This window comes from Pinus tabuliformis, chromosome 2_1, assembly GCF_031772625.1.
Source record: "Pinus tabuliformis cultivar Carrire ecotype Pingquan chromosome 2_1, CPIR1, whole genome shotgun sequence".
Taxonomy (NCBI): Eukaryota; Viridiplantae; Streptophyta; class Pinopsida; order Pinales; family Pinaceae; genus Pinus; species Pinus tabuliformis.
Window position 1 is genome coordinate 747,274,952 of NC_142299.1, and position 123,810 is coordinate 747,398,761.

The 123,810-nt window shown below is 39.1% G+C and overlaps 1 long non-coding RNA gene across 1 annotated transcript; it reads left to right on the forward strand.

Annotated features, from left to right (window-relative positions):
* Positions 1-8,035: 8,035 nt before the first annotated feature.
* Positions 8,036-120,549, forward strand: LOC149202740 (uncharacterized). The gene is made up of 2 exons (XR_016253907.1): positions 8,036-8,457; positions 120,103-120,549. It is a non-coding gene; the product is annotated as an uncharacterized LOC149202740 (long non-coding RNA).
* Positions 120,550-123,810: the final 3,261 nt, after the last annotated feature.

Here is a 123,810-nt window from a genome sequence, read left to right on the forward strand (position 1 = left end):
AGGATTAAGGAGATCTTTTTGCTATGTAACTCTTCTAAATTTCCTCGGCACCTATTGTATTTCAGGAGTCCTGACTCCCTCTTTTTTTCAAAGATTAATATAGCAACCGAATTTGTAAAAAAAACAAAAAAACAAAAAACTTATTATAATTAAGTATTGAGAGTAGTAATTACTAGTTGTTATTCTTGAATGTCTTTAATTCTTCATCATTATTCAAAATAAGTATCCTACCTAAATATGTAACATATTAGTGGTTAGTGAGTGCATACTTTTACTTTGATACTTTTGGGTTACACACAATTAACTTATTTTCTTCTCATCAAAGAAAATAATCTTATCGACAATCCAGTGCACATTCAACCTTAGAGGTTTATAGTCTACTTTTGGCTACCAGTTGGATTTAACTATATTTTCCTTATCTTTCCAGTTTTTGTATCTTTGTCGTTTTTGTATGGCAGTTTGCAAAAGTAATGTACGTGTTATGTATTTTGGTTTATGATAATGAATTAATGATTGTTACTGCAGTCTTTGCATAATAGAATACTATGTAGATAGGTGCTCACCATTTTTTAAGCAAATACTTGCTTAAATTATGGTCAGGAGCTATCCACATGACATTATGTAGTGTAAACACCACAATAACACTCATTATTATGACACTTGGTGAGTATAATTTCTTTTTAGATTTTATATTTTTTAATATAATTTTTATATCTCATAATTCAATTTAAAACCACATAAAAATAACCATCAACCAATTAGAAAAAACAATTTACATTAAAAAAAAATTACTTTAATTTTTTTGAAATATTTAGTGTAATATTTTTTTTTTTCAAATTTTCATAAACTTAATAGAATTTGTTTAAAAATTTCAAAACAAATTGAAGCTCAATTTTTTTTACCAAAATAAAAAATAATATAATCTACCTTTCAAAAATATAATATAATAAGAGTGGACGAGCAATTTATACGTAATTACTGAATTTAGGCTTTTGTGATCCTTATTATGAAAGTAAGAAAACTTTTGGTAAAAATCACATCATTAGAGTTTTGTCGACGCATTTCGAACCATCCAATGTGGTTTATCGTTAGGGCAAGATAAAGAACAAAATGTTGGCATCAAGTTGATGAAAAGAATTTTTTTTAGCCATTATAATATAATTGTTAGATTTGACTAAATAAATAATATTTTCATATAAAGAAAAACGATTAGATTTGACTAAATAAATAATATTTTAATATAAAAAAATAATTGTTAGAATATAATTGTTAATATTGAATTAAGGAAAATAATTAATTAAAATGAAATTTTTAACAAAATGAAAATATAAATATAAAAATAAAAATAAAAATAATATTTAGGTCAAACCTAAATAATCAAAACAATATTTTTTTTAATAAAAACAATATAATAATATAATAAAATAAAAATAATATTTGGTTCAAACTTAAATAATCAAAGCAATTAATTCTAAAAACTTAAAAATAAATAAAAATAATAAATGTTCAAACTTAAATAAAAATATTTGGGTCAAACCTAAATAATCAAAACTCTAAAATAAAAATAATATTTATGTGAAACTTAAATAATCAAAACAATTAATTCTGAAATCTTAAAAATAAATAAAAATAATAAATGGTTAAACTTAAAAATAATAATAAATAAGTATGTCAATATTTTTTAAATGTCAAGGAAAATATATATAGGTAAAAAAAACAATTTCATATGTTTTAATTAATCAAGTTGCCTTTAGTGAGATTTTTTGGAAGCTTTTCTGGGGGGTTTTTCCAGTCTAATTTCTCTAAAATCTGATATGAATTTATTGAAATCACAAGCTTGATGGTAACCCCTGCACAATCAAAGTGCCCTAGGGGTTTTCCAGGGTGCCGAATCCATATTTATCGTAAAAAAACTTGTTTAAATAACACAAATCAAGATTTCACCTTAAATTTTTCTGCTGGATTCCGATATCTGAAAGTCCAAAAAGTCACACTAAAGACAACTCCTTAATTGATATTCAAATTAAAACATATATAAATGTAAAATTAATGTAAAAAGTAAAATATAATTGCACCGGATGTGTTCTCCAACCCAGTATGGTAGAGATGTTTTTCCCATAGAAAAAATCGTAATTTTATTCATATTGATAAAATTACATTTTGTAGATGCTTGAAGCATATGCAGATGGCTGTTCCTGTGTAATGACAGGCAGCAAACAGTAAAAACAACACAAAATAGCGGATGGATGTTCCTGTAATGACAGGTAGGTAACAGAAATAACAGAAAAGAAATGTTGTGCCAGCAGGCCTATGTTTTCCTGGCTTTTTTCTTCTCTACTTTGCACCAGACTCCAGTGTTGGGAGTGGGAACAATTATAGCAAGTTGGTTTTCCTCTGTGTACATTGGTTGTTCTTTATCAGATTCCGATCCTTCGGAGCTATGTGCTCGTTTGGCGCCGCTTATTTCCAGCGGTAATTCTTGTTGCCGTACCAAGTGATTTGGCTCCAAATTGGGCCCCTCGATGCTCTCTTCCTGTGTTTTTTCCTGTCTCCTATGTGCGTCTGTGGGTTCTGTGTTTAGTGCCTCTTCCTCCAGTGGTTTGGTATGCTGCCAACCTTTGGGTTTTTTCTGTTGTTTCTTGTTCCCTTTTGGCTCCTTACTAGCCAGTGGACATGCATATTGAAGGTGCCCTGTCTGCAAGCAGCCGCAGCATCTGAATGCCGTGTTCTCGTAGTCAAGTTGTTGCGTCCACAGTGAATTATTAAAATTCAATGTGATGTGATCTGGGAGTCCTTGACTTAGATCCACTTCAACACATATTCTGGCATATGTGAAAATTCCTCGAATAGCTCTGTCTTCATTTGTTTTAAGATGTTTTCCTAGGGAGTTCCCAATGGCTGTTAAAGCTTTTTGGTGCCAAAAATGCAGTGGGAGGTTATGTAGCCTTGCCCAAACTGGCATCGTTGAAACTACCATGGTATTGGCATCAAAATCCGAGAACCAGGGGGTGATAAAGAGGCCAGCACTACCCCAAAACCAAGGTCCCTGATTAATGATATTGTCTCGTTCCAGTTCTGTGCTAAATCTGACTATGAAAAAACCTTTAGGGCATAGATATATTTCACATTTAGGTGACCAAGATGTAAAAACCCATTGATGCAGAGCATCCGCTTTGGGCCAATAACCATTAAATCTGCATATAATAGCATTGTGGATTAAATCTGTGTATAGATCTGTTACCTCTGGCAGCGATACAATAAGCATGGGTGATTCTGGCTTCTGTTCCACTATGTAGGGGCCTGGAAGCTCTGATGTGGGTGCTGGATTGTGTTGTAATGGCTCCTTTCCTTTGACTGCATCTCGGAAGGAACCTGTGGTTTTTGAACTGGTTCCTTTGCACCCGCCTCGCAGTCTCAGATTGAGGATGATGGTTGAATCTTTAACAACTCCATAGTGTTGAAGTGTGTGCTGGTCCTGCATGCAGAGTCCTGAAAATAACAGATTTTGGTATGTCACTAGAGTTCCCAGTTTGATTTGGATCTCCTTTTTTAACTCCAAAACATTCATTCCTTCCCAGATCTGCACACAACAATGTCTGCCTTCTATTGATCTGATAAAGATCTGCTTTGGATCTTACGGATCAACCTTATCCAAGCCCCGATTTACTAGATTGATCTCCAGATCTGGCCGATCGATGGTGGATCTAGGGTTTATATGCCTTTCCGCTAAAGCCTTCAGAGCAGCTGGGGTTTTCTCAACCCCTTCAATGCCTTCGCTGAGAACCAGCGGCAGCTCGGGGACGGACACAATCCTGTGACCTCGAGCCATGACAAGGGCGGGGATCGCAGAGGTTGCTAGGGCAGAAACCACTGCATGTCTTTTCTGGTGCCATTTTCGCCAGATTTTCGTGGGAGCGAGCATCCATCCGCCACGACACATGTTGCGGAAAGCTCCCTGGCCAGCTCTGTGCGTTCCGTCTCTAGCAACACGGGGGATTTGGGAAACCGCCCGTCTCGTTCTCCATAACTCTGCGGAAGTCTGATGACCGGCCCTGATGCTGGCTTCCATCACGTCCGGAAAGGGAACGGCATCGCTGCCCCCTTCTACACCTTCACTTTCAACATTTAGCACTGATACCTGAGGACGAGCTGCTGCAGTGGCCGCCATTGATCCGCTCCTCTCAGAAAACCCTTCCAGTATGGTAGAGATGTTGTAATATAATGTTTAATATTTTGACTAACTCAAATGAGATAAAATTAAAATAAAATAAAATTTAAAAAAGTAGGGTTAAATAAAAACATTAATGTAATGTATATAAAAATAAAAATAAAAGTGACCCATGGTATTAATCCATGATATTGAGATCCCATGGTATATACTCATGATATTCATGTGGAATATAACCTATTTAAAAGGGGAAATTAAACCTGCCTAGATCCATATTAACTATGAATCTACTAAGCGTCGAGAGGGATCAAAATTCTTGATATGCAAACCTATTTTAGAGTGAAAAGAGATTTGATCCCTCTCTGCGCTTGGTAGATCTGTAGTTAATATGGATATAGGCTGGTGTAAAATGTAACGTAATGTAAAATATAATGTAAATTGTAAGACATATAACTACTAATTTGATCAAAGAAATCAATATGTTTATAATATAAAGTTAACATATTATTGTTTCTTGAAGAGGTTATTTCTTTATATATTATTATTGGTATATTAATCAACAATATTGATTATTATTATTCCAATATATTATAATTAATCATCTCCATTATAAGTATTATTATATTAGACCTTAGATATATTATTGATTACACATAGTGGCAATTCTAGATCGTATGGATGGAGGGGGAAAGAGAGGGAAAGAGAGAGAGAGATAGAGAGAGAGAGAAAGAGAGATGGAGGGGGGAAAGAGAGGAGGAGAGAGGGAGGGAGATAGTGACAAAGTTGGAGGCCAGAGAAAGAGAGTGTGATGGGGGGAGGGGAGGCGGATAGAGGGAGTCGAGAGATAGAGGGGGAGAGAGGAAGAAAGAGAGAGAGGAGGGGAGAGAGAGATGGAGTTGGAGGGGGAGAGAAAAGGAAGGAAGAGAGAGATGGAGTTAGAGGGGGAGAGAAAAGGAGGGAAGAACAAAGACATAGATAGATAGAGGTGGAGAGAGAGAAGGAGTGCCAAAGGAGAGTGGAAAGAGAGTGAGCGAGAGGAGAGGAGGAGGGAAGAGATGGAGAAGGAGAGGAGAGAGGGAGAGGGAGAGAAAGGGATGAGAGAGAGAGAGAGAGATATGGAGAGAGTGAAGGAGAGAGGAGAGCTGGAGGGAAGAGAGAGGAGAGAGGGAGAGAGAGACGGAGAGGAAGAGAGGGGGAGAGAAATAGATAACTATGGAGAGAGAGTGTGTATGTTTGAGGGGTGATATAGAGAGATAAAGAAGGCAAGATGGGGGAAATATAGATATAGATGTAGGGGGGAGAGGGAAGAAGAGAGAGACATAGAGAAGGGAGGGAGATATAGATAGATATGGAGAGAGAAAGTGTATGTGTTTGGGAGGGTGAGATAGAGAGACAAAGAAGGAGAGATGGAAGAATATATATATATATATAGAGAGAGAGAGAGAGAGAAGAGAGAGCGAGAGAGCATTATTAACCATAGAGGAAGAGGAAGTAAGGCTTTTACAAAAGGTAAAAGAAGTTGGATTTAGAAAGCCATGAATAATTTGGTTTTTCATTGAAAAATATGCATTGATTTTAGTGTAGTTGTTGATTTTTAATCCTATTTGATTGCTTGCACTAGATGCATTGAATCCACTGTAGATGTTGATTTCTAATCCTATTTGATTGTTTGCACTATATGCATTGATTTCAATGTAGAATGTTGATTTCTAATCCTATTTGATTGCTTACACTAGATGCATTGAATTCAGTGCAAATGTTGATTTTTTGATTTGATGTAACTAGATATACGATGCGCATTAATTTCAAAGTAATTAGATTAATAGTGTGCATTGATTTCAGTGTAAACAAAAAAAAATATTGACAACATGCATTGATTTCTATGTTATAATAATTCAACCTTAAAAAAAATACTTGAATTTCATCTTAAATAAAATGATCTCTTACCGGAAATGTTTGCTTCTTGAAATTGTAAACTATTTGTAATTGATTACATTCTTATTGTTCCTATTTTCCATCATTCAACATTGTTAGCCAATTTGCATTGAAACGAGGTAATAGAGGACAACTACCATTGAAAATTAATTGGATTTTAACACTCCATAAGTCACAATGCTTAACGTTGGAGAAAGATACTATTAATATTGGAGAGCAAGAGAGACAAGGTATGACATTTACTATAATAAATTGAGTTAAAGATTTGAATGGTCTAAGATTTCAACCACCATTTTCATATGATTGATATGAGAAGATGACAAAACTAATAGGTGCAACAATAAGAACAATAGATGAAAATAGTTTGAGATTGATCACAATGAAGACTATTTGTAATTGACTACATTCTTATTATTCACATTTTCTATCATTCAACATTGTTACATTGTCACTTTGTATTCAAAACTTTTATTCCATCATTTTCATCATTCAAGTTATTAACAATATCTATCATCTCAACAAACTGAGGTGACTGAGCAAATTTAAAATTAAAATGGCCAGATTAATTTAAGACGTATTTGGAATTTTTAAATGATTAGATTAATTAGACGTTCAACAAATTTTGTGTGGTTGCGCATGACTGAAACCAACCTAGATACATCTTAACCCCAGATCTATTAAGCGCTGTGAGGGATCAAATATCTTGAGGCGCAAACATTTCCACAAGTTTTGCACTCAAAAAAGAGGTTTGCACCTCAAGGGATTTAATTCCTCTCAACGCTTGACAAATCCGGGGTTAAGATGAACCTACTTTGGTTATACTCATTTTTTTACTACCTTTACGATTATCACTCTTGTAATGCTTTTTAATGAAACAATATTACAAGAAATTTACAATTACAAAGTGATACTTGCAATAATTTATTATGCTTTTAGTTTTCTGAAATCTAGTTTAGAGAAGAACTCCAAAATACTTACACAATCCCATATATTTATCATAAACTTTAAATCTAAATCATTCATCGTTTCAATTTACTATAACATAGTATATTTAATAGATATCATAAACCTTAAATCCAAACCATTTATAATTTTAATTTATTATAATATAGTATTTTTATGTTTATTTTTGTTGTTGCTAAGTTTTGTTTGAGAAATTGTGACCCAGGGCAGGGGCACTTACGTCATCAAAATTACTAGGGATCGCACCCGACCTAGGCCACAACAACCCTTAGCATCGCTGGAATTTTGCCTACAAAATTTTGAACCAATAACCTTCACATCATTGAATACCTTAATAATACATCCAATTAACATCTATTTTATACCCTAACATAATATTTTTATTTTAAATTTTAAATTAGATTTTTTTTTTTTAATATCGGACCTAAATAATTTGTTTCTTTAGGTCCGATACACCAAAGTTTGGTCTCAATTAACCATCATCATCATCATCAATAACTAATGATTAATATTATATAAAAATAATTATAAGGGCCGCTAACTAACAAATTTTATAAGATTTTAATATCTCTTTAATATTATATTTAAATAATTAAAGGTGCAACTAACTAACAAATTTTATAAAATTTTAATATCTCTTTAATTTGAGACATTATGCATGGATAATATCAAATATTTAAATATAATTTTGTTCAAATTATTTATTGATAATATGAAATGTTTATAATTAATTATTTCTATATGAAATATTTAAATATAATTTTATAGTATTTAAAAAAATTATAATTAATTATTTTTATTTTAAAAAATTTAATGTTAATTTTTTTTATAATAATAAAATATTTAAATATATTTTTATCATATATTTTATATTAATTTTAAATTATTATTAATTTTCTTTTCCAAAACCACTTGTAAGTTGTGTATCATAGAAACACCCGTGTTCAATTATTCTCGTGAAACCGTTGCTTCTTCCCGTGGAATAGTAAATTCGAATCAACGGAAAAATAATCTGGAATTTTTTTATTTTTATTTTTTATTTTCATGGTTGAACTTTAAAATTTAATGAAATCCAAACGAATAACAGAGAAGTGATGGTTGGGAGTAATCAGTAGCAAGTTGCAGGGTTAAGTCCTAGCCATCCTAAGATTGGCCAAACGGCTTTAAGAGGCATAGTCGTCGAATTTCACAGAGTTGAGCCACGATCGACCTTTATAATGAAAGATTTATGTACTCATACTACATTGTGAAACCCTGTGCAAGGCTTGGAGGAGACCACGCGGTGGATCGGAGATTGCTTAACATTGCTGGACGTCGGCCTCGAAAACAACAATGACTTGCAGAAAAAGTCGGATCAGTTGTCACCCGAAACGCAACAAACTCAATTCCTTGTAAGTAATTGGTCTCTTTCATTGATTTGCGGTATAATTTTACTTGTTTGCAAGAGAAAACGCCATGGCTAATATCATAAATACCTTCATTTTCACCATATTGATCATTGTCAAGGTCTTTATGTCAAAACCCTTTTCACATATGCCTATATATTCCCAAAGAAATAAAACTTCTGTCGGTGATCAAATTTTATACTTTGCCGTCAAGATCAACATGATTACCAAACCATAGACCTGGAAACCAATCTAAATGTGCTTTCTAAAATCATTTACACTGACGTTGGAATGATATGTTGCTAATAAACGGAAACAGAATAACAACTTTAAGCCAAAGGATTAAAAGCTAACACCACATTTTACAATGTATTTGATAACAATCTACCAGCAATTCTAGTTGTTTCAATGTAGTTTCAAATACGAAATATTGAATTTGTGATACATTGTTTCCTTTTCAAAACCGAAAAACTTATTTTCGAAGCTACCCTTTACATAGCACGTTCTATGTTCAAAATAATTATCACAAATTGCGATATCTACCTAAAAGGCACGAACTAGCCACCTTGTAGCATGATGCTTGTTACAGGCATAGAATGTGTAGTTGAGAAAGTGAGTTAGGGTTCATGTGGGATTTGGTCTTATATCTGTCCACTCTCTCCGAACTAACATCGGGTAGCCACTTTTACATATCTCAATTTTCAAGCACTAGCAAGTGGAATTCACCATTTGAGAACAACTTTGGTTTGCAAGAGAGACCCAATTAGGTACTATTACTAATAGTGTGTCGAGGGTAAGTTTAAAGCAGGGCTGCAGGGGAGCGCCCCCTTCTACCACACCCGCTCTCGAAGCGCGCGCTCCAAACGAAAGTGCTTAGGGAGCAACCTAGTGTGTGCGCTCCTGAATCGCTCCCGTTTGGGAGTGCGTTTTGTCCAAAAAGAAATTCGTTCCCTAGTTTCTCCCACCAAAAAAAATTCGCTCCCTCCCTAGTGCTTTCACAGGTGGTTAATACTTCTTCTGCAAAGACGTGTTGGAGCACCTATAGTTTCATCCATAATGTCAAAAGATACTGCCTAAATGAAAATCAGGCAGAAAACTTGGTTTATGCACACTACAACTTGAGGTTGTTGACACATTATTGTGAGTGGGATCGATTTGATAGAGCATATATCCCTTGGGACAACAACCCGGAGGAGGATTATTTGGAGGATGGAGCTTTACATTTAGAAGAGTCGGCAGCAGATTTCTTTTCTTTTCTTCACAAATTTTTTTTGCTCTACTGGTTCAATACCCTTGTAAAAGTATGCGACAAAGCTAGTGATAAGGAAAAGGGTTGGAACAACAAATTTTACATGCTGCCATTGTAAAACAACCTACACTAGTTTAAACTTTATATACTTGTGTGAGAAAGCATCTCTACAAGATTATGCCATGTGATAAAAATAAGATTTTATGATTCAAAACTTACGATCAAGTGCTAGCAAAAGATAGGAATAGGTACAAAATAATACCTAGCCACCATACAAATCGAGGGTTGCCTAATGAATGGTCTAGATTGTCTACAAAATTACAATATTTTATAAGGCAGTCGGACCACCCTACAACAGTAGTGGGGGGGGAAGCCCCCCCACACCCCCTCGTCAGGGATTGGGATCCAAATGCGATCGAAACAAGACCTTTGAATCAGGAAGATAATTAGGCTCCACACCTAAAATGATGAGAATCGAGATGTTGTAACTTGTGGACTTGTGGTTGATGAAGATTACAACTACTAGATGATTGATGTTATATGGTTTAATCCATGTTTTTATGCTTTTTATAACTAATTCATCATTCTACATGTTTTTGTTGACATATATGCATCAAAATATATGAAAACATATATTATATAAAAATCACTCCCGACCTAAAAGCCTTTGAAAATTTTCTCTCCATGTTCCCGCTTCCACTTTGCTCTCGCTTCCCACTTCCAAGCAGCCTTTGTTTAAAGATGCAGTGGTAGAATTTAAACATATAATTTTGGAAAACATGATAGCACATGCTTATATTGATTCTCAGGTAGATTCATATTACTTCCCAAACTTGCTCTTCAAATGTTACAAAGTCCTTAAACAAAGTGCAACCCTATGGGCACTTAGGAAGGTTGCCACTTGTTATCTTAACGACTCTTCCAGTCATTGTTGTTTAATAGAAAAGGGAAACCTAGGAAAGTTTCTTTTGATATTCTTTTTAGAATAAGATGGATGTTGGAACTCACCAAGACCATTGCCTATCCAATTGGGTTATGGAGTCAAGACTAATGAAAAATTAGGGTTTAAGTGTGATTTTTTTTTATCAATGTGGTTCACAGAAGGCCGCTACGTCCATAGAAAATCCTGGCAAATCAACCCGAATGGATCACATTTCGTCGGCCAAACTAGCAGGGCCTAACCCTAAGGGCGTTGAGGATAATTGACCCCGTGATCTCCCAATCGGTGAGGTACTTAGCAACGAAAACTCATCCAATTGAGCTAACCCTTGGGGCTTAGGGTTTGAATGTGATGAAGAGGCATAGTTAGGCTATTAACAATATGCTCTAACCAATCATATAGGTCTTTTAAATATGCAAAAATTAATAGGAAGATGCTTCCAATGGCCAACTTCACAACACTTACAAGATAACCGAAGTATAAGTGCAACCATGAACAAGAAAAGGGACGACGACCACCTCTTAATATGCAGATTTGTCAACAACAAGGTCCATTAAATGAACAATGATTAAAACAACCTGTAAGGAGGGTTACACCTTAGCCTTATCTCTCCTTATGGGAGCAAAATTTCTCTTCTGCACAGATTAATACCAGCAATTTCTACGAGTAATTCCGGACACCAAATTAACCCATGGAAATTTCAAAAAGGATGAAAAACCTGAACTCGAACTCGCTCTTCTTCCAGTGCTCCCAATGATATTCAACAATTGCTTGAAGGGGAATTCCCTATCTTCCAACCATGCCTTTAGCAAATGAGAAATCCACTTTATTTTTTTTTTCTATAGGAAAAAAATCTTTATATTGATTTTCCGACACAGAAATCAAATATACATTGAGCTGTCCTTCTAGAACTCAGTCACTGACAATGACCACCTGTTCATACATCAACAAAAAAGATGCTAAATCTACTTATTACAATCTTCTTTCAAAAGTCAAAAATTACCATAGCTTATTCTGAAAGCTTATACTAACTTTCAGAGCATTGCATACATTCAGAAATTGATCCTCCATAATTTGATCATCTTAAAAACATTAATACAAGGGTTCCTCCAATTCTGAAATGAGAGTGCCTCCTTTGTACTAAAGTAAAAGTATAGTACCTTCCTACACGATGAAGGCTTCATTGGATAAAATTATCTTCTTGTGTATTGAATTCACACTAAACATGAGTAAATACCATTTCCCTTTATTTATAGGCCTCCATTCCTGGTAAACCTTAAAGTAATGTTTAGTATTTTAAGGTTCAACGATGAGAAATTGATATTTTAATCCCCAAACTTTGCCCTCCTTTCTAGGATTCACCTCCTTAGGGACTTGTTGTTGTCGAAATTGTACAGGAGAATGCGACAATGCTCAAGGCAGGGGTTGTCACTTTGATCCTGACCCTCTCCATTTAAGCTGTCTCCCTACAGCAAGTTAAGGGGGGTAGTCCCTATGGATGAAACAATGAGTTTGGGAGACACAACTGAATGGCCTAACAACTCGGTTGAAGATAATTGGCAAGTTAAGATTATTTAACACAATTTGATTAGATTTAAGAATTTCTTAAGTATGAGACCAGTGCCTTAGGAGTCAAATTTACTTGTACAATATGAATTAAGATACCAAGTTACTGGATGAATAGTTGCTGCTAGGATGAAAACTATCCTATATGAGATGCGACACCTAGAACTAAGTGAAATGAAAACTCTTGGTTACTTTTAGATTAAATCCCTATTCTAAGTGAATCCTATCTCTCAGCAGTTTTGAAGTTAGTTTCAAGTGTAGGTTGTGGAGAGAAACCCAGGGGAAGAAAGCTATGGTTTTATTAACGATACCTCCCCTGGAGTTCTAACCACCTAAATGCCTCCGACGCTATAGGGGTTGTAGCCATGACGACTACAAGGTCACCGTGTTAACCACAAGTGAAGGTCTAAACTTCGCATGCTGGGTGACAAAGGCGATCATATCTTTCTATCAACCAAGCTTATGCTTGGAGGGAAATTAATTAATGCACAACTAATCCTAGGATGAGGTGCAAGTTATGAGTGATTGCCTTAAATGAGATTATCAAATGGCCTCAAGTACCCTAACAACCCGAATGCCTTCGACGCTGTAGGGACTATGGCCCTGACGACTGCAAGGTCACTGTGTTAACCACAAGTGAGTGTCTAAATTTTGCAAGCTGGGTGAGAAAGACGGTCATATCTTTCTATCAACCAAACTTATGCTTGGAGGTAAATTAATTAATGCACAACTGATCCTAGGATGAAGTGCAAGTTTTGAGTGATTGCCTCAAATGATATTATCAAATGGCCTCTTAAGTACTTTAAGTTAATTTATTTAGGATTAGATGCTTATGATGTTCAATACAAGAGCATAAACATTGTGCTTAAGGAAACAAGAACACTAGAGTGCCAAATAGAAATCACTTCGAGATCTATCCAATGATTAACAATCTCAAAAAAATGAGTGATCTTAAATAGATAACAAATGAGGGACAAGGAACACCAAATTAATGAATCTCTTACACTTGATATGCAAATTAGGAACCAAAAGAAATAATGCCAAAAGAAGGTTAGCAATAGGATTATCAAATTGAGATCACAATATTACTCAAAGAAGATGATATCACAAGATTATCTTTAGAGCACAATGATGTTAAGCAAGATAATATTCTTATCCAATGAGCAACCAATTCCTTATGTTACTTGTCAATTAGAAGCAATAGGTTACTTGCAAGAGCAAGATGTAACAAAGTGATATCAATATCATTAGCAATTTCACGATTAGCCGCTTTAAAATATTAGCAATTTCACAATGAACAAATACAATGCCAATGCTAAGTTAATTTAGAGCTCAATCTTTTTTGAGATGAGATTACTAACAATGATTTTTAGAAGTGAAATGTACTATGCAATGCAACAAATGCAAGATGAGCAGTGATCTTTTATGATTAATCACAAGACACCAAAATCACAAGAGTAGTCCACTTATCACTTGCATATGAGAACAAAATGAAATATAGGAACACCTTAAGCTATGAGAATGCATTCTTATGACTTTTTAATGCTTCTTAAGGTATTTCCTTACTGCTGTATGTATATCAACCCAGAAAATTATATATCAGACTTAAAAAATCACTTAGATCACCCTAGAAACAATGACACAAATCTTTTTTATTACTTGAGATTAAGTGTGAAATGATTTTAGACTTATGCCAATGTATTTTAGAGCTTATTAAGGTGTTTAGATCGAATTTTACCACTGTTAAAATGAATACTTCAGATCTGATTACAAAGAACAGTAACGAGAGTATGAGGAAAGAGAGCAAACCCTTAGGCCTAGAGGCCTAGTTTGATGGCTAGTTGACTTTCCAATGGACTAGAGCTCCTTTAGACATCTTCAACACAATTTGTTAGCTTGAAATTAAGTGGATCAACCCTCTTATGACTGAAGTTAGGGATTTTATGGCTGGTTGATGGATTGTTGAGCACTTCTAGGCCTGCAACCACAAAAATTAGTCCAAATTTTGATGCCAAAACCCCACAGCTTGCTCAAAAATGCAGAACGATGAGGAAAGAAGGCCCAATAGGGCTAGGGGCTAAGGGAAAAAGCCCCTCTAGGGGCTGCGGCTAGGAGGGTTGGCCATCCTGAATGTTGTGGCTGCCTTAGGCAAGGTCGTCTAGGCTTGCGACAAGCATGAAAAAGACCCTAAGGCCTGCGGCTATGCCCAAAAAGGCTGCCGGTTGGGTGGAGGAGCCCAAGAAGGGTTGCGGCCTGCCTCTAGAGGTTTGCGACTGCCCTAGAGAGGCCACAAAGGCCTGTGGCCAAGCCTTAGGAGGCCGCCGCTAGGGTTAATAGAGCCTTAAGGGGTTATGACCAACTAGAAAGAGCCCCTATGGGCTGTGACTACCCTTCAAATGCACTTGGACCCCTGGAAACACCAAAATTTCACTGCAAAACCACTTCAAAAGGCATCAAAAGGCTAACGACTTCCTTCTTCTAGCTGAGTGTTGAGCCATTGTAGCTTGGAGATGATAGATCTTACCCTCCAGGGCCTAGATCAACCGTCCTTCCTTCAAAGAGCTTGATCCTTACCTGCAAAATGAAAGTAGATAGCCAAAATACCCAATATGTACAAACAAAATTCAAAATTCAAAACCTTAAAATCCCAAATGCTATACAAAATTTAAAAAGGGTTAGAATTAAAAATACAAGGGTTAGAATAAATTATTTACAAATATTTACGATATTTACAAAAAAGAAAATGCCCTTATTAGCATGTAAATTTCGTTATAGCAAAAGAGAAAGTGATTAATTTTTTTTTAGAGATTTTAAAATGAATGATGTATGTAAATGAATCACCAACCAGAACCCTTCTTCAAAGTACCCTGCAAAATGAAAGCGCAAAATCCAAACACGGTTGATTCTATTAAAATTTGGCAGCGCAGGGATGAATTTCTCCTAGAAGAAATCATATCTATCAGTTTTGTTTGAACCTCCTATAATAAAATTTCATTTCTAATAATTCTAATATGACTTTCCAAAAATAGTGAGTCACATCTCAATTTGAAAGTGACCTTCCAAAAATAGAAAGTCACGTCTAAATGATTAAGGATGATCTCGACATATGGAATCCACTTTAAAATCAAATCAATCATGATTATAAAAGTCAAGAATTAATATTTTTATCTTTACTAGTATTATTATGGTATTATTATTTATAAACCTTTAATGGATTAATAAAAACAAATTCTCTTATGAAATAAGTAAATCAAATTGAGAATTTCTTACTTGGCAAATTGAACCTCTCCCTTGGAATAAAATAGAAACTCCACACTTAAGAGAATGTAACTCTCTCTCACAAATTTAATGTATGACAAAAGTGTAACTCCTCATTAAATGCACTTGTAACTCCCTCATTCAATTTGATTTGTAACTCTCACCAAATATTCTCTCATGTTTAAGTGTAACTCTCTCTCTCCCTAATTTGAATTGTAACTCCTCAAGACATGTGTACCTCTCTCTCTATTCTTGGGATGAGTTACACTTCTCCTCAAGTAACTTCTCCCTCATGGAATTCAATTCTCCTATTATTGGCTCAAGGCATGAATTCATTTTGTAACTCCTCTCCTTTCTCATCTATTTAAGTAAGAGCAAGTGAGAGTTGAGAGTAGCATGTTCATTGTGAAGAAGGAGAGCTAGTGTTGAGTGTGTGCAAGAGAAGTGTGAGAGCAAGTGAAGAGCTTGAGCAAGTGTGAAGGACAAGATCTGATCAAGAGGAGGAAGAAATCTTCAAGCAAAGAGTAAGAACACTTTAGCTACAAGTTGATCAGACATTGGTGACTTCATTTATTCTCATTCTCTCTTTCTGTACTCTGCTGAATAACTGAAGAAATCTAATAAAATAAGAATCATTTGGGTTTTCCCATTGTGGGTTTTGCCCTGGTCATTGAACCTAACTCTTAGTGTCTCATATTTGTGCTTGGATGTCTTCATATGATCCTTAAGTTTATGTTCTATCTACAATCGCTGATCTGAAAAGTTGTGAAGAAGAAACCTGCATTCTAAGTAATTGTAACAACATAAAACATTCAAGTTTTTGCAAAGTACATTCAATTTTTTGCAAAGTACATTTAACTTTTTGCAAACTTTATTCAATTTTATGCAAAGTACATTAAGTTTTCTGCAAAGTACATTTAACTTTTTGCTAAGTACATGTAGTTCCATTCAATTTTTGAAAGTACATTCAATTTTCTACAAGTACATTCAGTTTTTTGCATAAAACTTTCAAGTTTATGCAAAGAATTTTTAAATTTCTGCATAAAACTTTTAGATTTCAACAGATTCTTCTCCACAGTCTGTGAACTTGGAGACCAAGGGCTAGCATACATGTAGATCTCTATTCAAACTTAAAAGATGAATTGTTAGATCATAAGAGATTTAGATCTGTAGATCTAAACCCAACACCTAAGGCAAGATATTTGTACCAATAGATGTTCCGTCATGCAACAAATGAAATAACAATTTTAAAGCACATATAATATAGAGCATGAAAAATTACTAGCACATACCACAGATCAACAAATAGAAGAACACCATGAATTTGAAACCCCAAAGTCTTTCTATTATGAGAAATACAATTCCAACAGAGCAAGATTCAGTGCATGCGTTATAGATTACATCATTCCAAGAGGGGAATGAGGAGCTTCATAACTTCCTTATATAGAAAATGAGAGAAGAAAACCCCTCCAAGTGGAAATAATGACTAGTTGACTTGATCCTTGTCAAAATAATCTCATCTGTTGATCTTCCTTTGAAAATAATTTTATCTCCATCGTTGATTTTTTTTTTTGAGGAAAAATTCGAATTTCTCTTAAAACTTATTTTTAATTAATCCAAAAAATAATATTTTGGACTAATATCCTCAAAATATTCACTTTGACTTAACTACCAAGGTCCAAGGGGTCAAATTTTCTTAAAAAATCCATTTTTCCTTTGGTGGAGGATCTCCAAAATTAATTCTTCTTTGACCCAATTTTTTTTGGATTATTTTTCACTTGGAGAGAATTTAATTTCTCTCAAATTTGACTCAATTAATTAATTTTCTAGCTTAGAATTTTATTTAATTTTGCTAGAAAAATTAATTAAATGAGTAGAGGGGATTAATTATTTTTTCCACCCTCAAATATTTTAGCTATGGTGTCTAACTATGAGTAACCATGCACTCAAATATTTTTTTACATCAAGATATTACAATTTAATTCAACCCTTAGAAAGGGAAATACACATTTAGACATAGACCCTCAAGGCACTACCCAATTCTGCGACACAATATGATCTAGTGTGAAATCAAGTGTGTTTATAATAAAATAATTTAGCCATGGTGTTTAACTATGAGTAACCTTGCACTAAAATATTCCTAAACACAATTTTACATAGACTTGATAAACACTAGGATTAGCTTAAGACCTTGTCAGGGAATTCCACCCTAGCTTTGGGGTTATCACTGTGAGAAAAACTCTATCGATTATTCGTGCTTACAAACACACATAATTTGGGGAGGTTAAAAAACTCCCTAGGATGAAACCCTTTGACAAAAATCATAGGCTTACCTAGGTGTTATTACATGGCTTAATGGTCATACTAGCATCATTTACAATAATTTTTGTAGAAATTGGGTTTACAATGATAAAACTGGAAGCTGAATGATGACATTGATCCTTGAAAAAATTTGTCTGCTGCTTTGTACTCTGCTTCTTGGACTGTTGACAAAGTGTGGTCAACATCTGGCTCTACTTGGGGACACATTGCTTCGCTTGAAGGAATGTGAGAATCTAGAATCTTGTATCCAAGAAAACAAAGTAACATCAAATAGATATCTGCTCAAAATCAAAATCATCATGTATACATCATCAAATATATAAATCATCTGCTAGAATAGAAAACCTATTCTAACATAAAAAACATAAAATATAAATGCATGAAAAGAAAACTAACTAATGACATAAATGAAATCCTATCTAAGAGAGTAGGGTTAGAAATACAATACAGAAGATGCCCTAGGACATCAATTGTCATCCCCGTAGTACAATTTGAGCATTTGTCCGTTTGCGGGCAGTTCCAAAGGCTTGCCTTCCAAAGTACTTATATGGAAAGAATTTGCTCCAGCAATTCCTCTGATAATATAAGGCCCAAGCCACAGGCTGTCGAACTTTCCATGATTTCCAGGCTTCTCATTTCTTCGATCCCATAGCAGTACCATATCCCCAACTTGTAAAGACTTGCTTCGAGATGATTTATCAAAAAATATCTTTCACTTTGGCTTGAATTTTACAGAAGTTGTCAAAGGTCATCCCGCGAGCCTTGTCAAGCTCCATGATTTGATCAATTCTTTGTTGCACTGCATCTTTGTTATTAGTAAAATGCTGAAGAAGTAGATAAGCTGGAAGCTTGAGATGAATAGGTAGAGTCACATCTAGACCATAAATGAGTTCAAAAGAACTTTTTCCAGTAGCCCTCTTCTTTGTGATTCTGTCAGCCCATAATACCTACTTAATCTTGTTGTCCAAAGATTGCTTGTTATGTCCCACAATCTTCTTGATAATGGTTATTAGATTCTTGTTGCTTGACATTGCGAGACCATTACCCTGGGGATAATAGTTTGAAGAATGAAATAGAATAATACCATACTTGAAACAGAAAGATGAGAACTTAGAAGAACTGAAAGCCTTGGCGTTGCCTGTTGTAATTTTAGCCAGGACACCAAATCAAGTAATTATTTGATTTTCAATGAAATCCATGACAACCTTCTCAGTGGCATGCTTAGTGGGAATAGCCTCAACCCATTTTGTGAAGTAATCTGACGCAGTCAAAATCTATGAATAGCCATTACTAGAATTCTGATTGAATTTACCAATAAAGTCCAATCCCCAATGCTGAAAAGGGGCTGCAACTACAACCGACTGTAGAGACAAGGCAACTAATTTTTGCTTTCCAGTGAAAAGCTGACATTCTTGGCAATTTCTGACAAATTTATGCATGTCAGCAAAGATAGTAGGTCAATAATACCAAACACACAAGATTTTATGGGCAATAATTTTTGCTGCAAAATGACCGCCACAAAACCTCGCATGGAACACATTGACAAGTTTCTTAGCTTCATTTTCATCCACACACCTGAGTATTGTCCCATCCAGATTCCTCCATCCAAGGCCATCCTTTAAAATGCAATACTTGGATGCCTTTAACCTGAGGGCTCTTCTTTTGTGAGCTACCAAATGGTCAAGATTTGTCAGGTAATAAAAGATATCCTTATACCACTCTATCTCTCCTAATCTTTGAAATTTGGGAGAAAAAGAGTCTTCAATTGCATCATTTTGGCATACTACGTCCAACACCTTTTCATTACTCTCGATCAACGTTTGGCCAAACCCTTGGCCTTTAACAAGATTGGTTGGCCTTATTTCCAAATCGTACTCCTGTATCTTGGTTACCCATCTGGCACGAGTTGTGTTAATATATCTTTGACAATAGAATGTAGAACAAAGGCAATGACTTTAGAATAACCCACATATGTCCTGAAATGCTTAAGGAATTTGACTAAAGCATAAGCTTGCTTTTCCATGATGCTATAATTCAACTCTGAATTCTGCAAGGATTTGCTCATAAAGGCTATCGATTGCTCATGACCCTCCTTGTTTTTCTGCAGCAAGACACCCGCTATAGTATCCTCAGAAGCAAAAAAAAAGATCATAAATTCCTTCGAATAATCTGGACTGACAAGGACAAGAGCCTTAGCTATAACATCCTTAATATTCTGGAATGCCTTCTTACCTTCACCTTTCCACACAAATTTAGCATCTTTCTTTAACAAACATTGTATGGGCTTAACAATTTCTGTGTAATTTGGAATGAATCTTCTAAGGAAATTGATCTTCCCAAGGAAGGATTGAAGGGACTTAATATTGCGCGGAAATGGGATTTGCTGGATAGCCTCAACCCTTTCAGGGTCTATTTTGATGCCATCTTTGGAGATAATGTGACCAAACAACTTCCCTTTTGTTACCCCAAATACAAATTTGGTGGGATTCAAGGATATGCCAAATTCTCGACATCTATCAAAGCTCTGTCTAAGATGATTTATATGAGTTTTACCATCTTCTGAAAAAATAGTGAGATAATCTTGATATATTTCAACAATTTTACTGATTAGCCCCTTGAAAGCATAGTCCATGGCCCTCTGGAAAGTAGCCCTGCATTTGTTAACCCAAAAGGCATCCTGAGATACTCAAATGTTCCCCAAGGCGTGGTAAAAGTTGTCTTATGCCGGTCCTCTTCTTTAACCCAGACCTGATTATAACCAGAGAAACCATCCAACAATGACATCATACCAGAACCAATTATCCTTTGAAGCATATTCTCCATGTTAGGCAAAGGATAATTATCTTTTTTGCAAGCCAAATTAAGATTTTGAAGTCGACACAGAGCCTAATTGTACCATTCTTCTTTCTAACAATCACCAAGTTGGAACACCAGGATGAATGTTGAGTCTGTCTAATGATACCAACAACGAGCATTTTTTGCAATTCTTTCTGAACTAGAGGGGCTAACTTGGGATTGATTTGCCTTAGCTTTTGCTTGAATGGTTTAGCATCTTCATCTTTTAAGGGAATAGTATGCTCCATAATGTCTTTCCTGTAGCCCTTGAGTTCATCATATGAAAAAGCCAAGACATCACGATATTCAATGAGCAAATCAATCATACTTTCTTTCTCTTCTTCGGAGGTACCTTTACCAACTTTGACAATTTTTGGATCTTCGAGAAAACCAATATTTACTTAGATAAATTCCCCATGGTCAATTTTCTTTTCTTCATTCTTCTTAGTAGCATCGTGCCTATCAAAAAGCTGCTCCATAGCGACAATGTTTCCTAGAGTAGGATTCGTCGCATCCCTACTACTAGAATTAGACCCTTCTTTCTTAGCACATGCCTAGATATCTTCAAATTCTTCCAAATGATTAAGGAAACAGATAATTTGCTTTTCATCATCAAATAGTTACCAATGTTCAATAGTATCCGGGATTGATGGTCTGAAGATTACCTCTATTTTGACCTTGTCCTATATCAAGTTATTAGATATTTAGAAAGTAGATGCGGCTACAACAAGCTCATCGGCATCACTGTTTTGCTCTCTAGGAATAGCTTAAAGGTCAAAGGCATCAAACAACTCAATTGTATCCCACACAACATTTCAGTATTTCTTGAGTCTATCATTTTTGCATGAAAATTTCCCTTGACTTGCTTAATGATAAGATCAGAATCCCCTTTGACACTAAGCAATTTTATCTTGAGGTCCCTGGCCAGCTCAAGACCCATCAATAAGGCTTTATACTCAGTCACATTATTAGTAGCTTCGAATTCCAATCGAAAGACAAACTTAAACACATGTCCTAAAGGGGATACCAAAACAATTCCAGCCCCTTTCCATGCTTAGAGCTAGCACCATCAAAATTCATGTACCAAATTTGATTTTTTGATTCAACCTTATGCTCTAGTGGGGTTATAGAATTGGAAAATACAACATAATTTCCCATGCTGGATTGTTTCATAATGAGCTTATGCTCAGGTTCCTTGGGACAAGACACTTCTTCTAGAATTTTCTCAATTTGAACGAACCCACTGCATGGTAAGTGAGACAGAGGAGATTGATGCTCATTCCTGGGATCTTCTATTTGAGGAGCCTTGACAGTTTCCAAGATCTTGGACTTTTGAGGAGGAACCTTGACAACCTCAGAGATTGGTAAAGAGATTTTTGCATTACTGATCCACTCTCCTAAATCAATATTCAAATCTGGGATATTAGAAGCAACTTCCTTTGTATTTCCAAAAACTTGTTCTTGAAGTGATTGTTCTTCAGGCAAGAGCTCTTTCTCATTTTCAACATTGTTTATACTGGAAGGAATGAGAGTCTAAACATCATGACTATTTTCAATAACCCTATCCAATCCTCTAAAGGTAAGGGATACTCCTTTCCAAACATATTAATTTGATCCTTTGTTGTCATGAAATCACCATTCAATATACCTTTTGCAACAACACAAGATTCTTCATTATGGAAGCTTTGGCAGGGTCTGCAAAAAGACAAATGTTGAGCAATGATATTTGCAGATTCAGGTGGACTAGGAGGTTTTTGCTCATTTGGAGACCAAGCATTACTTATGTTATTATTATTTCTAGGCTACACATTTTGAGCTTGATTTCTTTCCATTTGAATTAGCCTAGCTTGCATGGCATTCATTTCTCTAGCATGCTCAATCTTCATTTCCTTAATAAGTTGAGTTAATTCTTTAATTGGGTCATGCTCTACTTCTTTGACTTCTTTTCCCTTAGCTTTAACCAAACCTCTTTCAAAATTAGGAATCTTAGATTTTCCAGATGTTTTCTTATCCTTTTCTAGTTCCTCAGCTAAGGCTTGAGCAACAACTAAATTATTTGGCTTAGATTGTCTCAACTCATAAGAAGTATCAACAACAAATGCATCAAGATACTGTTCTAACAAAGATTTATCAGTTGGCTTGTAGTCTTGATGCATTTCCCTGACAATGCCATTGAACCTTTTATTGAATTCTTCAATTGTCTCATTTTCGTTCTTCTTAATACTGTTGATAACTTTAAGTAAATATCTTCCTTCTCTCTTATCCCCATATTTATCTTTGAATGCATTGATAATGGCTTGTAGGGAATTGAAAGAATTATCAGGCTTATCCAAGAGCCATTGGAATGCATCATCTTCTAGAGAAAGAACAAAGAGCTTCATCTTGACATCTTCATGATTATATGCAGCTCCATTAGCATGTTTTACCAAGAAGGCTAAGAATTTTCTGAGATGGGCTTCAACACTAATTGCATTGTTCCCTTGAAACATAGGTATCTTATCCAAACCAGAATCTGGAAGATCATGAGGATATCCCTGAATATTGGCAAAGTTGCAAGGTGCGAAAAGATCCATGATGTCCTGCTTGACAGGGTCAAGGAAAAGCAAGTGGATATCAGGGAGGGCTTCCTGTCCGAGAAAGATTAAATGCTTACTAGAATGTAATTTGTTTAACCGAGCTCTAAGAGCCTTTTCAGGATCAGAGGTGGGGTTAACCAAGCTACCAGGATTTCTTCTAGTATAAGCTCTTGTGAGAGGATGAATAAGTGGAGTTGCCACCCAAATAGGAAATTAACTCAAATGTCCAGGTTCCAGGAATGTGCGGTCTGATGAAGATGAAAAAGATGAGTGAGACCAAGGATGAAATGATTATACCCTGGTGCCAGAAAATGTTGTGATGATGCCGGGTCAAGGATGATGATTAGAGAAGATATGATGTCGAAGCCCCAGAAAATGTGTCGCTTGACAGGTGAAGAAGATGATGAGATAAAAATATGTCGTCAAAGTGCTAAGAACAAGATAAACTTATCCCCGAAAACGACGCCATAAATTGTTGTGGCGTTGCCGGTTTAAATGAAGGATGAAAAACCAAAAAACAATGTAAAGAAAAGGATGTCGTGAGAACAAGAATGAAACAAATTCTATCCCCGACAATGGCGCCATAAAATGTTGTTGCCCAAATTGTACACGAGAATGCGAGAACTCTCAGGGCAGGGGTTGTCACTTTGATCTCGACCCTCTCTGTTTAAGTTATCTTCTTACAATAGGCTAAGGGGGGTAGTCCCTATGGATGAAACAATGAGTTTGGGAGACACAACTGAATGGCCTAACAACTTAGTTGAAGATAATTGACAAGTTAAGATTATTCAGCACAATTTGATTAGATTTAAGAATTTCTTAAGTATGAGACCAGTGCCTTAGGAGTCAAATTACTTGCACAATACGAATTAAGATACCAAGTTACCAAATGAACAATTGCTGCTAGGATGAGAACTATCTTATATGAGATGCGACACCTAGAACTAAGTGAAATGCAAACTCTTGGTTACTTTTAGGTTAAATGCCTATTCTAAGTGAATCCTCTCTCTCAACTGTTTTGAAGTGAGTCTCAAGTGTAGGTTGTGGAGAGAAACCCAGGGGAAGCAAGCTATGGATTTATTAACAAAACCTCCCATGGAGTTCTAACTACCCGAATCCCTTCGACATTGTAGGGACTGTGGCCCTGACAACTGCAAGGGCACTATGTTAAACACAAGTGAGGGTCTAAACTTTGCAAGTTGGTTGAGAAAGGCGGTCATATCTTTCTATCAACCAAGCTTATGCTTGGAGGTAAATTAATTAATGCACAACTAATCTTAGGATGAGGTGCAAGTTATGAGTGATTGCCTTAAATGAGATTATCAAATGGCCTCTTAAGTACTTTAAGTTAAATTACTTAGCATTAAATGCTTATGATGTTCAATACAAAAGCATAAACAATGTGCTTAATGAAACAAGATCACTAGAGTGCCAAATATAAATCACTTCAAGTTCTATCCAATGATTAGCAATCTAAAAAAAAATAACAAGTGCTCTTAAATAGATAACAAATGAGAGACAGGGAGCACCAAATTAATGAATCCCTTACACTTGATATGCAAATTAGGAACCCCCGGATGCGGGTGTCTGATGGAAAGGATGGCAGGCACGTGGTCGGTCACATGGGCAAGTGTCCGAACACGCCTGCTACGGGGTGGTGTACAAAGAAAGCGAGCTGGTCTCACACAAAGCTTTTAATGCGAGACATTAATTCCTCAACCAGACTCCCGGTTCACTGTGCCATGGCGCACCATATCCGTTGCTCTCCTGCTGCTGCAGCGTTCATTTCTTCTGCCCCAGTGTCTTGGGTCACGGTGGTCTGTGTAAAGCAGAGCTTCTCCCTCAGCGTGGCAGCATTAAATTCCTTTCCAGGTTCATTCGCTCCACCTCGGGGCCTTGCAATGCCGCAAGAACGGCTCAGGATGATAAGTAGGCGAGGAGGCTCCAGGGGTCGCGCCATCTCGCAGCGGTCAACCTCCCCGACGCGCTCTTTCACGGAGGTGCAGGATTCTGGGCGAAGCAGTCCCCCTGTCACAAGATTTGGTCGTGGCAGAGGTCGAGGGCGCGGTAGACGGAATAATTGTGAGCATGAGGCACACCCCACGGTCCGCTATCGAATCCCCTGCACTCTTGCTCATTCTACCTTTATTGTTTCAGTCACAATTGAGAAATGTGAAGATCCCAGAGGCCAGGTAGACGCTCCTCCGGAAATGCCGGCTGTCCAGAGAAGGGCGACTCCAATGGACAGTCAACGTCCAGTCTTAGGAAGCTCCTCAATGGCGAATCAAGCTGTCTCTGCAGGTCCAAGCGAGCCAGTGCAGAGAGAACCAACAGGCTCGGTGGCTCTGCATTCAGATTCGGAGGACTCTTTACAATTTGGTTGCAGAGTCGTTGAGGAACCATACACCACTGATGATGATTGATCTATCCCGGTTCTCCGCTAAAGGCAGCTTCAGCAGCAGGAATACTACTATGTTTTGTTTCTTGACTCATGCCAGTATCGGGTCTCTGTCTTGAATCTTGTTCTGCAACATGTAGGATGCAATGTTGTCTTTGTTTAGCCTCGTTTCGGGTACTTTACTGTCTCTGTTCAGCTATGTATATGTGTCAGGTCTTATAAGAGGCCATATCAAAAATGGAGGTCCTCTGAGAACTAAAAATGTGAATACTTGTGCAAATTGCCAACCTCTTGGCAAGACTTTCAAGGCCAAGGCCTTGCTGTAATTTTTGATCTTTTTTGTATAATAATAGAAGTAGACAGATTTAGAAAAAAAAAGATATGCAAATTAGGAACCAAAGGAAATAATGCCAAAATAAGATTAACAGTAGGATTATCAAATTGAGATCACAATATTACTCAAAGAAGATGATATCACAAGATTATCTTTAGATCACAATGATGTTAAGCAAGATAATATTCTTATCCAATGAGCAACCAATTCCTTATGTTACTTGTCAATTAGAAGCAATAGGTTACTTACAAGAGCAAGATGTAACAAAGTGATATCAATATCATTAGCAATTTCACAATTAGCCACTTTAGAATATTAACAATTTCACAATGAACCAATACAATGCCAATGCTAAGTTAATTTAGAGCTCAATCTTTTTTGAGATGAGATTACTAACAATATTTTTTAGAAGTGAAATGCACTATGCAATGCAACAAATGTAAGATGAGCAGTGATCTTTTATGCTTAATCACAAGACACCAAAAATCAAAGAGCAGTCCACTTATCACTTGCATATGAGAACAAAATGAAATATCGGAACAACATAAGCTATGAGAATGAGTTCTTATGACTTTTTAATGCTTCTTAAGGTATTTCCTTACTGCTGTAGCATGTATATCACACCCAAAAAATTATATATCATACTCAGAAAATCACTTAGAAAACCCTAGGAACAATGACACAAGTCTTTCTTATCACTGGAAATTAAGTGTGAAATGATTTTAGACTTATACCAATGTATTTTAGAGCTTATTTAGGTGTTTAGATCAGATTTTACCACTGTTAAAATGAATACTTCAGATCTGATTGCAAAGAACAGCAAGGAGAGTATGAGGAAAGAGAGCAAACCCTTAGGCCTAGAGGCCTAGTTTGATGGTTAGTTGACCTTCCAATGGACTAGAGCTCCTTCAGACACTTGCAACACAATTTGTTAGCTTGATATAAGTGGATTAGCCCTCTTATGACTGAAGCTAGGGCTTTTATGGCTGGTTGATGGATTGTTGAGCACTTCTAGGCCTGCAACCACAAAAATGAGTCCAAATTTTGATGCCAAAACCCCACAACTTGCCCAAAAATGCAGAACAATGAGGAAAGAAGGCCCAATGGGGATAGCGGCTAAGGGAAAAGTCCCTCTAAAGGTTGCGGCTGGAGGGTTGGCCCTCCTAAAGGCTGCAAATGCCTTAGGCAAGGCTGTCTAGGCCTACAACAAGCTCGGAAAAGGCCTTAAGGCTTGCGGCTATGCCCAAAAAGGCTGCCAGTTGGGTGGAGGAGCCCAAAAAGGGTTGCGACCTACCTCTAGAGGCTTGCAGCTGCCCTAGAGAGGCCACAAAGGCTAAGTTACCGGATCCGGCACAGGCAGGTGGAGTATTGCCGGATCCACGGATCTGAACCGGATCCGGATACGGATACTCCAAAATACGGTGAAAATACGTATTTTTTAAATACACAGATTTTGGAAACGGCTAGCCTTTACAGGATACGGATCCCGCCGGTGGCTGCCGGAAGCGGTGATAGGTGGCCGAAAAAGTTAAAAAGGCAGATATTTTTTAGGTTTTGTTCGACTTTTCGTTGCGGGCTTACCGCCGGCCCCACTGCACGCAGCACCATTCAATCTGATCAGGCCGCCGGCTCCCCTGCACGCAGCACGCAGTGTTAACACAGTCGGGCAGCACTATTCACGCCGGCAAAAACTGTAAAAGCGTCGAGGGTTTAAGCGTTAACCAGGTAATTAAATTTTTAATACATTATTCAATTATTGTTATCAGTTATATATAATATAGCGTAGCGTAGTGCGGGGTGCGGGGTTAATATATGCACGGTTATATTAATATATTCATATTGTAATATTACAGTTATATAATATATTCGGGGTGCGAGGTTAATATATGCACGGTTATATTAATATATTCATATTGTAATATTACAATTATATAATATATTTGTATCTTAATATAACAGTTATATGATATATTCGTATATTTATTATTTATATATATATGTTATATAACATTATAATAGTAGTTATATTAATATTTATTATTTAATATATGTTATTTACTGTTTAATGTTTAAGGTTTAATATATTAATGTTTAATAACAGTTATATATATTATATTCGTATATTTATTATTTAATATTTATATATATATATGTTATATAATATATGTTATATAACATAATAATAACATTTATATTAATATTTAATATATGTTATTTAAAATTTTAAGCCATCATGTTATTTAAATTTTTAAAATGTATTTAAAATTTAATTTTTTTTTTTTTTTAATGTATTTACAATTTAATTTTTAATTGTTTATGGATAATAATAAATATTAATATATTATAATTTGACCTTTAAATATATTATAATTTATCCTTGGACCTTTTTGTTACTTTGTGTGAGGGACGATGCACCATTTCAATGTTTTAATCTTCATATTTATGATTTTATCATTCAATGTTCTAAAAATGTTTGATGGTTTCATGGAGTATTTGATTTTTTAGCTTTAAGGTGTTTTTTAAAAGTTTAAATATCTATATATATATATATATATATATATATATATATATATATTGTACGTGACGTATCCTTGCCGTATCCGGATCTTAGATTTTCAAAAAACTAGCGGAGCTGGATCCGGATCCGTATCCGTATCCGTATCCGAATCCTGGTAACTTAGCACAAAGGCCTGCGAGCAAGCCTTAGGAAGCTGCTGCTAGGGTTAGGAGAGCCCTTAGGGGCTGTGGCCAAGTTGAAATAGTCCCTAGGGTCTGCGACTACCCTTCAAATGCTCTCGGACGCCTGGAAACACCAAAATTTCACTGCAAAACCACTTCAAAAGGCCACAAAAGGCTAACAACTTTCTTCTTCTCGCTGAGCGTTGAGCCAATGTAGCTTGGAAAGGTTAGATCTTACCCTCTAGGGCCTAGATCAACCTTCCTTCCTTCAAAGAGCTTGATCCTTACCTTCAAAATGAAAATAGATAGCCCAAATATCCAATATATACAAAAAAAATTCAAAATTTAAAACCCCAAAACCCCAAATGCTATACAAAATTTAAAAAGGGTTAGAATTAAAAATACAAGGGTTACATTTTTAAAAGAAATTATTTACAAATATTTACAATATTTACAAAATAAAATCTGCCCTTATCAGCATTTAAATTTCATTATAGCACAAGAAAAAGAGATTAATTTTTTTTAGAGATTTAAAAATGAATGATGTATGTAAATAAATCACCAGTCAAAACCCTTCTGCAAAGTACCTTGCAAAATGAAAGCTCAAAATCCAAACACAGCCGATTCTTCTCCATAGTTTGTGAACTTGGAGACCAAGGGTTAGCATACCTATAGATCTTTATTCAAACTTAAAAGATGAATTGTTAGATCATAAGAGATTTAAACCCAACACCTAAGGCAAGATATTTGTACCAATAGATGTTCCGTCATGCAATAAATGAAATAAGAATTTGAAGAAATTTCAACCCCCACCCGGTTATCAGTTTTCCTTATCACTCCATGCATTTAGTTTTAAATCCAAGCTGATTAAAATTCTAAAATCTGGAAATGACAATATTTTTTTGAAAACACAAATTTAGAGATTTCACAACTGCTGAAATTGCAGAAATAAAACATAGCAAAATTATGACAGCCACACAGAAAATAACACAATGATTTTTGGTCAATGTGACCCTGGAAAAACCCCCTACAACTCTTGGGGAAAACCAGTTTGAGAGCTCTTCTTTATTTCTGAAAATGCTTTTACGGAGAAACTGAAATACACAGTAAAAATTCCAGATACCACAAATTACAACTTATCTCGATTTCCATGCTTGCACTCCGCCTCGAAAATCATGCCAATCAACAAATAGCCAAAATAGAAATTTTCTAGCAATAAAACAACATTAAATGTTGTGCGACCAACCTCGAAAAACATGCATAGAACTTGTTGTACAGAGTGTACGGACAATACGGATTTCAATAGTACAACTGCCTCAAAATTTGTGTACTTGCTGCTGCCCCTCTTCCTCGATTTCTATGTTGTCCCTTTTCCTCGATATCTGTGCCTTTCTCCTGCTGTACAGTTTTGCCTTGGGATGCGTGCCAATAAATGCTGCTGCCCAGATTTGCTGCAATGTCTTCTTGCTTCTCTCCTTCACTTCCTCATTGCTCAAATTTTTTTTCCTTGCTCTCTCTTCTCTTTCTCTCAAATACCCATGAAAGAATGGATTGATCTTTTTTTCTTCTCTTCTCCTTTTACTCTCTAAATGACCTTTTGGGTTAACCTAAGATCTAATAGCTGAGATTCATTTAGATCTAGGGATGAGAATAAATGTGCGTTTAATTCTCACTTTCTATTTTTTAACTCACCCATTTAAATAAAGATCCACTTAGCCTTTTATTTCCATAGTCACTTTTTCACTTTCTAATTCTTCATTGACTTTAATAAAGTCACCTTTAAATTAGAATGTAACTTTACCACTTATAAAATCACTTTTAAATTAGAATGTAACTTTACCACTTATAAAGTCACTTTAGAAGAAAAGTACAAATACATTTGGACACTTTTCCCTAGGCCAAAGATCAAAGCGTTAGGCAACCACTTGTCCTCTGGTACCCAAATTTTAACACTCTCTTACCAAAGAAAGTAGTTCCTCACCACTCCCATCTTGTCTGTGAAGTAGACATGCTTGCCCCGTGGTAAGGCTTTGGTGAAAATGTCCGCTGCCTTCTCATTTATGGAAATGTACTCAAGCTTGACAGCTCCCTTTTGGACATAGTCTCTAATGAAGTGATACTTGATCTCAATATGCTCTGACCTGTCATGAAAAACTGGATTCTTCGTGAGTTTTATGCAACTCTGATTATCACAGTAAATTACTGAAGGTTTCAATGCCTGACCAAATAGACCAAATAACATCTTGCGAAGCCATATGGCCTCACAACTAGCCAAACTAGCAACCATATACTCTACCTCAGCTGAGCTCAATGCAACTGATTGTTATTTCTTGCTGATCCACAACACAATTGCCAAACACAACCCAATTGCCAAACACAACCCAAAACAACACCCAGAAGTACTCTTCCTATCTGAAGCACAACCTACCCAATCTGAATCCATGTACCCTGCCAGTCTCACTCCATCACCCTGTTTATAATCCAGACCAAAATCCACAGTCCCCTGCAAGTAACGAAGAATGTGTTTTGCAGCCATCCAGTGCACTCTCCTGGGCTCACACATGAACTGACTCATAGTGTTAACTGCAAAACATATATCTGGTCGAGTGTTGACCAAATACATCAAACAACCAATCAAATATCTGTATAGAGTAGGATCCACCAACTCGGAATTAGAAGAGTGAAGCTTCTTCCAATTAGTGATCATAGGTGTAGACATGGGTTTGTAGTCCTCCATGTGAAATTTGCTAAGAATATCCACAATGTACTTCCCTTGTCCCAGAAAGAAATGCCCCTACTCTTGCCACACATCCAATCCCAGAAAATAATGCATCAAGCCGATATCCTTCATCTCAAACTCTGAAGAAAGATCTCTCTTGCAGCCATCAATGAGTCTTTCTGCACCAATGATGATCAAGTCATCAACATACAATGCCAGAATGAGAGGCTCCTCACCCACCATAATGAAGCATAGGTTTGGATCAGCCTCACTCTTTGTGAAACCCAACTGCTGCAAGTATGTATCAATCCTCGAGTACTAAGCTCTGGGAGCTTGCTTCAGGCCATAGAGTGCCTTTTTCAATCTACATACATGGGACTCCTTCCCATGCACCTCAAAGTCCCGCAGCTGCTCAATATAAACCTCCTCCTGAATGAAGCCATTGAGAAATGCGGTCTTCACATCCATCTGGTGGATCTTCCAACCCATCTCTGCTGCAATCGATATAATGGAGCGAATAGATGTATACCGAGCTATGAGAGCGAAGGTCTCCTCATAGTCAACTCCCTCTACCTGTGAGAACCCTCTCGCCACAAATCGAGCCTTGAACTTCTCGATGCTGCCATCTGCAACATGCTTTATCTTGTAGAGCCATTTGGAAGTAACAACTGATTTACCTTCAGGCCTCGACACTACCTCCCAAACATCGTTCTTCATAATAGAAGAATACTCCTCCATCATGGCCTCTCTCCAAACCTGCTGGCTGGCTGCCTCCTCATAACTAGAAGGCTCGGAGTCAACAATGCTTGTTACCAATGCCATGTAACTATAGAACCGCTCAGGTGGTTTACTCTCTCTAACTTGTCTCTTTGGCCCAACAACTGATGTGGCCTCGCGCAAGGTATCTTGAAGCCACTTGGGCTTCCTCTTCCTTGAGCATACTTCTCCCACCGGAGTGAAAGAATCCTCATCATCATCAGAAGCCTGAACTCCTGAAGGCCTGCCAACTGACCTCATGCATGAATCTGTGCCTATAGATGTTGAAGTACCGTGCAAACTGTCCATTAATGGACTATCCTGTGAACTGCTCTGCGGACTGCCCTGCATGATGCTCGAAGAACCACCCACCTGACTTTGAGAGCCACTGCTCATTGATCGACATGACACTGTAATCGATGTACCTCCTGATCCCTGACCACTGGATCCCTGTGACTGACTCAGCTGCTCCTGAGGGTCTGGTGACTCTGGATACTCTAACTCCTGTGACCTCCTGAAATCTCTCTCCTCCTCGAACTTCACATCCCGCCTGACAACCACTTTCCTCTGCGCAGGAATATAAATCCAATAAGCTTTCGAGGTCTCGCTATAACCCACAAAGATGCCCTTGTCTGCAGTGGGCTCTAGCTTGGTCCTGTTCTCCTTGGGGACATAGGAATATGTAAGGCACCCAAAGATACGAAAGTGCCCAACATCAGGATTCTTCCCAGAAAAAGCCTCCTCCGGAGTCACATTCCCCAAGGCACGATGTGGACTCCTATTCTGCAAGTACACAGCGATGTTGCAGGCCTTTGCCCATAAAAATAAAGGTAACCCCTGATCATGAAGCATGGCTTTGGCAGCCCCTACAATGGATATGTTCTTACTCTTCGCAACTCCATTCTGCTGGGGGTTGTAAGGAACTGTGAACTCCCTCCTAATGCCTGCCTCAACACAAAAATCAACAAACTCACCAAGGGTATACTCCCCTCCATTGTTTGACTCGAGGACCTTTTTCTTCCTACCTGTCTGGGTCTCCACAAGAGCTTTGAACTCTTGAAACGGCTTGAAGACTCACTCTTGGTCTTCAAGAAATAAATACATGTCTTTTTGGAGTGGTCATCAATGAATAAAACATAGTACTCATAACCACTCAAGGATACATGAGACATCCAACCACTCACATCGGTATGAATCAAGTCAAGGATCCCGGTCGCTCTGTTGTCACTGCTAGGAAAAGGGGATCTGGCAAACTTCCCCATAGCACATCCTATTCATACATCAAGGTGATCAGAATTGAAATCTGGCAGACCAGTGGTGATCTTCTGCAATGTACTCAAGGCCCCATGATACATGTGCCCCATCCTGCGGTGCCAAATCTCACACAACTCTGAACTGCTAGATCTGCTGTCGGTCCTGTCTCGGGTGCTGCTACTCAATGCCATCAGGGGCTGGAATGAGAACTTGTACACCTTGGCATGGCGCACACCAATCTCTCTAGCTAAAGAAGTTGGAGTTCCCCTAGGATATATAAGCACCTACCCTCTCCTGAACAACACATCATACCCTCTATCCTCAAGTGCTGAGACAGATATCAGGTTCTTCATTCCAGGCACATATAGAACATCTGACACTTTCAAGGGAGGTTTGGGTCCCCTATCAAATGTCAATGCCCCCACACCGACTGCTCTAACAATGTTGTCATCACCAAGTACTATCTCCATATTATTATCACCCTCTGAAAGCTTTGAGAAGTACTCTCTAACTGTTGTCATATGGTGGGAAGCGCCACTGTCAACATACCAAATGCTAGAAGATGCTCTGCTAGTAGCGGGGAATGTACACTTCCTCTGAACCTGTATGGCAGGTGATCCTGCACTAGTGGCCTCACAAGCTATGAACCCAAACTCCCGATCAAAGTTCTCTGAGAAGCTCTCTATCTCTGCAGAACCTGCCATGGGTTTGTCTTTCCCTTTCTTGTTCTTCTTCTCCAGACACACAATAGCATAGTGTCCCAACTTTTGACAATTCCAACATTTGACTTTGGAATAGTCCTTCTCCTTGTTCTGCTCAATGTTGCAGGAAGCGTCCCCCCCCGGTTCCAAGGCCCGAAGTGTGTCCCGTGTGGATGTGTCCAGGAAGCGTCCCCGGAAGCGTGCTTCCGCTTGTTTTGGACGCTTCCGCTTGTTTGGGATGTTTGTTTTGAGTATAAATGCAAAAAAATATAATATATATATATATAGCAGAAGCTTCCGCAAACGCTTCGCTTCCTAGATTTTTGGAAAATGACGCTTCCGCGTCCCCGCTTCCAAAAAACGTCCCGCTTCGTCCCTGCTTTGTGCAACATTGGTTCTGCTGCTTGCCTTTACCTTTATCTTTTCCTCCACTGTTGGAAGCTTGCTTCTTTGCTCTGCCCTTCTTACCTCTTGCTAACAATGCCACATTGTCATCCTCCTCCACCTATTTGGCTGCCCCAGGATGGTTCTTTCTGATTTCATTATGAATGTAATCACCCCACAATCTCTCCCAATCGGGAAGGTTTTCCCGTTCAACAATGCCATCCACAAAATTCTCCCAAGTCTTGGGAAGACCATTCAAAGCAATCTTTACCAACTCAGTGGGTGCAATGATCTCACCTACGGCTGCCAACTCATCTCTCACTGAAGTGATCTTTGTGAGGTATGCTGTAGCACTGTCAGTTTTATCCATTTTAATGGCCTTCAGTTTCTCCTTTAGGACCATTTTTCTGTTTTCATTTGAGCTCTGGTAAAGACTAGTCAAGGCTGTCCACATCTCATGTGCATAAATCTTTCCTCTCACATGAGGAATGACATGGTCTTTGATTCCTTCCAGAATTAATATTTTTGCCTTAGCATTCTTTTTGTTAAACTCTGCGAAATGTACAGGGTCAGCAGATACTGCTACTGGGTTCTGTGTGGTATTTACCATAATGCCCCAGACTTATGCTTCCTCAAAGATGCTCTAGATTCTCTCCTTCCATGCACTATAGTTGTTTTGCCCATCCAACCTGTCTTCCACTCTCAAACCCAAAGACATTTTTCACTATTCTACCAAACTGAAATTTTCAAATTTGTGGTAAAGGTTTCTGTTTTCTATGTAAAAATTAGCTTGCTGTAATTTTCACTTTGCTGTCCCAAACTGCGCTTTTCAATCAACCAACCTCTGATACCATGAAGAAATTTCAACCCCCACTCTTGTTATCAGTTTTCTTTATCACTCCATGCATTTAGTTTTAAATCCAAGCATGATAAAAATTCTAAAATCTGGAAATGACAATATTTTTCTGAAAACACAAATTTAGAGATTTTACAATTGCTGAAATTGCATAAATAAAACACAATGAAATTATGATAGCCACACAGAAAATAACACAATGATTTTTGGTCAATGTGACCCTGGAAAAACCCGCTACAACTCTTGGGGAAAACCAGTTTGAGAGCTTTTCTTTATTTCTGAAAATGCTTTTACAGAGAAACTGAAATACATAGTAAAATTTCAGCAACCACAAATTACAACTTATTTTGATTTTTGTGCTTGCACTCTGCCTCGAAAATAGTGCCAATCAGTGAACAACCAAACCAAAAATTTCCCAGCAATAAAACAACATTAAATGCTATACGACCAGCCTCGAAAAACATGCCCAAAATTCGTTGTACAGACTGTATGAACTGTACGGATTTCAGCAGTACAGTTGCCTCGAAATTCGTGCCCTTGTTGCTGTCCCTCTTCCTCGATTTCTGTGTGGTCCCTTTTCCTCGATATCTGTGCCTTTCTCCTGCTGTACGGTTTTTCCTTGGGATGCGTACCAATAAATGCTGTTGCCTAGATTTGCTGAAATGTCTTCTTGCCGCTCCCCTTCACTTCCTTACTGCTCAAAATTTTTCTTTTTGCTCTTTCTTCTCTTTCTCTCAAATGCTCATGAAAGAATGAATTGATCTTTCTCTCTTCTCTTCTCTTCTCTTCTCTCAAATTGTTTTTTGACTCAAAACTAATTAATAGACTGGCTTAGAATTTTTATTTAATTTTGCAAGAAAAACCAATTAAATGACTAGAGGGGATTAATTATTTTTTCCACCCTCAATTATTTTAGCCATGGTGTCTAACTATGAGTAACCATGCACTAAAATATTTTTTTACATCAAGATATTACAATTTAATTCAACCCTTAGAAGGGGAAATACACATTTAGACATAGCCTCTCAAGGCACTACCCAATTCTGTGACACAATATGACTAGTGTGAAACCAAGTGTGTCTATAATAAAATAATTTAGCCATGGTGTCTAACTATGAGTAACCTTGCACTAAAATATTCCTAAACACACTTTTACATAGACTCGATAAACACTCGGACTCACCTAAGACCTTGTCAAGGAATTGCACCCTAGCTTTGGGGTTATAACTGGGAGAAAACGCTTTCAATTATCCGTGCTTACAAGCACACATAATTCGGGGGGGTTAGAAAACTCCCTAGGATGAAACCCTTTGACAAAAATCATAGGTTTACCTAGGTGTTATTACATGGCTTAATGGTCATACTAACATCATTTATAATAATTTTTGCAGAGATTGGGTTTACAATGATAAAACTGGACGCTGAATGATGACATTGATCCTCGAAATTTTTTTTCTGTTGCTTTGTACTCTGCTTCTTGGACTATTGACAAAGTATTATGTGTTGAGGGCGCTTCATGTTGAAAAACCAAGTACAAGATGTACAAGCAATATTTTTGAACTACTGATAATTATTTGTGAGCTTATTAGATCTTCTTTACAATTTATTCTTCTTTATCAAATAATTATACTTCAGAAATTCAACCAATAGCAGTAAAGAGAAAGAAGAGATCACAGTGAACAATACCAAGAGATGCCAACGTTTAAGTCAAAGACTAAGGCAGAACCCCATAAAGGGGAAAACCCAACTAAGCTTTTCCTTAGAGAGATCTTTCAATAGTACATCAAGACAATACTAACCACAAGATGGCATTCACAAGTGCTAAGTCTCTAATGTAAATGTTTGCACCATAATGTCAACAAGTTGTCCAATAGAGATCACCACCAAGAGGTTGATCACGATAACACAAAAGATAAGACTCGGATAATAGACTTATGAAGTGGCTCAGATCTGGATCACTAGCTTCATATTATAAGTATAATGAGCAAATCTAGAATCACTGACTTCAGATCATATGTAAATGAGCAGATCTTGAATCACTGATATTGGATCATAAATGTAATGAGCATATCTCGAATCTCTGACTTCAGATCATATGTATAATGAGCAGATGTTGAATCACTGATTTCAGATTATAAATGTAATGAGCATATCTCGAACCTCTGACTTCAGATCATATGTATAATGAGCAGATTTCGAATCACTGATTTCAGATCATAAATGTGATGAACATATCTACAAAGCTTGGACCACCAGACTTCATACCAAAAGTATAATAAGCAGATCTCGGACCTCTTCGCATAGGAGAGTAGATGAGTAAAGTATGTGTTGAGAAATTTAGGGGCAACTTAATTAGGTGATTTCTCTTACTTTGATAACTGTTTGTGATGTTCTTTAACTTGATGTACTTGTAGTTAACTTCTTCACTTAATTATTATAGTGTTCTTTTATCATCAAACAACTATCAAACAATGAAGATCAAATGAGACAAGAGGACACAAAATGTAGGCTGCAAGCCAAGGCCAAAACCTCTTGTCTTGAGAGGAAAACCCGCAAGAATTCTTCTCTTCTTATAGAATCTTCAAATGACAAATTCCAGGACTTATGACCCAAGACCAAGACCCCTCCAAGACGAAGTGAACCTCTTTTTTGATGATCTTTTCTTCCACAAAGTCAATGCCAGTCAAACTTACTTCAATACTTCAGATTTCAACCTCTCTTCATAATTTCGGCTTGTTGCTTTAGGACTGCAATCTTCGGCCTCTACTGCAGAAACCCTAGCTGGCACATGTGAGAAAATAATGGTGAATCTTGCCTCCTTTCTCCTTCGCTTGGTTAGCCTTCTCTTCTTTGACAATTCGACTTGCAAACTTGACTCTTTTTGACACTAGATTCGACTCCTTGTGGTGGCTGCAATTCAGTCTTGTTACAACAAAATTTGCCCTAGTTCCTTCGTACATGTGAGAGATTCTGCCCCAAAAATAGTCCTTTAGTACTTTGCTCTTCCTTCTTTTGTTTCTCATCTTTCTCGTTGGCTATCAGGCTTCTTCTCTTGTGCTTCCACGAACTTGATGAGTGAGCTTTTGATGAGGTTGAGTTCTTCCTTATATATATGCTTTTCATGGTGGTTGAATGCCCCTAATGAGGTCGACTTCACTGCTTTGTAGGCTGACTTGTCTTTTGTAGGTTGACTAGGTCTTGAAGGGTCTTTATGACACTTTTTATGACTCAAATAAATTCCCTTGACATAATACAAGATGCCCAATGTGGTCTTTCATATATGACAATGACTCAATTGACTTCTTGACTTTATGACAAACCCTAGAAGCACTCAATGTGTGCTTGACCTACAAATAAATTGACCTTGAACATGAAAATCATGCTACAAATAATAATAATAATAATTTTCCTATCTTTTTACAATAAACAAGAATCAAGAGTACATTTCATATTTATGAAGACCGAACCTGGTTACCTATTTCAAAAGTATGTATGTTCGAATTGCATACCAAGGAGAGCGAATTAACCTTTGTGTATTGCCATCATGTGATCTGAATGAGAGAGAGTTTCAAGGCAAGCCAAATAGACATCACGTGTGTTTCTAGGCAATTCAAATTGACCATCTAGAAGAGCTAGCCTAGCACTTGTGGAGTCACTTGAAAATAATAATTTCTTTCTTTTGAAAATACATTTTTTGACCAAATCAAAAGCATGAAGATGATGCTAGAAAAAATAATAATTTTGTTTTTCTCAAGTATAATGAAAATAAATAATTTTATGAAGACCGACCATAGCTACAATTTCAACACTTCAGACCCTTACGCACCTCCATGTGACCTTGAGGGCTCTCCAACCCTTGTCTACCACCTTTTGAGTGATAATCATGTCTAAATTTGGCAACCCTAGTTTATGGATCTAATTTTGACTCAGGACCCTTTTCACCTTTTGAATGGGTTCGTTACCACTTGTCATCTCTTTATTCCATGAATTCCTCCTACAATATACATTTATTTTTTATTTGAGGGTTTGGACCATGTGAAAAATGCCACATGGCATCTCATGCAAAGGGATCTCCCTTAAATATGTAGAAAATGCCATAAACAAAGTGCCGTTAGCCTAAATGCCTCAAAGGTGAAATATGCCTCCAAATATGTGAAATACGCTTCTAATAACGTGTAATGCCCCAAGGCACCTCTTCAAAGGTGAAGTTTACCTCCAAATATGTGGAAACTCCTCCATTAGGATTATATCATCCCTTCTTGCCATATGTCTTGCTCTAGCCACTTCCTTGAAGAGGGCATTCTAGATTAAGTGCGTCTACCACCATGCTAGGTACATTTTTAGTGCCACATGGTACCTTTACAAGTAGGCCATTTTCTCCTTCAAACCTTGTTTGATCCCTACCTCGCCATATATTACACTTTTGACATTTCCTAAGGTAGGGTGTTTTTCATCTAGGTCCCTTCAAGCTTACATTCCCTGTTCATGTTGTCCTAGGAGATTGGGTACCATCCATTTCCAGGACACTCCATCAAAGTTGTAACCAAGCTGTGATACATGCATGCAAGTTGTAACTTGCAATTATTTGCAAGGATTTCCCTTTTTGCTGGTGACTCATGAGAGAATAAAGCCTATGAAAATGCAAAATGAGCCATGCATTTTTATGTGGTAATAATCTGGTTCCCTATGGGGATTGCACACCCCTTTGGAATCTTTGATGTCCTATTAAATGTATGCTTGCAAGGTGAATCAAAGGGATGTCTACTTGTGATAGGATGGATCAAAACTTTTCATCCTCGTTACATGCTATGGAATGATTTCAACCTAGTTTTTTACAAAAGACTTGAGAATGTTCATCTAACCACTCCTTAATGGGGCCATTCTTAAGGGGCCTATTACCCATCCATGTAGGTGACTTGTTAAAATTGGCAACTAGGGTCAAATTCCACATTGGACAACTCATTTGATAGATATGATGATTGCATTAAATTCCTCTTTTCAAGAGGACCAAAATCGACCTAAAGATCATCAAATTTGGACAATGGAAAATATGTTTTTGAGGTCAAGTCCACACATATGCAAATTGTCAAGGTCGGCTTCATCATCATGTAGGCTCATGAAGCCCAATGGACATGTCACTTGTGCCCCAACGACTTGTATAAATATAAGAGACCTCAAACCTCATTTGGCATCATCTCATCACATACATTCTTCTCTCTTCTTCTTTGATTGGTTCATACAGCTTATTGGGCGTATATTTTCTCTCACACGTGTGGCAAGAAGGACGAATTTCAGGGCAGATTACAGGGGCGATAAACAAAATGCCAGAGCTGTGCCATTGCAGAACTTTTTTCTGAGGAGAAGTCACTTTTTGAATTATCCCAGTTGCTTGCTTACCGCAGAGGACAGTCTGACCCATGGCCATACCTTTAGAAGATATTAGATATCAGATGATGGGATCCACAATATGGGCCTCTGGATACTGGTGCTATGGTTGCAGTGACAGAGAGTGCTTTTCCTGAAATCCTGAAGCAACTGACATCAACTTCATCAGAGATAGATGTACAATATGCCTTAGTGAATATCAAGGTATAAGACATATTGCGCATTTTACCCATCTGTGGACATAACTTTCATATCCACTGTATTGCCTTATGGTTCCGGCAAAATTCAACCTGTCCTGTGTGCCAAGTATCTTTTCATTGTAATGATAAAAGAATATCCATTAAATACAAAATTACAGTCAAGTTATAATTCTGGAACCATTTCTAGTGGTATTTTTGAACATTTTTATGCCTCTTTAAACAGAAACAACATGAGCATCTTGCACAGCAAACCCAGTCAACGCAACAGTCTGAAGTGGCCAATCCTCATCAGCAGCAGGATAAGAGCAGAGCAACACTTACAATTGATGGCAGCCTGTTAAATTCATTTTGTGGAAATGATCAGGTATACAGTATGATGTCATTGAGTCCTACTGGCAACAATACTGGTTCAGGAAAGGATACCTCCAAGAGTCAAACTGCCAGAAAAGGAAGCAACCCGGTTCCTCTTCTGATCCTGCAAATAGTTCTGGAACAATGAATAACGCTGGCCCTTCCCCAAGTTCTGCAACCCCAACGCCATCTACGCAGACACGGGTGATGTGTTGTCTATGACTGGTGCATTGCAGCTCAATGCTAGCTCATCAAAGCCTCTACTTATGTACGGAACAGATGGATACTTTCTTTGAATGCTTTCCCATTAAACCGATTGATTGTTACGGATATCACTTTGGGGAGGATGGATAATTGGATGACAATACGAAATCCAATGTTTTGGCAGCACTGTCAGGTTTTATGGTTGAAGCTCGGGCTTCCCCATACCCCTTAAAAGCGAAGTGATTGAGGAGAGAGTTCATATTGGAAAAGTAGTGATTATGAAGGTCGGAGATGCTGTGCAGTACAGGACACGAGATCCAAGCATATTGCCATAATTCCATCACTCCTCACACAATTAAATGCTTAGATATCTTGTCGGAAATTCAAACTAAGTTGGCCTTGGCCCCTGGAGCCTGTCTAGTAAAGCTAACCGATAGCCCTGGTTGATCACGTTGAAATCAGTCACGAAGCCATTCCGTGGACACATTGATGCGGTCAAAGCCGGATGTTGCATTTTTAATTTAAAGAGTGCGACCAGACCTTCAATAGACATTGAGCTTGCTTTCCAAGATTGAGTGGCCCTTGTTGCCTCAAAATATAGCAGGTCTTGTGAGTGGACTGACAAGACAAGGGCTAGACCATGATACAATAATGGGGTGGAGGCCACTGTCACCTCAGTGCTCCACCTCCTGCTCTTTAGCGGAATTTAACCAGAAGAGAGGCTTTCTTGGTTGGCAATTTTGAGCACAAGGCAACAGAATGCAGGTATGGCTGAGTAAGACCTTCCTTTCTGAATGAGCAAACCAAAGAAGTAACTCAGCCATTGAAGGAAAAGAAGTATAAACTGGATGAAGAATATGGGTTTATATTTTATGCTAGTAGTTGTACAATGGATCAACTGAGATCTTATAAGAGTAAGGACAAACCAATAAACCCTCCTAGGCAAAAAGAAAGCAAGAAGATTTGGACAAGAATGAGAAATTAGAAGGAGATGCCTCTGTCAGGACTCAGCATACCAAAGTGTGGAAGAAAAAGGAAGAAATTCTACTTCGGGGGAGTAGATCTTCAATGAAGAGGATGGCTTCAAGTGAAGCCAAAGATGTCAGATGCAAGGAGCAAGAAGAAATATACATATTATAGAGTAGTGCATCTGAATATTTAAGGGGGAATACTCACCAACACTTCAAGTTATGAAGAAGATGAGCTGCAACAAAAGTGTGGTGTGTTAAAATCTGATGTTCTATGCTGTAACAATCACTCATTACAAAACTTCTTTATGCTGCGATATTAGTTAACCAATTGTAGATAGAACATAAACTGAATACACAACGGAAGACAACCAAGAACGTAATGAGATGCAAAGAATTTAGGTCCAATGACCAGGGAAAAATCCACAAGGGGAAAACCCAACCAGATTCTTCTTCTATTAGATATCAATTGTTTAGCAGAGATACAAAGTACAATGAGAGATCAAGAGAATGAGTAAGTTCACCCAAATCTGAACAAACTGTAGCATGAAGATGACTGATAGCAATAGCTGATGCAAACACTAAATCAACCTTCAAGTTCTGCTCTTACTCTCCAAGTCTCTCTTCCTCACAATCTTCTTCAAGTCTCTACAACTCTCTCTCTCTCAATTTCGAATCTTTCTTTCACAATCCACAAGTAGTAAGAAGATGAGATGATATGAGATACATATATAGGAGGAGCAATGAATTCTTGTCATAAAGGAGGAGCAATACACATTCCTTGAGGAAGAGTAACATATGCCATTTAGGGTAGTGTAACTCATGCCATTAAGGAGAGGTACACATGCCTCAGTAACTTATGCCATTAAGGAGAGGTGCACATGCCTTAGTAACTTATGACATTAAGGAGAGGTGCACATGCCTTAGTAACTTATGCATTTAAGAGAGAGTGTAACATATGCTTTAAAGAGTGCGTAAGAGGAATCTTTTATGACATGCCTTCAATGAGTGTGTAAGAGGAATATGCCAAGTCTTTAATGAGAGAGTAAGAGAGAGTGTAACGTAGAGTCATGTGAGACATTAGAGAGAGGGGTGCGAAGTATGAAGGTAAGGTGACTTGAATTTCTTTTTGATAATAATATCATAGTATCATAAGGATAATGATAATATTGATAATTAAGTCAAAATTGAACTATTAGGATTGATTAATGATAAGTTGAGTGATTTTCCATCAACTATACTTGATTACCAATTGATACAAGGTGATTTACTATTTTTGGAAAGTCATACTTGAGATGTTAGACATGACTTTCTATTTTTAGAAAGTCACTCCAGAATTGTGTTACATTCCAAATTGAAATTTACAGCGAATAACATAGACATGTACAAGGAAGCAACAACAATAAACAAATTCCAAACATGCACATCAAAATACACAAGAAACTGAGCCATTTTATTAATACAGAAACCTGAGTAAATCAATGGAAAGGAATGATAGAACCTGGGCTTGCTGTGCAAGCTAGGAAAACCCCATGTGAGATATCACTAATCCAATTGCTAGAAATGGCTCCCACAAAGTTTGTGCACTGCCCATAAATTTTGTTAACTGCCGCTGGAAAGAAACTGAAATTCTGACCTCTAATGCTCAAATCGATCTGAAATTGCAGCCACAAACTCCTCTTCTAACCCGGAAATACCCAGGAAAGGTTTGGCCTAACTCCAAGCCAAAATCGAACCCACATTGTGATGCAAATTGCCCAGCTAACCAACAATGCGCCCTACTATACGAATGTACTATTTTGGCTTGAATACTGCCTGGAAAATTCTATAAAATTAGCTATAGGCTCCTCACACCCAAACCAACAAAACCTAGAAATTGTTTGGGCTAATTCCAACTCACTCGAATGTCCAAAATAGGTGCAAATTTCCCAGCTACACAGTTCTATGCCGAAATTTGTGCACAATATCCTCTGGCAAATAGTTATCACTCCCAACTGAAATCACTCGACAAATGCCAGCACCAAACACCAACAAAACTATGTTCTCCAACCCATGCGCAAGCTCTATAAGACAAAATTCGGCCGAGCTAAAGATATAGGAACAACTCTGAAAAATGGTGCCAAACTCCTCTAACCAGTAGAAAATCTCTTGTAAATACCTAGAACCTGCAATAGACAGATGATGCTCCAAATAACCTTTGGGGTTTGTCTTCTGCGCCCAGAAATAACGAATTTCTGAGTGAATACTCTGCAATAAATTCCAATGGAAGTCTTGAAATAGATGACTCCGGACTCCCCCAAAGCCTCGCTAGGGAGACACTTGAAGTTCTTTGAAATGAGGGAGAATTTCGCTTGAAACTCTTGAGCTAAACAACTCTACTTCTCTTGTGCTGAACAACCTCCAAGAGAGAATTCCATCTTCAGAAAATAATGAGCAAAAGATGCAAAAGTGGAGCCCTAATGTGCTATTTATAGATGTTGGTCCTTTTTCCCTTGGTGCTCCCCTCTCTCCACAAGTTCGAACTCCCCTTCTTTTCTCTTTCTTTCTACTAGTGCGAATTTCTCGAGGGGGTCGAATTTCCCTCTTTGGTGGTCACATATTTCACTTAACAAAAATTATTTCCTTTTCCTCTAATGTTTCTTTTTCCTTTTTTCCTCCAAAAATTAAGTGGGGCCTCCATAACCTACTTTTCTTAAGTTTTTATGCCAAAATATTCCCTAACGCCAAAATTGCAAAAATGAGGATTATACTTGGCAAAATTATTTATTGGGGACATGAAAATCCTCCCCGCCAAAATTTGCTTGTCCTCAAGCAATGCCCGAACAAACACCCTCTCAATTAGCTGACACAAATGTCTAATACAATCGACCTGGGGTCCTAAATATACCATTGAGTCATCCTTGTCCCCATCACTATCCTATCATAAAGGAATTCCCCGACACCAGGGTCCTGAGCCATCGTGATCAACGTGAAACACTCCTTGCTCCACTCACTGTTGAACTTGCTACAGGCACCCGAAGCCCTTTGCATACCCTTAGTAAGTAGAGAATCATGATAATATAAAGTCCCGACTGACTCCTCAAGCAACTGCTCTATTCACTCACCCATCTCATGCACTCCAAGGGTGGACTCCAGAAGATACAATCCAACCCCTGTGGAGATGAATCTTCGCTTGCATGAGATCCCCCTGATCTCCTCCTATTGATCATCTCTCCATGTTGGTGAAGTTCCCCAAGCCAACAACAAACCACGAAAACCCAATGGAAGATTTGAATGATATTTCCCTATAAGGACTAGCTTATCCCTAAGGGTAGCTAAACTGTCGAATCCTATGATGCCAGGATCCCATGCCCATCACAATTTCCCTGCTCACACTGCAACACCCCAGTCATGACTAATTGTTCAACATGCTCGTACTAGAGCCTCTTCCCTATAACACTCGACCATAATATCTGTCATGATCGAAGCTATGCCCAACCTGCAAGGGCAACTCAATAATGCTAGAGTCTACCACTCCATGGCTAGCCTCGATCCTGAGCAGCAACCTGCCTCGCCATATGATGAAGACCGCAACGATCCCCCATGTGTCAACCGAAGAATGAACTGAATCACCTGCTATCGTGGGCATACTCACCACCAAGTGGAACGATCCATCAGTCAACTGGATCCCTAGATCCCATAGCCACACTGGAAGTTCACAACTCCCACTCCTCACTGGATGTTGCTGTGAAGCCATGCTATCTGCTAGGACCCATTTGTTCCTCGTCTCTGACTCTTGTATGTAATCAAATGGCCACCAGTCATCAAGAATCAGTCCCGTACATGCCAAACTACTCTGCTCCTGCCAGACCACACAACGAACTCTACTATCCCAACACCTGATGATGCACCTGGACACTGCCTGGAGTCTGGACACTCTTGTAGTCAAAGTCTACCATCCGCTGTACCTCATGCTCATATATCACCTCGGTCTGTCCTACTGAAAGTGCTTTGTGCGACTCCCTTGCGATCACCTCCCTAAGTGTGAGCTCAGGGGTAGAACATATGATACCTTTGTGACAAACCATGCAATCCTTGAGCCTGTATCTGTCAAATCGCAGCATGACCAAAGGCTACTGTCGAGAAGTCTCTCTCTAGATACAGTGTCCCATCCAAATATCTCAAGTGAGCCTCTCGCATCTTGTTGCTTGTACTGAGAGCATCAAGGGGCAACAACCAAACTCTCTGTGGCTGTGAGCTATACTGGAGAGTGATAGGTGCATAGGCCCCTAAGGGTAGGAGCAAGAGCCCTTATGGACACTCAAAGGTAATCCTATGGATGCCCCTCTCTCCACCTTGGATCTGTTGATGACTCAATCGAAGACATGTCCCCACTGAACCCGATGTCCCCAAATGCTGATCCATTTGTTCATTGACTCCGGGTAAGCGAAACACGATGATATGCCTGACCTCCTTATTAGGACTCAGGAGTCCCCCTCGGAGGCAACGCTCCGAGATCTCGCTGCGGAACACCACATGCTGCTGCACACAACCATGTGTCCTTGTACACTCCTACGAACCACTGTGCCTTGTGGCATACTGCTGTATAGTATATACCACCAAATGCCGCCACCCACTACTATGTCACCTCGTATCCTTTGGTGTCCCATATGTACCGATGCATCTGTCACTCCATCCACAAACCCAATGCGTGTGAGTTGCTCCTACTCCATGGTGCAAACCCATGCACCATGGCACACCACCATAAACCTCCGTGCTCCTCTGTAGGCCATTGCTCATTGTTGCATACCCCTATACACCACTGGATGCTAGGGTCAAATATTGGGTCTGTATGCATCAGGTCGCATCCCTCTGCATAACACTGGACTCTGCGACATATCTTTGTGCACTGTCGAGTACCACTCCCTACTGTCGCACCATCTTGTATCATATGGTATCTCGCATGTGTCAAAGTGTCCACTCTACCAGTGAACCCATCAGGATGCGTGACATATCTCCTCACCTGTCTTGGTAGACTCGAGCGACTTAAATCCAAACCTACTAGAGGGGATATCGCTGCTTTGCCAATCCTCGATGGTGCTTGCACCCAATACATCAATGGGATATCATTGTCTCCATTCAATTCCCTGTTTGGTGGCTTACCCATGTTGCCTCCTTTGACAAGCTCTTGCCAAAGTATGCTAATCATCCTGCGATCCCATGCACAACCAACATGCCCAAACAACCCATGGAGTCTGCTCTCAAATTGACTGGCCATTAGTGTCGATTGGAACTCCCCTAGAGAATGTGTGCGCTCAATTGTTGGGTCAACTATTCCACCAATGTTGTAGGCATCCTGCATCTCTAGTATATGATAGGAAGCCCCACCTAGATCCCAATGCCAACTTGGGCCTCCAACATTCCCAATGTTTGAAAGCTCCCACTTAGCTTCACTTTGGATTACGATAATTTCCATAGGTCTAGCTCACTCCACCGGGTACCAACTCAGAATCTCTTGCCATCCAACCCCAAAGGAAGGATCGAATGCACGTATATTCATACATGCAACGACCCCAAAGGAAGGATCAAATGCACATACTCATACATGCAACAACCCCAACATGCAAATGTTGCGCCCTGTGCAACTCATGTCGCCTCGTCTCACTATCCTGGTCAACACATGAGATTCGACTAGGTAACTCTGCCTCTCTCTCTCCTAGGTGCTGAGGTAACCCAACAACACTGCAAATCCCATCTATGTATGCTTGAAGAGGGATGCTTTGATGCTCTAATGTGTACTCCTCTAGCTGTACCATTAGGGAATCCCAGGGTTGTAGGGGAGCGACTCCCCCCCTTCAAATTGATCCCAGAGCACGCTTCGATCGGGAGCGAATCGAAAGCGACCTAGGAGCATGCTCTTGCAAAAAAATTTCGCTCCCTGGTTTTTTCACAGAATTATTATCACAAAGATGTTCCAAACACAATTTTTTTCAAAGAAACAAGAGTTTTTGAATAGGGCAACCCAATATTCAATCTATGTCCCTACTATTGATATGTAATTCATTGTAATGTTAAATTCTTAAAGTAAAAGTGACATTCTCCTTTATCACTTTTACTTGAATTTTTAACATTACCATGAAATGACTCAGGATGTTTGAGAGGGGTTCTGACCTCATTGGATTTCATATGGAAAATGTAGAATTTTAGAGCTCACTCAAAATCTTGTAGACTTATTAGTTTTTCAGGATTTCAGGACTGGGGGGATTGCAATGTTTCCATTGGATTTTGTCATGTACTCGGGTATGGGACTTGTATTTAATTAAGAGCACCAAACACTCTATGTACCTTGATGTTAGTGACATTGGTTGTCGAACTCCTTTATCACGACCCTACTAAAAATGTACCCACGACTCAAACAAAATCTTGACTTGACATGTTACATTTTTTCTATCTTATGTTAATTGCTTAGAAGGTGATATTAATGAAAAATATCCCAAGATAGGCAATGATTTTGATGATATGTAGCTATTTGTTGTAGCATGATTTTTTGGATGCTAGAGGCCATCTATTTAATTAAGAGCACCAAACACTCTATGTACCTTGATGTTAGTGACATTGGTTGTCGAACTCCTCTATCACGACCCTACTAAAAATGTACCCACGACTCAAACAAAATCTTGACTTGACATGTTACATTTTTTCTATCTTATGTTAATTGCTTAGAAGGTGATATTAATGAAAAATATCCCAAGATAGGCAATGATTTTGATGATATGTAGCTATTTGTTGTAGCATGATTTTTTGGATGCTAGAGGCCATCTAGAGCCTATTTGTTGATGTATTTTCGGTTCAGAGATGGATTGCACTCGATGCTATTTTGGTTATGTGCACCCTTACATGCTATATAAATGAGAACTTGTAACTTGTGGACATGGTTGATGAAGATTATAACTTCTAGATGATTGATGTTATATGGTTTAATCCATGTTTTTATGCTTTTTATATCTAATTCATCATTCTACATGCTTTTGTTGACATATATGCATCAAAATATATAAAAATATATATTATATAAAAATTTGCTCTCGACTTGGGAGCTTTTGAAAATGTCGCTCCCCGCTCCCGCTTCTGCTCTTGCTCCCCACTTCCGCTTCTGCTCTTGCTCCCCACTTCTGCTCTCGCTCCCAAGTAACGTTGGGGAATGCAGCCGTCCCTCAACGCAAGTCAGCTTGGCCGCTGACTTGACACAAACCACTCTCATGCCATCTAGTTCCTTGTTCTGTTGCAGAATGGTCTTTCGGAGTGTCATGACCTTCTCTTTCAATGCTAGAAGGCTGACCTAAAACTGAAGAAACTATTGTGGGCAACTAACATCTGTAAACTCGGGCACAACTCTAGGTTTGTGTCTCCTGGCACCTCATCAACAGTGGATACCTCTGTGTTCCATGGCACCTCATCAACGGATGGGCCTATGAGTGTATGCTCATCCGTCTTCAATAATGTGCCAATCGAGGCTATCAAAGGAATCTCCAACAAGGGTGACCCCTATATCACATTGGGTGTATCTACATGCTCCTCACAATTCTGTGTGCCCTCAGCCTCATGCTCAACCTCCTCTACAAACTCATGATATTTAAAGCCAGGTCTTCACCAACAGAAGCGCCTCCTAGTCTCACCCTCTAACTATCCCTATCCTGTCCACTCCTTTTGAGGAGGTCTGGTGCCCTGAATGTTCTGTATTCGTATGCCCACCAGTTGCTGCATCATCTCTAGAATCTCCTGATTCTGCCTCAACCTCCGTTAGTTTTGCCTCACCAACTCATCCATGATCCCTTTTTGCATCATTGGCATGTCCATAAATTCACCAATCACTGAGCATGTATGTCTAACACCTCCATGACCTTGCTAACTTCCCCACAGCTGACCAAGATCATGCTCTGATACTACTGTAATGTTCCAAATTGAAATTTACAGCAAATAACAGAGACGCGCAAGGAAGCAACAACAATAAACAAATTCCAAGCATGCACATCATAATACACAAGAAACTTGTTGAGAAATCTAGGGCAGCATATAGATTGGGTTCTTTAGCTCGATTTTTTTTATACCTTGACAATTTCTTGTGATTATTAAATTTGCTTTTCATTTTTGTTATGTTCTTTTCATCATCAAGACAAATGCCAAGCAAGAATATCCAATGTTCCACCAAGTTTTCGAGATGTGGGGACGGGGGAGCGGGGATACGCAGGAGCGGCCTATGCAAAAGCTCCCCACCAATTTTTAGGAAACGTGGGGGGACATCAGGGTCTTTAACACAAGGGACCCCGACAAAAATAGTAAAATAAAAATATTAAAAAATTATAAATATATCATTGAAATTTTATAATTTAACTATCTTTATCATTATATAACACTTACATCATGAAGGATAAATCGATGAATCATATAACTGAAACAAATTTAAAACGAAAAGCATGATACAATCATACATGTAATTGTAACAATGTACAATGAAAATAAAAGTATAAACCATATTGAAGTTCCAATTGTGAATATTGAATATTGAAATAAAAGTCAGGTCTGATACATCAAGATTCAAATTTTTATAGAGTCAAGTCTAATATATCATATATCAAGATTCAAAACAAACTGAAGTCTGAAACAAAAAAGTAGATAACATAAGAACATATCAAATGATAAATGAGCATAATTGCTCAAGGTAATGCTCGCTGATGCATGAATAAATCAGGATCAACCATGTCACCATTTGAATCAGAATCACTTGCGATCTCAAACATGCTAAGTGGCACACCAACCAACCCCATCTGTGTCTCATCAAGCCCCTCCTCCATATCTACCTGTGCATCATCCTTTGGATCAACATCCCATCGTGTTGTTGGTCCCTTCAAATACTCAAGTGTCTTCCTATGCTCAAGAAGTAGGGCACTGTGCACAACAACTAACTTTTCCACTCTTCTAGAGGTAAGCTTGTTCCTTTTGATAGAGTGGATGAAGCTATATGTGGACCAATTCCTCTCTGCTGTAGATGAACTAGCAATCTGAGACAACAAACACATAGCTAGATGTTTGAGCTTTGGAGCACCACCCCAATGCATCCTCCAATAACCAATCGGGTTATCTTGGGCTAGATCTCTGTGATCTACCCGAGCATTGTTGGAATTTCTAAGCCTGACACATTAGAAAGCCTTCATGCACTTTACTGATTTATTCCTACCTACTTGTTCTGTTAATTAACAAGTTATTTACCATGTAAATACTGGAAATAAATACAAGTACATGCTCAGCACATTACAGATCATCAACTGAAGGAAATAGAAACAAGCACACAAGTGACAACGTTGTTTTTGGACTAATGTCCTCGGAAAAACCCAATGTGGGAAAACTAGTGCAACTATTTGAGGGTTTGATTTATTAAGCAGTTCCAGAATACAATCTAGGTGCTGAATCCGGCTCACCCAACAGAGAAAAAATCTCGGCAGTAGTACCTCTTTACTCGAAAGCAGATATTCCGGTTGAAACCCCAGATAAACACTCCGGCAACTCCACAGCTCCAATTTGCCCCACGAAACCCCATCATCAACCTCTAGGGACTGCGCCAGCCTCTCTATGGCTCAGCATTAGCCCAACGTCACTCTGGCTTGGCCTGCGTCAGCCTCTGGAGGCACTGCGTCAGTTCTCTGGTCCTCTGTGTCACCCACGCTGGCCCTCTAAGGCACTGCGCATCTCCTGGCTGCCTCTGCGTGAGCCTTGGCTGCTTCTGCGTCCCTCTCTTCGGCTAATGCGCTGATCCTCCCAGTGCTATCTTTGCCTCTCTGCTTCTGTATTCACTGCCCCTCAGCTGCAACTCTGATCACTCTCTCAACTTTCTCAGCAAACCCAGCCCCAGAAAGTCGAAATCTTGATCTCTTGGTGTGTTCTCCAAGTGACCCTCAAGCCTCCTCTTATACTTTTCTCGTTGACAAATCAACAGTCGAGATTAAGTCCCTAATCAACGGCTAAGATTAGATCTGGCTTGATTCATTACTTTTGGACCATTCTAACATAGTTTTATATTAATTCACATTAATATTTTATTTTCCCTAAGTTTAGACTTAGGGACTCCATTAAAAATATTAATTATTTTAATATCTCCCAAACTGTTTAGAATCTGCCCAAACCCTTTCTGGGTATTGGAGATCTCATGTGCCTTAGCCTCTCCACCAATTTTCGTGGCTAGAGCACATCCAATGCTACCCCAAATCAACACTCCCTCTTAGCGAGGATTGTGCTCTAGTAATACTCCTCACTGAGCATCACCCTGATCATTCGGCATCGGTCCCTGTGCTGATGCTAGGCCTGCTGCCCAACATCCTCTGCACTGCTGCATCTTGTACTGCTACCCATGGCCCTGCCACTGCCACTGCTGCATCCGTATTGCAACTCCCTCTGCATCCGTGCTGCTGCCCATGGCCCTGCCACTGCCACTGCTGCATCTGCACTGCAACCCCTCTCATCATGTTGCATCGTGCTACCCATAGCACTACCACTGCTAACTGCTGCACTGCAACTCAGTTACTGAGAAGTAAGTAACTGATCTCCCAACTCTGACATCTCTGTCAGGCTAGAAACACTCCTGATGTTGAAGCTCCCTCTGTCACTGACAAGTGTTCCCTCTTTGACCTCTACGCCGCTGCAACTACTCCATGCATCTCGCACTGTTGTACACCTCTCTGTGCCATCCTGCAATGGGGCAACACTCCCGTGCTTCTCGCACTGCTGCCTCACGCTATCCTGGGAATCCTGCACTGTAGCTCCCTCTCTCACTCCATCCGCATCCGTCTCTACTGACATCCGCCAGTACTGCTACTCCTCTTCAGGGCTCTTGTAGCAAGGTCTAATCCAAGAGGCTGGGTACCTCGAGGATCCTACCCCTCATCGCCTGTAGTCCGTCTGACTACAGCTCGATGTCTCCCCACTTCTGCTCAAGTGGTGTGTGTGCACTCATGGCACAATCATTGTCTGTCTCCACTTCCTTCTTGGCCCTTGCTAGCGTTGCCTTGGTCTCGGAGGCCTCTCCCTTGCTCTTCTTCCTTGGACACCGGGTCGCATAATGACCCAGCTCCCCACAGTGGAAGCACTTGACCTTGGAGAGGTCCTTCTTCTTCCGTTTCTCCTGCTTTCCTTCAGATGCTAGGGCAGCGTCCACCTCCTCCTCCTTGATTTTGATCCCCTTGTCACTGCTTCCCGCCTTGCTCAGCTTTCTGATCTCTTCTTGGTGAAGAGCAGCCCACATTTCCTCCCAATCTGGAAGGGTCGCCCTGCCCAATATGCTTTGGACAAACACCTCCCTGTCTTCTGAGACTGTGTTCAGGGCTGTTCTCACCATCAATTCTAGATCTGGCGTTGCCCCTATGGAAGTCAGCCGATCCCGAATGTCCTTCAATTGACCGAGGAATGGGTCGATCTGTTCTCCCTTCTGCATCTGGTATGACCGCAACTGATTTTCTAGTAACATCCTTCTCTGCACAGAAGTATGCTGGTACAATTTCTTTAGGGCCTCCCACATCTCATTTGTCGTTTCCTTTTCGGCAATATGTGGTACTACATGGTCCTTGACCCTGTCAAGAATGATGCTCTTGGCCCTCGCAATTGTCTCCTCGTACTTGTTATTATCAACTGGGTCAACTGGGATAGCTATTGTCCTCAAGGCGAAGTGCTTGACACGATTCCTGTCTAGAACGGATAGGATTTTGGCCTTCCAGACTACGAAGTTTGAGGCTCCATCCAGTCTGTCCTGGTCTCTTACCCCATTCACCGCCATCTCGTTGCTCCTCTACTTCCCTCTTGGAAGTTCTCGGTATGACTCCCTTTGAGCCTCGATTTCCCTCCTAGAAACCCTTCTGCCAATGTCGAGATGCCCCCACTCTGATCCTTAGTGCCGCTGCACCACTGATCCGGATTTCTTGGCTAGAAATCCTCGGTAGCAACTCCCTCCTCCTTGGTCTTGCCCTGTTAGGTACTGTTTTGACTACAATACCCCACCAGCTCCACTCTGCAACTTACCCACAACCTCCTAAACCCCAACAAACTGAAGGTTAGAGCTCTTAGGCTCTGCGCAATCCCAATACCGTCAAATCATCTTCCTCAGCCAATTGCGTTAGCCCTCCTGGTCTCTGCGTGAACCTGCCTTTGCCTCCCTCAGCGTCTGCGCTGCCTCTTCCTGGTTCAATCTTGATGACGCGGCACTGTGTCACCCCTTCCTTGCTGCTACTCTGTTAGAAATAGCTTTTGTCACTCTAGACAACTGTTTTCTGCTGCTGCTGCTCTGCTCGACTGATGTCCGCAGTTCTCCTGTGGTCTGCAACCACCCTTTGATACCATGTTGGAATTTCTAAGCCTGACACATTAGAAACCCTTCATGCACTTTACTGATTTATTCCTACCTACTTGTTCTGTTAATTAACAAGTTATTTACCATGTAAATACTGGAAATAAATACAAGTACATGCTCAGCACATTACAAATCATCAACTGAAGGAAATAGAAACAAGCACACAAGTGACACCGTTGTTTTTGGACTAATGTCCCCGGAAAAACCCAATGTGGGAAAACTGGTGCAACTATTTGGGGGTTTGATTTATTAAGCAGTTTTAGAATACAACCTGGGTGCCAAATTCGGCTCACCCAACAGAGAAAAAATATTGACAATAGTACCTCTCTACTCAGAAGCAGATATTCTGGCTGAAACCCCGGATAAACACTCTGACAGCTCCACAACTCCAATCTGCCCCACGAAACCCCAGCGTCAGCCTCTCTCTGGCCCAGTGTTAGCCCAACGTCACTCTGGCTTGGCCTGCGTCAGCCTCTGGAGGCACTGCGTCAGTCCTCTGGCCCTCTGCGTCACCCATGCTGGCCCTCTGAGGCACTGCGCAGCTCCTAGCTACCTCTGCGTGAGCCTTGGCTACTTCTGCGTCCCTCTCTCCGGCTACTGCGTCGATCCTCCCGGTGCTATCTCTGCCTCTTTGCTTCTGTATTCATTGCCCCTCAGTGGCAACTTTGATCACTCTCTCAACTTTCTCAGCAAACCCAGCCCCAGAAAGTCGAAATCGTGATCTCTTGGTGTGTTCTCCAAGTGACCCTCAAGCCTCTTCTTATACTTTTCTCGTTGACAAATCAACGGCCGAGATTAAGTCCCTAATTAATGGCTAAGATTAGATCTGGCTTGATCCATGACTTTTGGACCATTCTAACACAGTTTTATATTAATTCGCATTAATATTTTATTTTCCCTAAGTCCTAAGTTTAGACTTAGGGACTCCATTAAAAATACTAATTATTTTAATATCTCCCAAACTGTTTAGAATCTGCCCAAACCCTTTCTGGGTATTGGAGATCACATGTGCTTTAGCCTCTCCACCAATTTTCATGGCTAGAGCACATCCGATGCTACCCCAAATCAACAAGCATCACATGTGTTGAAGGGGCCACTAAGAGATGCAAACTAAACAAATTGACTTCGAAGTTTTGCCCCCTCCTCCTCATTGTACATCTTTGCAATTACATCTAGGAAGCCATTCTTTACCTTAGGATCATCAATAGGAGGCACTCTCCCAGGCCTCTAACTTTATTAAAATTATTTGACCTTGATTTTTTGGGAAACAAAGGAAACGTTTCCTTTTTGGGAGGAAACGACTCCCTTTGGAGTTTCCGTGCGTTTCCTTTTTTGGGAGCATCGGGAAATGACTCCTAGACATACCCACGTCTCCGGACCGCAAGGAAGCGAGGAATCACGATTCCCGGCCGGGGGACGCGTCCTCGTGGAACACTGAGAAGATCATAAAGACACCAAAGATAGGCTCCAAGCCAAGGAAGAACCCCTATGAAGGGGAAAACCTAGTCAAACTCTTCCTTTAGTAGAATCAAATCAAGTTGAGACCATCCTAGACCCTTGACCTAGACCTCTCTCCATCCCTCAAGTCAGCCTTTTAGGTAGAGAAGTCTTCTTCTAAAACAACTGTTCAAGAACAAGGGTTTCAACCCTGTGTGTCATCCTTTATCTTCACCGCCTGCAGTCATACTAAAAACTTCGGTCCTGTAATATCTTGGACAGACTTCGATCTTCTTCCTTCGTTCCTTTTCATAGGTAGTTCTTCCTTATAGCTTATACGAACTCCCTTTCTCAACATAATTACAAGTCGAATTGTTGATGCTTCAAGGTCAAATGCTTCTTTATATATATAGTCTTTACAGGGTGGGCGTGTCCCTTCATGAGGCCAACTAGACAGCTGCTTGAGGCCGACTTGATGGTGGAGGAGTTTTTATGACTAAAATACATGAAATAAATTTCTTTCTTTAACACAATTTGCCCAAGAAGGGTCTAGAATATAATGATAATCACAATAACACAAGACATAAACCTAGAAGCCTACAATGGAGGCTTTGACCTATTGACCAATGACCCAAGCATGAAACTCATGCTTTAATAAGTCAATCTTTTTACAATAAAATATTCTTTTTCTTTCTTTTGACAAATTCAATTATGAAGACCGACACTAGTTACATTCTTCAATACTCCCATTTAATTAGGGAGCATTTCATAATTACATATATACAAAGGTATAAGGATGAACTTAAAATGATATGTTCTACGAAGAGTTTAGAGCACACACAGTGCTATAGATTATATACGTGACCAAGGTATCTAACTGGTTGGGACTAAGGTGTGTTCCAAGCTTTAGCCACTATAGGTACCATCAGGTTTCAGCTCTAACACCAACCCAGGGATTTAGGTATCGTATCCAAGGTTAGAGCTCCACAAAACGAACAATACCCTCCCTATTTGGGATCTAGACATCATCACAGACCGACCAGATGTCCTCCCAAGCATCTTGTCACCCCAAGATGCTTCATCTCTCCTATCAACTAAATCAGATATATCCACCAGTCCAAGCATACTTCAAATTGTTCTACCTCCTTATCGAGAGATCCTGCACAATCACAACCCCAATTAATAATAAACTAATATATATATATATATGTGTGTGTGTGTGTTTACCACAAACCTTTGGGGTTCTTAATCAATTTGATGCTGCTACCCAACACACCTCGTTGGAAGCTTTCTTCTTTAACTTCTTCAACATCACCAAACTCATCCTTGACACTTCACAACACAACCAAGTCTTTGTTGGCAAGAACATCCATCTGTAGTGCTTTTATTCATTCTTTGATCTCATTCTTTCTTCAAGGTTTTCACTATAGTTGTCATAATTTGCCCTCCCTCTTAACTTGGGAAGACATACCCTTTCTTTATATCCAAGCTTCTTCTTTAATATCAAAATCCTCTTTCTTCCAGTCACACAGGCTCCTTCATTTTTACAATATCATCTGAATAAACCTTTCAAAACTTTATTCCTCCAGTAACATCATCTTTAATGTCATCATTATTCTTATAGCTCCCTCTTTTCATCATGCTCATCAAGTCATGAACATCTTCAACATCTTGAAGATCATGTACCCGTGATCTTTCAACAAGTACAACCAAGTATAAATATAGAAGCATGAAGTTAACTTTATCAAAATAGGGTTAGCATGTCATTGTAATGGAAGCATCAAAACAATCAACCTTTAGACATCTAAAACCTAAACCTAGTTAGGTTTATAACTAACAAGAGTTACATCTTTTCATAATCTAGACTTCAACAACTTTGCTAGGGTGTTGTCAAAAACCTTAGATTCCATTATCGAGACTTAAAGCCTTAGATATCAACAACTAAATCAAGTTATCAATCCAATCATAACATTTTACATCTAGGGTTTCAACATTATGCTCTTAGAATTTCATGTTGAACTCTACTAGGGTTTTGTTACAAGCCCTAGATTTCATCAATAAAAGGATATAAACAATCAATTTGGCATACTAGAATTTCATATCTAGGGTTTCATTATTATTTCCTTGTAACAATCTCTTACTAAGATTTTATCGTAAACCCTAGATACAAAAATCAAACTCCAACAATTTTGACCAAACTAGGGTTTCAATTATGCGGAAGCTCATCCACCTAGGGTTTCATTCCTAGGACCTTATATTTAACTATTACAAGAGTTTTGTTCATAAACCCTAATTTATAAAACCCTAAGAATCTAGGGTTTCATTATATATTCTAAACATCAATAACTAACCCTAAAAGACTAGTGTTTTACAGTGAACCCTAAAGCAGTGTTGTTAAAATCGCGATTTTATCACTATCCCGCTTAAATCGCGATTTTTATCCCAAAAAATCGCGGGCTTTTTTTTATAACGATTTTTTCCGAAAAAATCGCGATTTTTTTCGAAAAAATAAAAAATCGCGATTTTTTTCGAAAAAATCGTGATTTTTATTGAAAAAAGCACCGAGGCGCGGGGCAGCGGGCTTTAAGTTATGAAAATCGATTTTTTATTAGTCATTTCTGACTTTCGCCGTGCGGAGGAGGAGGAGACGCCTTGTGGAGGAGAGCTGAAGGGTTTGGGAGCGAATCCAAGTGGTTTTAGGAGAAATCCAAGACAAGATCACCAATTTGTCCATAAAAACGGTATGTAGATTAAATTTTTTTTGTTTTCCTTGTTATAAACTTTGTTTTTCATTGTTTTTGGTTGAGAAATTTCATATGGGCACCATTTGTTTTCAATGTTCATTGTTTTTAAAGATTTTTTTGTAATTTTTCATTGATTTGGGATGGGTAACTTGGTATGACTATGGGAACCAATTTTTTATTTTTTTTTTTTCATTTTTTTTAAACATTGTTTATGTTTTTTGATTTTCATTGTTTTTTGGCATTTGCCATTTGGTTGGGTAACTTGGGATTTTGTAAATTTGTAACTTGTAATTTTGTAAATGCTAAATTGTAATTTGTAATCCTAAATTCCTATTTCCTAATCCTTATTTTTCCATAGGTTTGCAAATTCAAAATTCAAAAACAAACATGCCAAGGAAATTGGATCCTTTCTGGGAATATGGTGAACCTAAAGCTCCGAATGATAGACAAAACTTGAATTGCAAGTTGTGTGGAAAGGAGATATTCGGGGGGTGTACAGGTTGAAGTTCCACCTTGCACAAATCCCTGGACGTGATGTGGGGCCCTGTATGAATACAAATCCTGAAATTATCCAAAGAGCCATGAGAGCATTGGGAGAATTAGAGCACACTAGAGAGGCCAAAGAAGAACTCAAAAGGCAACTAAAAAGGTCAGCTGAAGGAAGTGGGCCAAGTGGCACTGGTTCTACTGCAGCGTCAGTCAATCCGGTAGCTGCATCATCATTTTTTGTTCCTCGAACCACACCTGGTTCACAACCAACTATCGGTTCAATTCTAAAAAGAACTGAAAAAGAACAAGCTGATAGGTTGATGGCAAAATTTCTCCTCTGGAGTGATATTCCTTTCAGCATTGTAAGGAATAATCCATTTTTCCAACCTACTGTTGATGCTATTGCCAGTGTTGGCCCGGGGTACAAAATCCCTTCTCTTCATGATTTCAGAGGCCGGATTCTTCAAGAGGAAAAGCGTGACTGCACCCAAAGATTGGAGGATTTTAGGGCATCATGGGCACAAACAGGATGCACTGTTATGTCAGATGGTTGGACTGACCAAAAGGGGAGAACCCTTATAAACTTTTTGGTTAGTTGTCCCAAGGGGACTATGTTTATCAAATCTATTGATGCAACTCATCAAATCAAAGATGCAAGAACTTTATGTGATTTGCTGGATGTGTTTATTTTGGAGGTGGGTGCAGAAAATGTTGTCCAAGTCATAACGGACAATGCTGCAAATTATGTTGCTGCTGGTAGAATGCTTATGGACAGGCATCCTACTTTATTTTGGACACCTTGTGCTGCCCATTGTATTGATTTGATGTTAGAGGACATAGGGAAAATTCCCTTTGTCAAAGATATTGTTGGCTCATCAAAAAGCATCACAAAATTTATTTACAATCACACATCTGTGCTTAGCTTGATGAGAAAATGCACCAACAACAAAGAGTTGGTGCGCCCCGCCATTACACGGTTTGCGACGAGTTTCATATCTCTTCAATCCCTCTTGAATTCTATGTGGGATTTGAAGAGAATGTTTCTTTCAGAGGAGTGGCGTGCTTCGTCAATGAGCCGCAAACCAGAAGGAGAGGCCGTGTGCAGACTAGTTTCATACCAGGAAGACTTCTGGGCGGGAGTGCAGGAGGTGTGCGCTGTTACTGAACCTTTGGTAAAGGTTCTTCGGTTGGTTGATGGTGAGAAGCCCGCAATGGGCTATTTGTATGAAGCCATGGACAGGGCCAAAGAAGCCATTCGGTCCTACTATGATGATAAGGGAGATGATGGGTTTCAGAGACAACTCCTTCTATGGGAAGTGATTGATGAGCGATGGAACAACACACTCCATCGTCCCATTCATGCTGCTGGGCTTTTCCTGAACCCTGCATTTTCTTATGCATGTGGGTTTGATTTTGATGCTGAGGTCGTGGAAGGATTATTAACCTGTGTCCAGAAGATGGTGAGATCTCCAGAACAACGTATAGAGATCTCTAGACAAATTGAGACATATAAGATGTCAGGTGGCACATTTGGCTTTGAGATGGCTGTCACTGATAGGACGATTAAAATGCCAGGTATTTTTTAGTTTGTACTTTGTAACTTTGTTTCAAATTTCATTGTCTCTTCAAATTCCATTTTTTTCTTATGTTTATTTAAAATTTTATTTGTAATTTTGTTGTAGACGCATGGTGGCAGAGTACCCCTTTTGCAAAAGCTTGCCGTACGCATCCTCAGCCAAACATGCAGCTCCTCAGGATGTGAGCGCAATTGGAGTGTATTTGAAAAAATACACAACAAGAAGCGCAATAGGTTAACACTTAAACATTTAAAATATTGCAAATTTCCAAATAAATTTTTGAATTCATTAAAGTTTTAAACAATATTTTTTTTATAATATTAATTATTAATTATTATTTCATGAACTTTGTACAGGTTGGAGTCCCATAGACTTAATGACATGGTCTATGTCTACTACAATCTTCGATTGTGGGTGAGACAACTAGAGAGGACACCTGATACGGAAGCCATCTCATTGGATGGGATTGACACCACTGTTGAATGGAGGGTTGAGACCGAGAGGCCTCTCATGGATCCCACTGATGATTGGTTAGTGCAGGATGAGGGGGAGGAGGAGGGGGAGGAGGAGGAGCAGGAGCAGGAGCAGGAGGAGGAGGAGGAGCAGGTGGAGGAGGAGGAGCAGGAGGAGGAGGTGACATCGCCTACCCGGCTACCACTACCACCAGTAGAGGACGTGGTCTCCGTCTACCTCAGCCTCCTGTAGCTGCTACTACTAGTTCTTCAGCTTCTAGAGCACGTCAGACTCCACTGCCATTTCCACCAGCACATGCACCAGCTTCTACATCTAGAGGGAAAGAGAAAGATGTGCCATTTTCTCGCAAGAGGGGCAGAGGAAATCAATAGGATTAGACTTTCATTTTATTGTATATGACATTATGACATGATGAGATACATTATCATATTTTTTGTTGATATTTTGAGGCTGAGTTGGGACTCAGGACTTACTATTCAGGACATGATTCAATGTTATGTGTGATTTTAGCGCTAGAAATGATATTAAACATCTTATGTATTAGTTTTTTTATCATATTTATGTGTCAATGTATTTATTTTATGTTGTAGATGGTTTAGATATTAAAAAAATTGAAAAAAAATGAAAAAAAATGAAAAAAAATGAATATTTTTGTGCCAAACGCTTTTTTCCCGCTTTTGCCGATTTTTTCCACTTTATTCCGGCGCCGATTTAATCTCGATCGCGCTTTTAACAACATTGCCCTAAAGGTTATGGTTTCAAAAAAATGAATAAATGTTAGGAGATAATATAACAAGGGTAGATTCAATCTAATGATTAATTACCCTAACAAGAATCTTTATGATCCAAGACCCTTGGCATAAGAGAGTAATACGAAGCAAATTTCAAAAATGATTGTACTCTTATAATGAAAAAGATGTGCTACAAATCTTGTGGTATTGAACATACCTGAAGTTGCTTCTATTACAAATCTTGTAGGGTTTCCTTTATTGAAGTGCTCGCTCTGAATTGTGACAACGTCTTCATGATTCATTCCCTTGTGAGTCCAAAGATCCAACTTGATTTATCAAGTCACTACACCTGCAATATCAATTGACAAGAACAACCAAAATATACAAGTATAATATCATACTGACCATCTAGGTTTTCCATTACTTTGAATGAATTTCAAGGGATTTTTAGTACTAACCCTTAATTAGCTCTAGTCTATAGATAAAAGTGATGATGATTCATTTTAGCATCATCACTTGGTTTGGATTTGTATCTCTCTAGAGATTTTCGCTATTCCTTCTTGGTGGACGAAATTTTGGGGCATGGATGAATTTTGATGTTTGGATTATCTCTTCTTTTCTTAGAGCTTCTTGAGTGGCAATTTTTTGATGGTTGGATGTATTCTCTTACATGTAAGTACAAAACATAATTCTATTCTTTCTTTTACTTTTTCACATGCATTGATAATGAGATTTTCGCTATAGTAGGGCTAATTGCTACATGCACTATTGTGAAATTGTGGAATTATTGTTTCTAGATAGCATCTCTCTATGTATGGGCCACGTATGTTGAACGAATTCTCCTAGGGATAATTTTATGGTTGAATTCATCTTGATAAGCCATCTCATCTTGCAAAACGAAGTATAAAGTTTTAAGGTCACTCTCTTTTGCCCTAACGCTAAGCGAAGTTGTCCTTGAAGCCTCCTTGACCTAGAAACGAAGTCCATTCTCATTATTCTTCTTGACTCCAATCTCCCCAAAGGATTAGGCACTGGTCTACCATAAGGTGATCACTTTAAGAACCATTTTTCTTCACCTTTTCTTCTTTATTCTAGGTCTAGCCACATTAGGCCTCTTAGGGCATCACTTTCCCGACAAACCACCCATAGAAAAACTTCAATCTCTTGGCCTCTCCTACGTTGGTGTGTCTCCTAGGTCCCCTCCAAATTTGAGGAGATTCGACGATGGGATTATGAGATATCCCAAGCCCTAGCCTTGAGACTGAGTTTTGCTCTAGGTTTCCCTAGGATAACACCTCATTGGGATCATTTTAGCACCTCTAAGTGATGATATTTCCTTTGATCCCCTTCCTTGTTTAGGTCAAGCTCATCATTGTTTGCTAAACTCCCTCCTCTTGACCTAACCTGGGTCCACTTGTTCTCGTGTCGTCCCATATCTTATCAAAGTCAACTCTTCAAAGATCACTTGGGAAACCAAGTTCCACAAGGATTTTAGGGTTTAGGAAGCTCCTTTACAAGTCACATTGCCTAATCCAAGCCCTCAAATCCCTATTCCACTATCGTAGAGAACCTTGCACCTTGCTTAAGAAGCAAGCAAATCCCATTCTTGAGTCTCTCCTAGGAAAGGGTCATAGAAATCACTTCACATCCATTTTAGTTGATCTATCCTTCTTAAGGGATTCCCTATATATCGAGTCTCCTCCCATCGGTGAAAGTCCGTAAAGAGTAGGAAGCTTTCGTTGTGGTGACAATGGGCTTTAGCTTCATTGTTGCTCTTGACCTAGCAAGTGCTCCCCTAGGACCCCCTGCTAGTTTGAGCAGTAATAATGACCTCACCCCATGATACATATTTGCACACTCATTGAAGTTAATGGAATCTACATGCATTAGATAAAGAGTATTGCAAAACATTCACAAGAATTTGTCATTGAGTGTACACATTTAGCTAAACATCAACTTCTTGAAAGTGTTATATTTGCAAGGAGCAGTACAAAAATTAAATGAACTTGACTACTACATGACAGTTGAGGAGAATTTTGTAGAATTTACAAGACAATTGAATACCATGTACCTAGTACCAAAAGTAGCTAGAGGGGGTGCAAAGAAACTAGTTACACCCCTGCTCAATGAAGAGTTGGAGAAAGAGAACGATACAACAATCTTTATAGACCCATTTGTCAAAGGAAAGTTAAATTTGATAATTTCATAAGGAAAGAGTGCAACAAATAAGTCAACCAAGAAGACTGAGCAAGTCAAAATTGAGCTCCTACAAGTGAAGGATGAGGTTGAATTCAACGACCTTGACTCAAAAGGATATTAGAAGAAATAACAGTGAAGGCACTAATAGCTTAGGAAGATGGGAATGGCAATCTACCCAAAGAGAAGGAAAAGAAAACATGTGTTGCAGTCAAACGTAGGGCATGAATATACTGAAGCAATCAAAAGAGAGAAAGTCATTCTAGTCAGAGCCATTAAGAATAAAATTACTTTTGAAAAGAAAATTCAAAAGGTTCCAATAATAGAAGGAATAAGAAGTAGCCTAGTAGGCAAAGAAGAAGAAAAGAAAGGGGCCCAAGATCATAGTAAAGTTCCTGATTGAACCAACAAGTCCAATTGGGCGCTCAAGAACTAAATCAGTTCGAGACTTCATCGACTTGACAAGGGATCTTAGCCCAACTAAACCAACCGCCATAGTACAAGAAACTATAGAAAATGCCACTCAATAGAATGAGCCTACACAAAATGAGGATTCATGGTAGCAAAATGAACACTAGCAGGTAGAACAACATGCAAGGAGCATCAAGAATACATGTAGATATATGAACCAGTGCACAAACAACAACAAATAAAGCAAGTTGAAGAAACATAGAAGAAAGTAGTGTAAACACAGTAAGGGTCAACACAACAACAAATAAAGCATCCTTGATAAGTTATGCAAAATGTGATTGAGTAAAAAAAAATCAACTATGGGACAGAAGGAGAAATGAAGAAAGAAAATTGATGATGTGAAGGATAAAAAGGAGAAATCCACGAGAATTTTTACCACCTTCAAATTGAAGGAAAAGCAATAAGGAAAAGTTTTAGTCTCTTTTAACCAGTGTTGCACGAAGCGCCCCCCCCCCCCGGTTCCAAGCCCCGAAGCGCGTCCCGTACGGAAGCGCGCTTCCGAAATTCGGAAGCGCCGCTTCGGCTTTTTTAGACGCTTCCTGGAAATTTGGAAGCGCCGAAGCGCGCTTCGTACGGCGCTTCCCAGACGCTTCCCAGGCGCTTCCCAGACGCTTCCCAGACGCTTCCGTACGCTTCTAGAAAAGCTTCCGGAAAAGCATTTAGAAAATCGTTTTTTTTTCAATTTTTTTTTAAATTTTAGGTGAGTTTGCTTGTTGGGGGTGGGTCCACCTTGGGTTAGGGTGACAAATGAAAGCAAAAAAAAATATAAATATAGCAGATGCTCCCTCATGGTAATGTTAAATTCTTAAAGTAAAAGTGACATTCTCCTTTATTTTTCATTTTCATCCTTTTACTTAAATTTTTAACATTACCATGAAATGACTCAGAATGTTTGAGAGTGGTTCCAGCCTCATTGGACTTCATATGGAGAAAATAGAATTTCATATCCTATTCAAAATTCAGCAGACTTAACAGTTTTCAGGTATTCAGGATCAATGGGATTGTGGCATTTCATTAGATTATATCAAGTATGAAGGTATGCGATTAGCATTTAATCAAGAGCACCAAGCCCTATATGTACCCTGGTGTTGGTGGTGTTAATTGTTGAACTCCTTTGTCACGCCGACGCGGCACGCCCTTAGCAAAAAATTACCTTTCAATCAAGTCAAAATCATCGATCAAACATGTTAAGCTTTTTCTACCATATTTTAAGTCTTGAATTAGGTAGTTTGATCAAAATTGGGCAATGTTGACTAATATCCCTAGACAATCGAGGTAGAGGCAAAGGCTAGACAAGAGGAGAAGAATCTAGATTCTAGATCATTAATGTACAATGGATGTTATATCTATCTTGATTTATGCAAAAATATGCATGTTTTCATGTCTTCTACAATTAATTTGGTATTTGGGATGTTTGTTTTGAGTATAAATGCAAAAAAATATATATATATATATATATATATATATATATATATAGCAGACGCTTCCGCGGACGCTTCGCTTCCTAGATTTTTGGAAAATGACGCTTCGGCGTCCCTGCTTCCAAAAAACGCTTCCGCTTCGCTCCCGCTTCGCTCCCGCTTCGCTCCCGCTTCGTGCAACATTGCTTTTAACCCAACAAATGCATCGGATTCAAAGATTCAAGACTTGCATAAAGTAGTAAGGAAAGAAATAGGAGATCACATGGTTCAACCAAGAAACTTATATAAAGAAGAGCAAAGAAAGAGCGGGCATTGATAAGCTATATAGTAAGGGCTAAAAGTCAATTGGAATGATATTGGTTAACCTTGTAAGTGACCTAATTGATTGTTTTTAAGAGTTGGCCTTTGACTTGATTCATAGACAACACAACCTCCTTATTGAGAATCAACAACTACAAACTAACAAGATTGGAGCAATTTTGGGAAAGAGCATCAAATATTTGAGAACGCCATAAAACAATTAGAGGGGATAGGAGCTATTGCTTCAACAATTAACACTATTCTTGACAACTGGCTGGTTTATATGCCAACCTTTGCAATCAACTAAAGATAACTCAAGCATTGGTACAAGAGTTGCAAAGTCAATGAAATACTACAGTCGATCATAGAAGTTGGGATAACTTGGAAGTTCATATCACATAGTAGCACAAGTTGAAACATAACTACAAGTGCAAGAGTATGAGTGGTTTCGGGAAGGGAAAAATGTGTAGATAGAAGCCACCAAGGAAACCAACCATATTTGGGATATGCATAGACAAGTATGCCACCTAGAAGGAAATTATGGTCTCAACTATATTGTAGTCCAGGGTGTACCAATCTAGAAGAAGTTGGATTTTTTGGTCGAAATGAGGAAGATAATTATCATGATAAAGAAAACTATTGAAGAATGGAAAGATTTTAAAGACCGACTTAAGCAAGTTGCTCCCCACCTTTTTTAAGTTTATGAAAATGTAGTTAAGGGAACACAATTGCAAACCCCAATACTGTGACCTCCACAATCTATTTGATCCATGTTTGCATTTTTCAGCCCTAATAGTTTAGCAAATCATCCATCCCCTGCAATAGTGATTAGCAACATCCAAATGGAAGAACCAAGAAAGAGATACCCATTATTTTGTAAAATTTTGTATGCCCATCTCATTCCTTCTTTAAGAGAAAAAAACTTGAAGGTTGGGGGGATGTTGGAGGGGCCTAATTGATTTGTCCAAGTTATTGAGAAATGTAACTAGTTTCAGTGTTCATAATCGTTATTCCTTTGTCTCATATGTAATTCTTATAAAGAAAAATGTAAAAATAAAAATAATATTAAAGGATGGGTTTCATGCTTGAGTCATTAGTCAAATAGGTCAAGGCATCCATTGCATGCCTTTAGGATTTGTCATGTAATTTTTGTCTTCAAGAAGTCATTTAGGTCTCTAGCTACAAGTCAACCTTCAAATGCACTTGAAGTTAGCCCTATTACAAGTCGATCCTATGTCACCTCAAGTCGGCTTAGAAGTTGTTCATGTCGGCCTTGTTTCAAGCTACTCGACTTAGGAAGATGAGTATATATATCGTCAGATGCGGATCACTTTGGGACATATCTGCAATCTGTTCAAAGTTCGATAGAGAAATTGAAAAGTGAAACCATGACAACGAAAGAAGACTGAAGCTATAACAATAGAGTCTACTCCTAACCATAACAAGAAGTGATCTACTGAGAGTGAAGGTATAGGAGTATCTTGGAGATCCGAAAACTGCGGTTAGAAACATAGTAAGAGATTCGAAGGTCACTGGAAGTCAATGAGAACCTAAAATTGCAGAAGTTTGAGAGTTGCAATAGAGACATAGATCCAGAAGTCCAAGAGTTGCAGTAGAGGCATAGATTTGAAGTCTACTGTAAGGAAGAACTGTTAAAATTGGCAACTAGGGCCACCTTCCACCTTAGGACAACTCATATGACGAAGATGATTATTGCATTGGATTCCTCTTTTAGAGAGGTACAATTTTGATATAAAAATCATCTCATTCTGATAAGAAAAAATGGAATTTTGAATTTATTCTTTCTCATGGACAAATTGTCAAGGTCAGCCTCAGTCAAATGTAGGCTCATGAAGTCCAATGGATGTGTCTCCTCACCCTCAATCAAGTGTATAAATAGAAGTGACCCTTCTTTCATTTGGACATCATCTCAACTCATCACATCATCTTCTCTCTCCTCCCTTGATTGGTTCTTACAACTTGGAGGCTCTCTACTTTGCACGTGTGGAAGAGGACAGATTTCTAGATTGGTTTTCGAGGCCAAAATTTTTAGAGATTAGGGCATGTGTTGACTAGCGTTGACTTTGGTTTTGTGGGCAAAATTTCAATTTCTGTAGGCCGCATTCTTTGGCACAATTTTCGAGGAGTTTGGGGATTGTTTGACCAAGTTGACTGTTGTGTTGACTTTCTGGTTTGACTGTAGAATTACCGCAAAGTTTCACTGGGTTGACTGAGTTGATTTTGGGTTGACTTGGACTCCCTTGGCAGGTTGCATTCTTCTGCTGTTGACCGAGCTGCTTGGAGGACTTTTTGGGGCAGCGTTGACCACTATTGACTTTTTGGTTAGGGTTGATTTGACTAATGATTTGGCAGCACTGTTTTGGGCATGTATTTATGATATTTGTACTCTCTTTCTTTGTTGAACTATTGAAGAATATTAAGAAGATTTGATCAAAGGGTTTCCCCACATTGGGGTCTGGCCTTGACATCAGCCACATCTTGTGTCCTCTTGTCTTGGCTTGTCTTCTGCACTTGTTTTTATGTTCTATCTGCATTTACTATCAATGTGTTTAAGTTAATGTGATTGCTATTGGATATAATTGGAAATTGTCGTTGGGTTGCTAAAGGAACATTGAAGTAAATTGTGCTAAAGCATAGAACATACCATTGTTATCGAAAATTAACATGGTATCAGAGCTCAGGTGAAGACAAAGCCCAAGCAAGGGTGAAGCAAAGCAATCACTAAGGGAAGCTGTTGGACAAGGACTTAGAACTAGTCCCAATGATGACTACATCTTTCTTCAAATTCGAGGACAAGCTCAATGACAAATCTGACTATCATGCATGGAAGATGACTCTAAATTTGGCATTGGAAGAAAATGATGCCATGGATTATGTCAAAGGAAGAATAACGGAGCCTCCTTCAAATGCATCCGCTGCTGCACAAACCAAGTACAAGAAAGGTGAGCTTAAAGCTAAGAAGACTATTGTTGATTCTATTCATAAGCCTCTGGTTGCCTATATTTCTGATTTGGAAACATCTAAAGAGATGTATGACAAGTTGGCTGGGATGTTCAAAGTAAATAATGCGAATCAAGTTCTCTTTCTCAAGAACAAGTTGAAAGATATCAAGATGGATAGAGGAGAATCCATCCAATCCTCCTTCATGAGGATTACCGAGATCAAGAATGATCTCCTATCTATTGGAGAAGTCATTGGTGACAGGGAGATTACTCTTATTGCTCTTGGTGGCCTTACAAGAGATTGGGATGTGTTTAACACTACCGTCCTCAACAATGACAGGATTCCGAATTTGATGAATTGTTGGCTAGATGCACTCAAGAAGAAATAAGGATGATGGAATGAGACGCTCTCAAATGGAAACAATCCTACCGCCTTCTCAGCTCGTTCCAAGAGAAGGAACAATGCTGGTCCAAGGAATAAAGGACAAGGGTTCAAGTCGGGATTCAAAGAAGGAAGAAAAGAAAGATGCTTTAATTGTAACAGGTTTGGCCACTTCGCTAGAGAGTGTCCTCACAAGAAGGATGCTCCAAGAGATGATGACAACAATAACAACAACTTCAAGGGCAATGACAATCAAGGGAACAACAGGTTCAACAAGAAAGGAAAGAGGAATGTTCCCACTGCTCGAAATGGAAATGGTCATCCTCCCAAGAAGTCGAGAAACTCCAGGTATGAAGAAGTTAATGTTGTAAAGCAAAAATAATTTTATCTTATTTATGCCCTCTCCACCGCCTCTCCTTCGGATACATTGGATCATTGGTTGATTGATAGTGGTGCCTCAAGGCACTTCACTGGGTACAAGGAAGCCCTCTCAAACTTGGTTGAAAAGAAGATGAATATGGAGATTATACTTGGGGATAATGCCACTTATCCCGTGAAAGGAATTGGGACTGTTACTCTTCACTTAAATCAAGGTCAAACCCTCCACTTACAAGAAGTGCTATATGTACCTTATCTGAAAAAGAAATTGGTCTCTATTTTTGCGATGGAAGATAAAGGTTTCAAGGTGACATTCATTGATGGGAAGGTTCAAGTTTGGAAAAGGAACCCAAGAGATGCATTCACTCTTGGATTCAAGGTTGAAGGTCTCTATCAGGTTGGAGGAAGTTCGTTGGGAGCAATGACTTGTGATACTTCTCTTCAATCTGAATTATGGCACCGGAGATTTTCTCACCTTCATTTCAAAGCCTTACTTGATGTAAGAAAGATGGTCACAGGGATGCTCGAATTCAACTTGAATCATGAAGGTTTTTGTCAGGGATGTGAAGCTGGAAAGTATACAAGGGGACCATTCCCCTCAAGTGAGACTCAAACCACCGATATTCTTCAATTTATCCATTCTGATCTATCAAGTATGTTGCCCGTGACATCTTTGGGTGGATATTTGTACTATGCTATTTTTGTGGATGACTTCTCTCGCAAAACATGGATATATTTCTTAAAGAAGAAGGATGAAGTATTCAAATGGTTTCGCTTTTTCAAAGCCTTGGTCAAGAATCAAACAAGGAAGAAGATCAAAATATTGAGGACCGATAATGGGACCAAATATGAGTCCAATGATTTCAAAGACTATTGTAAAGAAGCTAGCATTAAGAGGGAGACCACTACCACATATACTCCTGAACAAAATGGTGTTGCCGAAAGGAAGAATCATACTATCATAGAAGCCACCTGTGCTATGCTTCATGATCAAGGTCTTTCGAAGTTCTTATGGGGAGAAGCTGCCAACACCATTGTGTATGTCCAAAACCGATGCCCACATGAAGATTTGGACTTCAAGACACCCCAAATAAGTTTTTATCGGTAAGAAACTTGATGTTTCTCATTTTAGAATTCTTGGTTGTGCCGTATATTTTCATGTGCTGAAAGAGAAAAGAAACAAACTAGATGCATTTGGGAAGAAAGGAACGTTTGTGGGCTACAGTGAAACTTCGAAGGCATATAGAATCAACGTGCCTGGTCAAAGGGAAGTGGAATTCCGTCATGATGTCACTTTCGATGAAGATTCTGCTCTTAGAAAGATCTGAGATCTGCCTATCCCTAGGAAGGACAATGCTGATGCTGATGCAGAAAAGCAGGATGAACCTTTGTCTGATGAACCAATGCCCGATGTTGAAGGTCTGATGGATCCCATTGATCCACCTCCTAGTGAGCCCTCTACTTTAAGTAAAAGTCATTTGTGGCTCAAAGATACTCTTGAAGATGCCGAGAAACATATTGCATCAAGGGGGACATTTCGTGAAAGCAAGAAGCCGAATAGGTACCAAGGGTATTTAGCTACCATGAGTACCATTGTACATTCGAAGAAGCCGTGAAGCAACAGGTTTGGAAGGATGCGATGAACGTGGAGTATGAATCGATCATGAAGAATGATGTCTGGGATGTGGTTCCTAGACCCAAGGACAAGTCAGTTGTCACTTCGAAATGGCTCTACAAGATCAAACATGGAGTTGATGGGAGTGTTGAGAAATTCAAGGCCAGATTTGTAGCTCGAGGCTTCTCTCAAAAGGAAGGAGTAGACTACGATGGGATATTTGCATCGATTGCCCAATATACCACCATCTGTACGATTATATCCCTTGTTGCCTCGCAAGGAGGGGCCTACACCAGATGGATGTCAAGACTGCCTTCTTGCATGGTTCGCTTAAGGAGGAAGTCTATGTGGAACAACCTGAGGGGTTCGAGGTTCAAGATCGTGAGACACATGTATGCAGGTTGAAGAAATCCCTCTATGGGTTGAAGCAAGCCCCTAGGGCTTAGTATGAGAGGATTGATAGCTATCTTATGAAGCTGAGATTTACAAGGAGCGATGCTAAGTCAAACCTATACTTCAAGGTTGAAAAGGACAAACCTCTCATTCTGGTCCTTTATGTGGATGATCTATTTTTGATAGGTGATGACCCTCTCATTCATCAATGCAAGAGGGAGTTGGCTTCCGAGTTTGAGATGAAGGACCTAGGACTGATGCATTATTTCCTAGGGTTGGAGGTCTGGCAAAAGCCAGGTGAGATTTTCCTTTCTCAAGGAAAATACATTGTGAAGCTACTTGAGAGATGTGGGATGGTGGACTGCAAGTCCATGACTACTCTGATGGAACTCAACTTTAAGAAGCTATGTGGAAGTGTTGTTGGGCCTGGATTGGCGAACCCTTCCGAGTATCGTCAACTTGTGGGGGCCCTGATGTTTTTAGTCAACTCTCGTCCTGACATATGCTTCGCTATGAATATGTTGAGTCAATATATGGTCAAGCCTCATCACATTCATTGGATTGTTGCTAAGAATCTCTTGAGATATCTTCGGGGCACAATCCACTATGGACTGAGATACACTGCCGAGAATTTGAGGCTACATGGATATACAGATGCTGATTGGGCTGGCAGTGTGGTGGATCGTAAAAGCACATCTGGGTGTTGCTTCTCTTTGGGGTTTGCTTCTATATCTTGGATGAGCAGGAAGCAGAAGTCAATTGCACTAAGCTCCACCGAGGCTGAATACATTACTGTGAGTATGGGCTGTTGTGAAGTAGTTTGGTTGAGGAAGCTCTTTAGTGAGCTATTTGAGCACGTGATAGATACCACCATGATCTTCTGCAACAACCAACGTGGGATTCGCCTATCAGAGAATCTCGTGTTCCACGACTGCTCCAAGCACATTGATATCAGGTACCACTTTATCCCGGATATGGTACAACGGGGAGCAATAAGGCTCCAACACATCAAGACGGATGGGCAAGTTGCTGACATTCTCACGAAGCCTTTGGGGAAGGTCAAATTCTTAACCTTTCGAGAGAGACTTGGAGTCGTGGAATGACCCTCCTATGAGGGTCCCGTATGAGTTGGACACAAAGCTCTGGGAGCTCCTAGGGGCATGGGTACTTCTTGGAGCTATGAGCAACCATAGGGTGAGTGGTTCAACTTCCCCTAGTGGTGCGCTAGATACAGGGTGAGTGGTTCGCCTTCCCCTGAGACACCCCATTATGGTTGACATGTGTGTAGGGTGAGTGGTTCACCTTCCCCTACCCGACACATGCATGTAGGGTGAGTGGTTCACCTTCCCCTACGATTGACATATGCATAGGATGAGTGGTTCACCTTCTCCTATGGCATATGAGCAGGATGAGTGGTTCACCTTCTCCTGTTGATGCCCTGGCACACATCCTACCCATAGAGTCCGAGACTCATGGGAAGTACCTCTCATCTGGCCAATGAGTTGGGAAAAGATGGTTAGGGACCATAGCACTACCGATGGATGCATCGTGTACTATCGTACTCCTTATGACTAGGATGCTTGGTGTTCAACAACTTGATCTGGGATCAAGGACTGACTTTTGTTAGTGGAGAGTGATATGATCTTATGACTCACTCTCGATCACTTCTTCTTCATTATTACTTCATGGTTCAACAGAGCAGAGCAGGGCAATGATGAAAGGGATGGTACAGGATGATAGGATGGCATGATGACAATTGGATTGGCAGGTGGAATTCTCCCTAGTTGAGAGGGAGTGTTAAAATTGGCAACTAGGGCCAACTTCCACCTTAGGACAACTCATATGATGGAGATGATTATTGCATTGGATTCCTCTTTTTGAGAGGTACAATTTTGATATAAAGATCATCTCATTTTGACAAGCAGAAATGGAATTTTGAATTTATTCTTTCTCATGGACAAATTGTCAAGGTTGGCCTCAGTCAAATGTAGGCTCATGAAGCCCAATGGATGTGTCTCCTCACCCTCAACGAAGTGTATAAATAGAAGTGACCCTTCTCTCATTTGGACATCATCTCAACTCATCACATCATCTTCTCTCTCCTCTCTTGATTGGTTTGTACAACTTGGAGGCTCTCTACTTTGCACGTGTGGAAGAGGACAAATTTATGGACTGGTTTTGGAGGCCAAAAATTTCAGAGATTAGGGCATGCGTTGACTTATAGTATTTGACCAGTGTTGACTTCGATTTTGTGGGCGAAATTTTGATTTCTGTCGGCCACATTTTTTGGCACGATTTTCAAGGAGTTTGGGGACTGTTTAACCAATTTGATTGTTGCGTTGACTTTCTGGTGTGACTGCAGAATTACAGTGGACTTTGACTAGGTTGAACGAGCTAATTTTGGGCTGACTTGGACTCCCTTGGCAGGCTGCATTTTTCTGTTGTTGACCAAGCTGCATGGAGGACTTTTTGGGGGCAACTTTGACCACCATTGACTTTCTGGTTAGGGCTGATTTGACTACTGATTTGGTAGCACTGTTTTGGGCATGTATTTATGATATTTGTACTCTCTCTCTCTTTGCTGAACTATTGAAAAATAATAAGAAGATTTGATCAAAGGGTTTCCCCACATTGGGGTTTGGCCCTAGCATCCGCCACACCTTGTGTCCTCTTGTCTTGGCTTGTCTTTTGCACTTGTTTTTATGTTCTATCTGCATTTACTATCAATGTGTTTAAGTTAATGTGATTGCTACTGGATATAATTGAAAATTGTCGTTGGGCTGCTAAAAGAACATTGAAGTAAATTGTGCTAAAGCATAGAACATACCATTGTTATCTAAAATTAACAAGAACATAAGTCCATAAGTTGCAGGAATAGGAAACAAAGGTCTGAATATTGCACAATGAGGTCTGATGGTTGCAATGAGAAGAATAGTGAAGTCTAGAATTGCATCTAAACTCTTGAAGGTACAGGAAGTGGCATTTTGACTTGAGAAGACTCTTGGAGAAACGTTGACTTGTAGCTAGAAGACTTGACTTTGTCATTTGGTCTTGGAAGTCTCCTTTGAAGATAATAATAAGAAGTTATTGCGGGTTTTCCCCTGTTGGAGGGGTTTTTCCCTGACATGGACCCTGCATTTGGTTTCTTTTGTCTCTTGAATTTACATTTTTGGTAATTGCTTGATGAAAGAGAACTAAACTAATTAATAAAAAGACGACAAACTTCACAAGTATTTATCAAGCTAAGGAAAATCAATATTGACCTCCTCTAAGTTGATTTTTCGACATGGTATCAGAGCTAAGTTCAAGGCATAGGCAGCTGGAAGGATCGCTATCTTTGTCTCCTTTATATCTAGTTTGAAGGCTTGTTTTGAATATTTATCTCATTCCTGGGTTCAGAGGCCGAAGAATTGAAAAGAAGCATTGTAACAACTTCATAAGAAAAAGAGACTAAGACCTTTATAATGGTGAATAGAACTATGGATAAAAAGGCCACAGATCTTGTGAAGTGAAGAAAAGAGCCTAATAAGCACATGTCCTGAAGTCTGAAATACACAGTGAAAGTCACATTCCAAAACCAAGAACTGGGTAGTATTTCTAACATTTTTTGTGCAAGAACTCTCCTAAATCACCAAAGTACTGAAGATTTTGAAATGGACTATGTAAAGGATCTGAAAGGTCTTAATCAAGAACATAACAGGTCTAGAGAAGTTTATTGGAAGCCTTGAAGAAAAAAAAAGAAGGACCACAATTCCTTTATGTTTGTTTGAGATACCTTTCTAGTGGACATTAATGCCCTAACCAGAAAGCCGAAATCACTATATTCAGAAATACAATAACCTACAAACTCATTTTCAAGGCTAGAAGTAGTCTTTACAATACAACAAAGTATGGCATCTTCAAGAAAATACAAATCCGCACTCTTTGGAGATAGCAGGAAGAAGTATGGTATGAGCTTGTTTGAAAACTTACCAGAATTCAAGGGGAGCATGAGTCTCGTTGAAGGAATGTAACAATGACTACAAGCTATCTCGAGGAAGCAAGCATCTTAGCATCTTGGACAAGCCTTGGAACAACTTCCAGTGATCATGAAAGTCAAAGGTATGAAGTCCTTGTTCATAAGGTATGTATAATTGTTTTATGCACAAAGGATCTAACTTGAAATGTATTAGGGTTTTGTAACATGTTTAATTCTAGGGTTTTTGTAGTCTTCATTTTTTTAAGGTTGTTGGTAACTAGGATTTGTAAACCCCTAGTTAATATTTGAATATGGAAACCCTAACCCTAGTCTGCTTGTTCCCTCTTAAAACTTGAATTCTTAATGTCTATGGTTTATAGGTTATCTAGGGTATATGGCAATCCTTTGCGCGTAAATGGAATCAAATGATGTCTAGGTTTTGTACTTAAATAAAAGCCCTAGGTATTCATCCTCTAAAATTTAATAGAAGCTCTAGACTATCATCTTGCTCCTGTACTTATATATTTTGCTTGGTTGTGCTTGTCAATGAATATTGCAGGTAAAGGAAGCAAAATAAGAAAGAAATGTTGATCTTCTACCACAAAGAGCATGATGAATAAAGAGAACAATAACTTGGTAATCAATTTGGATCCTTGGGCACTCTGATAAAGGTAAACTCATATGAAGATAGACCATGAGGATGTTGATACTTCATTGAAGAAGACTGTCATGGTAAGAGGGAGCCCTTCAAGAGGAAGCTAGTCAAGAAGGAGCAACTCAAGGTATGTTTAAGAGTATAAGAGTTATAACAGGTATGAACATTTTGTCATTAAAGTTTTTCTTAATGACTCTCTCGTCTCTAAGGTTTTGCCATAGAATCATAAAGATTCTTATTTGTTAGGGTGGTTGATCTTTAATTAAATCAACCCTTATTGTAGTATCTATTCTTTGTTCAAAGCCTAACCTTTAGGGTTCACTATAAAAATCCTATCCTTTTAGGGTTTGTTGATGATATCTAGAACATATGATAAAAACCCTAGTTTTTTAAGGTTTGATGAATTAGGGTTTTTGACAAAACCCTTATAATAGTTAATGTAATATCCTAGGAATGAACCCTAGATGTATATGTTTATGTATGGTTGAAACCCTAACTTGGTCTAGTTGTTGTATATCTAATGTTTAATATTAAAGTTTTGATGATGGTATCTAGGGTTTGTGACAAAACCCTAGCAAAGGTTGTTGTAAGAGTCTAGGGCATGAAAAATGTAACCCTAGTTGATTGCTAACTAGGTCTATGTTTTGAATATCCAAGTTTTGTTAACCTTAGATGCTTTCCTTGTTTTGAAGAGATTTGCAGGTACACAAGAGTACTTGATGATAACTTTATGATGATGACTATGATGAGCATGATGGAGAGAGGGAGATGTGAATAACCCTGATGACATTAAAGTTTACATTAATAATTGAAGACAAGAGGCCGAAGTTCTCCGACGTTATAATAATGCAAAAGAAAAAGGCATGTGTAGCTAAAAGGATAAAGTTGTTGATGAACTTATCCCCCTAAGTTGAGAGGGAGCTTCAATGAAGGAAAATATATATCCTCCATAATTGAGAGGGAGGATATGATGTGTAAGCCATATGTATAGTAAGGGGGGAATGTGATTGGAAAATAGCCGAAGCATTGCTAATGATTATTCGTGTTTGATGAGGTTGTGAACTAGACTTGGTTGTTCTGATAAGTGCTAAAGTTGGTCTTGATGCCGTTGAATAAGTTGGAGAAGGAAGCCTCCATCAAAGATTTGTTTGGATATTATAATGAACTAAGAACATCAGAATGGTTGAGGACCCTGGAGATTGTGCTAGCATATCGATAATAAGAACCAACATATTGGAAGTTATTAGGGTCGTAACGCTGATGGGTGTTCTAGTAGTTGAACAGGTAGCCGATGTATGGATCTCTCCCAGAGAATTTTGAATAATTAATAAGCATGCTTGGATTTGTGGATATCTTTGATTTGGTTGAGAGGAAGAGATTAGTACCATGAAACTGCACGTATGATGGTACTTGGGAAGACATCTAGGCATAGTTAGTATTGAGATCTCATGTTATGGTTTGGCCTTGAGATGTCTGGATCCTGGTATGGGAGGGTATCTTGGTCTTGAGGATCTCTATTGTTGTGTTTGACATTGATGATACCTGGATCCTTGAGGCTTGGTGTCTTGGCATAAAGGCCTAGATGGTATTTATATCCAATTGGATTGATACCAGGGCTATAACGCAATGGTACCTATAGTGGCATGTTGCCTTGATGGAATCTTAGTCCCTATTAGTGTCTTAGATCCTTGTATTAATGTCTTGGAAATGACACTTGGATCCTTGAGTTGATGGATTCTTGAATTAATGTCATTGACACTTCACTAGTAGAAAATGAGAAATTAGTGTCTAGATGACTAAAAAAGTTAGTCACTGTTACCCACCACCTATGGGTAGTATCCATAGGAGAGAATTTTTCTCCAAGATGGTCTTCAGTCGACAACCAACAACCCCTTGCAGCCACCAGATAGCTCGATATGCCACTATCTCTGCCACTTGAACCAGCCATGTGGTCCCTCACCCATATATTATGATCGTATGCTTGAAGGTGGGCCTCCCAACCCTGAAGGTATGACTTTTCATTGTTATCGTTGAGTAATTTTGTTTACTTATCATGGACACTTTTGGGCATGGAATGGTGGGGGGATTCAGGGGAATCAGTGGGCTAGGTCTATACTCTTGTCTCCTTTGCTCGGTTTGGTTGTTAGCCATGTGTCCTAGTCTCGTGGGATCTCCTTTATTGACTATTAGCTTCAGGGTTGACACTACATGGGAAATTCCGATTTTGGTTGCGTGGTCCCGCTTCCCAACTGTTGAGAAACCAATGCTAGTAGGATTTAGGGTTTGATTTTTCTTTCTTGATAATTACTTGTGAATTATGTTGGCTTCCTTTACTTCTCTATTAGTTTATCTTTCATCAAGCAATTACCAAATTATATGTGTATGAAGATCACAAGAACAAGAGACACAAGATGTAGGCACTCAGCCAGGGAAAAACCCCTATAAGGGGAAAACCTAGTCAAGAAATCTTCCTTCAGTAGATTCAAATCAAGATGAGACACTTCTAGACTTCTTAGACCTAGACAAAGACCTCCTTCAACCACCAAGTCAACCCTTCCTTGCAACAAATGATCTTGACAAAATATTCCAAGTGACAGCTTCCCAGCAGCAACTTCAGTCCAAAATTTTGGCCCCCTAGTAGTAGTGTTGAATTTCCACGACCATTAGAGAAAATTTCAGCCTACAAGTGCCCATGAAATTTTCACGTAATTCCCTGTCATAATATGTAAACCAATCAAAATCCTTTAAATTTAAAAAGAGGTACTTGTCCTAAATAATTTTAAATTGTTTAATTTGGGTATCTGTGAAATATTTTGTTATTAATTTGGGTATCAGTGAAATATTTTATTATTAATTTGGGTATTCATGAAATATTTTATTAATGTTATTTACCTACCTTACCCATATGAATTAGAATATCAAAAAAGTTATTAATGCAATATAAATCTTAATATTAGTTGAAAAATATAAATTAAAAATGTGGCCGCATTTGACATTAATATCCATGCCCAAAGAAACACCCAAAAAAATAGTTAAATATAAAATAGTCAAATAGTTGAAAATTAGTTAAATATAAAATATAAAATACAAAATCGTTAAAAATAAAATATAGTTATATTTAAATACAAAATAGTTTTTTTATTTAAATAGTTAAAAAATGTATTCCAAAAAATAACAAATTACTGGATTCTGGCCAAAAATATAAAATATATAGTTAAATATAAAATAATTAAATATAGTTAAATATAAAATAGTTAAAAAAACGTATTCCTAAAAAGACAAATTATTGCATTCTCACCAAAAATATATAATATATAGTTAAATAGTTAAAAAAACATATTCCATAAAGGAAAAATTACCAGATTCCAGCCAAAAAATATATTTCGGGTGAAATTGTGGCTTTAGTAGATAATGTCGTTAAAAAATACCAAAAATAATAGTTAAATATAAAATATATATAGATGGGTAAACATAAAATATAAATATAGACAATTAAATTTAAATATAAAATATATATAAACAATTATTTTAATAAAAGTGCCATATATTGAGGTATTTTGATAAAAGTAAAAAATTAGAAATAATATATTAAATTGTTTTATTAAATCCCATGTTAATAAATATTGTGGAACATAGATAAAAGTAAAGTAATATTAAAAATTTGTATACATAGCATTTTTAATTAATTTCTTGATTTTTCCTTAGGAGGCCATTTTCAGGCTGAAATTTCCTCTAATGCTTGAGTCTACAATAGAATCTTAGAATTTCTGACGCTACCAAACCAAGAATCACAATGATACTACTTTGCACAGTGGAATATAAACAACAGTAAATCTACTAGTGCACAAAATATAGACAACTTTTTACAATTTTCAACCCAACTTCGTTATATTAATCAACATATAATACAATAGTCTAGGGCTCCCATACCAGGGATAATGGCCCTCATACATCCAATAGTACAAGATAAAAAATTGGGGCTTGGTGTCGGTCCATCGACAAGCAATCTACCCTCAACAAGATACCCTGACCATCTGACTGTCACATGCTTTCTTAGCTCCTCTCGGTCGTACCTTGTACTTGCCCAGTCCTTCGACTTCCGATCCACAACACTGCCTCTATTAATGATCCAAGTCCATTTGGCCACTGAACCTCGACTCTTCAATTTGCTCACTAGTTGATCATTCGTCCATCAAGGCATCAACAGATCGAGACTCCCGTCGAGTTGTTCACAACTCTTAATCTGCCCATTGCTGCTCCTTAGCTACTTAGGGACTTCAACCCACTATGGTCTTCCTATGCTGCTCCAATGAAGACTAACATAGGGCACGAAGGGCTGCCACCTATCACTACAATATGTCCATCTCTCACAATGAACATGGGCTAGGAGGACCGCCCATTATCTGTTGTAGAAGTCCTTCTCCACACACAAGTCTATGGCTGCTCAACTACCCTTTTGGTTCGTCAACCCTTGAGCTCAACAATTGCCACTCTAGCAACTACTTTGTAATGACCAAAAGTTGTATATGCAACGCAAATATTTAAAATACTTCAAAGACGTAAATGTCCATTGTAAGACATGTAACTGTATATTGAATTGATGTAAGATATGAGATGATTACAAATGAGAATGAGGGCCTGCTTATATACCCTAGGCAAGTGCCCTTCCATGAATGGTCATGTCTCTAAGACATGCCTCTTCATTACTAACTAACTAACCATTAGTTAATTAACAATTATTTATTATTATTATATTTATATGAATTAAATTCATAACATTGCCCCTCCCTTCAAGAAGCTTTATTCTCAAAGCTTACTGAGAATATCTTCTCGTCTTAGAACTTTCATCTTCGTTGATACAAGATGATATGATGCTCTAAGTGATAGGCAAAATTGTCGTGCTGAGATCGGATCAAACCATCCTAGATTAATCTTCTGTGGAATCTTGTAATCTCTCGAAATTTGTGATGAATAGTTATTGTAGGACTGGATTCTGCAAACTTCAGTATTCTTGGGAACATAAATTTGTCGTTTATGTTTTGAGTGATACTGGTATGTAGATTGATTGGAAAGTCTGCTCTTGTGATTCAGATGTCGATAAATAGTTCTTTTGGTTGGACTTTCCCTTATCATGTTAGTGGTTGTTTCCTGATTTCCTTCAGGTACTGTTGTTGTTGAGTTGGCTACTGAATCATCATTTGGAATGTCCATCATTTGAATTGCAACTTCTGCATGTGTCTTCACTTCAGTAGGTTTATCCTCTGCTTGAGTTACGATTTTGACTGGATCGATATTTGTTTTTTTATCTTCAACTTGGACTGAAACGACTGGAGACTTCGATACTACTTCTTGAAGTTGTTCTAACTTGTCATTTAGTGATTTCTTGTCACTTTTAAGCTTCTTTATTTGCATAAGTAAGGCTTGGTTATGATTCCTTAGACGTGAAAGTTCGCCATTTTCTGAATTGTTGACTTTGTCCTTAGTATCTTTCTCTTTATCTTTTAAATTTTTTATTTGCTCTAATAATTTTTGATTAAGGGTTTTTAGGCACAATTTTTTTTTTTTTTGATAGATTCTCCTTTAGTTCCTTATTAGAACTTTCCTTTTCTTGTTTTAGTCTTTGTTTCTTAACCTTGGACTTTTTTATCTGTGAAAATAATTTCTCATTGTGGTCCCTTAGATGCCAAATTTCTTCGTTGCTTTATGTTGATTTTTCATGAAACCAATCTTCGAGATTTATATATGTATATTATTATTATTATTTTTCATATTTTATTTTTATTTCTGATGCTTCGTTCTTTTGTTGAAGTTTTGTGATTTCTTCTTTTAATATTTTAATTTGTGTCTGGGCGTTATCTTGATATTCTTCTAAAGTAAACAATCTTTGACATTTTGGACAAGGTATTGTGCGATTTTTAAAAATCGATAAATACTGATTTTCTGTTTGACAAAATGGACATCTGGTCCAAAATGTAGAGTTATATATGGAATCCATAATTTCTTTGTTCATCTTCGAATTAGACTCCATTCACTTTTTTCTTCAAATATGTACTTCTTCTATAAAATAAGTGCCTTTTTATTTGATAAACTTGATACCTTTATAAATTCTTTTAACTTTTATTTTCCTCAATTATATTTTTTTTTCCCACTTTAAGAAAAGTTAATATAGCTCCACTATTTAAATAAACCGCTCCTTATATTTATTATAATGCATTTAAAATGTACTCTTCCTTTGGTATAACTTGTTATCCTTATGTCTCTTTATAGTTCTAGATTTAACCCTTTATAAACTTTAATATATGAATCTTTTAAGTAACCTTCTATAATAATACCCTTTTTGTACTTACATATATTTTCAATAATTTTATGACTTGAACTTTTCTTTGAAATACCCTCTTATAATATAATACTTCTCTTTATATAACTTTTATTTATAATCTTTTCTTTTTCTTTTTAAAAAGTTACAACCCTAGTGAAACGTGGCTATTCACCTCTTTGGGGTATAATATAAAATATCTGTCCACTTATGTGCCTTTGACTCGGTTAATTTTCTCCACGTAAAATAAACTTACCACTCACAAATAGATTTTGTATCCATTTTGTTCTTCTTTTACCTTGAAAATACCATGGGCAATTACCATGGTTGGTCATACCACGAGCTTGTAAACCACTTAATGAAGAATAAAGATAATATTATGTACTCTTTTCTTACGTATAGTTTTAAAGATATTTGGAAAGATTCCCTTTTGACTTTATCATGCACTTTTTATCAATAATGTAGAACCTTTTTATATATATGAATGTTCTCCTTCAAAATTGACGTTGACTATATTTTTTTTACTAGAATAATTGAAATGTCAATGGCCAAAGGTCTTTTTTATTTTTTAATTAACTAATTCTTTTTTTTAACTCTTTTCTTTTACAATCCTTTTTCCATTTTTTTTAATAAAGTGGCCAAAGGGCCTGACCGAAAATGGAGAAACTCTAACTCGTGTAGCAAAACGCTTTAGTTGCGACGACAAGTTGATGGCCAAAGGCTGGGATTTGCCAACGTGGCTCTGATACCAATGTAACGACCAAAAGTCGTATATGCAACAAAAATCTTTAAAATACTTCAAAGACGTAAATGTCCATTGTAAGACATGTAACTGTATATTGAATATTGTATATTGAATTGATGTAAGATATGAGATGATTACAAATGAGAATGAGGGCTTGCTTATATACCCTAGGCAGGTGCCCTTCCATGAATGGCCATGTATTTAAGACATGCCTTTTCATTACTTACTAACTAACTAACTAACTATTAGTTAATTAATTATTATTTTTATATGAATTATATTCATAACATACTTTTGTCCATCAAAGTGTTGCACACTGGGCTCCAACTTGGGCACTATCACGTTGTCCTCCAACAAACCATAAATGCCCAATCACTATCCACACTTGGTCCACTCTCACGTTGCCCTCCAACAGTCCATGAGTGACCAAGTCTGTTGTAGCATCTGCTCCTAGTTAGGGCATTCAACACCTAGAAAACCCCTCTACATGGATGTTAACAAACTTCTCCAATCAGTCCTCTTCTAGGACACCCATCCACCTAGGATCTAATCATCAACTATGGTGACATCAACAACTCCCTGATGCTGCCACCTTACCTTGGGATCTGTGCCCGCATAGGACTAGTTAGGGTACAAAACAACAACCCAAACCACTGTCCAAACACTGTGTTACCCTTCTAGACTTCATGCTTTCCTTCACTGCCCTTACCAACCTTGTCATAGTCCTTGAGCACATCTGCAAGGTCCTCTACAGTGCACGAATTAGCTACAGCAAGGGATCTGTTCACTCTTCAAGGGTTAACACCCTCTTGTCTAGGCTGTGATGGCTCCTTAAAGATTGCGGCTAGGTGAGAGGGTCCTCACTAGGCCTCTCGGCCCTCCAACAAATCTCTACGCATGTTGTTGTAGCATCACCACACCTGCGGCTCAAAACAAAAGCAAACAAGGCACAAAAAACACCCAAACTTACCTCTGTTTTGCTGCGACTTGATTTGGCTAAGGAAACAAACCCACACAGCCCACAAACTGTCCTTATGTCACCCTTCAGGCTGCTTCAGGGCTGCGGCCTCTACACAGAGAAATCCGCACTAAAACGCAGAGAAAAAGACCTCTTGAATACTCGACTGCTTGTATCCTTGCTTTAGATCCACACTTCAAATGCAAAGGTGTCTTGATGTTTGATGCACTTGGGATATGTTCTAAGCCTCCACACATGAGCTCTATATATACTAATTCATGTGGCTTCCCTAGTGGGCTTGTCTAGCTGTCATAAGGCCTATTATGACTCTAGCCGACCTCAAACATGAGCCACAAACCCACACTATATCTTCAAAAATTCATAACTCCACTTTGACAACTCGGAATTCAATGATTCTCGATGCATTGGAATTGTCTCGACATCCTCTATCATTTCCATCCATCATATGTCAAAGTCTCGTCATAGTTTTGGCCCAAACATCAATGGGTGCAAAACCACAGGCTTGGGTTTCAAGCCCACAAGGCCACTTGTGGAGCTCCTTCCTCAAAACCTTTGATCCTCAAGGCTTGGAGTACCTCTCAAGCTACAAAAATCAACAAGCAGAACTTCGACCCCCAACTTCAAAATTTCAGACCTGCAGTAGACACAAATTTTCGGCCCCAACAACTGCCTAGAAAACATCGCACATGTGAGGGAAAGATAGCCCAAAACTCATCTTAGGTTTTCCCACCAAAATTCGTCCTCTTCCACCTACTTCTCACCCTTTTTCTGCTTCTCTTGCCTGAAGATCGAACTTGTTGAGTGAATGTGACAAATAGGTCGAATTGCCTCTCCTTATATAGCCTTTTTGATGGGTCGAATTGCGCTCATGTAGGCTGACTTCTTGGGGATAGGCCGACTTGGTGTGGAGGTGTCAAATTACCTTTTTGACTCGAAAATAGTTCTTTTTACATGATACAAAAGCCCAAGAAGGGTCTAATAAAGATAACAATGACTCTAATGACTCAAGACAAAACCTAGAAGCTTTCCATGAAGGCTTTGACCTAGAAAACTTTGACCCAAGCATGAAACCCATGCTTTAATAAGTCAATTAAATTAATAATAAAATTTCTTTTGGTAAGTACTATTATGAAGACCGATACTAGTTACATTCTTGAACACTCCCTCTTAACTAGGGAGGTATTCATAATTACACATATATACAAGTACATGGAATATTTCAAAATGATATGAACTACGAAGAGTTCTGGCACACTCAATGTTGCAGACTAGATACCTGACCAGGGTTATCTATCTGGGCGGGACTAATATGGATTCAAGATTTCATTCAGTCTAGGTACTATTAGGCTTGCTAACCATCAACCCAGGGATCTAGGTGCGTATCCAAGGTTAGAGCTCCAAGACCAATGCCACCCTCCCTCTTTGGGATATAGATATCAACACAAAGGCTGACCAGATGTCCTCCCAAGCATTCGCCATTAGATGCTTCATCTCTCCCTATCAACTAAATCTGTAATATCAACCAACCCAAGCATGCTTCTAAAATACTCAAACTTCTTATTCGAAAGAGACTTCGTCAACACATCAACTACATGTTCATCTATAGGAATACTGTAGTTTCACGACCCCATCTTGTAATAAGCTCCTAATTTAGTGGTACTTATTGTTGATATGTTTCGTCCTTGCATGAAATACAGGGTCTTCAGACATCTTGATGCTGCTTTGATTATCACAATTTATCATTGTAGGATCTAGAGGCTTTCCAAACAAATTTGACAAGAGTTTTCTTAACCAAACAACTTCCTTTCCTACTTCACATGCAGCAACATATTCGACTTTGGCACTACTTAACGCAACGAGATATTGTTTTCTACTCATCCATGAAATCATTACAGATCCCAAATTGAAACATCCACCGGTAGTGCTTCTTCCATCAGTCTCACTGCCACCCCAATTTTAATCTGTAAAGCTTGTTAACTTAACTTCCTTACTATCATATTTTAGATAGTGATGTATTGCACCACGTAGATATCTCAAGATATGCTTGGCAGCTATCCAATGGTCATGACAATGCTCCAACTGAAATTGACTTTAGAACATTTACGATAAAACATATATCAAGTCTCGTATTTACCAGGTACATCAGAGAACCCACCAACTTACAATAGCTAGTAGGATCGATGAGACTAGAGTGAAAGCTTCTCAACTTATTGAGATTAGTGATCATGGGAGTAGTCATAGGCTTGGAATCCATCATATCGTTTCTCTGTAATATCTCATTTATGTATTTACTTTGACCCAGGGATATCTCTTCAGGTTTCTGCCAGACTTCCAAACCCAAGTAATAATGCATAAGTCCTAGATCTTTCATTTTGAATTCGGCTGCTAGCATTTTCTTGCATTCTTGTATTCTGCGCTCCACACCTGTAATAAACAAATCATCCACATATAGTAGTATAATGATTGGTTCATTGTTCACTACCTTGATGTAGAGGTTTGGATCTGCAGAACTTTTGACGAACCCAATTCTTAAGAGATATGCATCCATCCTTGCATACCATGCCCTAAGGGCTTGCTTCAAGCCATATAGGGCTTTCTTAAGTCTACAAACATGCATATCCTTGCTATTATTTTGAAATCTTCTGGTTGTTCAATGTACACTTCATCAATGGTTCCATTTAGAAACGTTGTTTTGACATCCATTTGATGGATATTCCATCCCATAGTAGCAGCTACTGAAACCAAGGATCTTATAGTAGTATATCTAATAGTAGGAGCAAAGGTTTCTTCATAGTCTATGCCTTCCTTTTGTGAGAAACTTCTTCTATCAATCACATGTTTGATTTTGAAATTCCATTTTGAAGTGACAACCGATTTGTCACTTGGTCTAGGAACGATTTCCCAAACCCCATTTTTCATGATGGATTGATATTCTTCTTGCATTGCCTTCTTCCATTCTTTTTGATGAGCAACTTCTTCAAATGTAGTTGGTTCAATTTCTATCAATTTTGTCATATATGCTACATATCCTGAATATCTCTTTGGTCTTTTGCTTTATCTAAAGGTTCCTTTAGTAGCTCCATGTCCTTCAACATCTTCAAGTGTAGCTTTTAAGCAATTTGGCCTTTTCCTTGTTTCGGGAATGATCACAGGTTGAATAGTTTCACTTGGTCCTTCTTCTTCTTCTTGGTTTGTAGTTGTCTCATCATGATCGTCTTCTTCTTCAAATAGTGGTACACCTTCATCATCATAATCGATTGGAATATCCTTGGATCTCTTTTAGGCATGATTCTCATTGAATATAACATCCCTGCTCACTTCAATTTGTCTTCCTTCATTGATGTAGATTTTATATGCTTTTGAAGAAAGACTGTAGCCAACAAAGATTCCTTTAATGCTTGTAGAATCTAATTTCTTTCGCTTGTCCTTTGGAACATGGATGTATGCGGGACACCCAAAGATACAGAGATGGTCCACACATGGCTTCTTCCCTATGAATGCTTCTTCAGGTGTCATATTCTCAAGGATTCTATGAGGACTTCTATTATGAATATATACTACTGTTATTGCTGCTTCTCCCCAGAGAAACTTTGGTAGATCTTGATCAAATATCATAGTTCGTATACATTCTTCAATTGTCCTATTTTTCCTTTCTGCAACTCCATTCTGTTCGGAATTGTAGGGAACAATGAGCTCCCTCTTAATACCTACTTCTTTACAATATGCAATTAACTCTTTTGAAGTGTATTCGCCACCATAGTCGGATCTCAAAGTCTTTATCTTCCTTTCGGTTAAGGTCTTCACTTCAGAGCTGATTAAACTTTTCAAATACTTCGTCCTTTATTTTCAGAAGGTAGAGCCATGTTTTTCTAGAATGATAATCAATGAAGGTCACATAGTAAAGATGGCCTCCAAGAGATTTGTTAGACATTGGCCCACACACATCGAAATGCATGAGGTCTAATATTTCCTTAGACCTTGTATCACTACTTGTAAAATGTTTCCTTGTATTCTTTCCCAAAGCACATCCCTTACATACTCCTTGACGATCCTCCTTGATGTTGGGGATGCCATTTACCATTTGACTGAGAGACGATATTATCTTGTAATGGATATGCCCATATCTTCTATGCCATAATTCGATAGGATTGATCTCCATGTGAACTAGGGCTTGAGGAGATGGTGTTATAACTCTATATAACCTTCCTTCACGAACTCCAATAACTTTTGCCTTATCAATGCTTGAATCCTTTCCCCAAACCAAAACTTTTCCATCTACAAAGGCAACCCTATCTCCTTTATCTTCTAAACAAGAAATTGAAAGTAAATTCTTTTTCAAACCTGGAACATAGAGTATATTGTTGAGGTGTAGCTTTGCTCCATTTTCTAGCTTCAATGATGTAGATCCAAGGCCCTTGACTGCATAACTGTTGTTGTCTCCTAACTCCACTGCATGATATGATGGTTCCTTTGATAGAGTATGAAGTTGTTCACTTTCTCTCGTCATATGTATTGATGCTCCACTATCAATGATCCATGTATTGTCATCTTCAAGAGTACCTGTAAGTGCAGCTAAGAATCCATCGCTTTTGACTTTCCTAGATAGGTTGTAGATGATCCTTCTAATCCAGCTTTTGGCAATTCTTATGATATTGAATCCCATCTCAAGTAACTTTCCATAGAGGGAGTAACCTTTTCTTCCAAGCCAACAAAGCTATGTTGCAGGAAACATGGTATAGAGGTCGTACGGAAACTGGTATGAAACGCGAAAACGCGTTTGGTACGGCTGGAAATGCGTTTCACGGCCGTACGACCCACGTTTCCTCATTAACTTGTGTTTTTTTTTAAATTTATTTTTAGGGTATGTTATTGACTTCTAGTTGCTTCTAAATGCGTGTCTAAAGTTATAAAAGTGAATTTTTGCCCTAGTGTTGATATGCAGTTCATCAGGAAGTTTGAGGCATATGCAGTTCATGGTAATGTTAAATTATTAAAGTAAAAGTGATATTCTCCTTTATTTTTCATTTTCATCATTTTACTTAAATTTTTAACATTACCATGAAATGACTCAGGATGTTTGAGAGTGGTTTCGCCCTCATTGGATTTCATATGGAGAAAGTAGAATTTTAGATCTCACTCAAAATCCAGCAGAGTTATCTGTTTTTCAGGATTTCAGGATTGGGGGGATTGCAATGTTTCCATTGGATTTTATCATGTACTAGGGTATGGAACTTGTATTTAATCAAGCCTCTATGCAGGGGAAACTCCCAATAATCAAGATCATGTAGGGTACTAGGGTATGAAACTTGTATTTAATCAAGAGCACTAAGGTCGTTCGACTATGTAGGAGGAGACTCCCAATTCAACAGTGGTCTTTCTAAAGAATGGGATGTGGATGCAGAAAATCCTGATTTGGATCTCTTTCTTGCAGCCTTATAGTCTTTATTGTACTTGCAGCCTTATATATTAATATAAATAAGGGCTGATTTTGAGATTTGGATATATAATAAAGGTTGCTTTTGGATATTCCGATATTTTTATTTTCATTATGTGATCATTCATAAGTAAATTTGATGTAAATTAAATCTTAATGTTTAAGTGTAATAAATTATAATGTATCATTTATGCTTTATGATTGCACACACACACATATATATATATATATTTAAATATTTTCAATATATATATATATATTCGCGTTTCCCCGTTTCCAAAATTTGGGGAGGTCGCGTTTTGTATCGCTTCCCGTTTCGGAAACTCGTACCCGTTTCCCCGTTTCGTGCAACCTAGCAACAAAGTGATCCCTAACCTTCTTCGACATTAGCTCTGATACCATGTTGAGAAATCAATCCTAGTAGGATTTAGGGTTTGATTCCTCTTTTTTGATAATTACTTGTGAATTATGTCGGCTTCCTTTACTTCTTAATTAGTTTATCTTTCATCAAGCAATTACCAAATTATATGTGTATGAAGATCACAACAACAAGAGACACAAGATGTAGACACTAAGCGAGGGAAAAACCCCTATAAGGGGAAACCCAGTCAAGAACTCTTCCTTTAGTAGATTCAAATCAAGACGAGACACTTCCAAACTTCTTAGACCTAGACAAAGACCTCCTCCAACCACCAAGTTAGTCCTTCCCTGTAGCAAATGATCTTTACAAAATACTCCTAGTGACAACTTCCCAATAGTAGCTTCAGTCCAAAATTTCACCCGCCCCCCCCCAGCAACAAAACTTCGATCTCCAACTTCAAAATTTTGGACCTGTAGTAGACACAAATTTTTGGCCCCAACAACTGCCTAGAACACTTCTCACGTGTGAGAGAAATATAGCCCAAAACTCGTCTTAGGTTTTCCCACCAAACTTCATCCTCTTCCACCTACTTCTCACCCTTTTTCTGCCTCTCTTGCTTGAAGATTGAACTTGTTGAGTGAATGGGACAAATAGGTCGAATTGCCTCTCCTTATATAGCCTTTCTGCTAGGTCGAATTGCCCTCATGTAGGCCGACTTCTTGGGGATAAGGTTGACTTGGTGTGGAGGTGTCAATTTAACTTTTTGACTCAAAAATAATTCTTTTTACATGATACAAAAGCCCAAGAAGGGTCTAATAAAAATGACAATGACTCTAATGACTTAAGACAAAATCTAGAAGCCTTCAATGGAGGCTTTGACCTAGAAAACTTTGACCCAAGCATTGAACCCATGCTTTAATTAGTCAATTACATTAATCATAAAATTTCTTTTGATATGTACAATTATGAAGACTGATACTAGTTACATTCTTCAACACTGACACCATATACATCACTTCCCTTCGCTCATTTTAACCCCATTTATCACTTTTCCCATTCGGGTCCACAAAGGGTTAGCCTCCCCATGCCTTGACTCGGGCTTGGAATGATGTCTTAGAGGTTGATTTAGCTAAAAAGAAAAGAAAAGGCATAATTTGGCCACTTACAACAGGAAATGTACCACAAAATGCAAAAGCTAGCCAAGACATACAAATTTAGCATGTGGGCAAAAGCCAAACATGAGCTCTACCCGTTATATATGGCCATCAACCCCTTGGAAAGGGCTCAAAAATCAAATTATATTCCTAAAGGCAAGATTTTCTCTAGGAAACAAAATGATGAAGACAAACCTAGCTCATCTCAAGTCCCAAACACTTTGGCTCCAACAAATATGTGGAACAAGAATCATCCTCTGAGGATGAGCAAAGTGATGAGGATGAGAGTGAAGATGAAGAAATCAATGAGCAAGCTAACATCGTGGAATTTGAAGCCTTCAACATTTTGCTAGGTGGTTCATATACTCATCCTCCCATTAGTGAAGTGACTATTAAGGAAGAACCAATCCTCAATGCTGACGATAGTGGGAGATTTAAAGGGATCCAATACTCAAAAAAGAATGACAAGAACCCTTACACCTCAAAGGAGCTTAGCACAAAATAATCATTTCCTAAGCAACCCCTTCCTAAAGATCCTCCTCCTAGGGACCCCCCTAAGAAAGATTCCTCAAAGAAAGAGAATTCCAAGGGGAACCCTCCAAGATGGGAGCCCAAAAACAAGTCCAAGGGTAAGGAGGTGGAACTTGATCTTGACTTAGATGTTGCTATAGGAAAGATGACTGTGCAGGTCCCTTTGAAGGAAATTGTGAAACTCCCACGTCAAGAATGGCAAGTGAAGAGTGCAGTTGGGTTTGAAAAGGAAGAGGACACACCAATTGTTGAAAAGTGTAACTAGGTTCGGTCTTCATAATGACATGCATTTATGATTTTATGTAATGAGGTGTAAAGAAGAAAAATAAAATTATTGTATTGCTTGCTTCATGGGTTTCATGAACAAGAGATTTTGTTTTTGAGTCAAAGACTCTCATTGAGAGTCTTTAGTAATTATTTGTCATCTAGTCATAAAATGAGAGTCATTGTCATGTAATGAAGTCATGTTACACTTTGTAAAAGGTCAAACTTGTCTATGTAAAGTATCCTCCAAGACCTTGTCACTTATCCTCTTCAAGTCGGCCTACAACGATGAAAGAACTTGCTAAAAGAAGTTGGCCGTCCTACTTGTGATCATGTCAGCCTAAGGTACATGAGATGAGGTGTATAAGTAGTAGCCATACTCGGCCTCACTTAGAGGCAAGCAACTCAACAAGTAATTCGGTGAAGAGAAGTGCGAAGAAGAGGCCTACAAAGTAGAAGTGCGAAGGGATAGGAAGGATTCTTCTGGGTATAGCGAAGGAGGGATTCTTTTGGGTATAGCGAATAAAGGTTTCTTCTGGGGTAAATGAAGGAAGGATTCTTTTGGGGTACTTGTTTTGGGTGCAAAAGAAGAAGGACCGAAGGCATCAAGAGAAGATCGAAGGAGAACTTATTGCTGCATTAAGGTAACGTTTGATTGGGTATAGAATCTTGCAGAAGGAGGCCGAAGAGAAGCAATATAGGTCTTAAAGAGACTAGGGTTTCTGTTCTAGGGTAAACATAAGAGACCGAGATTCTTTGGGCGACTGAGATAGAGACCGAGATTCTCTAGAGGAGACTAGTGAAAGTCTAGAGACTGAGTTTCTCTAGAGAAAGTCGAGAAGCAGTGTGAAGGATAGAGACTGAGTTTCTCTAGAAGTCGAGGAGAGCAGTTGGAGATCTAGAAGGAAGTCGAGGCAGAGAAGAGGCAGAACATCAAGGTTAGTGACAAGGTTCTTGGGAGGATACTAGAGTCAAGGGTCTTTGTCATGGTCTTGGTATTCGACAATTGAAGATCTATAAGAAGAATTTTGATCGGTTTTCCTCTCAAGAGTTGAGAGGTTTTGGCCCTGGCTGACAAGCCTACATATTGTGTCACTTGTCTTCTATTGTGCATATTGGTAATTGTCTTGATGAAAAGGACACAATAATAATATAATGAAGATAAGACTATAAGCTAAGAAGTAAAAGTATATCACAAGCAATTATCAAGCAGAGAAATCTTTTAACTCCTTATGCCTTAGATTTCTCAACACGGTATCGGAGCTTAGGTGCTGAAGTCAAGAAGGGTCATTCAATCAAGTAGACTTCAAACCTCGAAGAAGGATTGTAGTAGATTCAAGGGTTACCAAGGTCAAGATCTTCAAAACTCTAGATTGAAACCATCTTCAAGAAAGAAGGAAGACTAAAACATTCAAGAAGGATCGTGAATCAAGCTCTCTCTCATCAATCCCTCAAGAAGCAAATCCTCTATCAACATCAAGATTAAGGAGGAAGCAAGCAACAATCACTCAAGTAAGTCTATGACTATATCTGATAATATCAAAATGTCTTTTTGCAAGGAAAGCAATAAACTGGCTGGGGCTGCAAATTGCCTTGCATGGAAGAAAAGGATAGACCTAAATCTTATTGAGAATGAGGTCATGGATCACATCAAGGGGTCAATAACCCAACCTCCAAAGGAAGATACTCAAGCACATGCTAGATTCATGAAGGGAGAAGTGAGAGCCCAGAGGATTCTTATAGAATCTATAAAAGACTCTTTAATCCCATATGTATCAAAGCTGGAGACTGCAAAAGCTATATATCTCATCAAGGCAAGAACTCTACAAACTAAAGATGTCCAAGGAAGATGGAATAGCCTCATACTTCATGAGGATATCAGAAATTCAAGATCAACTACAAGAGCTGGGAGAAGTCATGTCTGATAGAGAGATGACCACAGTGGTACTGAATGCACTACCAAAGAATGGGGTAACTTCACTTCAAGTTTATATGGGAAGAAAGAGACTACTCCATTTCAAGATCTATGGTCACTCTGTAAGATCGAAGAAACCAGACTGAAGGCAAAGTTGATGTAGGACCAAATGAGCAGAATCAAGCATATGTTGCTATGACAAGAAGAAAAGGGAAATTTGGAAAGTTTGGTCCTCAAAAGAAAAAGAAGAACATGGCTAAGGTAAGATGCTATGGTTGTCAGGAACTTGGGCACTATAGAAGAGATTGTCCTAAACGTAATAAGGACAAGAGGGATAGGGAAGAAGCCCATATTACTGAGGAAGTGAAAGAACCTGAGACAAAGAAGCTTAAGAAGGAAGAAGTAAAAGATCTTTACTATGACTGAGATGATCTTCTTCACTAAAAGGTACTTTTTGCTTGTAATTGATAGATAGGAAGCAATGTAAATAAGATAGGATGCATCAGATTAGAAAATAACATCATGATAGAAGCATTAGAAGTAAGAGCTCTTGACATGGAAAGCAGAAAGAATGTCTGGAATAAATTCTATTGATTACAAAGAATAAAATCTCTTGGAAACCTCATTGAAATCTCAAGTGATACTTATAGAAAGAAGTAGAGGTCATCATCGATTGGGATCATCATACAATAGTCAATAAGGAAACATCTTTTGGGTGAGGATATGAAAGATCCTCAAGTTTCTCTGATGGAATCCTTATCAGAGGATTCACCGATCTAGAAAGGAAGCAAATGTTTCATCAAGAATTCCAACTCATAGGATTCAAGGGATGATGGTATGATGACATAACAATGAAGCAGGTCTAAAAGATAAAGCTCTTTCGTTCAAATGAAGTATTAGAATATTCCTAATTAGTATTTAATACTCATTCTTTTAGCTATTGCTATTTTTTCATTTAAGCAGTTTCTTAGATGAAACTGAGTGTTTCCATATTCTACATAGAAACTTGATGTTTCTATTATTGTAAATATCTCTGTATTATCATTGAGCTTCTTGCTCATTCTGAATTAATTCATTCGACATTCTTTTATGGTATCAGAGCGAGGTTAAGAGATTTCTTGAACAGTTATTCTCTCTGCATTCTAATCTCTTGAGTTCTTTCTTTCAATCCTTTCTAAGGTCGAGCCCTCTGTAAGCCAGGTAGCCTTCACTGAGTCTTAGCCTCGGCTTTGCTCACTGTGATAAAAGCTTACAGTCGTCTATCTCGATACAGAAATGGATTCTTCTCCTGCATTATCATTTCTCTGAGGAATTAAAAGTTGAAGAAACTCTTGGATCTGATTTAGAACAAAATTCCCTTGCTGGTATACCGATTCTGTTTGGATACTCGCTACAGTTCTTTGTGGCGGTGACCGTCTAGTGGGCGCGGGATTCACTGCATCTTCCTCACACTTCCAACGCAGCATCACCAGTTTGCATCACAACCCCAGGAGCTGGATCGTGGTGTTATGAGCAGCAGTCTATTTGTCGTTTGAAGCCTTGTGTCGCTGGACGTGAAAATTTGAGACGACGGCATTCTCCGACAGTGGAACCACAAAACAACGGCAGCGTGGATTTATCAAAAACGACAGCTCACGTGACGGCATTCTCCGACCGAAAAGGTTTTGGCCCTTCGTTGATATGATACAATCGTGGACGGCTCACGTGGTTTCATTTTTTAAGTCTACGTATTTATTTGGCAACTGACCGCAGCGAGCTGGAATTTAATCGTCGCATCAAGGTTTCGGGACCCTATGCCCTCTCATTTGCGTCAGAAATTACCGTTTTTTTTTAGTTCAATTTTGGACGAGATCCAAGATCGCGTCGGAGCTTCAGCTGGAGGGGCGTGAACAGCCGTTCGGAAGAACGGATTTGAGAGGTTTCGAAATCTGGAATTTGTTGGAATCGAAATCCCCTTCTTAGATTCGGAGTCACTGGTGCGTAAATTATCAGGGGGCAGCTGCCACGTCGGTCTGACATTTGCACATACTCTTTCAAGGCAGAATTTGTTAAAGTTCTGTGTCTCATACAGTCATCTTGATATTTTCTTGGAATTTATTTGCGGTTTCTTCATTTGAAAAGGCATCACCTGAAACTTGATCTCTGAAGTTTGGCATTTGTTTGCTCAAGGCTGCCTGTGGAGAATTTGTTCTGCAGCCTGTGTTAAATCAGCAGCTGTATAGTCAATACAATCACTTCAAGCAGACTTGTGAAAGAAGGGTACAGCTACAGCAGTGGAATCTGCTCTATTGCTATTTTTTTAGACTGTGGAGATATATTTTTGCTGGACTTCTGTATTGTCTTTGGGAAAATGGCCACGCTCACCAATCTGATGTTAGAAGGAAATCAACGCTTTAATGGCAGCAACTATAACATTTGGAAACAAAGAATGTTGACCATTTTTGAATACAGGCGTCTTGATCAGCTCATTTTGGGCAAAGAGCTTCGTCCCGGTATAGCTGGTACCGATCAAGATAAATTTGATGATCGAAATCGAGAGGCTGTTATGCTTCTCAAGCTCTCTGTCGCTGATGATCAGTTACCACAGATTCCTTCTGGCAAGACAGCTGCCGAAATTTGGCAAGAGTTGAAAGAACTGCACGAGACATCTGACAAAAGCAGAGCCTTTTTTCTCAAAAATCAGTTGTTCTCCATCATGATGGACGAACATATGTCTTTACAGGAACATCTCAACAAAATTAAAGACATTCGAGATCAGCTCGAAGCCATTGGTCGGACCATGGAGGAAGAAGATATGGTAGTCATTACTTTGAAAAGTCTACCGAAATCCTATGAACACTTCATAGAAACACTCAACATTACCACCACAAATGTTGATCTGAAGTTTCCAGAGTTATGTACCAAACTTCTGCAGCAAGATCGGTGGAAACAGCAGTTTGGTAGTAGTGCTTCATCAGTATCCTCGGAAAATGCATTTGCTGCAAAATATCAGTCCTCTCAGTTCTTTCAGCAGAAAGGCTCTTCTCAGCCTTTTGATCCTGCTAGGAAGAAAAGTGTGCAGTGTAATTACTGTCACAGGTTCGGTCACATGAAGAAAGATTGCCGACAGAGGATTGCTTCTGAACAGAAGAAACAGGGAGGGCCACATCAGACAGCAAATGTTGCAGAACATTCCGAGCAGACAGATTCTGCCTTTTACGCCTTTATGGCTAAAAGGTCTTCAGATCATGTTCCTTCTTCTGCATGGTACATTGATTCTGGTGCATCACGCCATTTCTCTCACAGGCGTGACTGGTTTATTGACTTCTCACCTTTCAGTGATTCCGTGGTATTTGGCGGAGGTGAAAAGTACACAGTGGCTGGCAGAGGTACAGTTCAAATTCAGTCTGGTGGGCGCACACTCATATTTCTGAATGTATACTATGTCCCTGGTATGGAAATTAATCTGCTATCTGTCAGCCAGATTATGAGGAATTCTCCTCAGCTTGATGTTGTGTTCAGTGCACACAAGTGCTCCATTATTGACAGGGAGACTAGTCTAACAGTTGCTGTTGGCCTAGAGGACCATGGTCTATACAGGCTACTTGACACCGGTGACTCTCCAGAAGTGGCTCTAGCAGCACGTGTCTCTCCCATCAGCACTCTATGGCATCAGCGATATGGGCATCTAAATATGCAGTATCTCTCTCAGCTCTCTCGGGAGGGACTTGTGTCAGGATTACCTGATATTCAGACTCAGCAGTTGGGGGTATGCAGCGCCTGTCAAGCGGGAAAGCAACATTGGTCTTCATTCAAAGATGGAGAATCTTGGCGCGCATCCAAGGTACTTCAGTTACTTCATGCTGATATTTGTGGTCCTATGAATACAGCTTCTATCACTGCTTGCAAATATTTTTTACTTATTGTAGATGATTTCAGTAGAAAGATGTGGGTGTATTTTCTACAAAATAAATCTGATGCTCTTAGTACCTTTCAGAAATTTAAAACCTTAGTTGAAAAAGAATCTAGTTGTAACATCATGACCCTTAGGACCGACAATGGGGGGGAATTTTGTTCCTCAACCTTTGCCAACTTCTGTGATATTCATGGCATCAAACGTCAATTAACCACTCCTTACACTCCTCAGCAGAACAGTGTTGTCGAGCGTCGCAACCGCACGGTTGTTGAAATGGCTCGTTCCATGTTACAACACAGGAGTGTTCCAAACAAATTCTAGGCTGAAGCAGTATTTACTGCTGTTTATCTTCTTAACCGATCACCTACTCAGGCTGTTAAAGGGAAGACTCCTGAAGAGGTTTGGTCTGGCCGTAAGCCTAAGATCAGTCACCTCAAAGTATTTGGCTCAGTTGCATATGTTTGGATTCCACCTGCTAAGCGCTCTAAGTTGGATTCCAAAAGCCAGAAACTCATGATGACAGGTTACAGTGATCATCACAAGGCCTATAGGCTGATAGATATAGCCACCGGTCGTCTTAGCTTCAGTCGGGATGTAGTATTTGATGAAGACAGAGGATTTTTTCAGTCTTCTTCTTCTTAGCAGTGTTCTGAGGATCAGCCTCACAGTGTTCTTCTTCCGGTCGGTCCACCTGATGGGAGGGATGATATAGCATCAGTATTTGATAATACTCTATCTGAGCTTCCTCCAGAAAACAACCCTCCTCTTGATGCCCCTATTGCTCTTGAGTCTTCTTCACCTCCTCCTGATATTGGTTCCTCTACTCTTCGGCCTAAATGGTGGGCTAAAACCATTGGTGATCTCCGAGATGATGAGCTTCTTGAAGGTAGAACTTCTAGACATAAGAACAAACAACAATCTACAGTCAATTTTGCTCTTATGGCTAACCTTCACAATATTTTTGAGCCTCAAACCTATTCAGAGGCTAAGGGTACATCTGAGTGGGAACAGGCTATGGAAGCCGAATTCCAGAGTCTTCAGAAGAATCACACCTGGACACTTTCTGATCTTCTTGCAGGGAAAAAGCCCATAGGCTGCAAATGGGTGTATAAAGTGAAATACAAAGCTGATGGAACCATAGACAAGTATAAAGCTCGTCTTGTGGCTCGAGGGTTCTCACAGAAGGAAGGCATCGACTATGAAGAGACTTTTGCTCCTACAGCCAAGATGAGTACCATAAGGCTTGTCCTTGCCCTAGCAGCTCAGTTCAATTGGAAAGTTCATCAGATGGATGTAAAGAGTGCTTTCCTAAATGGTGATCTCCAAGAAGAAGTCTACATGACGCAGCCTTCAGGATTCAAGGTTGCTGGTCAAGAACAGAAAGTGTGTCGATTAGCTAAAGCCATTTATGGATTGAAGCAAGCTCCTTAGGCTTGGTACATGAAAATTGATCAGTACCTGACAGATCAGGGTTTTCAGCGGAGCCCATCTGATGCAAACCTGTATATCAAGCATACTGCTGATGATATCTTGCTTGTGGTTGTCTATGTGGATGACCTTATCATTACTGGCAGCTCTGCACATTTGATCCATGGGATCAAACAAGATTTATGTAGAACTTTTGAGATGACAGACTTGGGACTTCTTCATTACTGTCTGGGGATTGAAGTTTGGCAGACTGAAAATCATATTTTTCTCTCTCATTCCAAGTATGCAAAAAATCTTGTGGACAGGTTCAGAATGCAGGATTGCAAACCAGCCACGACTCCTATGGAACCAGGGCTCAAACTTTCATCGCAGTCATCCTCTCCCCTTGTGGATGAAACTTTATTCAGGCAACTAGTGGGCAGTCTCATCTATCTTACTGCCACTAGACCTGACATCAGTTTTGCAGTAAGCTATATCTCCCGCTTTATGTCAGCTCCTAAAGCTGATCATTGGATAGCAGCAAAGCGTGTGCTACGATATGTGCGTGGTACTTCTGATTATGGCCTCTTATATACTCGCAGTTCCAATCCTATTCTCAGTGGCTACACTGACTCTGACTGGGCCGGTTCGGTTGATGACCGTAAATCTACAGCTGGGTATGTGTTTAGTCTAGGATCTGGTGCTGTTACTTGGACTAGCAAGAAGCAACAGGCAGCGGCTCTCTCCTCAACAGAAGCAGAGTATCGGGGAGCAGTTAAGGCATCCTGTGAGGCAGTTTGGCTTCGACGTATGCTTGCAGATATGCATGTTTCCCAGACCGGGCCTACTTCTTTGTTTTGTGATAATCAGGGAGTTCTCAAACTTGCCAAAAATCCAGTCTTTCATGAAAGAACAAAGCATGTGGAAACTCATTGCCACTACATTCGCCAGCTTGTTGAAGATGGCTCAGTTCAGTTGCAATATGTTCCCACAACAGAGCAGCCCGCCGACATCTTCACCAAGCCTCTTGGTCCTGATAAATTTGTAAAATTCAGAGGGTCTATTGGTGTTGTAAATAGATTGAGTATTAAGGGAGGGTATTAGAATATTCCTAATTAGTATTTAATACTCATTCTTTTAGCTGTTGCTATTTTTTTCGTTTAAGCAGTTTCTTAGATGAAACTGAGTGTTTCCATATTCTACATAGAAACTTGATGTTTCTATTATTGTAAATATCTCTGTATTATCATTGAGCTTCTTGCTCATTCTGAATTAATTGATTCGACATTCTTTTATGAAGCACCTACAGGAAGTCTGGATGACCCAAAATAAAGATGAGGTATGTATGTTTACATAGGTTATTATAAAAAAATTAATGTCAGATGGTTGCAGATAATATGGATCACTATTTCCATCTTGGGAAACATGATCAAAGAAAATGGGGATCTCCTCCTCTGAAAGTTGCAGAAAGGCATAGGTCACACTAGATGAAATCAACATAATATGTTCTCATATGAAGCATAAGGGAGCTGACTACAATTAAGGAACTCTGATTGGAAGCTCCTGGGAATGAAGTGTGAGGAAAAAGGGGGAAGAGATCATGAGATATGCAACAATGGTAGAAGGCATTCAACATCCGAGACCAAGAATATTTGACTAGGATATCTCCCGGAAAGATATAAAGACTCTGATGAAAGTCGGAAAAAGATAGAGACCCTTGACAATGGATATCTTTGGGAGATGTGTCAACATGTATGCAGGATGTTGATACCTACAGGAAGATGTCATGATGAAAGACCATCACAAAGGTAATTTTTGGTTTAAGTGTTCATTTCTTATTTTTGAACTAATATCTGGATGGGCTTATGTAGGATTGCCAAAGGGAAGATTTGTGGATGACTTCCAGGAAGACCATATAGAAGGATGTAAGATCCTTCCAGAAAATATGGCATGAAGAAAGCAGCATGACATGAAGCAAAGCCAGATGGAAACCTGATGGATCACTTTCTGATAAAAGGAATGAGGACATGACTGACTCATGAATGAAAGTGATGGATGGTCTGTGCCCTATGAAGAAGTCCCAAAAGATGAAGACTCCATGACAAAAGAAATTCATGACATTGAAGAAGAGGAGTTCTTCAAGCAGCTGGTTGTCTCATCATCTCCACCTGAGAAGCTGTTGTAGGTCCCTAATTAAGAGGGAGCCTGGAAAGTTTCTTACTTGGAAGAAACTTGGAAATTCCTAAGCCAAGAGGGAGCTTAGGCACATAAATTTTCAGGAATGAGTACATTCCTTTATTGGAATATGTCCTCCCTATTTAAGAGGGAGAGATAGACACATCATTCTGGTCTTCACCTAGGAAGACAGAATTGAGGATTGGGTAATCATTTGGCATTCGATACTCTTTGAGAATGAGATAGGGCATCCAAGAGAAGAGTGATCTTAGAGGACTGATATTCTTTGAGGACTAGGAATCCAAGATAAGAATAGTCCTGATGGAACACACCCTGAGTACCCAAGTAGGGTATGTTCTGGGAGAGACAATGATGAGTATGTCTATAAATCATTGGTCTCGCCAGCATTGAGCTCAGATCTTGTGGAGAGATGGAGCTGTTAGTCAAGGCCTTGCTATGTGACAATGTTGGTTGATATGATGCTATACAAATGAGTTACCAATCCGAATTCTTCTTATAAGAAATTCTTCAGATTGAGAATGACCAAGTACCATTATGAATACCTCCCTAGTTAAGAGGGAGTGTTGAAAAGTGTAACTAGGTTCGGTCTTCATAATGACATGTATTTATGATTTTATGTAATGAGATGTAAAGAAGAAAAATAAAATTATTGTATTGCTTGCTTCATGGGTTTCATGAGCAAGAGATTTTGTTTTTGAGTCCAAGACTCCCATTGAGAGTCTTTAGGAATTATTTGTCAACTAGTCATAAAATGAGAGTCATTTTCATGTAATGAAATCATGTTACACTTTTTTAAAGGTCAAACTTGTCTATGTAAAGTATCCTCCAAGACCTTGTCACTTATTCTCTTCAAGTTGGCCTACAATGATGAAAGAACATGCTAGAAGAAGTCGACCTTCCTACTTGTGATCATCTTGGCCTAAGGGACATGAGATGAGGTGTATAAGTAGCCACACTCGGCCTCACTTAGAGGCAAGCGACTCAACAAGTAATTTGGTGAAGAGAAGTGCAAAGTAGAGGCCTACAAAGCAGAAGTGTGAAGAAGGGATAGGAAGGATTCTTCTGGGTATAGTGAAGGAGGGATTCTTTTGGGTATAGCGAAGAAAGGTTTCTTCTGAGGTCAACGAAGGAAGGATTCTTCCGGGGTACTTGTTTTGGGTGCAAAAGAAGAAGGACCAAAGCCATTGAGAGAAGATCGAAGGAGAAATTCTTGCTGCATTAAGGTAACATTTGATTGGGTATAGAATCTCGTAGAAGGGGGCCGTAGAGAAGAAGTATAGGTCTTAAAGGGACTAGGGTTTCTGTTCCAGGGTAAATCTAAGAGACTGAGATTCTTTGGGTGACTAAGATAGAGACCAAGATTCTTTAGAAGAGACCAATGAAAGCCTAGAGACCAAGTTTCTCTAGAGAAAGCCGAGAAGAAGCAGTGTGAAGGATAGAGATTGAGTTTCTGTAGACGCTGAGGAGAGCAGTTGGAGATCTAGAAGGAAGTTGAGGCAGAGAAGAGGCAGAACATCAAGGTTAGTGACAAGGTTCTTGGGAGGATACTAGAGTCAAGGGTCTTTGTCATGGTCCTGGTATTCGACAATTGAAGATCTATAAGAAGAATTTTGATCGGGTTTTCCTCTCAAGAGTTGAAAGGTTTTGGCCCTGACTGGCAAGCCTACATACTGTGTCAGTTGTCTTCTATTGTGCATATTGGTAATTGTCTTGATGAAAAAAACACAATAATAATATAACGAAGAGAAGACTATAAGCTAAGAAGTAAAAGTATATCACAAGCAATTATCAAGCGGAGAAATATTTTAACTCCTTATGCCCTAGATTTCTCAACACTAATAACATTGCAAAATATTCACTTTTCCAAATCAAATCCAAGACATGAGCCATTCTTTCTTACCTTTGCTATCAATGACCTCCTATTACATAACTGTATGCTAGAGTTATGGGCTTTCACAAATATCATGCCATTAAAAGTCATGAAGAAATTGAATCTTAGCATTACCTGTGAATATAGGGCGGTCTGTGGTTTCAACTCCAAGCCTATTGAAGTAGAAGGCCTAATAAAGGATTTGAAGGTTTCCTTAGCCATGAACCACGATATATCCCTACTCATGGATGTTGTGGTCATAGATATTCTTGATGTGTGGGGAATGCTTTTATCTAGGAAATGGGGTGCTATTGTGGGTGGTCAACTCCAAATGGACTTATCCTATGTCACCATCACGCAGTTTGATGGAACTCTCTTTACCCTTTATAGAGAACCCATGTACCCTACTCACGTGGTAAAACCAGGGCCCATCCCTTATTATAAAATTCCCGAAGCCAAGGAACCATCCCCTATTCTCCCTTCTCAAGAGGTTTGTATCCTTAAGAGACCCAATCACAAGACAAACAAGAAGTGGAAGCCCAAAAGAGAATACAAGGTTGGGGATGTGGTCTTGGTTGATAAAAACCCTGTTCTTGTCAAGATTCACAGAAAATTCAGAGAATATTATTATTACATTGTCGAACTTAACAACGAACTTTGGCCACAACCGGTCAAATTGAGTCATATCACCCCTTAACACTTGACATTGTATCATATGCATGTTAGGGTAGGATGCATTGCATGTTGATTTTCTCATTAGAACTAACATCATATGATATTATCATGATATACTAGTTGCATTTAGATTAAAATTGCATTTAGAGTAAAATTTTATTTTCTTGTTGATTTTATGGCCTAATACTAAGCATGGGTGATCATAAGACACCACAAAAACATGCTGCCCTGTTTGCTTGATCTTTGACATGTGCAGATAACAGGTTTGTAGTCCCAAGAGATTGCTAGTGTTCTCATGACCTCCCCATTCAAGTATGTTGGTGCACTCTCCTGAGAGCTCATGTCCCAGTAGGCCCCAGATGTTACCCACCACCTGTGGGTAGTATCCATAGGAGAAATTTTTTCTTCTAGATGGTTCTTAGTCGACAGCTAGCAGCCCCTTGTAGCCACCAAATGGCTCGATGTGCCACTATCTCTGCCACCCAAGCTAGCCATGTGGTCCCTCGCCCATCTGTTATGATTGTATGTTTGAAGGTGGGCCTCCTGACCCAAAAGGTATGACTTTTCATTGGTATAGTTGAGTAATTTTGTTTACTTATCATGGATACTTTTGCTCATGGATGGGTGGGGGGATTTGGCGGAAAGAGTGGGCTAGGTTTGTACTCTTGTCTCCTCTACCTGGTTTGGTGGTTAGCCTTGTATCCTAGTCTCGTGGGATCTCCTTTACTGGCTATTAGCTTCAGGTCGAGCACTACATGGGAAATACCGATTTTGGTTGCGAGGTTCTGCTTCCCGACACCATATACATCACTCCCCTCTGCTCATTTTAACCCCATTGATCACTTTTCCCATCCAGGTCCACATTTGTCCACTGGATCCACAAAGGGTTAGTCTCCCCCCCTCCTTGCCCATGCCTTGGGTCGGGCCTGGAATGATGCCTCAAAGGTTGATGCAACTAAAAAGAAAAGGAACGGCATAATTTGGTCACTTACAATAGGAAATGTACCACAAAATGCAAAAGATAGCCAGGAAATACAAATTTAGCATGTGGGAAAAAGCCAAACATGAGCTCTACCCCTTATTTATGGCCATCACCCTGGTTCCTATGGGCCTTAGATGAGCCCCCTCCACATTGAGGAACCCATGATTGTCCCAACCCTTGGCAGGCAATGAACTGCCCCACCTTAAAGGGGGTATCTACTGTTGTATCCTACACACCAGGTTATCATTCCTTGGAGCCCTGAGCAGTTATGAAGAAAAATCAGTCTAAGGCTATGTTGCTTGGAAACGTGGGTTCGGGGACGGGAACGGGGACAGGGACGGGGACGGGGACGACATTTTTGGAAACAGGGTGCGTGGGTTCGTCGGGTAATATAGTAATATTAAATTTTAATAATTAAATTTTATAAATTATAAATTTATAATTAATAATATATATGAAATTTGAATTTGTATTTTTTTTCAACTTTAAACAAGAAAACTTTAATGATAATCATTTAAACATGCACATCATTGAACATTCAACATTGACATTGAAATTTCAAAATTTATCACCAAAAAACTGTTCATTGTTTACATATTAACATGAATCATGGTATGGGACAGATTTTGTCACATACAACTGACTGAGATACACTATCCAAGTTTCCTACAAACTCAGGAGTACGCTCAAAAATCCTAAAGTATTCTGAGTTCTCAAAGACTCAACATTTTAAACTTTATTTTATTGGGCTGCCTTGTGTGTTTGGTGGGACAGCAGTGAAATATATGCTGCCAGCAGCCATAATTTATACTTTAATGTAGCCACAAGCCTTAAAAAAAAACCACAGAATTTATATGTTAATGTAATGATTCAATTTTTCAAAAATTAAAATATATATATTATGAACTGTTTTACTTTTCCCTGAACAAATTCTGAACCATTTAATTGGATTTTGTTGATCCATGGTGAAATTACATTGCAAGGGCAAGCAACACCATTGTTAGAGGGTAGATAATGAACTGGCTTGAATGTTGTGTAGATGATTGAGTTGAAATACATTCTCACTGGACGGTTTATATTGTAAAGAATAGCACAGAGCTATATTCAGTCTATGAATGCATTTATGTAATGCCATTCATTAATGCAAAAAATGATGAAGATTTTCTGCGCTTTATTAATCTAATTGCAACTATTTTAGGTTAAAAGAACTGAAACGTATACTTCTCATATTATAGTATATAGTATAAAAATTAAAAATTTAACAAGTCTGGGCTGAGTAGAGGTAAGTTTGTGGCATTGTCATCTCTGTTTAGGGCTTCGGTTGGGTACAGGAGTTTGCATAGGGAGGCCGAGGTCTGTTCCTTGTGAGCAGTGAGCTGTTTTGTGTAAACAATGGCATGAATCAAGCCCTACAGCTCAGCGTTTGACAACAACAAGGAGGAGGGACTATGTCGCAGCTGTAGGAGGCAAATTGAGTGTATAAAAGTGGACTGACAATTGTGGCTCATGTTGCAGACAGTCCGAAACAGCAAGAAATTGTGACATTCATTCCGGCAAGCCTTTAAAAGAACCCAAAAAACCCAACCCGAAGAACCCAAGAATCCAAGAACCCATTAAAGGAAAAGAACCCAATTTTTTTTTTTTGAAGAACCCGGTTCTTCATGGAAGAACCCGATTCTTCTGGGTTCTTCTGGGAAGAACCCGTACCCGAATCCAGTACTTCGGTGCGGGAACCCGTGCAACATAGGTCTAAGGCAAAATGCATATAAAGAAGGGTGGAAAACAAAGGTCGAGATAACTCATGTACCATGATTTCTCCCTCCTACACTCATATACCCAAGTGTGGGCGTCCCCTATTACAGCGACCCGTGTACCATGGCATGTAGCTTGGAGCCTTCCCCTGGTCCCCAGTCCATTCCATCATTATATCACATGCCACCTACCACTTGATGGATGTACCATGGACATGTCACCCCCTTTAAAGGTTGAAACCACCTAATAGGGTCTTTGGTTAACCCCTTTATTGAGCTTGGAGACACCTGTACATGCTAAAGCCCACTATGGAAAGGCATGCCATTATGAAGTGTTCGCTTTTGTTCCATGATTTGTAAGATCTTTTACTTGATTACTCTAATGATTTTTTGTATTGGAGGGCCAGGGGACGCTTTGGATCTTATGCATGATTGGAGGTGGGTCTCCATTTGGGGTTTGGTCTCCTTATACGAGATCCAAGCCCTCCAGAGGGCCACATTGGCACTTGTAGGGTGAGCGTAGAGAGCCATGGGCCTCCACCATAACCGAGAGCACTTCATGGATCCCCAACACCATTCAGTGATTGCTCGTGTTCCACCTTTTGGATGAGGATTATGCACCTGGATCACCATGCTCAACCGGCTTCACACTTGTAGCACACACTTGGCAGAGGTTCCAGGGTCCAGATGAGGATGTGTCTCACCGCGTGAGACAAAGGTGTTGAGAAATTAAGGCATTTAATTCAATTTCTCTTTCATGATAATTACTTGTGATTTCGTTATTCTTCTTAGATCTTATCTTTCTTTACATTATTATGTTCTTCATCAAGTCAATTATCAAATGCACAAGAGACACAAAATTTAGGCTTTCAAGCCAGGGCCAAAACCTCTCCCTCTTGGAGAGGAAAACCCGAAAGTAATTCTTCTTATAGATCTTCAATTGACAAGTACCATGACACCAATATGCCTCCAAGACCTTGTCACTGCTCTTTCTAAGCTCCTTATGCTGATCTTCTTTTTCTGCATCGTTTTGCACCAACACTAGGGAGACTCGGTCCCTAGTCTAAACTCTTCCTTGGCCTACTCCTAGAGTTTCCTTCTCGATCTATTTTCAGTGTCCTTTAGATATATCTAAAGTCCAAGACCAAACCCTTGATCATGCTGTAGTAGGCTTCCTATTTACAGTACTTACCTCTGGTTCCTTTCTGAGATATGTCGACCCAAGTCTGAGTTATATCTAGCCTCCTTTTAGATCAAGACCGAACTGTAGATGCACTTTGTTAGTTTTTGGTAGCATCTGAAGTGCTCTAGCTTTGAAAATTGGTGGAGAGGCTAAGGCACATGAGTTCTAAAGAACCCAGAAACCATTTGGTGAAATTCCACCAGGATTGTATTTTATTAAAATAATTAATATTTTTAATGGGGCCCCTAAGTCTAAACTTAGGGAAATTAAAATATTAATGGGTATTAATCAAAATATGGGTGAGAATGATCTAGAAGGTGGATAAAGTCATGTTTTAATCTTAGTCGTTGATTAGAGACTTAATCTCGATCGTTGAAGTCTCAACAAGAAAGAGTAAGAAGGAGGCTTGGGGTTCATTTAGAAACACACACAGAGAGATTGAAGAAATTGATTTTATGAGGTGAGAAGTTCTTAGAAGGAAAATCGATTAGGGAGATCTGGCAATAGAGGGGCAGGGATAGTTTAGGAATATTGACAGAGAGGCGGAGAGAAGTTTGTGGAGGCAGCGCAGTAGCCAAGAGGATTGACACTAGGCCAGTCTGGGTCCACGCAGCCTTGACACAGAGCCAGAAGGGCCAACGTAGAGAAGAAAGCTGCCTTGCACACAGAAAGTCGAAACTACCAGGGAACTGTTGGAACAACCGGGAAAGCTGACGCAGTGGGCAGAAGAGATGGCGCAGGGCTGACACAGAGCCTGAAAGGCTGATGCAGGGCCTACGCAGGGCCAATGCAGAAGTAGCCGGGGTTAGCCAGTCTTGCTGCCGGATCAGCCGGAATCTGCCGGGTGAAGTGAGGTAAAACTCACTCAGATTTTCCGCCATTGTATTTCTTTGTCATTAGCTTGTTGGGAGGGAAACCAACATTTGTATTCATAACTACTGCTTAATAATAGAAAACCCTCAGAGTTGCTGCATTAGTTTTCCAGTTCCCGCATTGGGTTTTTTCGGGGACTATTTTGTCCAAAAATAATTGTGTCCTACGTATCTTGTTCTTTGCTCAGTTTTCTTGTTTCATGCAAATCAAATTTAAGTAGTGTAGGCTACAGAAGTAATTTGCTTCAGTATTCAGAAGAATAACTTGGTGAATGTAATTAAAATCAAGTAGGTGAAGTAGATTCAGGTTTGCTGCAGTAGGGGTTCCTTGAGTGTAGGAATTTTCACATGGTATCAGAGCTAGGTTTTGAAACAGGGAAGAGCAAATCCAACGCTGAGCATAGACGTCGAAAGCTGCATTTGGTAGCAATTTGAATCCCCTTGAAGGGATTGCGCAGTCCTTGTCGGGAAGCAGAGATTTCGAGGAAATCTCTCTCTGAGAGAGTTGATAGAGAGGTACGATTTCCGAATTGTGAGCTTGCAGAGGCAGAGGGAGTGACACAGAGCCTCAGCGCAGTGCTTGGAGGACGCAGTTTCTGCCGGGGCAGAAATCTGTCGGAAAAGAGTGAAGACACATAGAAGGGGAATTTTCTCATCAGGGAACTTTTTGCTAGAAAGTTTGAATTTCTCACTTGCTAAGCAGTGACTAGAGGAGTCAGTTCGACAGTTGCGTGAGATGGCATCGCATGGGCTCAGAGATCAAGACAGGTAGGAAGGTGCTTCCAACTATGTCTTATGGAAGACCTGAATCTTAGCTGTTCTGGAAGAATATGATCTTGAAGCCTACGTCAAAAGTGTTGTAGCTGTTCTTGCTGACAACGATCAAAAGAAGAAGTACAAGGCCGAGTAGGGGAAGGCGAAGAGTCTCATTCTCGATGGATTTCGAGATCATGTGGTCTCACACTTGCAGGGCAAGGATACAACCTAAGAGATGTGGGAAGCCTTGTATTCACTGTATGAAGACTCTTCCAAACAACGGAAGATGTACCTAGAACAGAAGTTGCAGCGGATATTGATGTAGAAGGGAGAAGGAGTTAACTCCTATCTTCAACGCCTTCAGGACACCAGAGACTAGCTTGTTACAGTGGTGTCTACTCCTCAATCTACCGCGATGGTAAGGATAGCCCTGAATGGAGTCTCGGATGAATGGCAAGTCTTCATCCAAAGTATATTGGGTAGGGAAAGACTACCTTCATGGGAGGAGATGTGGGTAGCTCTTCAACAGGAAGAATTAAGGAGGGACCTTGTAAAGGTCAACCTCAATGGCAGCAGTGGGAGTGGCACGAAGACTAAGGAGGAGGAGGAGAACGCAACTCTAGCATCAAAGGGACATCAGAAGCAGAAGTGGAAGGAGGACATTTTGAAGGTGAAATGTTTCAGTTGTGGTGAGATGGGCCACTATGCATCCCAATGTCCTTTGAAGAAAAAGGATAAGGACGAGAAGTATGATCCTAAGGCTGCTCCAACAAAGATTCACAAAGATGAGTTTGCCATGAGTGCCCACGCATCTCCAGGAGGGAGATGGGGCGATATTGAGCTGTAGTCGGGAGGACTACATGTGGGAAGGATCCTTGAGGAATCCACCTCTTGGATCAATTCCTTGCTATGGGAGCCCAAGATTCAGCAGTAGTGAGATGGACTTAGTCTTAGATGATGCAGTGGATTGTTTGGAGGATAGATGCAGTAGCTGGAGACTATAGACTGATCAGCGCAGAGCAAGGTTGGTAGCAGTGTAGTTGGCACAGTGCAGAAGTCAGCAACAGCGTAGAAGATTCAGAGGGTCAGAGACTAGAGCAGTTAGATTCCAACATTCATGGTATTATGTTGAACACAATTAAGTTCAGTTAATTTTGGATGTTTTTCAGTTGCTTCTCTCAACAACTGAGTTGCAGTACGAATGCAGTGTTAGCAGTGGCAGTGCTAGCAGCATAGCAGATGCAACATTTGAGAGGGAGCTGTAGTACAAATGCAGCAGTGGTAGTGGTAGTGTCATGGGCAACAGTAAAGTAGCAACAGCAACAGTGCAGAAAGGAGGTGCTTTAGGGACAGAGCAACATTCAGGTGGACATTGTTGCTAGAGCACTTTCCTCGCTAAGAGGGAGTGTTAGTTTTTGGTAGCATCGGAAGTGCTCTATCCTTGAAAATTGGTGGAGAGGCTAAGGCACATGAGTTCTAAAGAACCCAGAAACCGTTTGGTGAAATTCCATTCGGATTGTATTTTATTAAAAGAATTAATATTTTTAATAGGGTCCCTAAGTCTAAACTTAGGGAAATTAAAATATTAATGGGTATTAATCAAAATATGGGTGAGAATCATCTAGAAGGCGGATCAAGTCATGTTTTAATCTTAGCCGTTGATTAGAAACTTAATCTCGACTGTTGAAGTCTCAACAAGAAAAGTATAAGGAGGCTTGGGGTTCATTTAGAAACACACACAGAGAGATTGAGGAAATCGATTTTCCAAGGTGAGAAGTTCTTAGGAGGAAAATCGATTGGGGAGATCTTGCAGCAGAGGGGCAGGGATAGTTTGAGAATATTGACAGAGAGAAGCTTGTGTAGGCAGCGCAGTAGCCAAGAGGACTGACGCTGGGCCAGTTTGGGCCCATGCAGCCTTGCTGTAGAGCTAGAAGGGCCAGCGTAGAGGAGAAACCTGCCTTCCACGCAGAAGGGCCCATGTAGCCTTGCCGCAGAGCTAGAAGGGCCAGCGCAGAGGAGAAACTTGCCTTCCACGCAGAAAGCTGGAACTGTCGGAACAACTGGGAAAGTTGACGCAGTGGATTGAAGAGACAGCGCAGGGCTGATGCAAAGCCTGAAAGGCTAACGCAGGGCCAACATTGAAGTAGCTGGGGTTAGCCAGTCTTGCTGCCGGATCAGTCGGAATTTGCCGAGTGAAGTGATGTAAAACTCACTCAAATTTTCTGCCATTGTATTTCTCTGTCACTGGCTTCCTGGGAGGGCAACCAACATTTGTATTCAGAACTACTGCTTAATAATAGAAAACCCTCATAGCTACTGCACCGGTTTTTCTAGCAACTATTTTGTCCAAAAATAACTGTCCTATGTATCTTGTTCTTTGCTCAGTTTCCTTGTTTCATGCAAATCAAATTTAAGTAATGTAGCTACAGAAGTAATTTGCTTCATTATTCAGATGCAGTGTTGCGGGGGAGCGCCCCCCCCCCCTTCGAACCCGCTCCCGAAGCGCGCTCCGGGCGGGAGCGGCTCGGGAGCGGGTCGGGAGCGCGCTCCCAAAATCGCGCCCGGACGGGAGCGATTTTCGGGAGCGCGCTCCCTTAAAAAAATTTACGCTCCCTGCTCTGATAGGGAGCGTTTCAGGGAGCGATCGCTCCCGAGCTCTCGGAGCGTTTTTTAATGCCCGGGAGCGATCGCTCCCCGATCGCTCCCTAATCGCTCCCGGGCATTAAAAAAACGCTCCGGGAGCGATTTTTAACCGGCCGGGAGCGGTTCGGCGGAAAAAAATTCCGCCGGACCCGAAAAATTAAAAAAATTTAGCTAATTTTTTTTGTTTTATAAGCCCAATGGGCCAAAAACTTGTCATTACAACTTTGTTGAGCAAGTGATTGAGAGCTTGAGCAAGAGATTGAGAGCTGGAGCAAGAGCTGAGGAGCAAGGAGCCAGAGCTGAGGAGCGAGGAGCAAGTGCCAAGGAGCGAGGAGCAAGCTTGCAGAGGTATGTAACTTAATCATTTAGTTAGTTTAGCTGGTTAGGTAGTTAATTTGGTTAGTTTCATTTACCTGTTTGAGTTTAAAGATCATTAATTTAAATTAAATTAATAAATTAAATGAATTAATCCCAATAAACTAAATTAATTTGCAGATTCAAGACTCAAACCCTACAAACATCAAACACGATGGACCTGAGCATTTTTATTGGCATTTTCCTCTTCCTGGTCCCCTTTCTGGTTATTATGGTGGTGGAGAGTAGGAAACGGAGGGGGCCTGACCCTGAAGAGGTGGATGAAGAAGCCGGAGGAAGTCAAATAGGTGAAAACCCCAGTGAGGAGGATGTGGAGGGTGAACATGAGGGTGAAAAAACTAAACAAGACCAAACTCCATTGTGGAAATATGTTCAGAGGCCTGAAACAGGGAGAGGGGGTGGAACCACTAAATTTCATTGCCCCCATTGCAACACTGATTTCACAGGCTCATACACCCGTTTGAGAAGACACCTTTGCGGGAAAAGGGCATGGGATGGAGAGAAACAAATAGGAATCAGAACTTGCAACGGGGTGTCAACAGTTGATAGAGCCAAATACATAAAGGAAGAGGAGGACGCCCAATACAAAGCAAAAAGATCAAGGGGTTTCTTTGAACCAAGCTCACAAAGAACTCCTTCAGCATCCTCCCAAGGCAGTGGATATGGACATGGAGGCTCAGGGTCATCATCTTTACGCCGTAGAAGCATATCAGATTTCCTTGATGAGGGGTGTAGGAATGATGTGGATTCAAAAATTTACAGGTTCCTCTATGCAAATGGGATACCATTCAATGTTCTACGCTCACCTTATTGGCACGAAATGGTTTCTGCCATAAATGATGCCCCTAAAGGATACAAGAGCCCTGGGTATGACAAGGCAAGAACAGTTGGCCTTGATCATGAAAAAGCAAAAATATCACATTCTTTGAATAAAATGACAAGTTCTTGGACTGACAATGGGGTGTCCATTGTATCTGATGGATGGACAAATGTAAAAGGCAAGCCATTGATAAGTGTTCTTGCTGTGTCCCGAAGTGGTCCCATTTTTCTAGCTGCACATGATTACTCAGACAAGTTCAAGACCGCTATCAACATTGCAGAAGCATTGCTTGAAACAATTGAGCGTATTGGCCCATACAATGTCATCCAAGTCATCACTGATAATGCTCCTAATTGTAAGGCAGCGGGAGCAATTATTGAGGATAGATACCCGAACATATTTTGGTCTGGATGTTTGGTTCACACATTGAACCTTCTGTTGCATGATATTGTCAAAAACAAAAATGAACAATACCAATGGATTGGGGATTTGTACAAGAGAGGAAAAAAAATGATAAAATTTATTACAAATCATAGCAATACCCATGGCCTTTTCCGCAGTCACTCGAGATTGGAGTTGCTGAAGATTGCGAGGACTAGATTTGGTAGCTATTACCTCACCTTCAGGCGCCTTTTGAAGGTAAGAGAGGGTTTAGCTAGCATGGTATCAAGTCCAAATTGGCAGGTGTTAAAGGAAAGGGCTACAAATGTAGCTGACATTGCAGGTTTTGATACGGTGGAGGAGGCCGCTCTTGATGGGCAGTTTTGGACAGCTGTGAGACAGGTATTGGATTTCACCAAGCCAATTTATAACATGATTCGGTTTGCAGATACAGACAAACCGGTGATTGGCGAGGTGTATGAGCAAATGGATACCATGTTGGGGGAAATAAAAGACATTGTTAATAACAGAGATCCCGACTTGTACAATCTGATTCACGATTGTGTGTGTGAACGGTGGAAAAAGCTTAACCTTCCACTACATTGCTTGGCGTATATCCTTACGCCAAAATACTACTCAGATTCTTGGTTGGGCAAACCTGCAGCAGGGGGTGGTGTTAGGACCAAACCCCATTTAGATCGAGAGGTAACTAAAGGATATCTGGATGCATTAGAAAAGTTGGTGCCTGACAGGGAGGAATGTGCAGCTGTGCGCCTTGAAATAGGCAGATACTTCACTGGCAGTGGTTTGTATGGTAACTTCCATGCAATGGACGACAAAGATAAATTTGATTCTCTCACATGGTGGGAAACATATGGCGGCGACGGACTTTTGCGAAAATTGGCATTGAAAGTTCTTGCACAGGTTGTAAATTCTTCTTCTGCAGAGAGGTGTTGGAGCACCTACAGTTATATACATAATGTGAAAAGAAACAGGCTCAACGAAAACCGAGCAGAAAGCTTGGTTTATGTGCACTACAATTTGAGGTTGTTGAGCCATTACTGTGATCGGGCCAATGAAGATCCCACATATAAAATTTGGGACAGTCACCCTGAGGACGACAATTTAGAGGATGGCATTGTACATATGGAAGAACTAGAAGATGAGCTTGTACGGGATGAAGCTGAAGCAGCTGCAGCAGCCATGCCACCTCCACCTCCACCATCCAGTAGCAGTTCTCGGGGCCCGAGTCTTGTTCCATTGCTGTCGCCACCTCCATCGACACCCTCGCGTGGAGGCTCTAGTTCTGGTCGTCGGTCTGGGAGGGAGACTCCTAGAAGACCGCCAAGACCTACTTATACTCCTGGAGACTCTCGTGGCAAGGGCCACTTGTAGATTTACAGTTTACTTGTCTTTTTTAGTTTCTATTAGACTTGTCACTTTAGTTTTCATAACTGTTCAGTGTTGAGTTTTGAGTCCTTGACTCTTGACTCTTGACTCTTTCATATCATTATGACATTATGATATTTTTTGTAAACATTATATCACTGTGACAATGAAAATTTGAAGTTTGAAGTTGGGCCTTGGCAATTATAACTCATTGGTAATGATTGTGAATTATGAATATGATGCTTTGTGAAAGACTAAAGTTGTTTCATTTCATCTCATTATTCATGTTTCATTTTATAAATTTTTAACATTTCATATCATGTTAACAGTTAGAAGTTAGGACTTAGAAATATCTTCGATATTACTTCTTGTAATGGTTAAACTTGGCTTACAAGTACAACTTGTTACTTTGGTGATCAATGATGATAAATGTTATTGAATTGAATGTTATTTTAATTTATTATTTTACTAAGGTTGATGACGATTATAATTTCTAGATGATTGATGTGATATGGTTCAATGATCAATTTATGTTTTTTTATGTTTTTTATGTCTATTTCATCATTCTACATGTTTTTGTTGACATATATGTATCAAAAATTAAAAAATAAAAAAAATATATATATTTTTAAAAAATCGCTCCGGGATTCGCTCCCAAACCGGGAGCTTCTGAAAATGGTCGCTCCCGCTCCCGCTTCCGCTCCCGCTCCCCGCTCCCGCTCCCGCTCCCAAGTAACACTGTTCAGATGAATACTTGATGAATGCAATTAAAATCAAGTAGGTGAAGCAGATTCAGATTTGCTGTAGTAGGGGTTCCTTGAGTGTAAGAATTTCACACACTTGTAAGTGCCTTCTTTCATGCTGAAGATGTCTCCTTTCTGTGGTAGACTTCCCTTCTTTCACGCACTGTAATCCGCACTATCATTACAGACTTAGATCCAAAACCAAGAGACCTTATTTACTGCACTGTGCTTCCCTTTTCCTTCACTGAAATATCTCTTCGTTTCGCACCAAATCTCAGACCCTTCCTTCGCTGACTTGTCTCCTTCTTACACACCCAGAAAACCCATTCTTTCTCACTGTTCTTTTCACAGAAGCTATTTGTGCAAAAGTCCACATGGGTATATATAGTGGTTTTCCACTGAGAATGAGCCACATGACCTATGAATAGTTGTGTCTTCACTTTGAGCCGACTTGAGTTTGTGCATTCTTTGTTTTGAGGCCGTCTTCAAGGAGATAGTGACAAGGTCTTGGAGCATACAATTTTATCAATAATTTGTCCTTTACACGAGTGTAACATGACTTCATATACATGACTCTAATTATATTTATGACAAGACAAATTCCTAAAGACATCAAGAAGAAGTCTTTGACCTATAATAAAAACTCCTTGCTCATGAAACCCATGATGCAAGTATTACAAAATACATTTTATTATCTTTGTCTTCTTCATTACATAAATTCATAATTACAAGTCATTATGAAGATCGAACCGAGTTACATTCTACAACAAAAGGGAGGGCTTATGTCATCATCCTAGCCCTTACAAGTGGTTTACAGGCATTATTTATTCACTTGGAGACCCATGAGGATGTCATTGTGCCCCCACACCCACTTGGGGACACCATATGTGACTTACTTGGATATCAAGGGGCCAACCGCTTATTCACATGTTTGGAGTCTATTCTCTCACCTTGGCACACGTTGGACTCCACTAGGCCTTCTCAATGGCCCAACAACTCTTTATGTTTACTATTTTGCCCTCTTGAGAGGCTTATCTTTGTATTTTGGATCTTGGTGGGCTTGTCGCCAAGGGATGTTATTATTGCACATTATTTTATTATTTGGGGCTTAATTAGGCCTAATTAGGCAAATCAAACTCTTTAGAGAGGATATAAATTGATGAGAGGCTCATTCATTCCTCACATCATCACTTGTTTGGATTAGTAGCTCTTTGGAGAATTTCACATTCCCTTTTGGAGGACGAGTTTGGATTCATGGAAGAATTTTGATGTTTGGATACTGTTCTCTTGGTCTTGGAGCTACAAATTTGTCTTGATTTGGTGATTGGATATACTCATTGTACATGTAAGTGCTCTTTTCATGTCTATTCTTTACATTTATCTTGGCACATGAATAATGTATGGGATTTTCGCTCTCTAGATCTGAAATTTGCCCTAATTTATGCGAAATTGTAGAAGTTTTGGACTTTTGAAGTGCTACATATATTACGTTTGCCATGTATGATGAATGAATGTTCCTAGAGCTTTAATTTCGTTGAATACACCTTGATAAATCATCAATTCTTGCAGATCGAAGTATAAAATCCTTTGGTCGCTGCTCTCATGCCCTAATTTGGCATGCGAAGTTGTCTAAAGGTCTCCTTGATCGGGTTAAGTCTCTCCAAATCATAAAATCACCTTGATTCCATCTCTCCCAAAGGCAAGGCCCTGATCTAACCATTGGTGCTCACATGAAAGAATATTTTTCTCGCCTTTTCTTCTCCTTCTAGGCCTAACTCTTGTAAGTCACCTAGTGCATCAAGTGAATTTCTTTGTAGCCATCCAAAGCCCTTGATTTTTGGTCCACTATTGCATTGGGGTTTTCTCTAGAGGTCCTCCAGGTTTGAGGCAAATCCGACAATGGAATCCTGAGATATAGCAAGCCCTAACCATAAGACCATCTCTTCCCTAGGTTGATTTGGGTTAGTGTCCTTACTTGGATCATTGCATTTAAAATCCAAAAGAGAATTTGTCCTTTGATCCTATTTTCCTCCCTAAATTGGTCAAGCCCTTCTAGTGTTGATCAACTTCACATCCATGACCTAGTTTGGGTCCACTTTGGTTCTTTGTGGTCCCACAACTTTATAACTCAAATTCCACAAGGATTGCATAGAAACCATTCCTCCACTAGGATTCTTAGGTCTAGGAAGCTTCTTTTCAAGCAATATTCTCCAAACCTAGGCTCAAGTATCCTCTTAGCCCTTCCTAGAGAGCCCATCACCTTGCTTCTTAAGCAAGCAATCCATTTAATTGAGTCTCTCTTGTGAATAGGCTTTAGGAATCACCATATCTTGTCATTGATCCATAATTTCTTGTGATTCCTCTCATATCGGTACTCCTCCCATCGGTGAAAGTCCGTAAAGAGAAGGGAGCCTTAGTTGAGGTGACAGTGTGCTATTGCTCCATTGTTGCCCCTTGACTTAGTAGTTGCTCTTTAGGATCCCCTCCTAGGACCCCCGCTAGTTTGAGTGGTAATAGTCACCACATTTTACAAGTGAAATACTACAAAAATTGAGCAATCTCGATTCTCAAGTGACCCAACTAGAAACGACTAACATAAATGACTAATTTAGTCTCGCGTTAAAATTTATGGCTAGCTAATATGTAATACAACTAAAAATGACTAACGTGAATGACTGATTTAGTCTATGAACAAAAATACGACTACCTAACAAGTACTACAATAATACGAATCAATCGTTTATGTTAGTCATTTTAATTGTGACAAGAGGTTAATTGCGAGATCACTCTCGTTCACTAATAATTAAGGTCCCACCTTTTTTACTTGTAGCCAAATTAGCTTTTGAATTGGCCACATGGTTATTCTTTTCAAGAATATGGAACCATTGCACTATTTCAAATGTGCCACAAGTATTTCTTATCTTTTTTCAAAATGGAGGGTAGACAAAAGTCAAATGGAAGAGTGTTTGAAAACATGTGTTTTACAAGGATGCTTGAGCCCCCAATGATAATTAATTTTTTAATTTATGAATTGGTGGCTAGATTGAGTTATCACAGTCAAGTGTAAGTTTGTGTTATTTTGTTAGTGATGACTTCAATACACCATTCATAGATATAAACTATTGTTCCCTTAGGTTATAAATAGCCCCTCCTGCACCTACCACCTTGTTTTTAAATGATCTTTCTAAATCATCATTAAACTATCTTTTAAGTATAATTTACTTTCAAGTAGACAAGGATAAGATATCCTTTAAGGCTTAATACCTTGTAAAGGGCTTGAAGCCATTACAACAATATACTTGATATGAGCTCAACATGTCACTTGCGAGAATAAAAGCCAGGTGAAGAGAATGAAAATTATTTCTTCTAGACGAACCCCTGTAGCTATAATGTATTACACCACCTTCCATAGAAAATACAATAAATAAAAAAATGAAATTATAAATATACAAATTAAGAGAAGACATTAGATTCGTCCCCAAATTTATATCCATAGTTTGAATGGCTTATGTTTTGTTTTGGCAGGTAGTTTGATTGACAATGTGAGGGATTTTGGCAAGCTTCAACAAATATTGAAGGATAATCAAAAGTGAATTAAGAGGGTGTTTTGTTGGACTCGGACCAATTTACTTTAGGATGACTACTGACGCATTTTACAGGCTGGGCCAGGGGAGATAATTTTCAGGGATGGGGATATATGCTGTGCTCACCGCTGATCGATGGTTGGCTGGTTCTTTGTTTCATTGTCTTGTTTTCCCCAGATTTTACTTTTATTTATGATGCTTCGGATGTATATCTGGTTATTGTTTCAGGGGTTATAGATGCCAGTTTATAAGAGTGCAGATGCATCTATTTTACATTTTGTTCTAGTTGTATTTATGTGGAAGTATGAATTTTGTAGACATTGAGCAATGTTGCTGGTCGACATGAACTATGTAAACTTTGATATAATACTTAAGCAAAGTTTGATTTTTTCTTGCTGAAAAAAAAGGAGGGTGTACTTTGGTAGAGAAGTCATGGGTTCCAATTCTCTCCCTGATTCGGCTGGTGAGCCCTGTGTAATGGGCATTGATGAAGCTGACAGACACCCTGTTTTAGGTTAAATGTGCCTTTGCTGATAACTATCTCTATCTGCAATATTTTCCCGCATGAAATTTGGCCTTAATTAGTTTGTGTTATTCTCAAGTCCCATGGTGTATGGATATTTATACTATTCAGCTTCTTACCAAAGAACCTTTGCTACATTGAAGTTTGCAGGTTATTAATTTCTCATCACTCTTTTTTTCTTTTTAATTTCTGTTAGAAATAATGCATTAGCACTACGATTTGATGTCCACAATAAAGGTTAGATGGCTTTCATATTAGCATGACCTCTGTGTGATTGTGCAGGCACATAATTATATTATTCACATCACTTTAAAAATGCAGAGCTAGACCTAACCCTATCCCCATTTTTTGAACCATAAACTATAAATACAATGAGTTTACAGGGAGCTCTATGGTGTCTGGCTGGAGCATAACACTACCCTTTCTTCTTTTTGATATCCAAATTTTAAATAACTTCATTGTAGGTGATCCCATTAAGTGTCTTCTCTGTTGGAGTTTGGTTCTTGACTCTGGCTAAAAACACGGAATAAAGAGCAACCACCGAGCCTGGTTATATTCGACCTGTGGAGGAGAAGCCCTGAACAGGCTAGTGAGGACATTTACTGAAATCTGAAATTGTTCTGCAGCTCGGATCCTCCAATGGAATGTAGTCTAGTAGTAGGAGAAGAATTGTGGTGGCTCAAGGAAGTTGAGATTATAGCAGGTTTGAAATTGACCTTAGATAGCATAAAGGCCAAGAATCATAGGAAACATAATTCATTTATAAGTCTGTGAACACTGGTTAGGGTAATTGTTACTGTGGATTTGGATCGTTGTGGTTCATAGCCCTCATCTGCGAGGAACTAAAGTTGTTTGAATTAAGTTTCATATTGTGACACTGGTTTTATATGTTATTGAGCAATATATTGCCAATGATTATTGTATTGTTGTTTATTCAAATTTGCTCTAGCTACCTTTGTTCACTGTATTACTGAAGAAAATTGTGTTACTATCTTCTAGCTAAAGCCACCTTATCCTTAATTTTTGTGATCAAAATATTTCCTCTTGCCCTGCTTTTGTGTCTTGTTGTTCCTTGAATTTAGCTTCTCGCAAACGAGCATGTGGTTGTTCATCCATTGAATGAAGTTGTCAATCTTCTTTGAGATTATAACATAGCATGGATTATTTGCAATTTTGGCCAGGCATCCACTTAAACTTTTTAACCCGGAGGATGGCTTCCTAGTAGCTCTATTTTTGGTCGGGTTTTTTCGTTTGGAATTTCTGGATTCTACTAGAAATGTGCAAGAGAGTTGGGAGGTACTTTCATCCCCCTCTAAGGATGCCATGGGGCTTGCAACAAAATGAACCCAGTAAACCCTAGTGGCTACTTCCTTTCTCTTGTTTTTCCCCAAAATTTATACAAGATTTTTGAAGCTGTGCATGGCAATCAATCCCATTTGTGCTTTCTTGACTGCTAGAGTCACTGAATCATGAAGAATTGACATTTTGAAAAAAAAATAGTCAAGGTCTGGACCTCCACTTCTCTTATGCTTTTGTTACTTGATCATACTCTGCAAATTCCTGTCTGTAGGGTATCCCTCCAATCTATTTCCTGAAATATTCACTGTTTGAATAGCAAGAGTAGTTACAAGGGAGCTGAAGGATCCACACTCTTCCTTCAATGTTGCCATTTGCAGGGATTTTGTAAATGGAAGAGTGATGAACCATTGGACTGTGGCTATGGGTTGGTCAAGCTGTTGTTTTTGCAGCTTTGCAAAGCTAGGAGGAGATTTGATTCAATGGGCTGGCCTGGGATCAACTTCCATAACCTCTCAAGATGCCTTAATACTCAGAAGAATAGAAAAATCTCCAGCAAAGTGATAATGCTTCAAAGGTCAGAGGAGTTACCCAAAGTCCAGCAGCCTCGTCTAGAAATAACCAGGACTAAGTTGATACCAAATCAGGTAGTTGTGGTCCCAATGCTTAACATACAGTTAGGGTTCACCAAGTTGCTGCATGTAGAGTGAAATTACTGGCAGGAGAAGCAAGAGAGCATGGGACAGTGAAGTGCCAAACCTAATGTGAATTGCATTTCCCCAATTTGCATGCCCACTGTGAGATCCAATGGATGATGGAGATCAATCCAGTGTCACTTCGTCATACATGTTGTACTATTAATGATTGAATGCATTAGGATGGTGGAGTACTCTGCTTGTTTAATGTCAACCAATCCCACACAAACAGGTCACCTTAGCATTATTCACAAGGTCTGCATGCCAATTATCCAAGGCAAGTACCCTGCTATGCATAACATCTTGATAAGTCTCCAAACATATGCCATAACGGCAAGACCAATCAGTATTTGCTGCCTGAGCAAAGTTTTGGACATTGGTTGATCCTTTCATGAAGTCAGACAAAGTGGATTGATATATCTAAGCAAGGTTGTATATTGATTGTGCCTGGCATTATGGCCGTTTTCATCCCAACAAAACCTACCTGTCACCTCTTTTTAGCTCAAATCCATGGAGTGGAATGTATGAAGGGTGGGTTGCAGGAGCCTTAGACCATATTTTGCCATTCAAACAACTGCAATATCATCATCAACACACCAGTGTTGGTGAAATGAATGAAATCAAAGCCTGATCAGAGGAGAGAAGCCTTGGTTCCACATTTGCTTCCAAGCAATACAACCGTTACCATATTAACCAGGGATCACCACACTATCATGACCATGAACCATGGCTTATGCCACCCAATGTTACTCACATAATTGGGAAATTACCTAGCCATGGCCTTGTTGGTGGTGATTAAAGGTCCTACACCAGGGTCAGCTAGGGACTGTGAAACTCAATGAAATGATCATTTACATGTTAGGTCACCATTGTGATTTTTATCCCAAGTGATATTTCAAATGATAAGTCTTCAAGGTGTGAACAAGCACATTACAAAAGCTTTTTTATTTTTATTTTGAAGTGCTTAGAAGGTGATTTTTTGTTGAAATTAATATGAATTTCCATTTATTTAAGCCAATCATTTTTTGATAGACACCTTTGATGATTGTTCTCTTCCAATTCCTCTTCCACTTAGTGTTGAACCAAATCCAAATAGTGACATTAGGCATCCTGTCTCTTCCCTAAGTAACATAGT